General features: G+C 39.3%; 9 protein-coding genes and 1 long non-coding RNA gene across 16 annotated transcripts; 5 read left to right on the forward strand and 5 right to left on the reverse strand.

The window, feature by feature from the left end:
- Positions 1 to 21,448: 21,448 nt before the first annotated feature.
- LOC131314409 (putative F-box protein At1g49610) lies at positions 21,449 to 26,308 on the reverse strand. 2 transcript variants are annotated; one of them, XM_058343009.1, is made up of 3 exons: positions 25,138 to 26,307; positions 23,066 to 23,236; positions 21,449 to 22,071 (listed from the first exon to the last, which is right to left on the reverse strand). In XM_058343009.1, the coding sequence occupies exons 1-3, from the start codon at positions 26,116 to 26,118 to the stop codon at positions 21,769 to 21,771; spliced, it is 1,455 nt and encodes a 484-aa protein (XP_058198992.1). In that variant the 5' UTR covers positions 26,119 to 26,307; the 3' UTR covers positions 21,449 to 21,768. The 2 variants fall into 2 exon arrangements, with proteins under 2 accessions (XP_058198992.1, XP_058198994.1); XM_058343011.1 differs by lacking the exon at positions 21,449 to 22,071 and adding an exon at positions 22,620 to 22,935 and having other exon boundaries at positions 25,138 to 26,308.
- Positions 26,309 to 32,382: 6,074 nt separating this feature from the next.
- On the reverse strand, positions 32,383 to 33,730 carry LOC131314048 (F-box/LRR-repeat protein At3g03360-like). The gene is made up of 2 exons (XM_058342544.1): positions 33,620 to 33,730; positions 32,383 to 33,078 (listed from the first exon to the last, which is right to left on the reverse strand). Exons 1-2 carry the CDS (start codon positions 33,728 to 33,730, stop codon positions 32,383 to 32,385), a joined length of 807 nt encoding a protein of 268 aa, XP_058198527.1.
- On the forward strand, positions 33,633 to 40,771 carry LOC131313767 (putative F-box protein At1g49610). The gene is made up of 3 exons (XM_058342272.1): positions 33,633 to 34,864; positions 36,334 to 36,504; positions 40,066 to 40,771. Exons 1-3 carry the CDS (start codon positions 33,833 to 33,835, stop codon positions 40,360 to 40,362), a joined length of 1,500 nt encoding a protein of 499 aa, XP_058198255.1. The 5' UTR covers positions 33,633 to 33,832; the 3' UTR covers positions 40,363 to 40,771.
- A 4,360-nt stretch (positions 40,772 to 45,131) lies between these two features.
- On the reverse strand, positions 45,132 to 61,260 carry LOC131314050 (lecithin-cholesterol acyltransferase-like 4). The gene is made up of 9 exons (XM_058342545.1): positions 60,784 to 61,260; positions 59,707 to 59,853; positions 59,109 to 59,209; positions 55,798 to 55,980; positions 54,764 to 54,921; positions 54,510 to 54,564; positions 54,268 to 54,326; positions 46,514 to 46,690; positions 45,132 to 45,643 (listed from the first exon to the last, which is right to left on the reverse strand). Exons 1-7 carry the CDS (start codon positions 61,022 to 61,024, stop codon positions 54,279 to 54,281), a joined length of 933 nt encoding a protein of 310 aa, XP_058198528.1. The 5' UTR covers positions 61,025 to 61,260; the 3' UTR covers positions 45,132 to 45,643; positions 46,514 to 46,690; positions 54,268 to 54,278.
- A 131-nt stretch (positions 61,261 to 61,391) lies between these two features.
- On the forward strand, positions 61,392 to 82,712 carry LOC131313766 (exocyst complex component EXO84C). 5 transcript variants are annotated; one of them, XM_058342268.1, is made up of 11 exons: positions 61,392 to 61,560; positions 61,742 to 61,826; positions 63,669 to 63,821; positions 64,233 to 64,306; positions 69,008 to 69,153; positions 71,263 to 71,357; positions 72,197 to 73,241; positions 74,479 to 75,003; positions 75,986 to 76,174; positions 81,904 to 82,040; positions 82,142 to 82,712. In XM_058342268.1, the coding sequence occupies exons 5-11, from the start codon at positions 69,058 to 69,060 to the stop codon at positions 82,443 to 82,445; spliced, it is 2,391 nt and encodes a 796-aa protein (XP_058198251.1). In that variant the 5' UTR covers positions 61,392 to 61,560; positions 61,742 to 61,826; positions 63,669 to 63,821; positions 64,233 to 64,306; positions 69,008 to 69,057; the 3' UTR covers positions 82,446 to 82,712. The 5 variants fall into 5 exon arrangements, with proteins under 5 accessions (XP_058198251.1, XP_058198253.1, XP_058198252.1 ...); XM_058342270.1 differs by having other exon boundaries at positions 61,415 to 61,560; positions 63,669 to 63,795; XM_058342269.1 differs by lacking the exon at positions 61,742 to 61,826 and having other exon boundaries at positions 61,454 to 61,560.
- Positions 82,713 to 84,356: 1,644 nt separating this feature from the next.
- On the forward strand, positions 84,357 to 98,474 carry LOC131313773 (uncharacterized protein C12B10.15c-like). Of its 2 annotated transcripts, none has more exons than XM_058342279.1 (4): positions 84,357 to 84,889; positions 85,124 to 85,216; positions 87,525 to 87,706; positions 98,025 to 98,474. In XM_058342279.1, the coding sequence occupies exons 1-4, from the start codon at positions 84,709 to 84,711 to the stop codon at positions 98,085 to 98,087; spliced, it is 519 nt and encodes a 172-aa protein (XP_058198262.1). In that variant the 5' UTR covers positions 84,357 to 84,708; the 3' UTR covers positions 98,088 to 98,474. The 2 variants fall into 2 exon arrangements, with proteins under 2 accessions (XP_058198262.1, XP_058198261.1); XM_058342278.1 differs by having other exon boundaries at positions 84,636 to 84,889; positions 85,121 to 85,216.
- A 2,502-nt stretch (positions 98,475 to 100,976) lies between these two features.
- On the forward strand, positions 100,977 to 104,731 carry LOC131313771 (lectin-like). Its single transcript, XM_058342275.1, has 3 exons — positions 100,977 to 102,180; positions 103,016 to 103,134; positions 104,081 to 104,731. Exons 1-3 carry the CDS (start codon positions 101,908 to 101,910, stop codon positions 104,448 to 104,450), a joined length of 762 nt encoding a protein of 253 aa, XP_058198258.1. The 5' UTR covers positions 100,977 to 101,907; the 3' UTR covers positions 104,451 to 104,731.
- Positions 104,732 to 105,987: 1,256 nt separating this feature from the next.
- Positions 105,988 to 112,881, reverse strand: LOC131313770 (phosphatase IMPL1, chloroplastic-like). Its single transcript, XM_058342274.1, has 10 exons — positions 112,437 to 112,881; positions 111,608 to 111,675; positions 110,679 to 110,812; positions 109,577 to 109,665; positions 108,570 to 108,627; positions 108,418 to 108,470; positions 107,840 to 107,938; positions 107,559 to 107,672; positions 106,297 to 106,398; positions 105,988 to 106,191 (listed from the first exon to the last, which is right to left on the reverse strand). Exons 1-10 carry the CDS (start codon positions 112,782 to 112,784, stop codon positions 106,093 to 106,095), a joined length of 1,164 nt encoding a protein of 387 aa, XP_058198257.1. The 5' UTR covers positions 112,785 to 112,881; the 3' UTR covers positions 105,988 to 106,092.
- Positions 112,882 to 113,022: 141 nt separating this feature from the next.
- On the forward strand, positions 113,023 to 115,598 carry LOC131313774 (uncharacterized). Its single transcript, XR_009196309.1, has 2 exons — positions 113,023 to 113,237; positions 113,364 to 115,598. It is a non-coding gene; the product is annotated as an uncharacterized LOC131313774 (long non-coding RNA).
- Positions 115,599 to 118,783: 3,185 nt separating this feature from the next.
- LOC131313772 (putative F-box/LRR-repeat protein At3g18150) lies at positions 118,784 to 128,434 on the reverse strand. The gene is made up of 4 exons (XM_058342277.1): positions 128,107 to 128,434; positions 122,755 to 123,842; positions 121,755 to 121,931; positions 118,784 to 120,879 (listed from the first exon to the last, which is right to left on the reverse strand). Exons 2-4 carry the CDS (start codon positions 122,998 to 123,000, stop codon positions 120,667 to 120,669), a joined length of 636 nt encoding a protein of 211 aa, XP_058198260.1. The 5' UTR covers positions 123,001 to 123,842; positions 128,107 to 128,434; the 3' UTR covers positions 118,784 to 120,666.
- Positions 128,435 to 130,038: the final 1,604 nt, after the last annotated feature.

Consider the following 130,038-nt stretch of genomic DNA (forward strand, 5'->3'; position numbering starts at 1 on the left):
TTTTACAAACTTCTAGGCCCCTATTTGTCCTTATACAAAAATTAAATCTCAAAATAATACAAAAATCTACGTACATTTTATTTAAAAATAACTCCAGAGCGACTCTAGTTTTGACACGGATTCCATGCCACGTTGGCCCAGCTTCCGTTCCAGGGGTCCCACCTGCATAAAATGCTCCACTATAGAATCCTGCATGCTTTGGCAAATTGATCGCCAAAGCAAACGATTTATCAGGATACAAACGTATCCTTAGTGATAATTCACCAAGTAGAAATCCTAAAACTCAATACCACAATATGCAGTATCAATGAAATCACACAAAATTTTACAACAATTACAATACACAGTTACAAGTAGCCTTTTATGAATTTATCTTGTATTTAACAGTTTCTAAGATTCTCCTCTATAGAGAATCTTTTCCTCCCGATAATTCCAACCATGACTGTCCCATGATTAAATTCCCTCTCGTTGTCCGGTTCTAAGTGAGTGCATATAAGTTATTTACCTAGCGGACTCACTTATTACCATGGCAAGAGGTAAAGGTCCCACCGAAGTTAATCATGACTGTCATAACCAGAATCCCAATCTCAGAACCGAATCATCTCATGTACCATCTCTTGTATCAACTCATTCTCCCCCCTTAGGACATTGCACATACAACACAATTCCCTCGGATGCACATACAGTGCATGAGGATGCACATACAGCAACACTCCTAGGGATGCACATACAACGCATGAGGATGCACATACAGCGCATGAGGATGCACATACAGCAACACTCCTCGAGAACTCGCATCAACTCACGGGAATGCACATACAGCACATTCCTCCCAAAATCTCGCATACAGGGCACAATCTCCAATCACTGATCACTTTTGCGACACTTGCCTTATTAACGTTTATTCAGTTTCAATTCGGCCACGAATACCCCCAGGGTACCTATATTGTCCAATTTCTACGATCACGTAGTAATTCAAATTATAATAATTCACGTAACAATCAACAACATTAGAAATTCAACAAAACTCACAAAATACAATATCACATGCATTAAGTCTGACATAATAAGTCCAATACATGGAATAACAAATTTCTAAATTTTATTAGATATCATTGGATTAATAAATCTAAATAAGCATACTGCAAAGTGAATGGAACAATTATCCTAAAGGATAAAGTTTTTATTTTATTTATATTAACTTTTTTTTTTAAAATACTCCTATCTATGTTAATCTTTATTTGCAATCCTCATATTTATAAATAGATACTTTCTACAAATTTTTCATTTGGTAAACATATTTTCTTTTATAAAAAGTTTTTCGTATTTTACTCAATGCTATTTACTGATTAAAAATCCCCTTTTGTTTTATATCATCTTTTGATTCAATAAACCTGCTCTTGTCCTCTTGTATACAATTCAAGAACTTATCTCCGCCATTTTTTTTTGCTCGGTAAACATATCTCCGCCATAGATCCACCATAATCTCGCAAATAATCCTCAATTTACGAATAAAATGGTTTTCAGGCCTTACCACTGATTTTCTATCACAAACAGGACTAAATATTAATGAAAATAGGACTAAACAATAATTAATTAACTTCTGAAATTTAAAAACAGGTTATCATCTACAACAGGAATTTAGTTTTAGTCCTAACTCCATTAAAACGCAGATTGAGTTACGGGTTTCCGGAAAACTACCTCAAACGCGATTATAAGTCCGGGTAAGTGTTGTACAGTGTCCCTGTGGTGGCTTCGAAAATTCAAGGCCGCGTCCGGCGGCACTCCGACGGGACCGTCGGCGGTGGTGTAACACATACACGCTGTTTTTTTTTTTATAAACCACAGGGATGGAATTTGGAGGAGTGAGGGAGATGTTTCAGGTGGTGGGTACGGCTGGATGGTGTGGGGTATTGCGGTGGTGACGGGTTCGGTCTCGGTGGTGAACCGAAAGTTGGTGGTGATGGCAACCGAGGGAGGTGGTGCAGGGTGCCGCGGTTATGGTGGTGTCGGCAGGAGGTGGTGGAGGCCGAGAGGTGGGCGCTCCCTCTCTCTCTCTCTGGAAAGAAAACACAGTGCACAGTGGTGTGTATGGGAGCGATGGTGATATGGGCGCATATATGTATATAGGAGAAGGAATAAATGTGTGGTAGTGAGGTGGACGTGGGATGGCAGGGGAGGGAGTAATTGGCGTGGGGAGCAGTGGGAGGTGGGGTGAAATTAATGGTGTATAGGGGGAGGTGACATTGTGCTAGTTTTTATCCCATTATTGCCCTTTTTGTTGTGTGTATATATATATAGGGACGAAACCTTAATTCCTTTCGTCCTCGCGAGATTATCACGATTTCCGTTCCACAATTTCCGTTCAATCGCGGAAAATTTGGATCTCAAGATTATCAAGCCAACAAATCCCATAAATTTTGGGAAAATCATTAAACAACATCCCCCACCCCCAAATCCCATTTCCATATTTGCAGATTTTGGAGAGAGCGGCGTCTCCGATCACCACCGGCATTTGAAACCCAGCCACCGCCACGGGCACGCTCAGAGCAACCACCAAGATCGCACCCAGAATCGTTCCGCAGTGACGCTGATACGGTCGCCGATAATGCCCTGTTTGTTTTCCGGTGGGGGCTGGTTCTGGTGCAAGGAAACAGGGGTAGTGAAATTGCTGATGTGGATGCCATTGGTTTTGGGATTTGGAAATTACTAATGGGTTTGTAAAATTGATGGGGTTTTAGCGTATAAGCTCGCCGCGCAGGACACCTGAAACAAATTGATCATCGGTGGCCAGAAAACGTTCTCCGGTGGTCGGCGAGGGCTGGGCTTGAGGCGCTGGCGAGGGCTAGGCTTAAGGCGATGTCTATTTTGGTTTGATTTATTCACGTTTTTCGATTTATTCATGTTTTGGTTCGATTCATAATTTGAGGGCTATTTTGGTTCAATTTATTCAGGATTTTCTCAACTACTCCCATTCGATTTAACTGGGTTCTAGAGGAAATCCCTTTGATAGATTTTCTCTTCCAATACTCTTGTTTATTGTCGTAATTTTCTTGTTTGGCTGTTGAGAAAATATCCAAAGAAATTAAAACCGTATGCCATGAAACCGTTTACCATGAAATTGAAACCGTCGAGAAAATATGATTCTCTGTTATTTTCATTTGATAAATCATTTGAACTGTTAACCATGAAATATTTGTTCGAATTATGGGATATTTATCGTGTTCACGTTGTAATCGTCATAGTAATTTAACCATGTAATGTCATGGTAATTTAACCATGTAACGATTTGAGTATGTCATGTTATTTCTTTTTTTATGGTAATTTAGTCATATTCTGTGTAATAAGATCAATGAAAAATATGACTTTTTGTAGTCTAGTTGGCCAACTCGAAGAATGAAGAAAACATGCAAAGATGTGGTCAACTTATCATGTCATGTTCCTAAAAAATTGATCTTAATCCATGAAATATGGTTAAATTACCATCAAAATAGGTGTTATCGTGATCAGCGTTTCATAGTTAAATTACCATGTCAATTTCAACATTTCATGATCATTCGTAATCTAGCTTGAAACCGATTTAATAAACATGACATACCTCCAAATATTATCATTGAAATATAAAAGTAATCAATCATATTAAAATTACCAAAAAATCATGAATTATGATTGTTTTGATGCGATTTAATTTTAAATATAAAAGTAATAGGATAAAAAAATAAATATTATCAATCATATTAAAATTTACCTAATCCCACTGAATTAAGAAATTAATCCAATCCAATCCCACTAAATTGGGAAAAAATCCAATCCAATCCCACTAAATTAGGAAAGCAATAAACATAATATATGTATATCATAGTGAAAGGGTAAGAAAGACAATTCACACACTAAAAGGATGAAAACATAAGCATGAAAAAAGGACAGGATAAATTCTTACATGGTATGAATAAAGAGGATGTATATTTAAATATTCCTTATTTTTCTTTCCATTTTCTTTTTAAAGTGTCGGTGGGGGTGAGGATGATGGAAATGTTGCTGGTGCAGGTAGGAACAAAGAGAAAGAATTATTTCTTGCGGCCGCGAAGATGTGCCTCATGGTGTACGACGATCCGGTTTTCAGTTTAAGGAAAATTTGAAAATATTACCGTAAACTAAACAAAATATTTTAAGACTAACTACGGTCTCGGCTTACAAAAGAAAAATCTCATTGATCGAAAGAAATATTTACGCAAGAAATAATACACCAAAATCGAATTTAAAGGTATATCTACTATTTAATCAAATTAATTATTCAAAAATCGGATAATAATGGAAATAACTTTTCTGAAATAATATCACAAAATTTTTATTTATTAAAAATTTTGGGATATTACACCAAGCCCATTGAGTGTGGTAATGTTTGGTAAGGTCTAATTTTGATGTTATAATTTGCTGGAAACTTGAAACTATTGGGATCAAGGATGTGTGTTAGGGTTGGCAGGAATGTGTATGGGGTAAATTGACTCTTATGAGGAAGACCAATTTCTGCGTCTTCGCTACTTGTTTTTTTAAGGTAGATAGAAAGGAGAGTCAAAGCTTTTTATAGTTTATTGATTTATTTAGTCTACATGACATGGAAGTTTAATGATGTTTTTAGGTTTAGGGTCGTGTGAATGCATTTCGATCACTTGTTAAGCTATAATTAGTTACATTTATGGAGTAGAGTTTAGGGTAGTCCTATGATACACACCCCTTATTAGGGGGTGTACCGTACACATCATGATTTTAAACCCTTGAATTTCAAAGTAAATAATCCGGACCACCCATATATTAAATCAATTAATAAAATAAAAAAAGGGCTTAGCAGGTAACAGGTTGTTCTCTCTTCCTTGACTTTCTCTCCCTCTCCCTCATGTGTAAAATATTACAAATTATATAACATAACCACAATTGTTTTGACAACACAAAAAATTGACACTTTCTTACCACAATGTGTCGTACCAAAAAAAATCGATCAAAAGATACTAGATACAAGACCAAAATATATCGTTGCACAATCAATAATTATTATACCCAAACAAGATACATATCTAAAATATCACTAATTAAATATTGTATAACTTAACATCCTAACAGTCCTGATCGATCATTTTAAAAATATACTCACTAACGACATTTAGATTGTACAGTCAATTTATATTTGGTATGAAACCTAGTCCTCTATTTGTAGTTGAATATAATGTAGCCATGCGACTGTGACACAACAATGACGATCAAATCCGTTGAATTTTTTATGTTTGTTGATTAAGTCACCTACGTAATTTTTTGTCTCAATCAAGTTTAGGAAGCTCCATCATCGGCACGCAAATTGAATGATAGAATAATATTTTTCATCCAATTAAGTGTGTAGCTATAAGCCATCAACTTCATTCTTGGTACGAATGACCTAATTAATATTATGTAAAAAATAGACGGTTTTGATAAAATAAAAAAAAACACCTTACGTGGGGCTCAGATGGTGCATTATTAGATTTTAATGTTGTATTGAAATTAAACGACGAGATTTGTTGAAGTATGAAACTTCAAGGACTAACTATGTGATTTATCCTAAAAAATAACAATATTCTTTTAAAAAAAATAGGAACGAAGGGTTTAAGACTTGAACCCCAGTTCTTTTAGATAAATGTCCAAACTCCAACACCTTATCACTATGGTACACAATTGAGAATTTGTAATTCTAAAGGCTATTAATTATATATTCTCTTGTATGTAAGGGCTTTATTTTCAGGCTGAAAATTTGAGAAGACAGAGGCCTTAAATGCCTCCGTCCGAGTGCTGGGCCTGCACTTGTAGATCATATTATAGCTTATGTCATTGGTGTAAATCAAAATGTCGACTATAATAAATTTTTTTGAAAGAAAGTACAATGACAATAAATTTACAAAATTATTTAGATTTTATTTTCACGACCTAGTTCCAAGGACCACCATTAAATTTGGATTGTTACGCATAGGGTGAAGATTTGACACCGATCCATGTGTCAAATATATAGTGCCAATTGTTAGGTGCACCGCCCTGAATATTGATAAGATTGGGTATTAATATAATTAATTTCACCAATTACAAAAAGGAGAGTAATTTTCACACTCTATTTTTTGATATTCACACTTATTTTTTTGTACTTCATTTTAGTGTTGAAAGTGTATGCATTTGAGACAGTTGGATAAGTATTTTTTTCGTGACCTCTCATTTTTCCACGAAGGAATTTTGATTTTTTGAATTAAATTTTGTAGAAAAAGAATTTGATTTAGACTAATATTTTGAGAGGAAATTGTAGTTGCATGTATTCGAAAATTTGGGTATAGCACTTACTTTTTGGTGAATTTCTTGGATGAAAATTTTGTGCGAGAACTTCATTTTTAGTTTTAATTATTGAGGTATTGTGTAGGGACAAATAAGAATTTGAAAAAATAGTGTAGAGGGAATCAAAAATTAAGATAATATGGTGGAAATTTTAAAATTTGAAAAAATAATGTGGCAGGAATTGAAAATAATTAGTGGTATTGTATTTTGTCAATTATAACTATCGTTTACTGAACATTCCGATTGAATTTTTTTTATACGACACATTGAGGGTATGAAAACGCCAATTTATGATGTCATAACAAATTTGGTTACATTCCTGAATTTGCGGAATGGTATTTTGCTAATAATAATTATCGTTAACTGAGCATTTCAATTGCATTTTTTTTATACGATACGTTATGGGTATGAAAATGTTAATTTATGGTGTTGTCATAACAAATTTGGTTATATTACTGAATTTGTAGTATTTTAGACATGTGTTATTATGAAATATTTTAATTAATTTCCTTTGGTACGACACATTGTGGTAAGAAAACGTCAATTTATAGTATTGTCATAACAATTATGGTTTGTTATAAAATTTGTGGTATTTAAATATATTTTCTTTTGATATGACATGTTGTGTTAAGAAAATGACAATTTTAGGTGTTGTCATAATAATTGTGGTTATTTTATAAAATTTGTGGCATTTTACAAATATTTTTGGCTTGGGCATAACAATTGTTGATTCTGGTACGACATATTTTGATTTTGTTATGGAATATCATACGAGTCAAAAAAATTTGGTACGATTCATTGTGGTAAGATAATGCCAATTTATGGTATTGTTATAACATTTGTGGGTAACATTATTTAATTTTTGATATTGTACACATATATTTGGTTAGGGTACAAGTATTATGGATTTTGGTACGAATAATTATGGTTACATAATAACAATATTTTTTAATTATGGATAACCTGCTAATGACCTATTCAACAGGTAAATTTTAATGTACAAGTTGTAACTAGAATCATAAATATGCATTAGAAAACCAAAAATTGGCATAATGAAAATCACAAGTTGTCATAATTTAGGCATACGGTATACCCTGTGTACCATAGCTTCCTCCTAGAGTTTATGATGGCATGTTTGGTTAGTAAAAAAAAATGGAGCTCAATATCACCCAATAAGGCAAAAAATTGGTTTTGAAAATTGATAGGGTTATCAAGAGATGAATGATAGCTAGCTTGTGCTTATTAAAAGAACATCTTTAAGCTGCATTTCAAGTGATACTATCATTATTGCTTTTAAAATATAGAAAGACAAGAGTGTGTCTTCTATAGAATAAATGTATATCCTTTTAAAGAATACATGAAATTAATTAACTGAATAGGTTTTTTTTTTGGGTTCTTGTGATTTTTGAAGCTTTAGGTGGACATGACGAAGAAGGATTCTGATTTCATGAGTTGCTCGAGGGCGAGCTCCAGAAGTTCAAAAGGATTTTTCTTGGAGAAAGAGGACGAGTACATCATCGTCATCATCATGCTGCATTAAGTTTTGGGTCTAGGTACCCATAGTATTGTTTATCTTTATTGCTATAGAAACTATAGAAATTCAAATGCTTTTCAGAATCATTAGACGACCTCTCTTTTCAAACATCCATGTTTTCTTTAGTTGCCAACCAATTTGGACGTAAATAGCCATCAGTCTTTATGTAACGCTCCCAATTTTCGGGTACAATAAATAGACAATTTTATTGTAATTTCAAAATAGAGTCTGGCTCTTTATTATATCACAACTTCCGTAAGAGTACATTCATTACACAAGAGAAGGGAAACTAAGGTTTCTAACTACAGCTCCGCCTGTTCTTCCATCTTAGCCAGCTCTTCGGCTCCAAAAGCTTCCAAGGTATACAGCTCACCCTGTTCATCTACAAAGTCTGACATATTATACCAGCGTCGCCACCGATATAATATGCATATTTAACAAAGGTAACACCATGAGCTACAAAAGCCCAATAGAATAACACATACCCACTAACTCTTAACTTACAAGCAGAAGATTATAGTACTAACGATTTCCACATAATACATGCATATTTAACAAAACAGTTCACAATGACACATCCACATTCGCTAATCAACTATCATTTGTGTTCATATTTTTCTGAGTTTCTCCTACGCGACTCGTCGTGGACCGTGTCACCATTTTCACATTTCATAACCATATCCACTTTTCAAAAATCATTTTCAACACACCCAACCTCGGTTCCGCCGCTCCGGGTTTTCGAGTATCCGCATAATGGTTTCGCCGCATAATGGTTCCGCCGCTCCGGGTTTCCATTGGCACACAAAATTTGCATTGGCTCCTCTCCACGGATAATCAAGCCATACCTCGGTTCCGCCGCTCCGGTTTCCCATGGGAACGCACACAACTTCACAATGGTTCCGCCGCTCCGGGTTCCAATTGGCACACAAAATCATTGAATTTGACATTGGCTCCTCTCCACGGATAACCAATCCACAATTCAAAACCCTCGGTTCCGCCGCTCCGGGCTCCCGAGTATCCCACAATGGTTCTGCCGCTCCGGGTTCCCATTGGGTTTTCAAAAAACACACCCACACAATGGCTACTACGTCCGGCCATTATGTAGTTTCAAAAATATTTTATCCAAGTCAAAACACACCTTTTCTTTAACCACACCCTAAGGGTCATGTTTCTACTTTCTCGATTTCCGTGTCTCGTTTTCATGCATTGACTCCACGGTAGGACTTCACATGTAATCATAAATCATTCATTTTAATCTTGAAACTAAACTAATAAGATCATCCAACTCCATATTATACCACAAGTAATGCAAGCAATTTACGTAAGCATGCTCATAACCCTTTTTAAAAATCAAATTCTGGATACTTCCGTTCAAGCGATAATATTCCAATCTTTCGAAAACCGTTCTATCTTCTTTTATGGAAAATTCTAAACAACATATGTTTATTCGAAGTTAAAAGTTGATTATTCCAACATGCTCAAACTTTCATTTAGCGAAAATAAGTTTGTTAACTCTCATGCATTTCAAACGTCATAACCTTATCTACTTTAACGAAAACAATTAAGAAAATTATACTTTGAACTTACGGACATTTCTACTTTTCAACATACGATTCTATACTATACGTAGAGTAAGTGGACTAGGGTTCCTACCTTTCTTCTTGGCGGTTGTAGCGACTATGGAAAGTAAGTTGACGATCGGGCGGAGTAACTTCCTACGGTATGCTTTCGGAAGTTTCGAAAAAGAAAGGTTTCTCTCGAAACTTGATCTTGACTAAACTACTTGAACTTTTTGGATCGAAAAGGGTTTTTAGAATGAGTTTCTTGAAGAACTTCAAGAATGCTCAAGAACGAAAAAAACAAAGTAAGAACACAAATCTTTTTCTAGAGAGAGAAGTTGGTAGGTGAAGGTATGAGTTGAATGGTTGGACAAGGGTGCTATTTATAGCAAAAGTCTTGGCTATTACCCAAGGGATAAAAAATTTTCTAGCATTTATTGTCCAATGGGTAAAGATTTTCCTATTAAACAATTCTAATAGACACATGGTACTTGTAATAAAATACGTATATATAAATCCAAGTACATATATATATATATATGTATAAATAAGTACTATGAAATCTAGGTAGATTTCCAAATCCAATAAAAAAAATTACAAGATCAAAATTCCCCATTAAACTAATCCAATTTGGCACATGTTCTTATTAAATTACTATATTTTGTACTTAGGAAATCTTAGGGAAATCTAGGGTATGTATTATAAAGTACACACAAATATATATATATATATATATATATATATATATATATATATATATATATATATATATATTCTCACATGGGAAATCTAGGAAATGATTATTAAATAAAACCCTAGTACTTTCTAATTCTATTATCCAATTGGTAATAATTTTTCTTGCGGTTATTGACTAATGGATAAAAGGATGAGGTACTTTATTCATTAAAATAATACCATATGTCCTTTAGGCATGTATATATATGCCTATATATAACTATATCCTTGTACTTTAACAATCTATCAAAAGATCTTTGATGAAAGATCTATTGTCCAAAAGATAAAAGTTTTCCTAACTTTTATCGTCCAATGGGTAAGGGTTAAAGATCTAAAGGGTTCTACTAGGGTTTGGAAGGTTCAAGGAGGTTCAAAAGACTCATCTAGGATTAGGAGAAAGTAATTAGATGAATTGGTAGTTAGGTTCTTTTAACTAAATGGTTAGAATCTAACATACTTACCAAGTGGAATCTCTAGCTAAGAAATATAATTTTAAAAAAACTAAAATCTAATTATGACGAATTATTAGAAATACAAAAGGATTTTTGGAAGCGAATCCAAGTATTAAAATAAAATTTAAATTTTTAACGAAATTTTTACTTACTAAAAATCAGGGTTGTTACACTTTAGGTAGTAAGTCTTGACTTTCCAGATCACCCTTTGCTAGGTGGACCCATCAATTGGGTTAACACAACTCATCAAAATTTGCCAAATGGCCAAACCGTGGGTTGAATAGCCTGTGTGTCCTGTGATCCTCTCGACTAATTTTTAACGGTGTCAAATCGGGGCTTTTAAAGCTCATCACTCTTGCACTGTTTTGTTTGCAGCTACATCATTAGTCACAGGATTAAATGTCAAATCATCTACATATTCACATTGTCGTTCTGATGAACTCCAGGAGCTTATGAGTTATGACTACTATTAACTCTAGATCCATTTCTGTAGCAGTTGAATATTTATAACTTTAAAGAGCACATACTTACCTTAAAAAATAAAAACTAGTACGACAAACATGAGGCAACAATGTTACAAATTATTCAACACAGAGAGTAATAGTTTTTTTTTCTTGTTTACTTTATTCTGTTTGAGTAATGATTTAGCAATTAAGGTGATATTCCCTCCCTCCTTTTTTTATTCCATTTTGCCATTTTCAATTTTTTAAGAGGACATGTATTAATTTATAAAGAATTGTTATAAGGTCCATTATAGGATTTTGTAACATGTCCAATCCACCTCATATTTTCAAAACATCTCTAGTCCAGTCCATTAGTTTTTTTAAAGTCTCAGGTCCACTTCATTTTTTGACAGGACAAAATTGTCCCTTCATTAAACTTTACACAACAACCACCACTACCGCCGCTGCCACCACCACCTCCACCATCACCACCACCACGCCACCACAACCACCACAGCCACCAACACGTCCCCATGACCACCTCAACCATCATGCCACTGCCATCACAATGCTGCAACCTCCACCACAATTACCACCACCCCGCTGCCACCACCACCACCACCCCACCCCCACCACCACCACTACCACCATGACGCAACCACCACCGCTCCACCACCACCACGACGCCCCCACCACCGCCATTACCACCACCATCACCATAACGCCACCCCTACCACCACCTCCACCACCACCACCACCACCACCACATCAACCACTATGTCGCCTCCGCCGCCACCACCACCACAATGCCGCAACCTCCACCACAATTACCACCACCACTCCACCACGATGCCGCCACCACCACCGCTCCACCACAACCAACACGCAACCACCACCACCACCACAATGCCGCCCTAACGATCATCTACACCACCACCACGCCCCCACCACCACCACCACTACCACCACCACAATGCCGCAACCATCACCACCACCACCATCGCCACCACCACTCCACCACCACCATGCCCCCAGCCCCACCACCACGCCCTTACCACCACCTCAACCACCACGTCGCCACCACCACCACAATGCCGCAACCTCCACTATAATTACCACTACCACTCCACCTCCCCCACATCCCTGCCCCCACCATCATCTCCACCACCGCCCCCACGACGATGCCACCACCACCCCCACCACCTCGAACGCTACCACGCCCCCTACCACCATTACCACGCCGCTGCCACCACCACCTCCACCGCCTCTACCACCACCACAACGGTGCCACCAACACCACTCCACCACCACAGCCACGCACCCACCATCATCTCCACCACCACCACCGCTCCACCACCCCCACAACCTCTATCACCATCACGCTCCCACCTCCACCTCAACCATTACGCCGCTGCCGCCACCACCACAATGGCGCAACCTCCACCACAATTACCACCACCACCACCCCGCCCCGACCACCACCACCACAATGACCACCACCACCACTCCACCACGCCACCACCACAATGACCAAATGCACTATACATACATTTCGTATATATTTAGACTGTAAATTTACACTTTTAGACTGCAAATTATTAAATGAACACTAATGCCCATGATAATTTAGACTGTAAATTTGCACTTTTACACTACAAATTTGTTAATTGAATACCAACGCCAGAGAAAATTTAGACTGCAAGTTTCCACTTTAGACTGCAAACAAAGGCACTTTCGTAAACTTTGCAGTCTAAAAGTGTAAATTTACAGTCGACACAAAAATTTAGACTGCAAATTATTAGATGAACACTAACGCCAATGAGAATTTAGACTGCAAATTTGCACTTTTAGACTGCAAATTTGTCAAATAAACGCCAACCCCAGAAAAAATTTAGATTGCAAATAAAGACACTTTCGTAAATTTTGCAGTCTACACAAAAATTTAGACTTCAAATTATTAAACGAACACTAACGCTAATGAGAATTTAGACTGCAAATTTGAATTCTTAGGGGGTGTTCCCCTTTCTTGAAAAAGTAACTTCTTGAAAAAGAAGGTAATTTCAAGCTCAAAAATTATGTGCTTACGCAAATAATTTTCCTACCAATATAGATCTTGTTTGATAGATCTCATTGAGATCTTTTAAACGGTGCAAAAAAAATTAAAAAATTATTTTTTATTTTCGTTATATTTGAGTTTGAAATTACCTTTTTGAAAAAGTTGCTTTTTGGAGAAAGCGGAACGGGGCCCAGACTGCAAATTTGTTAATTGAACATCAGTGCCAGAGAAAATTTAGGCTACAAATTTATACTTTTAGACTGCAAATAAAAGCACTTTCATAAACTTTGCAGTATAAAAGTGCAAATTTGCAGTCTACACACAAATTGAGACTGCAAATTATTAAATGGACACTAACGCCAATGAGATTTTAGACTGCAAAGAGAAAGTTTAGACAGCAAATTTGTACTTTTAGAGTGCAAATAAAGGCATTTTCGTAAATTTTGTAGTCTAAAAGTGTAAATTTGCAGTCTACACAAAATTTATACTGCAAATTATTAGATAAACGTAACGCCAATGAGAATTTAGATTGCAAATTTGCACTTTTAGACTGCTAATTTGTTAATTGAACACCAACGCCAGAGAAAATTTAGATTGCATATTTGCACTTTTAGACTGCAATAAAGGCAGTTGCGTAAACTTTGTAGCCTAAAAGTGCAAAATTTGCAGTCTACATACAATTTTAGACTACAAATTATTAACTAAATACTAACACCAATGAGAATTTAGACCATAAATTTGCACTTTTAGACTGCAAATTGTTAAATGAACACCAACGCCAGGCAAAATTTAGACTGCAAATTTGCACTTTTAGACAACAAATAAAGGCACTTTCATAAACTTTGCAGTCTAAAAGTGCAAATTTGCAATCTACACACAAATTGAGATTGCAAATTATTAAATGAACACTAACGCCAATGAGATTTTAGACTGCAAAGAGAAATTGTAGACTGCAAATTTGTACTTTTAGAGTGCAAATAAAGGCACTTTCGTAAATTTTGTAGTCTAAAAGTGTAAATTTGCAGTCTACACAAAATTTAGACTGCAAATTATTAGATGAACGTAACGCCAATGAGAATTTAGATTGCAAATTTGCACTTTTAGATTGCTAATTTGTTAATTGAACACCAATGCCAGAGAAAATTTAGATTGCAAATTTGCACTTTTAGACTGCAATAAAGGCACTTGCGTAAACTTTGCAGTCTAAAAGCGCAAAATTTGCAGTCTACATACAATTTTAGACTACAAATTATTAAATAAATACTAACACCAATGAGAATTTAGACCATAAATTTGAACTTTTAGACTGCAAATTGTTAAATGAACACCAACGCCAGGCAAAATTTATACTACAAATTTGCACTTTTAGACAACAAATAAATGCACTTTCATAAATTTTGTGGTCTAAAAGTGCAAATTAGCATTCTAAACACAAATTGAGATTGCAAATTATTAAATGAACACTAACGCCAACGAGATTTTAGACTGCAAAGAGAAATTTTAGACTACAAATTTGTTAATTAAACACCAATGCCAGAAAAAATTTAGACTGCAAATTTGCATTTTTAGACTGCAAATAAAGGCACTTTCATAAACTTTGCAATCTAAAAATGCAAATTTGCAGTCTGCAAATTTGCACTTTTAAATTGCAAATTTGTTAATTAAACACCAATGCCTGAGAAAATTTAGACTGCAAATTTATAGTACTTTTAGACTGCAAATAAAGACAATTTCGTAAACTTTGCAGTCTAAAAGTGCAAATTTGTAGTCTACACACAAATTTAAACTGCAAATTATTAAATAAACACTAACACCAATGAAAATTTAAATTGCAAATTTGCACTCTTAGACTGCAAATTATTTCCTTAAAACACTAACGCCAATGAGACATTAGAAAAGCAAGTGTGACCTAAAAGAAAGGTGAATTACCAAAGAAGAAGTGGTGGTGGTGGAGTGATGGCGGCGGCGTGGTGGTGGTGTTGGTGATGGTGGAGTAGTGGTGGTGGTTGTGGTGGCGGCGTGGTGGTGGTGGTTGTGGTGGTGACGTGGTGGTGTCATTTCGGTGGTGGTGGTGGAGTGATGGCGGTGGCGGCGGCGGTGGTGGTGGTGGAGTGGTGGTGGTGGTGGTGGTGTTGATGGCTTGGTGGTGGTGGTAATTGTGGTGGAGGTGGCGGCGTTGTGGTTGTGGTGGTGGTGGTGGTTGTGGCGGCGTGGTGGTGCAGTGATAGCGGTGGCGATGGTGGTGGCGGCGGCGGCGGCTTGGTGGTGGTGGTAATTGTGGTGGAGGTGGCGGCGTTGTAGTGGTGGTGGCAGCGGCGGCGTCGTGGTGGTGGTAGCGGCAACGGCGGCGGATTGGTGGTAGAGGTGGTGGTGGGGGCGTAGTGGTGGTGGAGGTGCCAGTGGCGGTGTTGGTGGCGGTGATGGTGATGGAATGGTGGTGGTGGTGATAGAGGTGATGGTGGGGGCGTGGTGGTGGTGGAGGAGTGGTGGTGGTGGTGGCGGCGACGTGGTGATAGTCATTATGGTGGTGGTGGTTATGTGGTTGCAATAAGATAGAAAAAAATAAAAAATAAAAAATTGTATTAGTCAAACAAGGCCCTTGTTTTTTTTATATAAGTTATTTTTGTCATTGGAATTATTAGTGGACTAGAGATGTTAGGAACTTTAGAAGTGGAATGGGTGGGTTAGAAACATGCTATAATGGACTTATTAAAAATTCTCCCTATTATTTATCGTTCCTTTGAAAGGTAGATTTGATTTCCAACATTGCCCCTTAATCTCATAGATCATTTGTGAGGAATATTTTTGGAAATCTAAAAGCATGTGTCTTTTCAAAGAGAGACTAATATTTTGGAATATCCCAAAATGCAAGATGAGACTAACAATAAAGGGAAGGAATACAAGTAAGTCCTCTTGCTTTTTGAAAGAAAAGGCAAAGATACATAAATTTCTTGCATGACATAGGTGGGTTAATAATTATTCTTTTCCTTCAATCGTAGATGATATGTACAGATCTGGTGCTATTGATCTCATTTGCATTGATTCTTTCTCACCTCTTACTCCATGAGCTGAGATTGAAGTTAGTTGCATTCCTCGATATTCATCGATATTTTCACTCATTTTCAGTGTATAACGATAGATGAGAGTAACAATGCCTGACACATCCTAGCTTGTATCTGTTGTGCATAGGGGGAATTTAAAATGTAGCACGTGAAACAAAACTATCCCAATACAGGTCTAACGCTTACCACACGAAACACATCAAGTTTCATCTTTAACCCACCACCACTACTAGAAGTAACTACATTGCAATCATGGTAACTACTATATTACCTACAAAAAAAAAAAAAAAAGCCTAGCCCATGATTATTATCTCAGTTCAAACAGTTGCAAATGTATATTCTCTAATTTACTTATAACTATTGCAGGTGCGCAGCCAATGCAGCAAAGATCAAAGAACTGCCAATAGCACGAGCACCACAGCTTCCCATGCCATCCACACTTCGAATTTTTAGCTAGCTATTGTGAGGAAAATGTTCACCTTGCTTGTCGGCTGCATCCAAGTTTGATGCCTGCAAGTTTTTTATTTTATTTTATTTTATTTTCCTTGTGGGTAAATTAAGAGTTATTGGGCATCGCCTGAGGTTGGTGACTACGGTGTCAGAAACAGTTTGGGTTCATGCCTGGGAGATTAACCATGGAAGCTATCACCTATTAAGGAGAATGGTAGAAAAACACAAAGCAAAGAAGAATGATCTCTGTATAGTTTTCATAGACTTAGAAAAGGCTTATGATAGGGTGCCTAGAGACATCATATGGTGGGTTCTTGAGAGAAAGGGAGTTACGAAAGGGTATATCGAGGTGATTAGGGACATGTATGATGGTGCCGTCACTACCATTCGATCACCAGTAGGGAAAATGGGTGAATTTCCAATCACTATCGGATTGCATCAAGGGTCATCCTTGAGCCCGTACCTCTTTGCCTTAGTTATGGATGAATTGACTAAACAATTTCAGGAGGATATCCCTTGGTGTATGATGTTTGCAGATGACATTGTCCTCGTAGATGAAACCGCTAGAGGTGTTAATACGAAACTAGAAATTTGGAGGGAAGCATTGGAGTTAAAGGGTTTTTGAATAAGTAGGAGTAAAACTGAGTATATGGTGTGCAAGTTTAATGGTACCAGCAGTGCGCTTGAAGAAAGAGTGATGATCCAAGACCATGAGATACCTAAGAGTGATTATTTTAGGTACTTAAGCTCAATTATTAGTAGTGATGAAGAGATTGTCGATGATGTGACCCATAGGATCCAAGTGGGGTGGCTTAAGTGGAGGAGTGGTACTGGTGTATTTTGTGACAAGAGGATACCCACAAAATTGGAGGAAATTTTTTATGGAACTGTCATCAGACCAGCGATACTTTGTAGGACAAAGTGTTGGCCTATTAAGAAATAATAGGTGAACAAAATGAGTGTAGCGGAAATGAGAATGTTGAGGTGGATGTGTGGTAAGACTAGACGAGACAAGATTAAAAATGAAACGGTTCGTGAGATGGTAAGTGTAGCACCTATAGAAGAGAAGTTGAGGGAGAATAGGCTAAGGTAGTTTGGGCATGTCTATCGTAGACCAGGAGATGCAGTAGTAAAGAGAGCGGATAGGATAGCTTTGGGTAGCAATACTACAGGAAGGGGTAGATCTAAATTGACATTAAGTAAAGATTTGAGTAGGGCTTGTATAGTAGGTTTGAGTATAGTAGGTTTGAGTATAGTAGGTTTGTGTGAACAAGAGACCATTGACAGAGCTCAATGGAGAAAAAAGATTCATGTAGCCGACTTTAAGTAATTGGGACATAAGGTTCGGATTGGTTTCCTTGTGGGTAAATTATTTTTTTTTCCAGTCAAATTTAGGGCTTGTAATCCTTCTACTATGTGCCAAAGATGAAATTGCACCTCCTAAAAGCAAGAGTTTGTTAAACTAAATCCCAGACCTATCTATAATTTGGTTTACTGCACATCATACTCAATTATAAAATTGGTGGTGCGAAGAAAATCAGAAAAATTGAAATTTTCTCTACCTCAATTGAAACAAGAAGAGGGATGTAAAAACAGAGAGAGAGAGAGAGAGAGAGAGAGAGAGAGAGAGTCTCCAACATGGCGAAGTATATTTGTTAAATTGGACAAGGAAGTAACAGCTGATGATAAGAGACATACTGGTGCGGCTAGCGGTTTGCAGCTGCAAATCCTGTTGTGTGAACGGACAAGCAGATATAAAAGAGTGCTGAGAGAGAGAGAGAGAGAGAGAGAGAGTGAGAGAGAGAGAGAGAGAGAGCTATGACATCATCCACATGCTCGAGCTTCAGCAACTTCTGGCAAATTCAGACCAAAATCGCAAGATCAAGTGGTTCTACGGAATGATCAAAAAAAAAAAGAAGAAGTGGTTCTATGGATATCTTAGACTTTGGGCCTGTTTAATAAAACAGAATGCTGAAAAATTAAGTACTGAATGCTGAATTTTTTATGTTGAAAAGCTGTTTGGTAAACATATTAAGTACTGAATTAAAAAAATGATAAATTAATTTTAGTTTCGATTATCTCTTAATTTATTAATGGTTACAATGTACTTATAATAATGGTGGAATGGTAATTGTGGTAGTGGTGGTGGTGGTGGTGTGTTGGCGGTTGGTTGTGGGGTTAATTGGTGGTGTGGAGTCGATTCTAATAAGAAAAAAGGGAGAGAGAGAGGGGGGGGGGGGAGGAAAGGTAAAATTTGAAAATAAAAAATAGGGTTAAAGTAATTTTCGATAAATAATAAGAAAAAAAAGAACTTAATTGCATATTTATTTACCAATAAAAAAAAGAAAGAGTTAAAAGTAATTTTTGAATGTAAAAAGTAAAAAAATAAAAAGTTAACACCTTCCGTTAGCTCCATCCGTTAAAAATTGACGGAATTGGACGGCAGGGGTTTAATTGCTAACGGAATGCTAAGTTTAGGTGTTTTTTTGTTAATAGTGAAAGTCCAGGTGTTTTTTTGCAAGTTGTCAGAAAGTTCAGGGGCTTTTTTGAAATTTTCCCTTACTAAAATCAACAAAGATAGAGACAACGAGCATGGAAGTTCTGGAGCCAACGAGCATGTAAAGAATAAGTTTATATATATCATGATCCAAGTTGTGTATGTCACCAATGCATGGAAGTTCTGGAGCCAACGAGCCACCCCGGTCCCTTCACGGCTTCACCAAATAATTTGCTCGAATTCGAACCAACAGAAGCGCAGAAACAGAAATGTAGAATCGAAATAGGGAAAATCTCGGGTACACACCACTTTTGGGGGTGTACCGTTCGTCCTTTACGAATTTTTGTGGCTCCTACGAATTTTTATGGCGTCTTTTACGAATTTTTGTAGTGTTGTTAATGAATTTTGTGGTAAAAGAGGACGGCGCAAGCTAAAAAGAGACGGCTTAAAATCATGAGTGTTGTTTACAAATTTTTGTGGTATTAGTATATCCGAATCTTTTACCCAAAATTATAATGAAAAAGAGCAGCTGGATGGAGAAACTATTAAGGACAACAGAAAAAGAAAAAAAAGAGGGTCTTGTTGGGGGACAATGCCGTCTTCCGAATTGCGATTGCTTGTGTGTGTGTGTGTGTGTGTGAGAGAGAGAGAGAGAGAGAGAGAGAGAGAGAGAGAATCCAGATGATACCTGATTTTAGTGAGAGCGTTGGCGCTGCCAAACTGGTGATGGCCGATTAGGGCACTGTGCGAACAACTGAGAAGAGGCGGGAAAATAAGAAGAGAGCGCTGCCAGTTTAGTTATGGATAGGGCTGTAAATGAACTGAGCCATTCGCAAACTGTTCGAGACTCGGTTTGGTAAGAGCTCGTTCGAGTTCGATTTGTCTGCTAAATGAACTGAACCTGAACCTCAATTCTAGGCTCGTTTCGTAAATGAGCCGAACTTGAGCCTAACGGTATTCCGCTCGGTCAGTTTCGCGAACCTATACTTAAATTTAATTAATAATTCAATAGGGGTCTATTTGTAAATGTAAAAAATTTTAAGGTTGTATATATAATTCAATACTTATTTTCCTTCTAAATTCTATATGATCAATGAGAGAGTTTGGGTTCGCTTGAGTTTAATGATCTGAGCCGAATCAAACCTGAGTCTTGACGAGCTCAATTCAAGCTTAGATTCGGCTCGGCTCGATTCATTTGAGTTTAACGAGCCAAACTCGAGCCAGACTAGTATTTTAACGAACCCAACCGAGCCGAACCCGACCCTTGAAAAATTTTAACGAGCCGAACTCGAGCCAAGTTATTCAGGCTCGAATCGAACTCGAGCCGAACCCGAGCCGAACTCATACCTTAACGAACCCAAGCCGAACTTAACAGGGTTCGGCTCGATTTGGTTCGTTTACAGCCCTAGTTATGGATGCCGTGACTTTAGTTGGGACTTTTGGAGGGATTTTTTCCCCCATTAATAGGAGTAATAATAAGGGGTGTTTCCGATGGATTGGGAAATCTTGTTGGGAGCTCGGCCCTACGTGAATTTTAGTGCGGCACATGTGCTGTGCGATCTTGGCAATCAACGATTGTGATATGTTTTTGAATTTTGATAGTTAATAAATAATCTTTTATCAGTAAAAGATTATTTTTAATTCAGACCGTTGATTAATAAAATCGATGGTTGTGCGTGTTGCAATCCCTGTAGGGCGCTCCACCCTACATGATTCATGAGTCCGTTTCCAATAGTGAATAAATTGTAAGAAGCAATTTGGGGCCAATTTTTGGGGCTGAAGCAAAGTCGGCCCCAGTAAGACCCAGAAGTGTGCTTGGGCAACCCCTTATCATAGGGCAAAAAAAAAACCTACATTGTCTACCATCGCACGCCATTTGAACTCAGATATTTGGCTTGGATGTTTTGTTATTTTTTATGCATTAATAGTGAGTGGACAATCAAGTTTGGACAATCCAAACACCGGAGTTGGCACTAGACTTAAGTAACATAACGAATGAGCAGGTGCGGGAGCACGAGTAACTTGAATTTGATATACTACATAAGTCGAACAAGTCGAGTAGTAGCATGTTCAAGCTTGGTTTGAAAGGTCAACGAGCTTCAAAAAAAAATGGTAAATTTTGATTTGTATATGTAACAAACTCATACTCCATAAAACAAGCTTTTAACAAACCATCACAAGCTTGAACTTAAGTTACATGCCAAGACATTCCAATCCCCCCACCCCCTACCATCGAATACGCGTAATCCCTGCACTAGTTGAGAAGCAAATATTGCACAACATTGTCATGTCAAGAAGCAACAATAAGCAGTCTACTAGAATTTAGAAACGCCGTTCCAATGAACTAAATCAGTGCATAATCAACTACATATTAGGAGAAACACAAGATACAACTCTTCAATTGTCAACTCTCTCACAAAATTCGTTTTGCGAGAGTAGAAATTCAAGATAGGCATACTCCGTTTGTTTCGCCCCGAAAACAAACGGAGTGTTAGTATCCTTTCCTCGTAACCAGTGAAGCCCACGACTTCGTTTGATGTGGCAACCACCACTTACAAAAGGAAGAAGTACAAACTCGGCGATAATAAGGAGAAGAACTAGCTAAAAGGCATAAGTTTCCTGGTACATTTTTTGACTAGCAGAAGATAACTACTGCATCAGGAGAGGATCGGGGAAAGCTTAAAAGCTCTTGAGCTGCTTGGAAATAATCCTCCAACCGATAATCATTTGGGTTAGTGATAACCATCTTTTGCAGCACCCTGGCATTCCTCAACAGTAATTGTATGAAAGCAAGAAAGTTGGAGTCACGACACCACCAACTACCAGCAATCTTAACATTTTTGAGATGCAGTGTCAAGCAATTGTAAGTCCACTTTTGCGCTGTCCAATATTGCTCTTCATTATAACGGCAAAGCTCCGCGAGTTCGATCTCAAAGTGCTGCAGATGAAAACACTTTAAGTTAAAACTCTACAAATATTGACACGCATATTGTCCATGTATCCGTGTCAGATGCTCTGGAGACACATGACACATTGGGAACATGGCCAGATACATATGGACACGCCACCTAGGGTGTCCAAGTACTTACATTAATTTTTAACCACAGCACACATCGGATACACGCATCTGAAATCAGACACAAGAAAGGACACAGCAGGTCCCGTATGGGCACCCCACCTCACGTGTCTGCTTACTCCATTAGACACTACGTGTGTCTCTAGTTCATGACACAACTGAGGACATGGCAGAAACCAATTCATAGTTTTAACAACTTATGCTGGGGTTAAATATAATCTTTGACCAATGAAAGGTAAAAATTGCAGGTAAACAAAATTCAACCTCGTACTAAATTGTACTTATAATCTACATAGCAAAAGGTTTAATTTTTGCAAATTATGATAGGAGTATCGGTTTTGGTTATTTTTGGAAACAATATTCCTGATTTTTTTAAGCAATCTAATATAATATACATATACACAGACACATATTTGCCAAGTCGTGTGTCCGTGTCCCCAATATTTTAAAATTGTCGTGTCCCATGTATCCTTGTCCATGCTTCTTAGAATGTAACACATATTACATTAGAAATTGAGATATAAAGAAAACAAAACTTGTTGAAATGATTCAAATGAGTACTTTGTAGGTCATTAACAAGGACATTAGGTGAAGGCAAAAACATGACAGTGACTCGGCGAGGTTGTTAAGTGAAGGTAATAACTTTCAATCTCAAGAAATGGATCATTTGTCACTTCCAATAAAGAGGTGCTCGAGACAAAGTTAAGCAGTCACCAATCTGTTATACTGCTTGGACTTATGAGATATGACAAACAAAGATATTAGACTACGAAAGAATATTTAATCAAGACAATTTTTTGTACATCTATGTGAAATAATCTGAAGAAAATACGGAAAGAGCTACGAGAAAATGAACCTCCAATAAGAAAAGGGACAAGGTCATGGCCAATCTCTCCAAATTAGGTGTACTTTTCAAAATGCTTGCTATCCCAAGGAGCACATGTTTATTGATCTGTGTATGTACTGTTAGACATTCGCATTCCAACAATGGACAACTCAAGCCTTTTGCTTCCATAATTGATAGCACCTAGAAATGATTCAAAAGGACAAGAAGAAGGTAAGACCATTAGACAGAAACAGCTTTCAAAACTTCTAATGAACTTCTGTTTAAACCAGGTTCAATCGTTTGACCCCAAAGGCCAATGCCCCAAAATCCTTTGGATATGAAAGAGGGAGGTCAAAGCTTTTGCAAAATAGGAGAAGAAGTAGAAAGAAATGAAGTGTCAGGATTCGATTACTGAGCACCTCATAGTACATTTGATCTCTCTCTCTCTCTCTCTGAGGAACAAAACTCCATATCTGTCCCACTACCCTAATTTGTTCTATGTGGAATGGACTGCTTTGTAGTTAAGGAATCAACTCAAGGCATGAAACCAATGATGGGTAAGTGATACAAGACAACATTTAAAGCCCAAAAATTCCATTAAAAAAAAAAAACTATGAACTTAAGCAATAAAAACTTCTTGGCTCTTTATGGGAGCTAGCAGGGCTAAGGGTTTATGCTATATAACCTGAGGAACTAATAAACCAGTGGAACAATGATGACTTGAAGAGCAAATGGAAATGTTCTACTTCTGTATTCTCAACTTGTAACTATGAAAATTTTTGATGCATGAAAAATCGTGTAATTCGCCACATAAACTAAGCTGTCATGCAACATCATTTTTATTGGTAAGCATCGTAAATATATGTTTGCTGGTTTCTTCTGGATGGAAATCATACTGTTTACACCCTTTTTGCACATCCGCTAGGGCCAGTGGGGAGCTGACATGTGGCGTGTAGGCCCAGCATTCATGCGGGTCAAAGTCAAGCTCAGACGAGTCAAGGTTAAGGTGATTGTACGGCCAAGATTCGTTTGCCTTAGTTGGATGTAATCCACCAAGTGTCTTGCTAAAACAACTTGAAAGCCAAATGCCTACAAATCAAGACAAAATTAAGTCCTCACTAGTCATTGTACTTCCACCAAGTGCGTGTGATATATTTTTCTGCCCAAGAACTTCTAACAACTCGACGACATGAGCACGACACCAAGCAATGAGCACGAAACTAAGCAATGATCACAAACGATGAGCGTAGCATGTCGAATTAACACTAGGTTCTATAAAAGAACATATCCTTTGAAAATTTGTCCGGGGAAACCTATCCAACTGCCAACCAAAAAAAAAAAACATGAACTTAAGCAATAAAAACTTTACAGAAGTGTTCTTGCTAAAACAACATACTCAATGAGCACGACACGCATAGCCCGTCAAGGTTACACTAGTGTGTGTGTGTGTGAATTGCACTTGTGTTCATTTTGTTGTTTGAGTGAGAGAACAAGATTTTGTCATTGTAGTCTATTCACTAGATTTACGAAAAGTCTAAGCACACATATAAATAGGGTACATATTCCACATAGATTTTTTGTGGGGCTCACCTCGGGTCCTATACAAACAATCCATGGCGTTCATTAAATGTAAAATATTTTTTCAATGGCCCCCACTAAAAATCACCTTAATCCAATATCTATAGACACTTAATCCAATCATCTAACTATTCATTATCCGAAAATCAAAATGAAAAATTAGATGATTGAATCGAGCATCTATAAGTATCAAATTGAGCTGATTTTTTGCGAAGGCCCTTAAAAAAATGTTTTACATTTTATGAACGGTTTGGATTGTTTGTATGGGACCCGATGTGGGCCCCACAAAAAATCTGTGTAAAATATGTACCTATTTATATGTGTGGGTAGCATCGTTGCAATCTAGAAGTCAGGATTTCGTCCCTACGGTCTCATTCACTCGTAGACCACGTCCCGGTCTTGGCCTAATTCCGAACTACATTCACCCCTGGCCAGGAGGTGGGCTCCCTTGTCACTTTAAGGAGAGAAAAAACAATTTGAATACCATGAATTCAATCACCAAAGAGGACTGCTGAAAGACAAACCTCAATCGCCCAAGCACCTAGCATAAGATTCTTCACATGAACAAGACTTGCAAGAAGTCCTCGTACCATATCTTGAATCCTTTCAGTATCATTAGCCCGGTCTTGCTCAGCACATACAAACTGGCAGTTGAAGACAGCATCAACCAATGATGATACGTTCATAAATCGACAGCTCCTCCCTAAACCGCCCGACATCTCCAACGATAGGAGATAAGGGGCCGAAATTTCCAACCCACTGCCAAATTCATCCCCATTACACAAAAAATCTCTCAGGATCAATTTCTTCACGCACGAATTAGTGACAGACAAACGACGAAAACCTTCGCAATGATGCAGTTCCAACATTTCCAACACAGGACTGCCCGCTAATATCTTTTCAATGACATCACTACTCAAATTCACGTAACCGATTGACAATTTCTTTAGCGAATACCAAGCAACATTTCCTTTAGGAATAACCCTACAGCATGAAAATAGCAACTCTCTGAACTTAGAATTGCCGTACAAAATCTGTGGCAACTCGTACCGTTCATCCTCATGCAAATCGAAGACGTCGGGCCAGAGCTGAAGGTGAAGCTCCTCGACGCCCTTTCCCGCTGCAAACCAAGTCCACGAATCGACGCTCGAAGCGAAGCGCGGCTCGTATTCGAAACCAACCTCGAATTTCTCGACCTTGGAGTTGGAAAACATTAGCGTTTTGTCGACAAAGGCGGTGAATTCATCACTGCTTGCAACTCTGAAATCCTCGTCGTCGGAATCATCGTCATTGAACACAGGGTAACGCAAGGGGGAACGGAAAAGCAGGGAAGGGAGGAAGGTCCAGAGGAGTTGCCAACGCTTGGACAAGACTTGGGTTCGGACGGCGTCTTCGATCGGTAAGAGGGAGAGAATGTGAACGAGCAGAGAGTCGGGACACTCGCCGATTCGGTCGACGGTGGCGGGCTCAGAGTAACTAGTAATAACTTTCCGTTTGCGGCTCATCGTCCGATTAGTCTGACAGTACCTGGTTCCGTCCTGACGGTCTCTTTTTCATCGACGGCGGCTTTTGACTTGAACCTCAGGCATTGTCGCTTTTCGTAGTCGCCGGAGAGAGCTGTGGCTTCGTCCCGACATGATTTTCGAAAGCCACGCTCTATTCTATTAGAAGAATCACACTGATAACCCCATTACTTTCTAAAATCACACTGCCACCTCCTACTTGTATAACACTTTTGTCCGGATCTGGGGTTGGTGCTGCCCCTCAAAAAAGGCAGCACCGTGTTGTCCCCCGCTAGCAAGGCCCACTTTGGTATTTATCTGATGATCAGAAATATTCACTTTGTAAACTTGTATAACTTGAGATTAACGAGTTTTAGTGGATTTGATTTAGTGTTTCGGATTCATTCTTTTCAAGATAAAAATGTTTTGATCAGACACTTATTAATTTTCAATCGAGATGACTTTTGGTACATTTGTTCTATTCGACGAACTCTACGAAATGAACATTTTCAATCATCGGAGCGAGACCGGAACGAACCGCGCTCACAAGGGATAGCACCATGCTGCCCTTTTGAGGGACAGCACCAGCCCTAGATCCCTTTAGTCCATCAATTATGGGCTTGCAATATCTCAACCCCTCTCCAATGATTCCAACTCTGCGAAAAACTAATCCAAGCATATTCAAAAGCTTTTAAGCTCAATAATAAGATAGGATATAGTATTGCAACTCCCAACTGCTAATTGCTTATAACTAACTTGACAGAATAGAAGCAAGGAATGAAATACAAACAAATTCAGCAACCCCCAATTTGAGCAGAAATCGGTAGAAGAAATGCCGAAAAAGAAACGCAACCACTGTCCCTTGCTTGTGTGATAGTTTTCTCCCTTTAGTTTGTACATTCGTATAGGTCAAAATTGACACAATATAAATTTGAGGAACGAACTTGGAAACCATCACAAAATTATAAAGAAGAATGATGCAGATAAGCCCACAAAACATCTATACTAGGTCCATATTTCATGTTATAAGCATTCCACACCGTTTCAATCCCCGCACCTAGCCCACCCCTACGATCGTATACGCATACTCCTTGCACCTGTTGAGAAGCAAATATTGCACAACATTGTCCTGTGGAGAAGCAAGAATAAGCAGTCAACTAAATTTAGGAACACATGAACTAAATTAGTGCATAATTTACACCTTCTACATAGCAGCCAGCAGCATCCGTATCATAGGTCATATATCTAGTAGTGGCTGCCGAGTCTTAGGCACTAGGAGATATACAAGATGCAACTCTTCAATTGGCAACTCTCACAAAACCCCTTTTCCTACAGTGAAGTAAAACTCTTAATCCTTATCACCCGTAAAGTCCACAGCTCTCACAGCTCTCTGTTAGATGTGGCAACCACCACTTCCGAAAAGAAAAAGTACAAACCCAGTAGTATAATAAGGAGAAGAACCAGCTAAAAGGCATCATCAGTTCACTAACAAAGTAGCAAATCTTTGTCCATTTTTTACTAGCAGAAGACAACTTCCGCATCAGGAGAGGATCTGGGAAATCTTAAAAGCTTTTGGGCTGCTTGGAAATAATCTTCCAACCGATAATCATTTGGCTTATTGATAACCATCTTTTGCAGCACCCTGGCATTCTTCAACAGAAATTGTACGAAAGCAAGAAAGTTGGAGTCACAACACCACCAACTACCAGCAATCTTAACATTTTTGAGATGCAGTGTCAAGCACTTGTAGGTCCACTCTTGTGCTGTCCAATACTGCTCTTCATTATAACTGCAAAGTTCTGCGAGTTCGACCTCAAAGTGCTGCAGATGAAAACACATTAAGTTAAAACTGTACAAACTAGAATATAAGAAGTATTGACACATAATTTGTCCGTGTATCTGTGTCTGACACTCAGGAGACACGAGAGTGTCAGACACATGACAGACTGGGAACACAGTCAGATAAATATGGACACGCCACGTACGTGTCCACCTACTTTTAACCATAGCACACACCGGATACACGGGTCTCAAATCAGACACAAGAACACAGCAGGACATGTGTGGGCACCCCACCTCACGTGTCCGATTACTCCTATTAATTTTTGACTACATCAGGCACTGGATACACACGTCTCTAGTTAGACACAAGTCACTCAACTGAGGACACGACAGATATAAATTTGCAAAATATAATTTTTGGAAACAATAATCTTTGATCAATGAAAGGTAAACATTGCAGATAAACGAAATTCAGCCTAGTTTTAAAATTGTATAATCTAAATAGCAAAAGGTATAATTTGCAAATTGTAATATCAGCTTTTGTTATTTTTGGAAACAATACTCAAATGAATAATGTTAAAGCATCCAACTCAAAACTAATTAGCAATGAGTGGAGAGGCCGCCCAGGCTCATACACTAGTTTTGAAGGTGATTATTATCTGATGTGGGACAAGCTCTAACACTCCCCCGCATGTGCGACTCTGACTCGCACGTGGTGAGGTAAACAAATGATTCAACACATACGACAACAATCAACTATTGACGACAATCAAAGGGGCAACCAACCATCAATGACATAAAGACTTGTATGAAAGCCTTCCGAACGCGTAGCTTTGATACCATGTTAAAGCATCTAACTTAACTAATTGGCAATAAGCGGAGAGGCCACCCAAAACTAATTGGCAATGAGTGGAAAGACTGCTCAGGATCATATACTAGTTTTGGAGGTGATTATTATCCTATGTGGGAAAAGCTCTAACAAACAACAACTGATTTTTATATTAGCAATATAATAAACACACACACACATATTTGCTGAGTCGTATGTCCATGTCCGCAGTATTTTAGAATTATCATGTTCCATGTGTCCGTGTTCTTTTAATGTAACACATTATTACATTAATAAAATTGAGATAGAAAGAAAACAATGCTTGTTGAAATGATTCAAATGAGTACTTCGTAGGTCATTTAAAAGGACATTAGGTGAAGGCATAAACATGAAGGCGAGATCGTTAACTAAAAATGACTTGAAATCTCGAGAAATGGACTACTTGTCACTTCCAATAAAGAGGCGCCTCAAACAAAGTTTAGCAGTCACCAAAGTTTGGTTTGGTTGGTAATCTGTCATCCTGCTTGGAATTGTTAGATATGATAAAGAAAGATGAAGTACGAAAGACTTTTTAATCAAGACACTTTTTTGTTACATCTCTGAAATAATCTGAAGAAAATACGTAAAGAGCTACGAGAAAACTCACCTCAACTGATAAAAGGGACAGGTTCATGGCCAATGTCTCCAAATTGGGTGTACTTTTCAAAATGCTTGCTACTTTTTAGCCGGTATCCAGCAAATTTTTAGTCGTTACCCAGCAACTTGGTTGCCGTTGCCCAGCAACTTCTTAGCCGTTATTCAGCAACTTTTTAGCCGTTACCCAGCATTACCCGACAACCTGGTTGCCATTACCCAGCAACTTTTTAGCCGTTACCCAGCAATTTTTTAGCCGATACCCAGCGTTACCCGACAACTTAGTTGCCATTACCCCGTAACTTTTTAGCTGTTACGCAGCAACTTGCTTGCCGTTACCAAGCAACTTTGTAGCCAACCCTTGTTATCCCAAGGAGCACATGTTTATTGATCTGTGTATGTAGTGTTAGACATTCGCATTTCAACAATGGAGAACTCAAGCCTTTTGCTTCCATAATTGATAGCACCTAAAGAAGATTTAGAAACAAGAAGAAGGTACGACCATTAGACAGATCTTAAAGCTTTCAGAACTTCTAATATAATAAAAGATGAACAACAACTTCTGTTCAAACCAGGTTCACTCGTTTGAACTCCAAAGGCATATGCCAAATAGGAGCAGAAGTAGAAAGGAATAAAGAGTCAGGATTCAATTACTAAAAACACCTAATTATCCATTTGATTTAAGTTGAAAAACTTGGACACCTTGAAGCACGAGATTCGAGTCTCGCGTGTTTACCATTTTGTTTGTAAATATTTCATATTTGATTCTATCCATGGCACATTTCTCCTTCACTATTTTTTTACAATTATTTAAGGGAATTGATTTTCATACTCCATTTTTTGATAAATACACTCCATTTCTCGTTTTTTAGTGAAAAAAATTACACATAAAAGTTTCACTAAAGAACAAAAATGGAATGCATTTATCAAAAAATGGAGAGTGAAAATCACTACCCATATTTAATAGAATAATGGATTTCCATAGATTAGAGTCCGGATCCCATGAGAAATTGAGTATTGTGTTAATTAGTTTATAAAAAAAATGTTTTATGCCCATATTCGCACCTCCTTTAAGTGGAATACTCTCTCTCTCTCTCTCTCTCTCTCTCTCTCTCTCTCTCTCTCTCTCTCTCTCTCACACACACACACACACACACACACAGATGACCAAAACTCCATATATGTCCCACCGCCTAAATTTGTTATAGGTGGAATGGGCTGCTTTGTACTCAAGGAATCAACTCAAGGTATGAAACCACTGATGGGCAAGTGCTACAAGACAACATGCATTAAAAAGAAAAAAGAAAAAAAGAAGAAGCTTTTCAGTAACTTCTTGGTGAAATCAATCAAACTTTTTAATCGGAGCTAGCCGTGCTATAGACCAAGGGTTTATACTATATATATAACCTTAGGATCTAAGAAACCCGTGGAGCACTGATGACTTGAAGAGCAAATGTAAATGTTCTACAGTACTTCAGAATTCTCGTCTTGTAACTACGAAAATTTGTGATGCATGAAAAATTGTGTAATTGGCCACGCAGATTTACATAAACTCAACTGTCATGCAACACCAGTTTTGTTGGCAAGCATCGTAAAGATGTGTTCTGCTGGTTTCTTCTAGAAAGGAAATCGATAATCATACAGTTTACACCCGTTTTTGCACATCCGCAAGGGTTTGTGGGAAGTTGACACATGGCATGTAGGCCCAGCATTCATGCGGGTCAAAGTCGAGCTCAGATGAGTCAAGGGTTGAGGGGATTGAATGGCCAAGATTCACTTGGCTTAGCATCCAAGGTTGGAGTCCCCTATTAGTTCGGCAATCCTTCCGGTACTTTTTAGGGCGGTTACTGTTCTTATGGATAGATGGCTGTGTGGCACGGTCTTCAAGAGGTGAATGTTCCATTATTCCCTATATGGTAACGGTTAGAAGGTTGTTCGAACAATGTGGAACAAGTTGAGGCCACCTAGAGAGCTGGGATTGCTGGTGCATACCGTGCATACGCCGGAATAGGAGTTGGTCCCTACTCCCTTAAAGGTAGGAATCACTCAGGACATTGACTGATTCAAAGGGCCACGTGGCAGCCATTAGTGGAGTTTGTTTCTAGATCAAAGTCTGTAAATATTTAAAGCTTTTCTTAATAAGTGGAAGTGATTCACGTAAAGTGAAGTCTCACATCGCTTTGGTACTAAAGTAATAAATATGAAATATATAAGCGGGAGGGCCCCTCACTACAATAACTAGTTTTTTGGGTTAAGTTCTACCCAAGAATATGTAATATGGAGAATATGTAATATGGTATCAACTAGGTACCATAGATGGGTGTGGTAAGTGTCTCTGGCATGCACGCTGCAGGTGCTGCCGAGTGAGCACGCTGCGCGTGAAGGAGGGTGTGAAGCAAAGTCCAACATCGTGTGGATACCAAAGTAATATGGAGTATATAAGTATGAGGGCACCCTCACTTCAATAATTAGCTTTTGAAAATAAGTTCTACCCAAGACCATGTAATAGTTCAACAACATTTGGAACGTGACATGTTTTGAAGGCCTAAGTATGCTGATTTTCAGGGAGAAACTCCTATAAATAGGGGAAATCAAGGCAAGGCCGGCAAGCCAAAGGATCCGCACATCAAGATTCAAACATCACTGGTTCATTTCAGCTTCTTAGCTTTCGAAACATTCTCCAATTCTAGCAACTCATTTTCTTTTGTTCAACCTTCTAATTTCATGACTAGTTAGCTTTCGTTTAGTTTGGTGGCTCTGGACACATTGACCATTTATTCTAAACACTTTGGTTACTTCGTTTTATCAATATAAGCGGCAGTTGTGCCAAGAGGCCTTTGGTCCAACAGCATCATGGGTGCTCTTAGGTGCTAGGAGAAAGGATGTCGGGAGTTCAACTCCTCTTCTAAGGTGCTAAAATCTAAATATACTAGAGTAACATTACTAACTTTCGGCAATCAATATATTTTTTCACATATATACATACATACACACACAGAGTTGTGTTCATTTTGTGTTGGGACTTAGCTTTCACTGATTAGTCCTAGGTCATTGTAATATCTACCTAGCGTAAGATTCTTCACATGAGCAAGACTCGCAAGAAGTCCTACTACCATATTTTGAATCCTTTCATAATCAACAGCCCTGTCTTCGTCAAATAATACCAAGTTGTAGTTGAAGACAGCATCCACCAACGATGATACGTCCATAAATCGACAACACCTTTCTAAACCGTCAGAAATCTCCATCGATACGAGATAAGGAGCCGGAATTTCCAACCTGTATTCATTGTAATCGGAAGTACACGAAAAATCTCTCAGGATCAATTTCTTCACACACGAATTAGTGACAACAAAACGAATAAAACCTTTACAATGATGTAATTCCAAAAACTCCAACACAGGACTACCCGCTAATATCCTTTCAATCACATCCTCACTCAACTCCACGTACCCAATGGACAATTTGTTTAGCGAATTCCAGGCAACATTTCCTTTGGGCGTAACCCAACACAATGAAAATCGCAATTCTTTGAACCGAGAATTGGCATACAAAAGCTGTGGCAACTCGTAAAATTCATCCGCATTCAAACGGTAGACCGCGGAGTGGAATTCCAAGCACAGCTCCTCCACGTCCTTTCCCACCGCGAATCGAGTCCATGAATTCACATTCGAAGTGAAGCGCGGCTCGTATCCGAAATCAACCCCGAATTTCTTGAGCTTGGAGCAATTAGAAAAAATAGGGTTTTGATAAAAACAAAAATAACACAACTTTTTTTTTTTTACATATTTTTGTCTTTTTTAAAAAAATTATGAGTTTCGATCAAATTTTTTTACTTTTTCGATTTTTCTTACTGAGACGAATCAATAAATTATAAAAGTTTGATCAAAACTAACGAATGCGAATTTTTTTTAATAAAGAAAAAAAAGTTACTGTTTCACTTTTTAATCCAAATCAAGCCTTAAATTTATTGATTTTGAAGGAACAAATATTTACACCTATCAGTATATATAATTTAGGCCCCGTTTCCACTAACAAAAAACACTAAAAACTTAACTCGTTTTGCCATACCGTTTTCACTAATAAAAAAGTTTCAACATTTCACCATGTCATTTTTACTAACAAAAAAAAATTGTCAACAAATACTATTTCTATTATCGTAACTCTACTCACGAACCATCGTCAATTTATTTACTATTAAAAACAACTCAATTTTTTTTAAAAACTTCTACTCCGCAACTTCCCGACCACAAAATTTACAAATTTTTCACGACGAAACACGCTAATCTCTTTCTGAAAACCTGTTTTGTAAGATGGTTGCCAAACACTCAAACCCTGCAAAAACAAGCGGCCAAACACCCTCACAATCATGTCTAGACGAAGCTACAGCCCTCCCCGGCGACAACAGATCGACTCTCCGACGAACTACGAATAGCTATAACGGCTGAGGTTCAACTCAAAGGAAGTCGATGAATGGCGGACCGTAACCCTACTTGGGACGAAAACCAGGCACTACTACTTGCGGAAGAATCGTGCCGCTCGTGCCCTAAACAGACGATGGGTCGCAGAAAGAAAATCAGACGCTTCGAGGCCGCCGCCGTCGATCGAATCAGTGAGTGTCCTGACTCTGTACTCGTTCACATTCTCTCCCTCCTATCAACCGTTGACGCCGTCAAGACCCAAGTTCTGTCCAAGCGATGGAGATTCCTCTGGACGTTCCTCCCTTCCCTCCGTTTCCGTTCTTATATGTCTGAGGATTCCGACGACGAGGATTTTGTAGCTGAAATGAATAATGAATTCGTTGCCTTCGTTGACAAGACGCTGTCTTCTTCTAACGGCAAGCTCAAGAAATTAGAGGTTGAGTTTGAATACGAGCGGCGCCTTGCTTCGAATGTCGATTGGTGGACTCGTTTCGCAGCGATAATTGGCGTCGAGGAGCTTCGCCTCCAACTCAGGCCTCTTGGCATCGAGGTCCATGACAATGAACGTTACGAGTTGCCACAGCTTCTGTATGGCAATTCTTGGTTCAAAGAATTGCATTTTTCGTGGTGTAGGGTTATTCCGAAAGGAAATGTTGCGTGGTATTTCCTAAAGAAATTGTCGATTGGAGATGTGAAGTTGAGTAATGATGTGATTGAAAGGATATTAGCGGGTAGTCCTGTGTTGGAGACATTGGAATTGCATTTCTGTGAAGGTTTTAGTCGTTTGGCTGTCACTAATTCGTGCTTGAAGAAATTGATCCTGAGAGTTTGTTTGGATGGAAATGACAGTGAGTTGGAAATTTTGGCTCCTTATCTACTATCGCTTGATATATCTGGCTGTTTCTGGAGGAGTTGTCGATTTATGAACGTATCATCGTTGGTTGATGCTGTCTTCAACTGCAGCTTTGCATTTCTTGAGGGAGATCGGGCTAATGATTACGAAAGGTGTCAAAATCTTGTAGGAGGACTTCTTGCAAGTCTTCTCCATGTGAAGAATCTTACGCTAGGTACTTGGGCACTTGAGGTTTGTATTTCCGCGGCCCTCCTCTTTTGCTATTGAAGTCTCTATAGGAGTATAAGGTGCTATAATTGCGTTTCCTTTCAAGAAGAAACCAGCGATACCTGTATCTATGGTGCTTGCCAATTAAACTGGTGTTGCATGTAATTCTCCATCGCGAATTGCACATGTTGTTATGCATAAAATAATTCCATTGTTACTGGAAAGACGAGAATTGAAGCAGAACATTTTGATTTGCTCTTCAAGTCATCAATGGTCTATAGGTTTCTTATATTCTAAGGTGATAGCATACACCAAGATGCCGCTGAAAAGGGTTATTTTAGCTGTAAATGGTGTCTTGTATCACTTGGATTCATACCTAGAGCTGAATGCTCAAGTACATAGCAACTCATTCTACTTATTACAAATTTAGGGCAGTGGGACATATAATGATCACATCGCCCACCTGTGGTTTTGGAATAAAGTGCAACTCCTAACTCCGTTAACGGCAGAAGTAAAAGACCATGCTACACTTTCTTAGAGTATCTCAAACACGGCAACACCCCCAAGCGGTTCTTAGGCAAATCGGAAAACCCATCTTTTTTCTAATTGACAAGAACTCATCTTCTCTCGGTCTCTCTACAAATCGGAAAACTCATCAGCCGATTCCTGCCATCCAAAACAACCAACAAACCAATTGATAACCCACAAACCAAAAATTGAAAACTGACGGCAAACCCACAAACTCAAAACCATACGAACGTACGATTTTTTCGCCATCATCAAGCTCGTTTTCTGCAGTACCCGAGCTCAATTTTACCGTCGCACAGTTCGATTCCGCCGTCGTGGAGTTCTATTGTGCTGTATTTGTCGTCGGCAAGTTTGAAGCTGGGTTTCTCGTGGAGTCCGTGAGCTGGAGTTGGTGGGTAGGGGAGACGAGAGACCAGTGCTATGTTGGGATGCTAGGGTAGTGGGTGCCCAAATATTATGGGTTTTGATTGTGGACAATTACGTGGAGTGAGTTTTGATGTGAGGAAGATGGAATTAACCGATTGCTGGGTGGGGAACAAGTTGGATATGGGCCGATGGTGAAGGGGCAGGGGGCGACAATGGTTTTGTTGGTGGGGAGAGGAAACGGCCACCATTGTTTGGTATGGAGAAGTGGATTGGGTAGGGTTAGTTTTCAGCATTGTTTTGGAGAAGGGTAATGTCGTCTTCTCTCATTGAAAGTCAACTTTATTTAATTTTTTTGTTCATGACAAGTCTCATAACTAGCGCGTGTCTTGCACTTTCCGTTAGTTTGGATGAAAAAGCTAATGGTAGCACTTTGCTCCAAAACCATAGGGAGCCGAATTGGTCATTAGTAAAATTCAGGGCCGCCAAACGAACAAACCTCAGGGAGTTAATCCGTACTTTGCCCAACTTTTGAAAGCTGGAAGATCTGTCAAATATCCTAATGGGCTTGTCCTCTTTTTGTCCTTCTCAATCTTTTTCAGGTGTTATCAATTATGGAAGCAAAAGGCTTGAGTTCTCCAATGTTCAATTGCAAATGTTTAACATTTGATACAGAGATAGATAAATATGTCCTCCCTGGGATAGCAAATGTGTTGAAAAGTACACCTAATGTGGAAGCATTGATCATGACCTGCACCTTTTCCTCATTGCGGGTGCGTTTTCTTGGAGCCTTTTCCATATTTTCTTTGGATCATTTCACAAAGATGTGCAAAGAAAGTTCTTGATTACAATGGTTAGATACTCTTTTGTAATCTTTCTTAGTCCTATCTGATAATTCCAAGCAGTATAAGTTGTATAACTGATCGGTCGCTTCTAAACTTTGTTTGTGGTGCCTCTCTATTAGTAGTCAGTGAAGTGACAAATGAACCATTTCTGGAGATTGCAAGTCATTACCTTGAATTAATAACTTCCCTGTCATGTTTATGCCTTTTCCTAATATCCATGTAAATGACCTATTGAATACTCATTTGAATCATTTCAACCAACATTGTTGAAATCCACAAATAGACACTGCAGTGGGAACTTTGGACCTGACTCAAACCCAACATGAAGTTAGAGAGTTTGGGTCTCTACTTTTTTTTTACACGAACACCAATATGACAGGATCTGACCACTCAAAAATTAAACGGGACGAATACCGGTTGGACTAGCGTAGCTCGAGAAGGACGTGAGTAATTTTCTAATATTTTGCGTTGACCTGTTAACTCGGGTGAAATGACATGATAAGACATTATGCCTTTTATTTTAGTAATAGTTTTGTAGTTTGTGTTAGAATATTGAGTAGTTACTATGAGCCTTGTATCATGTTATCACTTAATATAAATAACAAGTCTTCGTGTTAGGGTTAGGGTTAATCTACACCCTAAACACTCTTTTCATAAACAACATGGTATTAGAGCCTAACCCTAACCCTAACCCTAACCCGCTACCTTATCCACCACCATAGCCACTGCAGTCATTTGTCATTCACCACCGTAGCCGCCGCCGCTGCTGTCTGCCATCAACCACCATAGCTGAAAAACCTTTAACCCTAACAGATCGACCTCCCTATACCACTCGCCATTCCTTAACCCTAACCCAGACAATTGCCGACCCTCGAACCCCTAGTTTTTACCCTTGCGACACTCGAAAACCCCTACAAACCGTCCTCATATGCTCAAAATCCTAAAAACCCTAACCCAGTGTTCGAAGTCCCCCAAAATCGCAAACCCTTAGTTGAAATCCTCTAAAATTCATGACCCAGTGCTGGAACAACCCCGAAATCACTAATCCAGTGCTAAAAAAACCCTTAAAAACCCCAACCCAGCCCTCAGAATCACAAAGTCTTTCATTGGCTCATCTAACCACGTTATAATCCCCTAGTAGAACCCAGGGAGAGGCACCAATACAAGAAGAAATAAACCTTCAGTCCTGCCAAAGGCTTCTCCTATCCACAAAACCATTCATACCATACACTACAGAAACATAAAACCTCTGCTGAGGATGCAAGAACTCCACCTTCGCAGTAATCAACTGAGAAGATCCCACCCAAGAATGATTCTAGCAACCTTGTCATTCCCCCTATTGTGAACAGCATATTGAGAGAGGAGGGAAAACAATGCCTAACAGTTAACATCAAAAAATTCTTTACGAACTTTAGATTCCACAACACCAAACATACAAAGCTTATGAAACTTAATGAAAGAGAGTGCCTCCTTCTGCTTTGAGGGGTTATTGAGGCCCCTTATATCCACACACCTATTTTATTCATTTGAAGGGTTTAACCTACCTACCCCCACCCTTAGTTCTACCACCCTTAGGAGTAGAAACAGTAACAATTGCAGAAATGGAAGCGCCTGAGACAATAGGTTCACCCTCATCTTCTGCACCAACATCCAGCAATGAAGAAAGCAAACTTATTCCCAACACATTTTGGCTTCCTGGCCTCTCACCTACACTAGAGGCAGGCACTCTTCTACTCCTTTTTCCTTGCCCAAAGTAGACATAGCACCATTAGAGTAGCCTTCACCCTTCTCAGAAATAATCAGCTGGTCACCCATTGGAATACCACCATCCCTAACTGACTAGAATGCTCAGCTTGACCCACCCCAGAAGCTTCCTTAGTTACAGAAACACTCACAACCCAGATCCCTGAACTCCTCAGCATCTGGTAGTTTTGGTATGCCTTGAGAGATTCCATCAATAGTACCAGGACAGCCACCACATGCCCACCAGAAGCATTCTGTTGAATCAGATTCTTAACAATTGGAATCTGTACACCAGAATGGGGCCTTGCCACTACCACTATCTTGGACAGTCCCAACCCCTTGTACAAGAGCTGCCACTTCAATTTTCTTGGGACAAACTTTATCCACATGACCAAACCTATTACACACCTGAAATTTTAGAGGTTTCCAAGGATATCGAATGCCCACATGAGCAACATCCCCATTCTAAAATCGCACTTCAACAGATTCAGGCATGGTGGAATTCACATCCACCGCCACACATGTATTAGCATAGTTCAGCCGCTTACCAGATTCTGTAAGTTTATCACCATAGAGGGGCTTTCCAACAGAGCTAGCCACATAACCCCTTAGCAGTCCAGAGCTCAAGGGGAACATTGTAAAAGTGTACCCAAAGAGGAATTTTCGTGATCTCCTCCTTTTCCAGCTTCTTATGAGGATGCCAGCGCTTAAGCATCATTGCCCACAGAAAACCAAGGCCCAGACTCCAAAAGTTTCTGTAGCCCACCCTCCTGATTGAACAGGAAGAAGAAGAAACCTTCATTATTATATCATATTTATGGGTGTTGTTTTATTATTTTAGATCATACAAGGTACAGTTATCTATTTTGATATTGACATCTAGTTGAGGCTTAAGGCAATTTTCAATGTCAATTGTTGGTTAATTTGTTAGGTTGATTTGTAATTTATATGATTATGATAGCATTCACAATGCATTCATTTTTCTTATTGGTTTATCCGATTGTGTGTGTGTGTGTTACATTTTTACACGTGTAATTTATGAATTTGGTTTAAAGAATTTAACTAAAAGGGTTAACAGTGTCAACCCTTACACGACACACTTTTAAATAGGTCGGTTTAGTGTCAAGATATAAGACACGCTCAAGTTAACAGGTTTTTTGACATGAAGTCACGAACCTCCGAAGGATACAACTCGAAGTCTCGCACACGATAGAACAAATATATATTGATTCAAGTGGGCTTCAAACTATATTGATCAGTGCCGCAAAAGCTAGTATATATATACACAATATATTGTTAAACAATTGTCGTTCATACAAATATTGTTTTGAAAAATAACCAAAACTGATGTTATAATTTGCAAATTATACCTTTTGCTATTTAGATACTACAATTTTAAAATTAGGCTTAGTTTTGTTTATCTGCAATTTTTACCTTTCATTGAGCGAAGAATATAGTTTAATCTAATACGCGATGGTTAAAATTTTAGAAAAGTAATCTAATACGCGATGTGGCATGTCCATGCATGTCCTGTCGCGTCCTCACTTCTGTCTACTTGAGACACGTGTATCCGTATGTGCTGTGGCTGACAACTAATTAAAGGAATCGGACATGCTAGGTGGCATGTCCTGCCATGTTCTCACTGTGTCACGTGTCTCCAGAGTGTCCAACACGGATATTGAGACAATTATTTATGTCAATACTTCCTGGATAGTATTATGTGGCTTAATGTGTTTTCATCTGCAGCGCTTTGGGTTCAGACTCGCGGAACTTTGCAATTACAATGGAGAGCATTATTGGACATCACAAAAGTGGAATTACAAGTGCTTGACGCCGCATCTAAAAAGTGTTTCAGTTGCTGAACGTTTAATGATTTATTGTTGTGACTCCAACTTTTTTTCTTTCATACAATTTCTGTTGAGGAATGCAAGAGTGCTGCAAAAGATGGTTATCAGTAAGCCGCAGAAGAAATATTTCAAAGCAGCTCAAAAGCTTTTAAGCTTTCCCAGATCGTCTCCTGATGCAGTAGTTATCTTCTATTAATAAGAAAATGGACGAAGAGCCCCTATGTTGTGATTCTTTCAATTAGGTACACATAGGTAGGACCCTCCATTCTGATTGGTACCACTCTGTCAGTAAAACTGGTGCCTTTTAATTTGTCTACTTCTTGTAAATACTGGGTTTGCACTTTTTCTTTTACGAACTGGTGGTTGCCACATCTTACATATTGCAGGCATAGCGGATCATAAGGTAAGGATTCTAATAGTAGTTTTTATTTCAATGTAGGAGAAGGGGTTGTGTGAGTTGCCAATTGAAAAGAGTTGTTCTTTTAGTTCTACTTATGCCTATGCTGCAGCTGCAGCTGCAGCTACTTAGTGTGTAGAAGTAACATGTAATTCTGTTGTTGCTGCTAGTTGTTGACTATGCTCTGGTTTAGTTCATTTGTTTCCAGTAGACTGCTTGTTCTTGCGCTGATTTAGTCATTTATTTCTAGTAGACTGCTTGTTCTCGACATGACAATGTTGTGCAATATTTGCTTCTCATCTGGTGCATGGAGTAGTATGCATATACCATCGTAGGAGTTGGAGTAGGCTCGGTATTGATCAAAAGTGCTACACACACAACACACAACGGTTGTGTAAAACACAACACACAACCAATCTCTAGCCGTCTATTGCTATAATAAATGGTCAGAATTTGCTCAAATTCTTTCTCATAAAAGTTAAACTTTTCTTTGAAAGAGTTTTTATAAAATCTAGACCGTCCAAATACATCTGAACGGTTAGAATTACACACAATCAACACAACGGTTGTGCAAGTAGCATTTTTGTAAAACAAAACTATTGAGAGAACAATCACCAAAAAAAATGGACAATGAATTGCATGATGCCCTCCAAATATTAATGAAATATTTTTCATTCTGCCGTTCAATTTTTTTGATCGTTAACGGAAAAAATTAAGTTGATCATACATTGGTAGAGAAAATTTTATTTACGGAGGTGCTGTAAATATAGTGCTTACTACACTCAATTTTGACCATCCAAAATGGTTTTTAGTTAATGAAGTTTTTTCAAGAAAGAGTTAAACTTTTTCCCGAAAGAAAAAGTACTATATATATCTCCATTGGTAAAGATCAGATGGAATCATATTTGTCTTAAAAAAAAAATTGGACATTCCTTTCTTTTGTGTTGAATATGCTTTGTCCAGATAGATACTCCTAAACCGGGCACTGTAGTTCTGGACTAATCGTGCCCTAAAAACGGACGATGAGACGCACAAGGAAAACCAGTCGCCTCGAGACCACCGCCGTCGATCGAATCAGTGAGCTTCCCGACTCTTTGCTCCTTAACATTCTCTCCCTCTTGGAAGAAATCGAAGACGCCGTCAGAACCCAAGTCTTGTCCAAACGATGGCGATTCCTCTGGACCTTCCTCCCTTCCCTCCTTTTCCGTTATTATGCGACTGATGATCTTTGATTGCAATGGCGAGGATTTAAGAGCTGCAAGGAATAGTGGATTCGTTACCTTTGTCGAAAAAACGCTATTTTCTGGTGACTGCAAGCTCAAGAAATTAGAGGTTGTATTTGAATACGAGCCGCGCTTCGCTTCGAATGGCGATTCGTGGACTCGATTCACAGCAGGAAAGGGCGTGGAGGAGCTTTACCTTCAACTCTGGCCTGCCGACACCAAGTCTGAGTTGCCACAGCTTTGTATGACAACTCATGGGCCCGATTGGATGACGTATGAGTTTTTGGGTGTATTATTTATGAAGGGGTGATAAGATAGTGAGGAGTATTTATTAAAAAGGGAGGACCCACATTGATGTGATATTTATAAATGGTGTATTAAAAAGTAGATGATTTGAATGATGTATTAAAAAAGAGAATAAAATAATATACCGTTTAGATGAAGGATAAATTAAGTGTATAAGGAATGGTGTATAATATAAAAAGCTATCAAATGGCTCATTTGCCTTTGTGCAGTGTTTAATTTGATTATTCATTACATTAAACATATAATTATGAAATCCAACTTTTGATTAATTTTTTTCACAAATAATTAATAATAAATTAGTTAACTAATATAATAATATTAAAAATATTAAAATAATATGCAAAATATTAAAAAATAATTTTTTAAACATACGAGTAATTCGTTTTTTAAATTAGTTAAATACCACCCACATGTTTTCATTTTATAATACTTAGCCCTCTTGAACTATTATCCGGCCACATTTTTTTTGTTCTTTTTTTTTTTTTTTTTCTAGACTGAAGACCGTTACACATGTTTTTGCTGGTATGATCCCCCTGACTGGAAAAGGCATATGGATTTAGGGCCAATGAGGAAATTGAGAGTGCAATCTCTTTCAACAACAATGAAAGAATACCGGAAAAACATAGCAATACAAAAGGAAATTGAAGAACTGAAAGTGGCCAATCAAATAATGCAAGCTAGACAAGAATTACAGAAAAATGTGGGACAATCCAAGTGGAAAGTGTTGTTTTTTTGCTATCGTACAGCAACACATGGAACAAATGAAGAGGGGGGAGTGAGGGTAGATCTGTCAAGAAATGGGGTGTATTAGGCCGGATAAATTATCCACACCTCAAGAGGTGGCTATAATTTATACGCTATCGACGGGATAAACGGAGAAGAGGGATACGTGAATACAGGAGACAAAATCGCATCCAAGCGGCTTCATACCTATCCTGTCAAACCCTAATACGGGTGTATTGCACAATACACCTCTCTTCCACAGCATCCAATCGGGCCCTTGGTTCAAATAATTGCGTTTTTCACATTGTAGGTTTTTTTTTCTTTTTTTGGGGTAAAATTGTGGAGTATTAGAAAACCCAATTACACAAGTTAGTGGCATACCCAAAGCAAATCAAAGAAACATCAAGCAAAGCTTGAAAAAAGAACAACACAAATCAAGACAACATCTAAACAAAAAATTTATATGCTGTAAAAGACTCTAGCAGGGACATTCCACAGGGAGCAAAGAACCATGTTAGGACCTGACTTTTTAACTCCTCTCCAGAAGCTAACACATGCTCGGCATTGGTCTCACTTTGATCTCCAACTGTTAAGCAGTAGCCCCATAACCTTTAAAGATTCTGTTATTCATTTCTCCGCAAACATGGTACAGGAGAGCAGTCAAAGCAACCTTTGATAACAAACAAGAAAACTAAAAACCCTTGTTGACTAGAATCATCCAGTCCATAATTTGGGGCAGTCCATTGAATGGGCAAGTAGGCTTCAAGTCTTTTTGCAAGGATTGCCAAAGTTGAGAAGAGAAAGAACATTTTTTACAGCAGCAGAACATAGCACACACTGGACGTCCATAGCCATACTCCACTTAAGAAGTCTATCCTTAGTAGCAAGCTTCCCCAGATTTGCTAGCCACAGTATGATGGACCAACGAGGTATAAAATGCTTAAACCAAATGATGTTAAACTAGTGAACTTTAGGATGCTGCCTTCGAATTTCATTCCAAGATGACTTGATAGAGAACTTGTTATCAGGTGTGAGATTCCAAATAACTGTGTCCTCTTGAGATTGGTGAGGGATAAAAGTAGGAAGGGTGGCCCTCAAGATGTCCCTAGTCATAGTATTTTGACATCTTGGCCATTGCCAAGAGTGATCAGCAATTATGGTATCAACTTTAAGAGGGCCAATTGGATGTTAGTTATCCAACCATAAAAATGAATTTTTTCCATTTCCCACCACATTAGTTATCCAAGGATGAAATAGGGATCTTAGATTAAACAATTTCCGGATTGTCCAAGAGGCAGAAGCAGGAATAGGGATGTTCCAAAGACAATGATCTTTGATTATGTGCGTGTGAATCCATTTCACCCACAAAGTGTCTGCTTTCAAGGCAATAGCCCATAAGTGCTTGGCCATAACAGCCTTATTCCAATCTTTAAGGACTCAAACCCCAATCCACCTTCATCTTTGGGAGAACAGACATCATTCCATGTCACTTTAGCACCATTAGACTTCATTTGAATTCCAGTCTAAAAAAAAGATCACAACAAAGCTTCAATTTATTAAGGATCTTCTAAGGAAGCATAAAAATGGTGCTCCAATACATTTGGACGCTAAAGAGGATAGATTGAATGAGTTGGGCATGACCTTCATAAGATAAGTTACAGTTGGTATCAGAGTACAACCCTAATCTATATGGTAGGGGCCACCTCTAGAATCTGTTACGAGTACACTGATTGTGCTGTACAAAGCTAAGTGTCATGTCATGACCATCGGGGGAAGGTTGCTAGGCCAAAGAGTGCAACGAGGACGTTGCATCACAAGATGGAGAGATTGTGAGAACCCACTTGTGACATAAGTCCCACATCGGGCAGCCTGCGAAAAGTTGTGAAATATAAGGTAAGGTCCACCAGCTATTGTATAACTTGAGGTTAACCTTTTGAGCCACGTGATTAGGCAAATAATTAGCAGGTCAACTAGAGCGAGTTGTTACAATTATATTCCAAAAACGTTCCAACTGACCATCATACTCCTTGTTAGGCTGGTAGCTACTACTGGCCACATAGGTGACAACAATGAAAACCTTGAATGGAAGTTAGAATCTCACTATTTACCCCAAAAAAAAAAACACGTTAAAATCTAACATTTTCTTCAAAGTGCAGTCTGGGAACTGGATAAGAAACATGTCGAAACTCCCGAACAATTTTCAATTGTAGCCCATGCTTCACTTTTCAGTAAAACGCAATCTACCTACTAGGAGAAAGTAAAACGCAATCTACCTACTAGGAGAAACTTCACTTCAGGAGAAACAGAGGTTGAAGATGGGTAAAAAAAGGTCATTTTTACAACACATACTAATCAAAGAAGTTCAACCCCATCTGCATAGACAAAATGTTGTCGCTAAGAACTGTTGCAAAGCTGCAGAAATAACACAACTGCAGCAAGAAAACATAAATACAGTAACATTTCTACCGCCACAGCCTCTGAACATAATTATGCAATCTTAACATAACTAAGAGAACAGAATCACAGCACGGGGCGAAGCCCTCAGAAAGCTCAATAATTTCTGTGTCAACCTGACAAATTCCTGTGACAAAGAACACGCTGAGCATTTGTCAGAACGCCCTGACTTTCCTATTTTGATGACCATCTTCTCCAGAGTCGCTGCATTCTGCAGCAAGCAGCAAAAACTGCACGAGCTGAAGCCGAAATCCTGCATGATAATCCTTGAAACCCACAATCACAATAGTCTTCAGATGTAGCAACGGCAACAAAATCCTCTTGCGTGAGGTCCAGGGGTCTTCTCCATCAAAGTTGCAGGAATCCAGAAATTTCTTGCAAAATAAAAACTACAGGTGTAAGGTAAGGAAGGTTACTTTGCATTCTTTTCTCATTTTTCATGCACCGAATAACAGAAGAAAAAAATAACTTGTTTGATTGATGGTTGCCGAAACTGGTTTTCACACTGTCGAGGAAAGTGGGCCATTTTCAGGAAACATTAAGATAGGTTTTCAAATTCTTGAAAAGCATTTCTGGCGGACAATAGGAATTACATATGAAATGACAAGTGTTTTTCTTTTCAAACAGTGCTTTTGTATCGATTCATACGAAAAGAGAAATCCTTCAGCAGGATAAAAAAAATTGAACCTGATTTTACAAACAACAAACGGGGGCTACTGATACAACTTATCACAACTACCCTTTACGCAAATAATCAATGCGGCAATGCCAATCAGAGGCGGCTCTACGTTAGTGTGACTGGGTTCACATGGACAATAGGATATGTTGCCAAGGAAACGAGTGCCTTCCAGTGTCCTCTTAGTTTTCTCTCAAGCCCTCTGATCTTTTGGGTGACGGAATGAAGGCAACATTGACACGCCAATTGGAGTGAGACGCATAAAATTAAAGGGGAAAAAAAGGAAAACGTTCTCAATAACAACAAAAAATTCTAGCAAGAACATCTAAGAACACAACTTCAAGATAAATCCATGTCCACCTATCCTTTCCGAATGGTTACAACACAGAGGCCTATGTTGGATTTTATTATGAGTTTAGATCAATTAATCTTTTTTTCAGTCAAACAGAAATTCAATTAGGAGTTTAGATCTATTAATCAATTGGAAAGAAAAGTAACTGTCAAATGGATTACCAAATACACAGATCTTTTAAGGAGGGCAATGATAAAATTTTCTTAGACAACATACCTGCGCGTGGTGGTAATCCGAACTCATGTTTACAACTAATTTCTCAAGATAAGGTGAACCTTGCAGCAGGCTTACTATGCCAGGGATGTCCCATTTCAGGACATGAGAATTCAGTGTCAAAATTTTGCAGCTTGATACCAGAGAAGGCAGACCCTTCAATTCCCCATATGATAGAACCTTAAGAAGTAGAGAAATCAAAGTGGTTACGACGATTTTGACAACATTCCTATGATGCTTTGTATGGAATAAATTGCAAGCAGCTTTTGGCAAGTATAAAATTTGCAAATAAACATTTCAAATGAATATGATTCTATTTCTTGTTTGAGACCCTATTGCACTTAAGTACAGGTAGAGGCACCCTAAGAAACACAGACAAGTCTACCGGACTCAAGTATCGGCATGTGACGAGACACAACACGACACCTGCTAATAAGTGTCAGATACTTGTCTCATTTTTATGTTGTTATTTCTAGTCAAACAAGTTGGGAAGACACAAAGATTCCTTTCTCCAGCGATGGGAGTCATGGTAGGAGGTTATAATGCAATCCTTAAGAGAGGGCCGAGAGGCCAGATTCAAATTTGGGGAGACACTAAGATTCCTTTCCCCAGAGATGGGGACACGTTAGAGTCAAAGTTGCCATGAGTAGTTTATGACTACTTATTAGTGACTCTTGATTAATATCTTCGAGCTATAACTACCGTTAACATGATTTGTGTTTTTATGTCAAATTTGACAAAGTAGTGTTTTACATTTTGTACAAATTCTATAAGATCCACCTAACTCCAACTAGTAACATGTTTACAATGTTCCATGTATCCCCAACATGTCCGTATCCTAATTTTTGGGGAATGGGCGTATCCGTACGTCCTTGAGCCTTAGTTGCTATTCCGTGTCTTTCCTACAGGTTGATGGGCTTAATGCAGAAGCAAGGGTTGGAATCCCTGGTGAGCACAGAGGAATCCTGTGCGATCGTCACCTTTTTCGGATCCTTAAACACTGGCTGGATGCAGGGGACCCAGATACTTTTTACAACCCTCTGAACGATTATGTGATCCTACCCACTTTATTCGAGATTGAAAGGCACCAAGAGAAAGGCTTTCAGGTGACTTCACTAAAGGAGGAATGGGAAATCATAGGGGAAGATCAAGATGACCAAGAAACTGGGGCTGCTGACCGGAAGCCTTTGGTCAGTTCAATCTCTGTTTCTAACGTTGGAGATGAGAAGTCTATGCGGGAAGAGGCGCGGGCCACCGTTATAGTTCACCCTCTGGGTGAGGGTAGGCAGCATGTTGAATTGAATGCTGTGAGTGTGACCGCGAATGTGTAAAAGTCTATATAGGGTTGAAATTGTTGTACAATACTGTGGAAGAGGGGAATACATGCTTGTGTGTGTGTGTGTGTGTGTGTGTGTGTGTGTGTTTATAAGTGTACTTGTTTGTATATACTATATAGCTGTGTATTGTTGTTTGGAGAGGAAAAAGTGTGTAAGGTTGCTTTTACCTTCACACATAATCATTTATTTATATAAGGAGATAGTTCATTACATAATGTAAATAAGCAATGTGGGACTAAACACAATATACTAGTATATGAGTATACTAGTATTCCAACACTCCCCCTCAAGCTGGGAAATAGATATCACACAAACCCAGCTTGTCACATAACATCTCCAACCAGGGTTTAAACAATGACTTGGTGAATATGTCGGCCAATTGAGCACTTGTAGACACGAAAGGAGTTGCTATAACAGCACCAGTCAACTTCTCTCGCACCAGATGACAATCAACTTCGATATGCTTAGTCCGCTCATGAAATACAGGGTTGGATGCAATATGAATTGCTGCTTGGTTATCACAATACAAATTCATAGGCAATTGCACATGGAATCCTATCTCCTCAAGAAAAGATCGCACCCACACAATCTCACATGTGGTGTGAGCCATGGCTCTATATTCTGCCTCTGCACTAGACCGTGCAACCACGGTCTGTTTCTTACTCTTCCAATTAAGATTGCCACCAAGAAAAACACAATATCCAGTGGTTGACCTCCTGTCAGACGGGCCTCCTGCCCAATCAGAATCAGTGAAGGCCTCAATACGCAAATGATCATTAGCTCTATAAAATAGACCACGTCCAGAATGAGACTTGAGATACTTGACAATTCTAAGAACAGCCTCCCAATGTGGCACATGAGGAGCAAACATAAACTGACTCACGATACTCACTGCAAATGAAATATCAGGACGTGTAATAGTGAGATAATTCAGTTTACCAACCAAACGGCGATATTGATCAGGACTAGACATTGCCTCCCCCTGATCAATGCATAGTTTGACATTAGGATCCATAAGGGTATCGACAGGTTTCGTCCCCAACAAACCAGTCTCATCTAAGATATCCAGCACATATTTCCTTTGTGATAAACTAATACCATCTTTAGATCGTGCCACCTCGATACCTAAAAAGTATCGCAATCTACCCAAGTCTTTAGTATGAAATTGACTCTGCAGAAAGACCTTCAACGCATCAATACCTCTCTGGTCATCACCCGTAATAATAATATCATCGACATACACAATCAATAACACTTTGCCTCGAGGAGATGTGAGAGAGAAAACAGAATGATCAGACTGACATTGATGCATACCAAATTTCAAAACTGCATCACTGAACTTTCCAAACCAGGCCCTGGGAGACTGTTTAAGCCCGTAAAGAGCTTTACGAAGACGACATACCTGAGAAAGCTCCCCCTGAGCAATAAACCCAGATGGTTGCTCCATATAAACCTCCTCAAGAAGATCGCCATGTAAAAAAGCATTCTTGACATCCAATTGAAATAAGGGCCAGCCAAGGTTGGCTGCAAGAGAAATAAGGAGACGGATAGAACCAAGCTTTGCAACCGGGGAAAAGGTTTCAGCATAGTCAACACCATAAGTCTGGGTGTAGCCTTTAGCAACAAGGCGAGCTTTGTAACGCTCAACAGACCCATCAGGATGATATTTCACAGTGAATACCCAGCGGCACCCCACAGTGGATTTGCCAAAGGGTAGAGGAACCAACTCCCAAGTCCCATTATCATGGAGTGCAGAGATCTCTTCCTCCATAGCTATCCGCCACTCAGAAATAGACAAGGCCTCCTGAACAGTTTTAGGAACAAAGACAGAGGAAACAGAGGCAGTAAAAGCACGAAGGGTGGGGGACAGATGATCATAAGATACAAATTTAGCAATAGGATGAGAGATAGTACAAGTGCGAATACCTTTACGAAGAGCAATGGGAGGAGAAGGTGGAGCAATAGGGGCCAAAGGAGGTGGAGGCGGATCTCGCAACGGAGGAGAAGACTCAGCGGTAGGCGGAGGGGGTGGTGGTGCAGCTTTGGCACGGCGAACATATACCTGCATCGGGGGGTGCTGCTTTTGAGGTTGCCCGGAAGGAACCAAAATATGCATATACTCAGACGGATCCGCATGAGGCAAATACGGAAAATAGGGTATCAACTCATGAAACGTAACATCAGCACAAACAAACTCGCGATGCAGAGTGGGAGAATAACACTTATAACGTTTTTGAGTCCTAGAGTACCCAAGGAATACACACTTAATAGAGCGAGGATCAAGTTTATCGCGGCCGGGATCCAGGGCATGAACATAACACGTGCACCCAAAAATTTTAAGAGGTAAAGAATATAAAGAACAACTAGGGTGCAAAATACTATAGGGAATCCGGCCCCCAAGAACGCGGGAGGGCATGCGATTCACAAGGTAGCCGGCAGTAAGGACGGCGTCGCCCCAAAAGGATTTGGGAACCGTTCGCTGGATTAAAAGAGCTCGGGCAACCTCTGTCAAATGTCGTATCTTGCGTTCGGCAACCCCATTTTGTTGGGGAGTGCGAGAACACGAAGATTGATGAAGAATACCATGCTCATCAAAAAAGGCAAACAAAACATTATAGAAATATTCACCAGCATTATCCGAACGAAAGATACGAAGAGAAACATCAAATTGAGTCTTTATTTCCATATAAAAAGATTTGAAAATTGAGTACAAGTCTGACCGGTTTTTCATGAGATAAACATAAGTAAGCCTAGAATAGTCATCCACAAAAATAACAAAATACTGAAAACCACCACGTGATGAAACACGCACTGGACCCCAAATATCGGAGTGAACTAAATGAAAAGGACGAGACACTCGACTTTCTACTCTAGGCGGAAAAGAAACACGACGGTGTTTACTGAACTCACAGACTTCACATGGCAAAGACTGAAGACCACGACACGACGGAACTAACTGCTGGAGAGTCTGAAGGGAGGGATGACCAAGACGGCAATGATGTTCATAAGGAGATACGGAAGCCTGAAAAGCAACAGAGGCAGGAGGTGCGCGTTCGCCAGTGTCAAAATAGTATAGACCACCACGCTCAACACCGCCACCAATCTTCTTCCCCGTCTGGAGATCCTGAAATACACAATAACCAGGAAAAAAGGTAACCGAACAATTTAAGGATTGGGTAAGTTTACTAACAGACATAAGACTATGGGGAAAACGAGGAACATGTAAAACAGAGTCTAATGTAAGAGAAGAATGTAAGATAACAGAACCCAAACCAGCAATGTCAGAAGAGGAACCGTCAGCCAAGGCAACACTAGAAGACTTCACAAGAGGACGAGAACCAGAGAGGTGGATGGAGTGACCTGTCATATGATCGGTAGCTCCAGAATCAATAACCCACGGAGTATTAGAGGCCAGGCCAGCAAAGGTGGAGCCTTTCTGAGCGAACGTAGCAGTGGAAGAGGAGGGCGCATAAGGGGACGGCTGGGAAATCAGGCGATGATACTCATCCTCTGGAATAGTAACAACTCGTGGAATGGAGCTGGGCACAGAAACAGAGCCATCATCCTCAGAAACAGTAACCTGATGAGCAGATGGGCGGCCATGAAGAATCCAACAAAAATCAACTGTATGATTAGTACCATGGCAATAGGTGCAGGAACGAGACCCACGACCACGAGCACGACTAAAATCACGACCACGACCACCACTACCAGAATCACGACCATATCCACGGCCAGTAGGGCAGTCGACCATATCCACGGCCAGTAGGGCCACGACTGCCTCCCCCACGGTCAAAACCACGAGAAGAAGTACCACCACGAGGAATCGTGGTAACCAAAGCTGAGCGGGCAGCAGGGGTCAAATCAACACTGGAGTCAGGAACAGAGGCCTGACGGACACGACTGAACACCTCACTGAGAGAAGGTAAATCTCTACCACCCAAAAGATTGGACCGGATAGAATCATATGCTGGCGAAGGTAAACCAAACAGAAAACGAGCTACCTGCAAGCGCTCACGCTGACGCTCCATAACCTGAATGTCTGAAGAAATAGCCTCACAAGTGTTGAGCTCCTCACACACACCACAGAACTTGGCATAATACTCTTCCAAGGATAAGTTGCCAAGGTCAAGAGAAAAGAACTGTTGATGAAGAGCATAAGTCTGGCGGAGATTATCAGCCCCAGAAAACATCTCCTTAACCTTCATCCATACTTTTTTCGCAGTAGATAAGAAAACCAGAGTATTCTTAATATTTTCCTCCATACTATTCCAAAGCTCAACACGAATCTTAGCATCTGCAGGAACCCAAGCACCATATGATGCGGCAGTCGCCGCGGGAGGATCATCAGTAAGATAATGATAGTCGGACTCCCCGACATAATAGACTTCAACAGCCTTAGCCCAAACAGCATAATTTCGACCATTCAATAAGGTAGAGGTAATGGACAACTTGTCACGAGACCGGGAAGAACGACTAACAGCGGAAGTCACAGTACTAGAACTAGAAACAGAGGCAGTGCCGATGAACAGTCGCGTGAACAGTACGATGAACAGTGACGTGAACAGTGCTGCGATGAACAGTGTCGTTTTAGGGTTTTTTTTTTTTTTTTGCGTCAAGATGATAGCGGAGGGTTGATGGTGGCTGGTGGGTAGTGGGTGGCTGTCGTAGTCGGCCGATGGTGGCTGCTATAGTAGGTTTAGGGTTTCAAAGGTGGTTTAAGATTGGGATTGAGAACCCGCTTTGATACCATGTTGTTTGGAGAGGAAAAAGTGTGTAAGGTTGCTTTTACCTTCACACATAATCATTTATTTGTATAAGGAGATAGTTCATTACATAATGTAAATAAGCAATGTGGGACTAAACACAATATACTAGTATATGAGTATACTAGTATTCCAACATGTATGAGCATTCTAGACATATCTTCTTTCCTGTGAGTGTGATGTGTGAACATATAATTGTACAGAGCATTGTCTATAAAAAAGAATCTACTGAAGTAAACAGTATGTTTGGTCTCCGTTTGGAAGGATATGGATTTCAAATGAGGGGATTCAATGTTAAAATGTTACAAAAATCTAAGAAGTTTAGCTACAGGTGGCTTGTGAAACTAGAGTGGAAGATTAAAGTAGACAAGATGCCTGCTATTTCAAAGTTCAATTGTACCAGATAAAGAAGCTTCAAGTTTGAACTAGGTTGTAGAGCATTTGTGTTCCCTTTTTGAGAGAGAGAGAGAGAGAGAGAGAGAGAGAGAGAGAGAGAGAGAGAGAGGCCGTGATCTCTATTCAGGTATGTTGTTTTGATTACCTAGGAAAAGAAACATTTCAGAAACACATAAAAAATGTAGCCGGAAACAATGAGACAATGAGAAGAATATGAAAACATCATTGTTCGGATTTTTTTAATAGGTGTCTAAATAACTCAATAAAAGGGCTACCCAGTGGCCAGTGCACGAGATTCCCGCTCCTGCAGGGTCTTGCGTAGAGTTGGATTGTTGGATTTTTTTAATAGGTGTCTAAACAACTCAATAAAAGGGCTACCCAGTGGCCAGTGCACGAGATTCGCGCTCCTGCAGAGTCTTGCGTAGAGTTGGATGCCCAGAGCACGAGATTCGCGCTCCTGCAGGGTCTGGCATAGAGTTGGATGCCTTACGCCTGCAAGTGGAAAGGCTGTTTCCATGACTTGAACGCACGACCACCAGCTCAAATTGGGGCAACCTAACTGTTGCACTAGACCGCCCTTCGTCTAAACTACTCAACGTTTCAGTATATATCTTAGAACTTCAACATGCTTTAGTGCGTATCGATACATGTTGGTGGAAACATTGGAATTTCATAATTCCACTAATGTGTTCCTTTTTGTCTCCAACGAAACCGAAACGCTTGGCTGTTCTGCAGGAAACAGAACAAAATTTTCCAAGCATTTACTGTAATCCATGTTAACTGCTGCAATTAGCACAAGGGTTACAAATTTTTATGTATCGCAACTAAGAAGCACAATTAACTCGTAGCTCAACTTGAATTCCCTTAATATTTGACAATGGTTAACTCACATATTTATACAAACCTAGTCTCTTTTATAAAGGTAGAAGACATGTACTTGGGCATCTGAATTTTCGCTCTTACATAGCACTGATGTCCAAAACAACTTCATCCATTTCAAAGTTCAGCACTTTCAGCAGATTCACAGGATATCTCAAGTTATTTTACAACCCGAAGAATCATAGGGATAGAAGTAAACTGATATCTGAATATCATTCTATGACAAGTTGATAATTGATGTTAACCAATTTCAAAGAGCAATTTCAGAGAGATTGTTGGATTGTTAAAGCCACAAACCAAAGTAGCTTTTAAAACTACATAAGTTACTTAAATACACAAGAAAAGACAATACGTTGAGAGCATAACTAGATCACTGTACCTTTGCAGATTCTACAGAAACTGTCCTGTCCCATCACCATCGACGCATACGTAGTTAGCCTGCATTGCAAAAGCTATTGTATTAACTGATCAATCAAAACATGGATATAACACATACATCACTGTCTTTCATACAATGCTAGCATTCATTCAAATGCAGCCATGCATCTCGCGCACGTGCATAATGCATTTAGAGCAGTGATGATATTATATTATCTCAATACGGAATGAAACATAATTTACCATTAAAGATGGTAATTGTTGTAAATCTGTGACAGGTGCCCCCTCACTTCCATAACTGCAGGGCAATAAACCGATATCAGAAACTAATCATTTGATTCAGATCTTTCTGTTTAGGGTATTAGCACTCAGTATCTTAAGCATCAACCCCTTCTTTTTTTTTTCTTGTTCTCCTAAGTACAGAAGCCATCATAATTTTACCACTAAGTTGCACGGTTAAGAGAACTTATTTCAAAATGCTTCCAAGACAATATTACCACACGCTATGAGGTGTCTCAAGATTTGTCCCATATACATTGTAGAATTTGACTTGAGGTGGAAGCTTGGCAGAGGAATAGACCTTTCGTGTCTCATTAGCCCATTTCAAGATCCCTAAGTTGAATGGTAAAGAGATATCCACCCCATCATACTTCACCTGGATGGAAAAAAGACGAGATCAGACCAATACAGGTATTGAACACTCCTAGTACTGATCCCAAAACTCAATCCGTAACAAGAGCCAGCAAAATGCTGGTCATGAAAATTCATACAAAAAACAACTAAGAATTTTACGTCATGTATGGTATCCAACGAATGGTTCTACATTCTGGTTCAAATTCCAGAATGTGGGAAACTTACATGCAATAATGTTGATTCCCAGAGATTTGTGTAAAAAAATAAATCAGACATCTTCATTTGGTTCAATATACCTACCAGACTGAAATTAAAACTGACTTTTTCCTGAAAATATATACATACAACAGGAAAAAGGGAATAAAGAAACTACATTTGGTAGAAGTAACACTTGAACCAGGGCCTCACACTTGATAAGGGGTTGCTTATCCAGTAACCACTAGGCCAACCATGCTGTCTTGCTAAAACTGAAACTTCAACAAAGCCAACTAGCACCATGTTCCAACATTCTCAGTGACCTTTTGAACTCCCAATGTGTAGATCATCCATGCAAAAATCAAGTTGGTCAATTATTCTTAAGTGCTGGATGGAATCACATTCAGAAAATGAGCTTCAGAACAACCGTCCATTTTCTTTCAAGACAAACATGATTCCATAAGATGGATACAAATGCCCGATTAAAGCTGATCTTTAGTGTGAAGAATCTACACATTGGAGGTCACAAAACGAACAACTCGTATAGTCGAAGCAGGACCCATGGTGGACCCCGCGGCTGGACAATGTCATTCAGTGCAGGGAGAAGCTGGATGCTAAAAGAATGACATCGTAAAAAAGCACAAAATAGTAATAGTGGTATAACTTTATCAGGCTCCTTTAACATGAGAAAATCATAGCGTACCATGTTAGTTGAAAGAGCTTCCGTGAAAATTGAGATACTTTCTTCCGGGGAATAAGACTCCAGCAAAATATTTGAGTTTCCATCACTATCACAGTTTTGTTTCCAAATTTGAAGAAGGGGACTGTTTTCCCAACAGAAATGAGGACAAGCCATCAATTCATAAAATGACGGGCACTCTAGCAGCTGGAATATCACAGCTCGTAGTTATTAGTCTAAAAGAGATAACAAGAAAAAGTTAACAACAATAATCTTGAACATCGTAAAAGTAAATTCTTCTCTTTTATTTATTAACCACCACAATACAGTACAGAACATTCACGTATTCTGGGCCGCCAATCTGATCTTCTTCTCCACCCTCCGTTGCGGTGCTTTTCGCGGGAGGTGAGGTGGTGATTGGCGTGGGCGTGGGAGCTGTATGGGTTCAGATGAGGGGTTGGATCTCGGGTGGTTTCGTGCAGTGGCGGTTCTACTTTCGGTTGGGCACTACCGGTATGGTCTAATGGTGTCGCGGAGCCCCGTCGGCAGGTGATGGAGGGATTTCCAGATAGGACTGCAAACGAGTCGAGTCGAGCTTCACCATGTTCAAGCTCGGCTTGCAAGTATTCATGTTGGCTCGAGCTCATCACGAGCTGCCAACCTTCAGCTCGAGCTCAGCTCGAAAACATTTTGCTCGGCTCGCTTGAGCTCGAAAAGTTAACTGCTCGAAGTGCTAAGTAAGTGAAAGGGGTGGTCTCCCCTTTTAGAATGGAACTTGCTTGGTCATTTGTTTGAGTAGGCGATGTGGGACTAAGGAGAAGAGTGAGGGTTATGCTTGTGTTTCCTTCTGGAAATTTTCTTCCGTCCCACATCGGAAATTTTGTAGTTCAAGAGGCGTCCCCCCTCCTTATAAATTGATCACAGTGACTTTGAGTTCCACAGCTGGCCAATTTTCCTTGGCTAATATCAAAAGTCTAGGAAATTGATAGAGTTTTGCTATATATATATGCTTAGAAAATAATAATAATTAACATAATAAAATATATTCTGGCTCGCGAGCCGGCTGGAGCCGAGCATCAATTGGCTCGTGCTTAGCTCATTAAGGAAACGAGCCACTAAATTAGGCTCGAGCTTGTTTGTTTATGTTAAGAGTCGAGCTTGAACGAGCCACTATCAAGCCGAGATGCTCGCTGCTCGCGAGCGACTTGGCTCATTTGCAGCCCTAATTCCAAACAGGTTGTTTCTCTTGGGAACAATTGCTCCATGCTTAACGGCGGTTTGGTGTCGGTGGTTTTTGGGCGGCGGTAGAGCTCGTAGAGGCGGCAGCGGCTGTGATAGGGCTAGGCCGCTAGAGTTTCTTTTTTATGTTTTTCGTTTCTATTTTTTGGGTTGGGCTTGTCCTATTAGGTGTGTTTGGGCTTCGGCCTTTTAGGTGTGGGCTTTGTCCCATTGGGTGGTGTTGGAAATTGTCCCATTGGGTGGCGTTCGAAATTGTCCCACATCAGTTAATTATTTCCTCCAAAACTAGTATATGAGCCTGGACGGCCTCTCTACTCATTGCCCATTGGTTTTGAGTTGGATGCTTTAGCATGGTATCAAAGCTAGGTTTTCAAAGGCTTTTCCTCTTTGTTTATGCCAAGTAGAACTTTGTTTCGTTGTGAACTGCGTGTTCCGGATCCTTTGTTGATCTCTTCAAGTGCGAGTCGGGGGTCGCACGTGAGGGGGAGTGTAGGAAATTGTCCCACATCAGTTAATTATCTCCTCCAATACTAGTATATGAGCCTGGGAGGCCTCTCCACTCATTACCAATTGGTTTGAGTTGGATACTTTAACAAGTGTCTTTGGTTGGTTCCATGCCAATCGAGGGATTAGGTTTTGGACTAGGCATAGGATTGTTCTTAGCTTTGTTAGGAATTTGATGCCGTTCTCCTTATCCTATTAGTCTTTGTAACAATTTCAAAGATTAATGAAAAAATTTTGTTTTGCCGTTCAAAAAAAAAAAAAATTGGACACTGTAAGCAGTACATGGACAACAGACAACCAAAGTAGAAGGGATTATGCCATTATGGTGTCAACCAAGCTGAGAGAAGGCCCCTGCTATTGTCAGCAAGGGTAGAAGGACATGGTAGAATGCGGGGCCAAGCAACCCGACTGAATTGGAAAAACATATAAGAATAGCCATTATTTTTCTTGGTAATTTGTGCATTTGACCCCACACATTGAAAATGCCACAAAGAAGAACAAACCAGGTATGTGCCCCAATTGTCAGAAATCTCAAGGGAGGTAATTGCACTTTACCCATCTGTTATTTCACACACACCAGAGGCATATATTAAACAAATAACATGGCACATAGTCATTGTAAGCTGTCAATGTACAAGCTAGGATAAACATTACACTCTGCCAGTCAATGATGACCTAGTGCTTGGAAACACTTGAAATAAGAGAAGTGACAAACTAAAGGACAGGGCAAATTGACTACACAGACTTTTAGGCAGAAACACCATAACCTGCTAGTACTGGAATTGTGAAATCGAATATTGTAAAGTGAAATACACAAGAAAGCTTTATTTCATTGAAGCAAGCACCCTTTAATTTGATCAATTTCCCCCATTTGACATTACTAAGCACCCTTTAATTTGATCAATTTCCCCCATTTGACATTACTATCCTCCTGGAAAATGAGATTAAATCAAGATAAATATCGAACACAACCGAAAGTTGGTTTTGTACAGTCAAAGCTATTAGAGCTTGTCCCACATTCACTAATTATAACCTCCAAAAATTAGTATATAAGCTTGGACATCCTCTCCATTAGTTGCTAATTGGTTTTGAGTTGGAAGCTTTAACATGTCAGAGCTAGAGTTTCAGAGGCTTTTGGACAAGATTCTCTTGATTGATTGCCCCATTGTTTGTCATACGCACCTTGTTCATTATGATCCCAATGTTGAAAGAAGGGAGAAAGGAAAAACTATGTGACTGTGATTGTCAGCATGATTGATCAGAAAGCTGGAAAAATCTTATGATTGTCATTCTATGCTTGGGTTAAATCCGAATGCCACTTCTGAGTTTTGCCACAACTTAAGTTTTGTATTTCTTAAAAAAAAAAAATTATCCATACATAGGAACGAAAACTTATTACGGATGACTCATAAATTAGCAAACGGTGACTAAGCATTTCCTCGCTTCCTTTATAGCAAAGGCATAGCATACCAACAAGAGGGAGGATTAATATTTCCAATCATGCTGATGAGAATTCAGACAACTTAATTAATTTCGAATGTATGCAATAAACATAAGATTTAACAATGGGAAAAAAATGGTGGGAGTCATACCAGTTGATGCATACTCCATTTTGATATGAAGAAGTTTTGCTCCCATCCTTCCACAAATGACATACCATTAACAAAGGTAGAGGTAACATATCCCGGCGCACCTGTCAAAGCACAATAACTCTGTCAGAAGACTCGGAACCCATTGAGATGCAACTTATGCCATCTAAAATTAGGTATTCTACTCATTGCTAGCTAGTAGAATAACAACAACAACAACAACAACAACAGAACCCATGTAGTCCCCAATCATTGGGAGTATGGGCGGGGAAGGATTGGAGACATTGGCTAAAGTGAAATACTAATATCTATAGCAGTGAAATGGAAATTTCCCAATTATTTATCTTCCCCACTCCAGATGTGGAATTTGGGTGCACATTGCAAATGTAGTATGTTAAGGCAACTTAATCATGGAAAACTTAAGATGCCTATAATACTAATAGACATCGGCTCAGCTTCTTAGGCACATGAGGAACCGGCATAACTTAGTCTCGATCGAATGGTCTTCGGCACTTCCATTGAAGTTAAATGTTCCTAACTGGAATATGCATATGCGGGCCTTTTCACCAAATCAAATGACATCATCAATGAAAACCCTAGCTTCTTAAGTAAAAGCACCCAACATGACTGAAACAGATATAGGAGACAACAAATACCAAGTCGGGATCCAAGATATCAATTGCATACAGCCCATCTCTGCCTTCAGGTACCGAAATGTTTGACTTTGGATCCAAAGACACCGTTTTACCTGTCTCACAGAAAAAAGAGCTTCAGCATATACCAAAAGCATTTGTCTTTTCAACCTAAATAAACAAAATAGGAAGAAAAACATGAACATCCAAGCGCATTACACACACACACACACACACACACACACACAAAAACAGCCACATCAATTTAAAGTGTCCAGATTTGGTGAACAACTTTAATGAAAAGATTTATAGGACAAAATGTACAGTATACATCTGCAAAATGTTTTCCAAAAAAGAAAATAAGTTCTGCTAAATTTGCTGCATATATTAGCACACATTCATCTTCCACAAAACAAAATCATCAAGCAGTTCCGGATTTAGTTTTTCTCTATATCCACCAGGGAAACCATGCAGTGGCGTATGGGATAATATATGTGAACCTGATAGAGAAAATAAAAGTTTCCATGCTTCAAAAATGAATCCAACAAACACAATAACTGACATATTATAACAAGAATGCACACTAACTAGTGAAATTACCTTGCATTTATGAATTAAAGCTGCACCATGTAGTATCATAGCAGAGAAAACTCAGCAAAACAAAAGACTAACAAATTAAACTAACTATATGCTTGCTCAGACTTTCATATCGGGCATAACCTTAGTCACATATTCCTTTTGTTATGACTCTTCACTCGTGCTCTCAATCCTCGCTCTCGTGAATTTTAATATTTTAGGGTGTTTTCAAAAGATGCTTTCGCACTCGCACTCCAGCACATCCACCATGTAACTACGGTCATGACAAGTGAATTCATATCAATCATAGTATCAGTGGATTCAGTACCAAAGAAATTGAGAGAATACGAAAACATAATGGTAATGCCACATAAATTCAACCCAAAATCTAAAAATTCCACGTTTATAAAAGAGTACTTATAAAGAGGATGAGCATAAGGAAGTCAGATTTTTTAAAAGGATATGTATACCAATAGAAGGATCAAAGAGGGACCAGAGCTTGGTCCGGCACTTGTAATCGGCGCTGAGAATTCGAACCCATACGCGGTCTTCTCTTCCCTTGTTGTCGACTGCTTTGAGAATGGAACCGGCGATACCGGGCACCAAGAGGACAGGGTCGAGGTCCGGGTCCACGTAGGGCTGTGGCTTCTTCCTGATGAGTTTCAACCATAGCTCCACCGATTCAACGATGTCCTCCAATAACATCACCATCTCCAAACCCCACCACCACCCAATTCAACAATCCAATTCCAACCCCTCTCTCTCTCTCCCTAAATATTTGCAATTTAGAATGCGGGATGTGTGTGGTGTGTGAATTCTTCGCCGGATTTTGGGGGTAAATTAAATTCAGGGGGATTTAATTAGGGTTTGGAGCCATAATTTTGTCGCAGAAGGGGAAGGTTGGTGGCGGAGGAGGGAAAGCCGTGATGTTTCTCTACCCTGTTAATAAAAGAGAGATGAATGGGTGGGGACTTTTTTGGTCCACTTTTTCCAATTAAGCCCCTGGATTGGAGGGACTAAGGTTAGTGTCCAGGGGTATTTACGTCAACCTGGATATGAGCCGTGTATTTTGCACTGTAGTCCAGATGATCCACGTGTCCCAGATCTCCAACATCAGAACGATCTAGGTTTTCCTGTGTCTCTTCTTCCCTCTTCGCTACTACTGTATTCTGCTGGGTTTCTTACCGAGGACGCTATGCCTGTGAACCTAGGTCTCTTTGCCATGCTTCTGCCGCCATTAAATCCAGGTAATCGATCTCGACCGCATCTTCTCTCTGGAAGAATCGGATCATTGTGAATCGTCAAGTTTTACTCCGAATTCGATCTGCCAATTCATTTTTGTTGGTCACATACAGATTAGGAATTGCTTTGTCTGCTAAATTTTGGATAGAGTCAGTTGTAATTGGGGTGAAATTTGTATTTTGCCAGTCGTTGCATGTTCTGTTACCTTCTCGCTAGCATAAAGTCGTTCCTGGTTTGGTGACCGAGATCAAGGATTTGTGCACGGCAGAAGGTAAATGCTATGGTGGATTAGTTTTCCATTTTGTCTTTCTCTCAAATGCTGTGATGGGAAAATATTTAAGTTGGTAGACCAAAACTGCTCTCAATTTTTAGTTTTCTATATGCAATTTGCTTCTTAGCTGTGTATGATTCGTCCACTTTTAAGTTTTTCCCCTGAGTTATGCAAAGCTCATTTTCCCCCTCTGTTGAGTTCGCAATTTGTGAATCTAGATAATGAAATTACATGTACTTGAAGTCTCAATAATGCTTGTGCACATCATATATGCTTACGTTTGCTTGTTTATCAATTACAGTATTATGATGATACTTTTAGTATTGGTAGAACTATTTGGTGCAAGTACTTTCGTTGCCCATAAACTTGGGTTGTCTTTTGTTGCGCTATGGTTGTTCGATGTCCTTTTGTCCGGTGGACTTAGGAAAGCCATCCAAGTGAGACATGTGATGTTGGTGGCTATTATTATGTGCTTACCACTCAAACTGAATAAGAAATTGCTGGCATATCGTACCCATGAGAAGATGGTAAAAACAATATTTAAGAAGCTTGGATCGGCCTAGAAAGACCCAGTTTGATCTGGCATATGTATAATTGATGTTATGGTGCCCAGAGAAAATTAGAGTGAAATATTAACTAATCAACTGAGGTCCTAATGGCTCAGATGTCTTATTCTCATTAGTTTCAAGGTTTTATGATGGTACTATTCGGTGAATCAATTTTAGTCTTATCAGGAAGTTAGCTATCTGTGATATGCAGATATGAGTTAATTGTGTGTAAAAAAAAGAGAGGCTAATTTTCTTTGGGTGTTATGAATCTTTTTTGCTGTAAGTAGTCTTGGCATGAAAAAGCTCCATAGGAAGTCAAATTTGCAAAAAAGAAGGCTGAGTATGAAAAGCTTACGAATGCTTATAAAAAGAAACAAGTAAATATAGTTGTGTCAATATGATAGCATTGACTGCATTGACTGTATTCAATGTAGTTTCCATTAGCTCTCTTATTTCTCCTGTAGTTTTTCTAATTTTCTATACCTCTTCTTTAAACTATATATGTTCTCGCAAACAGTTTCCCTACCCCTACCTGCGCACTGAAGGAAATAAAAAAAGAAGAAAAAACATGGCATTGTACCTCAACTTATTACAAACACTTGCAGTAAAAATGATACTACCCAGTAGCATATAAGTTCCACCAAAACATGAGGAAAAATATTCTGTATCTAGCATTATTCTGTGTGTGTGTGTGTGTGTGTGTGTGCGTGTGATTATAAGAAGTGAATGAGTTGAGCTGGTCACACAAAGAACTTAGTTACCCTCCTAATATTTTTACAAAGTTGAGGAGCTTAGTTACCCTCACAAGTATTGTTCTTTGATAGATTTCTACATTCTTGGTTCAAGAGATGAGGAATCACTATGTTTCCCTCATGCAATTGCTTATGATTGCCAATTTCTCATCTGATTTGTAGGTATTTAGCACTTTTATCTGTCTTGTTAGCACTGGAATCAGATAAAGCCAGATTATTAAAAATTACATATAACTTGTTTAGGCTGATATCATGCTATAAACTTTATATCAATGCAGTTTAACAAGGAATTTATTTTGGTGAATTTTAGAATCTTCGAGAGATTGATTTATGCTCTCTCTTATAAGGGGTGTGGAAGGATAAAGGAGAAAGGGACATATAGAAACTACACAACTCGAAATGATTCTTTGGTTTTTGGTAGTCCTAATTTTTGGGCACTATTTTCATCTTCATTTTAATGTGACTATTTGACTTTAACATACAATTGGGGAACTGAAAATTGTGAAGAACGTCTTGTGTTGATTAGGTTCGTTTGATTGTAGGTAATTTAAAATAGGGAAAAGGATCAGAGGTGCAGTTTCTGGTTTGTGACAATCAGTACTGTTGAAGAACCTGAGAAGGCTGTTGAGATGTTGAACCGATAGTTGGATATTTTCAATCCTATGATTGGTAATGCAGCTAATGCTCTTCTGCATGTAAGTTCTGTTAGCATTTTGTGCTTATGATTGTTTCTGGAGAAGGCATAGTATAGAACATCTGCTCGATTTATTAACCACAAGGACCCCTTTGCATCTGATTGTTAGCCACAAGTGGCACTTGACTCTTATTCCTTCTTTGGGACAGTTCATTTGAATGTTTGAACCTACATGTTACAATATATTTGATAACCCTTGATAATATCAAGCTTTAACTGTTTGAAGTTTGATAGAGTGAATTATTGGAAAAAAAATTAAGTTTCAACGTCGTATTTTCTTTTGAATATTCTGGCTTATACCGTCTGAAGTTTTCCACTCACTTGTGATTATTTGTACATTTTCCTGAAGCGATGCCTCCATTTTAAACTCTTTTGCTACCTGCATATTTAAGTTTTTGGTAGTAATATATAGGATTTTGAGGCATGCAATGGCATTGAGGAAGTCGCTATGCTCATAAAAGACAAACAAATACAAGAGAATTGGAGGTAATTTTCTGCCCAGGCTTTGGTTTTTCCCTGTCTTATTGACTGTTTAACTTGTGTAAACCACATAATTCCCGCCTTCTTTATGGTCAGTTAAGATATGTGAAGATTTTGGGGCATTTAAAGGATGAGGAAGCGATTAAGCAGAAGCTATGTAAACATTTAAACAATCTGGCATGCATTTAGGAAATGTGGAAGCTGAAGTCACATTCTTTGAATTTTTTTGTGATATGGAGATAGTGACCAGCAGTAACTTTATGTAAATAACTTCTTAACTATTCTATTCTACAATTTATTAAGCTATTCTCATTCAAAAAACAAACAACGGGCACGAAATCTTCTTGCAAGCACGACGGCATACACCTAGTTATTTTATAGGAGAGAAAAGCCGTGACGTTACGTCGTGGATCTACTCGAAAATTTGTAATCTTTGTATAATAGAACTAATCGAGAACGAGATTCATATTGCATATTTTTTGAGATTCATATTAAAAATTATAAGAAATTAAAATTGGCATGAATATCAAAATTGACGGGTCCGGCTATGATGCTCCCAGGCGGTTTTGGGAGCATCATACTCCCAATGAATTACAGCCCTTGGATGGAAAATAGATAAATCATAACTCTTGGATCAAAACCAAAAACTAAAAGTAGGGTGATTTGTTAAAAACGAGGTGGTTTTGACCAAAAAAACGAAGGATTACTTACCACAGAAACAGGCAACACTTATCATTGATTAAGGCAACACTTACCATCATATAAAGCAAAACTTACCACACAAACAGACAATACTTACAACAACCGGTTGGTCGATAACAAGTTACCGTTAATTTAAAAGAAAGCACCCTATTTTTTGGCAAAAAAAATTTGGAGATTTCGGGGATATATATATATTCACACCACTTTAAGCTATATACACCATATATTTTGCCTCTTTGCTAAGAATTGGGTAGTGAAAAACCTAAAAAATTGTGTTCAATTAACAATCTAGTTTAAAATTTTAATTTGTTATGAAGATATAATATAATTAGAAGAATTATCTAAAAACAAAAAAATTGAAAAATATTTTCCATAATTTCTAAATAACATTATAAATGTATTTAATTAATTTATTTTTAAATAACCATTTGTTATAGATATATTTAAGTAATTTACTTTTAAATATTATGGAAAAACTATATTATAGACATATTTACTTTTAAGTAACTTACTTTTAAATAATCATTTATTATATTTATTTATTTATTTATTTTTAATAGTACCTACCACATTAAATTTTTTTGGATCTACTTGTATTACTTTTATGATAAATTAAATAAAAGCATTTATATTAATAAAATTATTTTTAAAAAGGATCAAATAAATGAGATATTTCAATTTACTGGTTTCATTAGTAGTTACTGCTACATTGGCCAAGTGATCAATGTTAACCACAAAGACCGTTTACGACTTCATTTGCCAAATGATCAATATTAACCATTTTTGAAATTTGCTAATTGTATAATTTGAAGGATTGAAATAGATAAGTCCATGGTTAATCAATTAAACAAATTAGTCAGCCTACTTTAGCCAATTGTATTAATATTCGCTAATCACTATCAATCAACATCATTGTTAACTACTACATCTGCCAAATATGATTTTAATTGATTCAAATCGTTTGATCAATTGGTTTAACATATAACCAGATCAATCAATTACAAATGAATCAATCCTCGTTGATTGATCGCTGCCAAGTATATTGGTATCAACACTATTAGTTGTTAGATTTGCAAATTATATCATATTGATTAATATAAACTATATTCATGAAATTGAATAGCCCAATTTCATTAAATACTACCATAAATTCAATTAAGAATCCTACAAAATTATTCAATAATTATTAAGCAAAAATATACTAACATAGATATGCTTACTACAAATACTATTACCTATGGAATGGCAAACAAAACTATATTACCTACGGAGAGTACCTACCATTTCCATAACCATACTGTAGACACCCCAATCTGGGCTTTCAGATTAGTTTACTTTCGGTTTTTGAAAAACGGATCAAGAACACCCCGGGAATGATAAGTATTTGAGCTTTTAGTTTTTGAAAAACCCTTGAACCTCTAACCTTAGCCCAAAAACCCTACCGAAACGCGCTGATTTGAAGCTTGCGCGCGCAAATTAACTTGACAGGTGTTGGTCAATGGTCAAAGCTTGACCGTTGACCAACGCGTGAGTAAGTGGTACACGCGCGCGCTGCTCCCAAACCCGTGCGTGCTGGTCACGCTGCCAGGTGTGGTCAACAGTCAAAGCTTGACCGTTGAGCGTGCCAGTCCAAAACCTGTCCCCATCACCTTTATGGGTTAATAAGCTTAACTACCAAGTAACCCTCAGCCAGCCTCGTGGACTGGCTGAGCTCCTCTCTTTGCACCATATCTACCTTCCTCTCTCCCTATATATACCCCCCATGGTTCTTCCATTAAAAGGGTTCAAAAATTCAAAGGTTTACAAAAATTCATTTTCAAAAGGTTACCACTTTGTACTCTTTTAAGCCAACTAAAGAGATACAAAGGCATCCAAGAGCACAATTTGTTCTTCCTCCTTCAATCATCATACATCCAACCCCTCAATCTAGCCTTCAAATATCAAAGCTCAAATACTCTTTCAAACCCAAAACCAAAGGTATAGCATACTTACTGTTTACTGTTTGATCCCTGAGGGGGGCTAGCAGGGTCAAGGTTGGTAATCAATACCATGCCCTTGCCTTAAAGCTGGCAAGGTTTCAAAACCATGTGAGCATTGGACCAGCGCGCGCCAGTCATTTATATGCACGCGCCACTCCATGGCTGTGCGCGCGGATCTGCGTGGGGATTGGTTCCTTGCTCTTTTTATGCTTTAATTTGTATATAGATCACTACGAGCATGTAAATAACCAGTTTACTGTTTTCCTTTGTTAGAACTGTTAGCTGTATTTCAATATGCATATTTGTTACTGTGGAGTACCCCTGGGATCATTCTAGATATGTTCCAGAACCCAAAAACATGTAAACCAAACGGTTAAATGATTTAGACGCGCGCGCGCCGGGGAGCAATGCGCGCGCGCCGAGGCGCCATACGCGCGCGCCAGTCTGTATCTGACTAGTGAGTGGCCTTGCATGGGTAACTTGGCCTTAGGCCGTTGTTTTGTCTCCACACTGTTTATGGGGTGTTTTGTTAATTTGTAGGGCTTTTCAGTCTATAAACTGTTTATTAACTGCCTATCAACTGCTTGGTTTGTTCTGGGTGAGCACTGGTCATTTCCAGAGCCCAGAGGGTTGAGAATAAGAGCTGTGGGTTTGAGCTCACTGGCGAGTGCATGTCTCTTAGTGGCGCACGCAGGTGTGAACAGCATGCAGTGACTTGTTCAGTGCATGCTGGTTTCTTCCTGCGCACGTCACTCTAAAACAGGGCTTCCCAGTTTGTTTAAACTCCCACAGGAGTGTTCTCATCCTATACTAACTGCTTTTGCATCCATGCTATCATTCACATCCTACAAATTGTGTTACAGCTTTAATCCCCATAAAACTATTTCTCGCCCCTAAATGGCTAAAAAGAATTGATTAATCAAATAGAATCTCAAACATCTTTCACAAATGCCTAAGTAAAGACCGATCTTCGGATTGGGCGAGAGGGGTGCCTTAAAACCCGCCCCCTCTCGTAACCTGGCTCCCTAACCCAGATATGGTTATGACGGACTGATTCCTTCACTTTTTCAAATCAAACAGCGCGGCAGGTGCTTCGAAATACGGCTCCTTGGGTGTCGGACCTTCAAACCCGAGTTGCGACTCTGTATTCCGAGCGCTTGCTTCACCGCTTGTGCTCCCTCAATCCGCCTTACATTTTAAGGGCACGTTGCCCACAATGGCGACTCTGCTGGGGATAAGATCGAATCAATATTGGTCTATACTTAGATTTTAATACACTTGAGAACAATCCCACAAAAGTCTGTCAAAGTAGTGAGCTTCGCGCTGCTAAAGAAAGGATTGGTGATTTAACAGGACCACATGTCCGGCCATCCTGACTGGGCTTTTCCGATTGTTCTCTCATGTAGTTTCCTCTAAGTATTGATTAATAAATAGTATTACATTGATTTTTGTGGGGCCCAATTTTGGGTCCCTAAAAATGATTCGGTCATTTTATTAGTTTTAAAATATTTTTTGCGTAACCCTGTAAAAAAATCAGCTCAACGGGGTAAATGTAAGTGTTTGATCCAATCTTACAACTTTTTATTCAAAATTTTAATCCAGAATTCTGAATGAAAAGCTGTACAATTGGATCATACACTTACATTTATTTTATGGAGCTGATTTTTTGCAAGATCGCTTGAAAAAATATTTTAGAATTAGTGAACAGATCGGATAATTTGTGTATGACCCAAAAATGGACCCCACAAAAAATTTGTGCAAAATATGTGAAAAAAAGTCTGTGTGGATAGCAAAATTGGAGAGAGAAACATGTTTTCCGTTAGTTTTTGGACGGAGATTAACGGTAGGGGTTTAATTGATGAATTTTTTAATACGTCAGGTGTTTATGTGATGTTTTGTTAAGGTTAGGTGTCCATGTGTGATTTGCATGAAAAGGTATTTATGTGATGTTTTGTTAAGATCAGGTCTCATGTGTAATTTGCACGAAAGGTACGGTGGTAATATGAAATTTTCTTGTCTTTTAAAGCTGGAAGAGAGAAAGAGAAAGTAGTGGGTGAAGCAAAAGCGGGGTAAGAAATGGAGAGCAGTGAAGAAGAAGACGACTTCCCATCCATCGAATCCGTCACTCCGCAGTCCAAAATCGACACCATTTACCAGTCCAACACTGAAAAGGTTAATAACTTTCATCTCTTTTTCCCATAGTCCCATTGGTTTGGTCGCTGAGAAAATCCAGTCGAGGGAAATTAAAGTAAAGCCCAATGGTGTGTTCTACTTCAATTTCCACAAGTTCCAAACAAACCTGAGTGTTGAAATTTCTCCATTTTAACCTTCATCATTGATTAAAGTTGTTTAATGGGTTTTCGTTACATTTCTTGGGATAAGAATATCGGCAGGAACATTCATTTTTTTGAAAATAAAAATTATTTAGGAAATAGAGTCCCACATTGCTTGGGTGTGGAATGGGTGATCACTTAATAACATTTAGGACCTCTCCACTCATTACCAATTGGTTTTGAGATGGACATAAAGTTTTCACATGGTATAAGAGCGGGGCCCGTTCCAGCCCACATTTTAATAAAAAAAAATTACAATCCACACCCGGCGATGACAGACCAATAAAAAGGTTGCGTGGTGATAGGACCACACATGACAGACCTCAATAGCGGCTGCACGTAAGGGGGATGTTACCATATTGCTTGAGAGTTGAATGGGTGATCACTTAATAACATTTACATTTGAGACCTCTCCACTCATTGCCAATTGGTTTTGAGATGGATATAAAGTTTCTACATGGTATCAAAGCGGGGCCCGTTCCACTCCACATTTTATAAAATTCACAATCCACACCCCACGATGACAGACAAGCAAAAAGGCTGCATGATGATAGGACCCAAAAGTGGCCACACGTGACAGACCTCAAACGCGGCTGCACGTGAGTGGGATGTTAAGGAAATAGAGTCCCACATTGCTTGGGTGTGGAATGGGTGATCGCTTAATAACCTTTGGGATCTCTCCACTCATTGCCAATTGGTTTTGAGATGGATATAAAGTTTCTACAAAAATTACTTAAATGGGTTCTTGCGATAAGTTGGGAATATTTCAAAAGTTTGATCAGAACCATTGGAGGGGTTCTTATCTCATTAACCTTCTAAACCAAATTAACACTGAAATTTGATGAAAAATTGGGTGAAGGACTGGGAGGTTTTCTTACTGCGAGGACTCTGTTAAAGTCACTACCACTATATTAACACAGACTTTTCTTCATAAGGTGAAACCACGGTGATATCTGTGTGAATATTTGAACAAAAGTGAATGCATAACACAAATCAATATTCATCGGGATAGAAGGTGAAATAAAATTAGGTGGAGTCATTGAAATAAAATTACATGCGCCACAACGAACAACAACCATTGAAATAAAATTACGTGCACCACACAGAACTCAGTAGGAGGTGACTTTAAAAAGGGCAAATTAAAAGATTACAGAAGTACTATGGGTTACATAAGTGTTGAAGAGTTGAGGGGGGCATATACCCCCATTGGCCATAGTGTAAATCCTGAGGATGGGGCGGAGGATGAGGTTGGAGTTGGTATGGCTGCTGTCTTTGCCAAGGGAAAAGGTGCCGTTGAAGAGAAGGATTGGTTTGATTGTTGTGACAATTCTGTTTTGAATGAGTTTTTGCAACCTAGCCAAATATGATGTATGATGTGCTTGCACGTGTGGGCGTAGATGTTTGCCTCCTGTTTAGTTGAAAATGGGTTTGAACACACCAAACACCCTAACAAATGGGTGCGGACGCATTAAACACTCCTCTCCTTAAAATGTTTCTTTTCCCTCAGGTACTTTACATCGCGGACAGGAGCGTGAATCTAGAGAGGATTTCATTTGATTGTTTGGTATAATTGTTCCTAATTATGTCTCTCTTTTGTTTTTTTGTTTTTTTGAAAATTGTCTCTCTTTTGTTTAACCACGAAAAAATTACATATAAAAAGGACGCAACTCTTTGAGCTATTGATATGCAATATGTATGCTCCTGAGGAGGTAGAAGCCCCTTTACTATCTGAGTTTTGTGTTTTTAAGCTGTTTTTGCAGTGTAGCCGAATATGGTGTCATATGCCTGCATGTTTTAGTGTAGATGCGTGCCTTCCCCGATATGTTTAATAGCGTTTCAATTTGTTACTTTTTAGGCTTTGAAATAGTCAAACGCCTACCACAACAATTTTCCCCACATTTCCTTGGATAAATGCAACAGTTATAAGTTGAAAACATTATGCATGTAGGGAATCAGGAAACTCTGTTTTGAGCTTTTGGATTTAAAGGATGCAGTGGAGAACTTGTGTGGAAATACTCGCACAAAATACCTGGCTTTCTTGAGGTAATGTAGTGTGTTTGTTTTTCTGCTGACATCTCTCTTTTCTGTTGATAGCACACAATGAGCGAATTTGTGAATAACCATAGGAACCAAACATGACATATACCTCTGCAAAAATGTCTCTATAAAACTTCCTAATATTTCCAATCTCTCTCTAAAGCCTTGGCTGTGGTTGCATGACTATTGACATAGACTGTGTAGGGCGAAAATGAACTTGATATCCTGTCTACTTTTGGTGTGTTCATAATGGGAGATCGTGGTAGAAAGTTAAAACCATCAAGGAACCAAGTTTTTACACACGTAAGTGATGCATTTTACAAATTTTGCCCATTTCTTGATGAATCTTCATTACTTGGAATAGTAAATTTAAGAAGTCAAATGTAGTTCATTGTTTAGTGTTTGATGATTGTGAAGCTCAGGCATGTTTTCCACGACACGCTTGCGTAAGTGCAATGACTGGGCTAAGGTCATTGTGTTGTCCTGTATATTGAGTAACTTGAGTTATATTGTCAGAAACATGAAGCCTCAAAACGTTGCACCTAAAGCCACTAAACTCCTAAAGTATCAACATTTCATATTTTGGGACTGCTAAACGAACTAGCAGTTCAAAGAGTCATTGACTTCTCATGGGTATTGCCATAGTCAGTGTTACCGGTCTGACGAATTTTAGTAAAATTATTGAGATATCACCTCCTTGTTGAATATATGTCCTGACAAACATTGTGGCTATTAAATGATTCCTCAACTGCATATAAGCTTAGTTGAATGTCTTTTTGTTCTGTAACTTTGGCAAATAGATCTGATCCACATATGCAGAATATTAGTTATGGTGATTATTGCAGGCTATCTGAAGAAGTGGTGGAAACGGAGCATGAGTTGAATGATCTACGAAAGCTTATTTCTGCTCAAGGTATCCTTGTGCATGATTTGAAGAGTGGTGTATGCTGTGAATTGGATGAGTGGAACCAAGTTATTGGTGACATCCGGGAAACTGAGCAAAACCAGGAAAATTCTAAACTTGAGGATCCCTTGCCAAATGAAGCAGAAGATCACAAAAGGATATTTTTGGAGAATGTTGATGTTCTCTTGGCTGAGCACAAAGTGGAAGAAGCATTGGAGGCATTGGACATTGAAGAGACAAGTCACCCAGAGCTGAAAGGCTCAGGAGATACTTCATCTGCTGAACCCTCGTCGTACAAGTCCGCCTTTCTGAAAAGAAAGGCAATGGTTGAGGATCAGCTAGTTGAGATCACTGAACAACCCTTGGTTGGTATTCTTGAACTGAAGAAGGCTTTATCTGGCTTAGTAAAGCTTGGAAAAAGCGCTTTGGCTAATCAGTTACTGTTGAAATCTCATGGATCGCGGCTTCAAAGAAACATCGAGGCTTTTCTTCCATTTTGCCCTAGTTACCTGGAAACATATTCAGCCACATTATCGAACCTTGTGTTTTCGGCGATCTCATTGACATCAAAGGACTCTAGCTTGGTGTTTGGCGACAATCCTACTTATACAAATAGAGTCATTCAATGGGCAGAATGTGAAATTGAATCTTTTGTACGGTCGGTTAAGGAGAATGCTCTTCCTTCTGAGACGGTTTATGCTTTGCGTGCAGCCAGTATTTGTGTTCAGGCCAGTCTTAGTCACTGTTCTGCATTGGAATCGCAAGGCCTAAAACTCTCAAAGTTGCTTTTGGTGCTTTTGCAACCATACATTGATGAAGTCATGGAGTTGAATTTTAGACGGGCTAGAAGACAAGTTCTTGACTTTGCTGAAACAGATGAGAGCTTGCCACTGTCACCTCGCTTTGCCTCTCCACTTTCTATTTTTGCAACATCATCTGATAACTTTCTCATCGGTTGTGGAATGAGGTTCATTTTCATCATCAAAGTATGTTGATTCTAGGGAATGGAAACTTATATAGTACATGGTTTGCTTTTGGGTACACTAGAAACAAAATATTTGCTTGGCATAAACATCAGGGATTGCAGAACTATTAGTATTTTGAGAATGACTTTGACCATGTGATTCATGTTGTTACTCAAGAGTCTACAGAACCATTTTTCCTATGATATGACATGCATGAGAAAATCTTAGGTGGCCTATAATCGGACTTTTTCATCTTATAAATTGACTGTCAAGTGTCAAACCATATTCCTTGTCGTTGTCCACCTGTATGTGGTCCTGATCTTTTGTGATTTTTGCAATGACCCTTAGCATCTAGTAATCCGAGGAAACAAGCTTCTGGAATTAGTCCATGTGCCAGAAATTTTTGAGCTTGTTAGTTCAGATTACATGTAGACTCTACATACACTAGGAGGCATGGTCACTCCTCTTAGCATACTGCATCCCCTGTATCTGGTAATGATACTTGTCGAGCATTAATATATAAGTGTAAGACCCACGTCCTAATGTATATATATTGTTTCCATAATTCATCTAGAAAAGTCTATGCTTCAGACATACATTAGAAAGGCCCGTCCATCGCGGGGTATGCCCATTAAACTCTTCTCAGCGCTTCACACAAGCTTCCAGAAATTATAATGGAGGCGATCATGGACACAAATGAGTTACCCCTGGGCTCTGAACACAAGCCTCGAAAAACTAAATGGAGGATTAAAAGAATTACACATTTGGCTATTTAGTTATTGCGATGGTAAACCTTTTTAACTGCTGAGGGTTTCCTATTTCAACTTTCGTCAACATGTGAACTTAGAGAATCAATTAATTACTATTTTCCGTATAAATAATTATATCTTTGCTCAATTCTGTTCTTCATTCTTTAAAAAACTGCCATGATTTTTTGTCCAGTTTTGTGTCATATACTTGCCATGTCTTCGCATTCATGCCTTGTGGTATGATGTATTGGTAATGGTAGAGACGTGTTCGTGTAAACGGGGTGAGTAGATCGCCGTGCATGCTTATTTGAACATGAATTTGGTACCAAGTCAAACTCAGATCTCAAAATTCTCTGCATGGATATGCGGTGTGATTGGCTGGATGGTGACTTAAATTTGTTTTGTTATACTTTGGGGATGTGTAGATAGGTCAAATATCTACATGGCTGTTGCCACATTCGTGGTTTAGTTATCAATTGATAATGTAGAGGATGACATATTCTTTGCAGGAGATCGTAGAGCAGTTAACTCCCCTTGTCATTTTTCACTTTGGAGTGAACATCCTGACCAGAATTTCACATCTATTTGACAAGTATGTGGATTCTTTGATTAAAGCGTTACCTAGCCATTCTGAAGATGACAATCTTACAGACTTGAAAGAAGCTCTACCTTTTAGAGCAGAGACGGACTCTGAACAGCTTGCGCTATTGGGAACAGCGTATACTGTTGCGGACGAGCTATTACCAATGGCTGTGTCCAGAATTTTGAGTGCACTTAATGAAAGCAAGGAAGCAGGGACTGGAGTAGGTGATAACATCATTGCCACATCAAGTAGTACTATAGAACTCAAGGATTGGAGGCGCCATCTTCAACATTCACTGGACAAGCTCAGAGATCACTTCTGTCAACAATATGTTTTGAGTTTCATTTACAACAGAGATGGGAAAACGCGTTTAGCTGCACAGATTTATTTAACTGGTGAAGGAAAGGATCTGTTCTGGGATTCTGATCCTCTGCCTTCACTACCCTTCCAGGTTGTCTTTTCCTCCTCAAACTACCGAAAGTATCATATTTGGTCGATGTTTTTACTCTTCAATTTTGCATGGTTTTGTTAATTACGATGTTCCTTATCGTGTCAAAAGTAATGGTAACTTGTAAAATATTCTATGAGGAACTTTTAGGAACGTGGACATTGGATCAACTTTAGCCACTTCATGCAATCTTATCTGCTTTAGTTCTTCTATTTCCTTGTAATGGAAATTTGTTTCAGGTATTTGAATCGTTTTCCCCTGCCAGTCTATAGTTGCATTTGGTTATTAACTTGTTTGTCTGTTTCAAGTTATTTTATCAATCTTTCATGTTTTATCTCTGCTAAATGTTGTGGTATTAACATGTTTGAGTGCAGTTTTACCTTGTGCTTGCAATCCTTCTGATATTAATATGCAAAGGAAATACCCCTTTTGGTGTCCTTTCTTGAGATTGTGTATTTTCTTCTACTGCCAAAGCTGTGTTCCTGAAATTGAACTTTTACACTAAAAGATTTTGAGTCTCTGTCAACTGGTATGGGCAAAATGGTAAAAGACTAAATTGATGAGTACCCATCCTACACCCAGTATCCACGTTAATAGATCACCCTCTCTTCCTCTCTAAAACTACCCCTTTTGATCTCTCTCTCTCTCTCTCTCTCTCTCTCTCTCTCTCTCTCTCTCTCTGTGAAAACTCTTGAACATGTTGAATGACGGGGAACAAGATCACAGAAGTTAAAATTGGTGGGTATATTGTGTTATGCAAAAACTTACAGAGAGCATTCTTCAAAGTACTACCTCAATGTCTTTCAATTCATTTTTAATCCGTCTTCTTGCTGCAAAGTGCAATTTTGTAGCAACATGGGAATGCAAAATGTGGTTTAGTGAGTTTTTCCTTTTATGTAGCCAAAAAAAAATAGATATCTCCTTTTCTCGTTTGCAACTAGTCCTCTTGATTTCTTGCTGAAGATATTTCACGGTATGGTTGCAGGCACTATTTGGGAAGCTGCAACAGTTAGCAACTGTGGCTGGAGATGTGTTGGTCGGGAGAGAGAAAATACAGAAAACTTTGCTTGCCAGGCTAACATTGACTGTGGTTATGTGGTTATCTGATGAACAGGAGTTCTGGGGTGTGTTAGAGGACCAGTCTGCACCTCTTCAGGCATCAGGGCTGCAGCAGGTGATTTTCTATCCAGATTGCCTCCTTATCCATTTTTTCAACTGTAAAGTTGAACATACGTTAAGAAATGTAAATCAACAAAAGATGGGAAGGTGTGCTGAGCACAGTTGTATTGCAGATATAGGGTCCAAACCGTCCAATATTCTTGCATGTGCACAGCACAGCTACTTTCGCTTGGGGGTTAATTTGGATTTTGTTCTTGATTTCTGATTTTAGTTTCCTTTGAATTCATTTTAATTAGGAAGCTTATCGGTTGTTTCCTTCTAGTAATAGGATTCTTATTTTTTAAAATCTTTGTTAGGGTTTTAGCCTCTATAACTAAGAGCTTTGACATAGGTGTTGAGTAAGAATTGATTGATGGGAGATTTGGTGATCGGTCCACTATAGTGATTTTATAAACCCACAAGTCCACACACCCTTGGGTACCCTATGAAAGTGCCTAAAACCCTAAATCCTATGAAAGTGCCTAAACCACTAAAACCCTGTAATAGGAAAGTGCACTCTAAAACCCTATGAAAGTGGTACCAGAAACTAGACAAGTGTAAAACAGAGGGGAGAAAACTGATATGTGTTATTGATTCATAGATGATTACAAGGAGGAAGCGAAATCGGGCTGCAGTGTGGGTCTTCGTGAAGAAGTCAGCCAACTACAACGTGGGGGAAACAAAGGGTAAGGTAATGGTAGCTGACTGAAGATGCTGACAAACAAAATGGCAATCGATTTTGATGTGCTTGGTACGTTCATGGAAGACCGAGTTGTGGGCTATCTGAATAGCACTTTTATTATCACAATACAGAGGCGTAGGAGAAGAGATATGGAGCCAGCGGAGCCAAACTATTTCTGAGGTAGCATGAGCCATAGCACGATATTCAGCTTCAGCAGTGGAACGAGCAACAACAGATTGCTTTTTGCTTTTCCAGGAGATAAGGGAATCGCCTAGAAAAACACAACGGCCAGAGGTTGATTTGCGGTCACTAATATCTCCTGCCCAATCAGCATCGGCGTAAGCTTGAAGAGTCAAACTTGACGTAGAAGAGAGCAAAAGACATTGATGGATAGTACCACGAACATAACGCAAAATGCGTAATAGGGCGGCCCAATGGATAGACCGAGGAGCACAAACATACTGACTCACAATATGAACAACATGGGCAATGTCATGCCGAGTCATAGTAATATAAACCAAGCAGCCCACCAACTCACAATATTCAATAGGATCCTCTAAAGGAACGCCATCAGAGGGAGAGAACTTGGCATGGAGCCCAAGAGGAGTGTCAACGATTTTGTTATCAGTGAAACGAGCATGGTGGAGAATATCAGTAACATACTTGGACTGGCCCAGAAGATACCCTTTAGGAGAAGAAGCAACCTCAATACCAAGAAAATACTGAAGAGGGCCCAAGTCTTTCATTTCAAACTCACGGAAGAGATGACATTTCACGTCATCAATAGCAGCAGAATCAGAACCAGTGATGATCATATCATCCACATACAACAATAGAAGGATCAAACCACGAGAGGTGCGCCAAAGAAAGAGCACAGAGTCGTGCATACTAGGCTGAAACCCAATCTGAAGAACCACATCTTGAAAACGGGCATACCAAGCACGAGGAGATTGTTTCAAACAATAAAGGGCGCGGCGCAAGCGACAAACAAGACTAGAGGGATGAGAGAAGCCGGGAGGAGGACACATATAAACCTCTTCAGAAAGATACCCATTAAGAAACACATTCTTCACATCTAACTAATAAAGAGGCCACTGATCCACAGCAGCAACAAATATCAAAGTGCGAACAGTGGTCATTTTGGCGACAGGTGCAAAGGTCTCATAATCAATCCTATACTCCTGAGAAAAGCCCTTAGCATCTAAGCGGGCTTTGTAGCGTTCCAAGTATGATTTTGAGCAAGAGCAGTAAGTTCAACATTCATGGCTTCCACCCAATTAGGATCATTACAAGCTTCTTTATAAGACCTAGGCTCAAAGTAAATGTGAATCCGAGAAAGAAAAGATTGATAAGAAGTAGGAAAAGCAAGTAAATGTGGATGGCGATTTTCACGATTAGGATACCAGCGAAGAGGCGGATCAGGAGCTTTTGAAGCAGGTTGGGAGGCAGAAGAGTTGGGAGGTGGAGGTGAAGAAGAAGCTATAGGAATATCGGATATCTCAAGAGTGGAGGTATATTCATCTGATGGCACGTCCATAGGGAAGGGATCAATATGAATCAGATCCTCTTTGGCCACAGGAGTAGCTTTGGGAGGAAGAGTGAAATAAGGTAAACGCTCTAAGAATGTGACATGTCGTGATACATATAGCTTCTTTGTCACTGGATCATAACACCGATAACCCTTTTGATTAATGCCATACCCCAAGAAGACACATACGGCACATCGAGCACTGAGCTTAGTATGATCCTTCTTGGGGAGAAGGACAAAACAGGTAGAACCAAACACACGGAGGAGAGAGTAGTTGGGAATTTGACCGTAGAGTTGCTCATAAGGAGAATTGCCAGACAGAAAGGGAGTGGGCATCCGATTTAGAAGATAAGATGCTGTGAGGATAGCTTCTCCCCAGAAAACAGAAGGAACGGAAGATGACAATAAGAGGGATTGAGCGTTGTTAAGAAGGTGACGATGCTTCCTTTCGGCTCTACCATTTTGGGAAAGAGTGTCAGAGGATTGATGAATAGTCCCATGTGTCTAAGAAGGCTGTAAATTCAGAAAGAGAGTACTCCCCACCCAGGTCAGAACGAAGGTTTTAATAGATGCAAAAAACTGAGTTTGAATCATGGCATGAAAAGTCTGATAAATTTTAAAGAAATCAGACTTGTGTGTCAACAAATAAACCTAGGTATACTGACTATAATCATCGACAAAAGAAACATAATAAACAAAACCAGCTTTTGTTGCAACTGGGGATGGGCCCCATAAATCTGTATGAACAAGCTGAAAAGGAGATGAAGAGACAGAAGTATTTTTATTTAAAGGCAATGCAAACATTTTGGAAAGTTTGCAACCACTACAATCTGAAATATCACTGATAGAAATTTGACCCAAAGAACCAGATTTAACTAAGAGTTTAAGACGCTCACTAGACAAATGTCCTAATCTAGAATGCCAAAGAAAGGAGACGACTTCTGATCTAAACGGAAAGACGACGCAGCAGTAGGAGATGACTTGGATGGGATGTGCAAGCTCTCCAAGGTATAGAGATCACCAACTCTATGGGGCTTGTCCCAATCTGCTTCTTGGACTCCCGATCCTACACAACACAATCAAAAGAAGAAAATACGATATCAAAACCAGAGTCAGATAGCTGGCTAATTGAAAGGAGGCTTAATGTTAACTGAGGAACATAAAAGACATTAGAAATAGATAGCGAAGTCAAGTGGATGGAACCAATAGAAACATGCATGGGAGATCCATTTGCAGTGGCAACACTAATAGGAGAGGTGGGAGAGACACATTTAATAAGAAGAGAGGAATCAAAAGTCATATGATGTGAACAACCAAAGTAAAAAATCCAAGAGATCGGTAATATACCTGTGACACTTGAACCATGCAAACCTGAGTGGGTAGAGGACATGGCAGAAGCTTGGTAATGATCCCCCTGAAGACTTCCATGAAAGCCTTATACTGCTGATATTGCTCGAACATGGGAGGAGAAGGAACCACACCAAAGGTAGGTGCTGCTAAGGCTGCAGAAGGGCGATAATGCTGGTGTGATGTCCGAGAAGGGCCACTTGAATGAGAATTATTTCTGCCCTTCGGCTGAACACGCTTAGGGCATGCATGCTTCCAATGACCCTTCTGATGACAATAGCTGCACTCATCTGTGGGAATGTGAGGTTGAGGATTGCCCGAAACCTGAGAAAGATGGGATGCCGGAGTGGGCAAGAGAGGTGCAGAGTACTGAATAGGCGGGGCAGACTGGGTAGCAAAGATAGACTGTGAGGGAGGTGCAAGATTAGCCACTTTGAACCGGGTTTCCTTAGCAATAAGGTCATGAACTGTACAAGTCGCTGCTCCTCACGAAACTTGACATAGCTATCAAGTAACTGCAAATCTGAAGTTTCCACAAGAGCTAACTGATCCCAATAAGTAGTCATCTCATTATAAAACTCTTGAATCGATTTATTGTTTTGGGTGGTATTCCGGATAAACATTTCAAGCTTGTATCGTTTAGCAAAGTTCGATTCAAGATACAGAGCTTTTAAATAATCCCAAACTTTCTTTGCAGTGTTATATTTTGAGAAATTCATACCAATACTTGGTTCCACGGAGTTGTCAGAATTTGAGCATTCTCTTTGGTCCTTTTTCCTGAGGCAGTAGCATACTCTGGGTCTTTTGGATCAGAAGGGGGTAACGTTGAACCATCTACGTGCCCCCACATTTCTTTACCCATAACTAAAATTTTCATCACATGTGACCAATATGAATAGTTATTACCAGTCAAATGTACACTAATAGGGATCTTATTGTCAACCTTGGTGAATAACAGAACAAAGAATCTGAAATACCAAATCTGTTCTAAAGAAGCAGAATCAGAGCAGTTGCAATCAAACAGAGTCACTGGAGAGTAGTCAGAAGGTTGCCGGAGATGACTGAGTGATGAGTTGTGTTTGAAACAGGCAGGAAAAGGCTGGAGGAGCACCTTTGGAGGTTGTTGGAGACTGTTGAGGGTAGCTGATGAGGGTCAGAAAGGGTTTTGTAGTTGTCGGTTGTGTATGTGACTGAGAGAGAGAGAGAGAGAGAGAGATGGAGATGGACAGATTTAACAGAGGGAAGTTACGAAGCTATTCCGATGAAATGCCGGATCGGTATAGCTCTGATACCATGAAACCAGACAAGTGTAAAACAGAGGGGAGAAAACTGATATGTGATTCATATATGATTACAAAGCTGGGTATAAATAACCCTAGAAATGATACACAAAAGGAAAACCTAATCAAGTCTAATTGATATGATTATGCTAATCAAACCTAGTTGATATGATTACGCTAATTAAGCCTAATTGATATGATTATGCCTAATCTATGATTACAATATGATTACGCCTAATCTGTGCCATAATTGGAGGGATACACTACGATACATTTCCTTTCACAGTACCCTATGCTAGGATACCTTACCCTACCTTATAATAGGAAAGTACACCCTAAAACCCTATGAAAGTCTCTAAACCCTAGGGTACCCTACCCTACCCTAGGGAGTGGCTTGGGCCTGCTATGAACTTTTTAAAATGGACTTGACACATTACAAAACTAATAGGTGGACTTGTGGGCTTATGAAATTCACATAATGGACCTAAGACCAATTTTTTATTGATTCATTTAAAATTGAGTTGACAAGGCTATGGCCCTTGTTTGGTTCTTCTTCCCTTTCTATTCCTCTCAAAACTATATCAATTTTTTCAACAACACTTTGCAAGGTAAAGAGCATCTGAATGAGAAATAACATGAAAGACAAATGTAAAGAGTGTCCTATGAGTGCCACCGTGCCGACACGTGTTCAAACAAAAAGAGCACTCTATTAGACGTGCGTATGCTTCTTAGTGTTCTATGTAGTTTTTGGAGATGTATTGGTAATTGGTATTACAATAGTTTTGTGTTTGTTTGATTCGTGTTTATGAGTCTATATTATATGCATTGCTAAATAGTTGTGAATACTCACTCACTCTCTCTCTCTCTCTCTCTCTCTCTCTCTCTCTCTCTCTCTCTCTTGTTGGCAGTTAATTCTAGACATGCACTTCACTGTTGAAATAGCGCGTTTTGCGGGTTACCCATCACGACAGATCCATCAGATGGCATCTGCCATAATAGCTCGCGCAATTCAGACCTTCTCCGCCAGGGGCATAGATCCACAAAGGTACCCATCTATTTGCTTTGATTTTTCCCCCACAGAATATAAAAATTTGCTTGGATTTTGACCTTATTCTGCCTGAAAATTAAACTCTCATTCCTTGTAAGTGCACTTCCCGAGGACGAATGGTTTGTTGAGACTGCCAAAACAGCTATAAACAAGCTTCTACAGGGAGCCTCCGGTTCGGACGGATCGGACATTGAGGAAGAACACCTCATGATGATGCATGATGATGGACAGATGATGATGATGATGAGTGATGGTGGTCACATCTTGATGAATGATGAGGACATCTCTGATTCTGATGACTCTCCTTCTTCCCTTTCAACACTTGGTTCCCTCGAGTCATTTGTTTCTGCAGAGATGGGTGAACTTGAAAGTCCTGGTTACCTAACGGATCCTGAAAGCTGAAAGCATTGGATAAATTCATGTCTAATAGAGAGATTTGTATGTTCGTATGCTAGGGAATATGCAGTTAAAGAGTTAGTTTGGTTATCGCTGTTGTAGTTTGTATATTTAAGATGTTCTCTACTAGTACTACGTGTTTATCATATTTTAGTACTTCATGGTAGAACTGAGAAGAGCATGTCTTGGAAATTTAGTTAGGGGGCTGTTACCTCCTTGTAGATCAAGCAATTTTTAGCAAAAATAAATAAAAATCATGTCAATTGGCTGAAACTTTATTATGTTGGTGCATTTGTTCAGGATACATTTTAAAAGGGAAAATTTCTGTTATATCCCTTTGACTTTAGGCGAAAGTTCACTTTGGTCCTTCATGTTTCAATTTGGACAAGCTTAACCTTGCATTTTGAAATAGGTTTCAATGTCAACCCTGTATTGGATGCCGTTACTTTTTTGGACGGCAAATTGACGTGTGCTCAGCACACGTGACCATTTTTGAGGGGTAGAATTGCCCATTCACCTCCTCCCTTCGGTCCTTATACTTCTCCATTATCACCTTCCATCACACCACTCATCTGTCGTTCAAAATAATCACACCATTCACAATCACCATCAGTTTCTCCATTTCCTTCAAAATGGAATTCATCCCACGTGAATTTAGTACTTCGTTCAAGGTTGAATTTTTTTCCAAGCACAACCAGTTCTGACCCATTTAAATCTGAACTAACCCCATTATCAGCCTTGATCGAGCTAATCTGATTGTTACTAAAACCATTATCTCTCTTTCAACACCAAACTGTATGCTTTGCTGACTAATCCTTCTAAATTCACCTCCAGTTAAAAACCCAGTTCACCAATTGGCCCCCGAGTTAGAGGCACACCTCAATTTCCAACAAACCAATACAATATGATGGGCAAAGAACACTGCCACCAAATCTTAAACTCAAAACCCAATTCAAATTATGTGTATTGCTACAGAAGTAAATACAATTGGGTATTAAGAATACCACTTAGTGAAACTGCTGTTGCAATGAATTGCCGACAGGGATGGTCTGATTTGGTGAGACCATTAGGAATTCAAGGTTGGAAGCAATCTGATGGATTGTGGATTGAAATGGAGGCAGAGGTGACGACAGCAGTGTATATTGTGGTGGTCGGCTGGGGGAAGGAATATGATGCAGTTTCACAAAAGGTGTGGCAACAAATGGTGCTCTCATTTCATATAAAATAAAATAAAATATTTAAAATAAATAATAAATAAAATAGTAAATTGATAGGAGTAACAACAGCAAATTACATCCAAGTCTAGAAAATTAGTCTTTAATTCCCATCAAGGATCACACGCGCATTTAATTACGTGCAAGGAACCCATCCTTCCCTTTTCCCATGGGTCCGAAATTCACTAACTTGAAGCTCGTGAATTTCACCGAGTTTCACTAATTCTGAAATTTCGAACTCATGAATTTTATTACAAGTATTTTTTAGCTCATGAATTTACTGGATTTCAAAAAACAACAATCACCTTGCGGATTTCATTAGCTTCGAGCTCATAAATTTCATTAGTTTGAGCTCATGAATTTCATTGTGTTTCAAAACACAACAAAACAAATTTTTTCAGTATAATCATAGACACTGGGTTTGAAAACATAACGTAAATTCATAATTAACAATGTAAAATCAAAATTCATAGTGAAAATTTTTCTTTTAAAACTTTGAAATGCAAAAAAAAGAAAAGAAAAGAAAGAAAGCATACATTCAAAAATTTATTTTTTTCGACACACTATTCGAGTAGGTTTTAGAAATATATATTTTTCAAAATCGGATATGTGCAACAAAAGTTATGAATATTTTAAAATTTAAAATTAAAAATGAAAGAGAGAGAAATCCGAACAAAAGAGAGAGATCTGGATCCGAAAGGGAGACAAATAAGAGAGAGAGTGACGTGGAGGGAGAGAAGGGAAGAGAATCCTTTTGTGTGCTTAACAAGATTAGACCGGAGCTAGAGGGAATAACACAATGAACAATTTAGATGCGCCAAACGAGCACCACATAGTATCCGCTCGATACTGAAAATTTTCCAGGAAACGCTTACAAAACTGTACCGGCCCGTCATTTATCCTAACAACAAAGGAGAGTAGACAGTAGTGAAAAGCGCGGGAAAATATGAAAACGACAGCTTGGGAGTGGCCCAAAATTAGGGTTTTCAATTTTGACTTTTGAGATAGAGATTGGGAAGTTTTTTGTGGAGCCTGCAAACAGTTGATCCAAGTCCATGGATAGAGATGGCAACGGACGGGGAAGTTGTGCAATGGGCGCCTTCGGAAGCATCGATGTGAGCCGTTTTAATGATTCGACAGCGGTGGATCTGAAAGGTCAGGTCCATCAGCTCCCGTGCTGCATCAAGTACGATGGACCTTCTTCTGTTTCCCACTACTTCAAACCCAAATCCACAGGTCCACCTCTCTCTCTCTCTCTCTCTCTCTCTCTCTCTCTCCTCTCTCTCTCTCTCTCTCTCTCTCTCTCTCTCTCTATATATATATATATATATATATATATATATATATATATATATATATATGTTTATGTATATATATATATATATATATATATGTTTATGTATATATACACACACACACACACAAAACACACACACACGGTTGATTAACGAGGTTAGAGTGAATTAGCAGGGATTGAGGTAGATGGTCTGACGATGGAGGAAGCTTACTTCAGGGGAAGGAAGTTGCAAGGCACCACTGTTCACCTTCCTCAAGGCTATTCTGGTCAGTTGTCTGTATCAAAAATATAAAAAAAAATGGGATGTCGTGTTTTTATGAAATGTTTTAGTTAGTGATTGGTTTAGTTTGATAATTAACCATATCTCTTAATAAAAGAAGCTCCTGGGGTGAAATCTCAATGTATTGCTGTAATTTCTGTTGGGATAATTTCCCCTAAATCAATCCACCCGCAAACGGAAGCGTAATCAAAAATTAAATACGCAATAAACAAGGCACAACGAGAACAACCAATATACGTGGTTCCCCAAACTCGGGTACGTCCACGGAAGAGAGAAAACAATTTCCATTATCACCAAGGTTTACAAAGAGATCCAACAATCTCTCAAATGCCCTATTCAACAACCTACAATCAAACTGGAAAGATCTTACCCAAAACTCTCCAACACAACTGAAACAGAGGGTACCAACCGGAACAAATCAGCCCACAAAAGGAACACAAAGGCTGCTGCAAATTGCTTGAACAAGGAGAGAAAAGTCGCTGTCTTGATCTCTTCCTTAGCACCGTCACAACACAAACACACACAGTGCACTCCACGTTTTTCCCTGTTTCACAGTAGCACACACAGCACCAAACCCTTTTCTCTCTTTTTGATCTTTTTTTCTCACACGTTCTGGAGCCATCCACCGAAAAACAAAAAAGACCTTTTTGTTCCCAATAAAAACCTAGTAATATTGGGCTTCCAAAAACAAAACACTTGGGCCAAAATATTGGGCCTATTTTCATGGGCAAAAAACCCAACAATTGGGTCGAGACCTGGCTCTGATACCACTGTTGGGTCGAGACCCCGACCCCGACCCCGATTCACACCTCCGAGCACAAGCACGAAAATAAACCAAGCACAAACGAGAGATATCCGAGGAAAACTCCACTATGTATAAATCACATATACAAGTATGAAAAACTTCACCGGAATAGCCACAATCCGGCTTCCCCACACCTCTCTCTCTCCCTCACTCCGGTGGCTCTCCGACAGTCTCTCCGGGCATCTCCGAGGAGCCCCGCTCCCCCCGAAGGGGAGCCTCTCCGCTCAACTCTCTCTCTGCTTCTCACTGTCTCCAGCACACACACAGTGCACACCTGCACTTTTACACAAGGGGGAGTGATCCCCTACACTCACACCCACCACACAAGGGTGTACCCCAACAATTTCCTAGAGAAGGCTTTTGATGGCATGGAAAACACCAATACTAGCAAGTTGAGACAATATGCATTTCGTAGAAGCACTCCCCACAAACTGCAAAGAGATTATTATAACTGGTTTCCAAAGCATCATAAATTGGAACTCATTTCTATGTCCATTGTTTTACTTAGATTTTTACTTCTTTACTTCTTTTTTTTATTTTGGTCTAGACCATCCTCCCTAATTCCAAAATGCTGACAACGGTTTCAATGTGATGAACTGTAGTTAGACATTTTCCAGTTAAAAGTGTCCAGTCACTAATCTCACATCATTTCTACTAGCTTACTTTAGCCTTGAGTTGCCCAATGGATTTAACATCCGTCTATTCTAGGAATAAAAACTTAATGGAGGGTGTTTAGAGTATAAGTTAGAGTCCGTTCCAAAACACCTTAAAAAATAAGTATTTATTTCACATTTTCAAACTCAAAAATAACGTAAATGAAAAATATATCTTTTGATTTTTTTTACACCGTTCAAAAGATCTCGATGAGATCTATCAAACAAGATTCATATTGTTAGAAAAATTATTTGTTTAAACACATTATTTTTTAGCTTGAAATTGCTTTCTTAAAAAATAAGTACTTAAAACGTGTTCTGGAACAGGGCCTATTAGAGTGTTAGACAAGCATGGTTGAAGGTCGTTAATATCCTGACGCATCCTTCATCAAGCAATTGTCATCAAGGCTGTTTTTTACCAGATAATATCCTCACTTTATTGGATTAAGCAGTTGACGATATTTTTTTTTGGTAATAAAAAGATTGAAGACTTGGGTCAACGTTATGGTTGAAAGAGCGCACTTGTTGGCCTAATCTTCCAAAGTTAAAGAAAATTTTGCATTTCCATAAACAGCTTTGTCCTTGTTAGTTTGTCAATGATTGCTTTAAGTTCTAACTTTAATGTCTATGACATAATGTTATTAAACTCGTGTGTGTGAAAACATGCAAAAACGTTTGTCCTCGGTTGTGTTGCAAACTCTGATACAATGTCGTGACACTGTAAAATCTTTTCATTAGGGTTGAGCTTCAAAAATCTCAACCGAAATGGTCAATCCTTTTTTTTTTTTGTCCTCCTATTTTATTTTTCTATACATGTAATGATTTTTGGCATGCAGGCTTTGTTATAGGAAAGAAGAGTCTGGGAAAAAGAAAAGCCTCTGATCAATCTGAAGAAATCTCAAATTCTTGGGAGATGAAGGCAAAGTTTCAAAGTATAACCTTTTGGAATCATGACAGCCTTCCATCGCAAGATGACGTTTTCGTTCGTTCCTTTCACTGGTTGACTGTCACAAAAGCTGTAAGTTTTTGCTTGATATGTGTTTTGAAGAAAAAAAGGATAAAATTTGATCAGTCATTGGTGGCTTTGTCCTTGGTAATATGGTTAAAGATGTTAAAGTTTTTGCCCAGTCAATGCCACTGCTTTTGGGAGAGCCTCAGAAGTAAATGTCCAATTCATGGCTTTGAATTCCAAAGGAAGCAACAAATGGCATATATAACTAACTACCGGAATAAAGATCATGTCAAGGTGTCTAGAGCTTGCTATTGTTAATTTTAACTGGTAATGGCGTTTCCTTTGGGATCAAGGGAATCAAGATTCAGGCTAGATGACTTGACACATATTGGTAGTTTGTCCTGGCAGGAATGAAGAGAAAGTCGCTGCTGTTATATTTTGCAAATCGTTATGTTCTGATAGATGTTCAAGACGATCTTTAACCTCTCTACTAAACTTGTTTTTCTCTTGTTCGTAAGTATTGGTTTCTGAACATGATTTTGGCATTTGGACTTCTTGTCAAAGATGGGAGAAAGTGTACATGGTGTTAATTAACCCTAACACATACTTCTATTATTTGAAATACTTGATTACAATACTTCATTAACTGATGTGGGACAAGACTAAGACTAAACAAATATTCTAACACTCCCCTTCAAGCTACAGAGTAGATATTGCAAAGTCCCAGCTTGTTACATAGCAACTGTAAGCGTGATTTGAACAATAACTTAGTAAACATATTTGCCAATTGAGCCCTGTAGACACGAAAGGAGTAGTAATCACACCACCAGCTAACTTTTCCCGCGCAAGATGACGGTCAACTTCAATGTGCTTAGTTCTCCAATGATACACTGGATTAGATGCAATGTGAATCACTGCTTAATTATCACAGTACAAATTCATAGACAATTGTACACTAAATCCTATCTCCTCAAGAAAAGAGTGCACCCATACAAGTTCACATGTCGTGTGAGCCATAGCTCTATATTCGGGCTTCTGCACTAGAGTCCAATGTTTTCAAAGGGGTTTTTTGGGCTCGCCTCGAGGCATTGGGCCGGTGAGGCAATGCCAAAACGTCTCAGGGCGTGAAAATTTAGGTGGTGAACCACAAAGGCAGTCGCCTAATTTCTTTAGGCGAGGTGTAAGCCTCAGGAGAGAAATTTTCCTAATCTAATTTTGGAAATTTTGTAATTCAACCCCCCCTCTCTCTCTGCTGCCTTGTTAAAGTCGATCTTCATCTACAGTCGTGCTCTGTTTTCCTTTACTAAGTGATGAATTGATGTGCTCTGTTGAATAACTAATAAAGTGATAAGTTAATAAGATAAAAATTTAATAACTAATAAAGTGATGTTATAGGGTTTCTCAATTAGCTATTAACTGATAATCTACTTTATCCTATCTTTTTGTATTAATCTATCTTTTATGAAATGCACTTTTTTTTTTTTTTGTATTTTTAAGTTATTTTATTAATTTAATTATTTAAAAAATAAAAATCAAAAGGCTTACGCCTCATTGTCTCGGGGTGTACGCCTCGCCTTGCGCTTTCGCCTCTGAAAACTTTGCACTAGACCATGCAACTATTGTCAATTCTATGTTCATATTAATTTAGAATTGAATAGATAAGTGTAGTGAGGTTTTCCCCAAGCTAGGGAAATCACACCCGAGCACATGCGATGTGCGAAAGGATACAGGAAGCACCACGTGGAGGTGCGTAGTAGAGGATACCCCGATCACTTGTGAGATACGTGGCAGCTCGTGAACGTCGCAGAAGGATGTGTAAGAGTTGGACGCGTGGTAACACGATAGCACCATGAGAGAGTGTGAAAGGCCGACCAAGGGACGGGAATGAAGTTAGGGTGTTACGCTGCACGGCGCGGTAGCCGAGCAGAGGTAGTTATGGATTTTGGGGAAAAAGGAGAACCCAAAATTGGGTTTCTCTCTCTCACTTTGTATTTATATGGACGAGTAAAAGTACAAATATACCCGTAAGTAACAAATACATAACAAAGTGAACCCTAACTTAACACTCCCCCTCCAGTTGGTGCAAAGATATCAATCAAGCCCAACTTGAATACAATGGGGTGAAAGATCTTACTACTAAGCCCCTTTGTAAATATATCAGCTAACTGGTCCACAGACCTTACAAACGGCATACATATCAAACCCCTGCTCAGCTTTTCCTTTATGAAATGCCGATCAATTTCTATATGTTTCGTTCTATCATGTTGCACAGGATTATGAGCAATATTTATAGTCGCTTTGTTATCACAATAAAGCTTTCATAGGACCACCATCAGAGATTCCCAAATCCTTCAACAGGGTTTGGAACCACAAAAGCTCACACACACCATGAGCCATAGCCCTATATTCAGCTTCTGTACTCGATCTAGCTACCACTGACTGCTTCTTAGACGACCCACAAGTTTCTGATATCTCTCTTTATCTATATGCTCTCCAACATCTCTACTAAGATGATGATTCGCCTCAATAGGAGAGTCTGTAGGTTTGCATCCCAACGTAACCGTTTCTTCCAAAAGATCAAGAATATACTTTCTTTGCGAGATAAAAAGGCCTTTATTAGATTGGGCCACCTCCATCTCAAGAAAGTATCTCAAGGATCCCAAGTCTTTAATCTCGAACTCTTGAGCAAGATGAGTGTTAACACTGAGTATTTCATCAACATCATTGCCTATCATGATTATGTCATCCATATAGATAATAAGAATAACAATCTTATCGTTACCTCCCTTGATGAACATAGTATGATTTGCATGACTTTGTATCCAAATCTCAACATAGCTTTGAGAAATCTGTCAAACAAGCTCTAGGTAACTGCTTTAATCCATAGAGGGTCTTTCTCAATTTACACACCTTCCTTTGAGTAACAATAACAGAGGAAGAGAAACCTGGTGGTATATCCATGTACACTACTTTTAAGTCACCATGAAGAAATGCATTTTTTTACATCAAATTGTTGAAGAGGCCAATTCAAAATAGCAGCACAAGAGAGCTAAGTCCGAATAGAGTTCATCTTTGCTACCTGAGCATAGGTTTCCTCATAGTCGATACTGTATGTCCGAGTAAAGCCCTTGGCAACAAGTCTCGCCTTGTATCTCTCAACCGTTCCATCTGCTTTATGTTTTACTGTGAACACCCATTTACAACCCACTGATTTCTTTCCCTCCGGAGGAGACATTAGTTCCCAAGTGCCGTTCCTTTTCAAAGCTATCATCTCCTCTACCATAACTTCTTTCCACTTAGGTATTATGAGTGCTTCCTTCCAACTCTGTGGGATAGATATGGAAGAGAGAGGGGAAACAAATGCACGATACGAAGGGGATAGACAATCATATGAAACAAATTGTGAGATGGAATGTTGAGTACATGTTCGAACTCCTTTTCTAAGAGCAACAGGAGCATCAAGTTCATCAGAAGGAGCATCAAGTTCATCAGAAACAAGAAGGGATGGTTCATTACCAGATGAGTTAGCCGAAGAATTAGAAGCTAGAATTGGAGCCGGAGAGGTGATAGTGATTGGTAAGGTGGCATCGCACAGGGCCATAGGCAGGCTGTCCCTTTTTCAGTTGAGAAAACTTCTGCAAGTTAGGCAATCTATGCAAGTAAAGCCTATCGTCGTCAACATCTAGACCAATCATGTCATGTTCTGCTCTTTCTTCAGATATAGGTTCTTCCCTAGAGTTTTCCTTCTCCCCCTCACCATAACAAGGTATTGGAAAGTAAGACCATGACTCTTGATTATGGGATGTCAACATCTCTTCCTTTTCCTCCATATTATTCTCCCCCCGAAGAGATGTAGGGGAGATGGGGTAAAAGGAAGTTGTTTATCAAAAAGTGACATCCATAGAAACAAAATGTTTACAGGAGTGAGGGTCATAGCATTTGTATCCCTTTTGGGTAGGGGAATAGCCAAGGAAAATGCATTTACGAGCCTTGGGATCTAACTTGCCACCAGGATGTTTACGAGTATGGACAAAACACACGTAACCAAAAATTTTGGGTGGAAGGGAAGAGACCGAAGACCTATCAAGGAGAAACTCAATAAGAATTTTAAACTGAAGAACACTGGATGGCATGCGATTGATAAGATAAGCTGCAGTAAGAACAGCTTCGCCCCAATAAAATTTTGGGACATTCATGGTGAATAAGAGAGAACGGGCTACCTCAGCAATGTGACGATTTTTGCTTTTAGCAACCCTATTCAGTTGTGGATTGCCAACACAAATCGTTTGAAAAAGAATGCCATACTAAGATATGCCCAAAAATGCCCATCAAGGTACTCAGTCCCATTATCACTACGAAGGATTTTAATGTTAGTTTCAATTGAGTACGAACCATCTGATGAAAAGATTTAAAGCATAAAAAAACTTCATTTTTGGACCGAAGTAAATACACCAAAGTGCGAGAATAACAACCAATAAAAGTGACAAACCATCGATAACCAGAAACAGAAGTAACATGGGAAGGACCCAAACGTCAGAATGGATAACCATAAATGTAGAAGCACTTCTTTGATTAATAGGAGCATAAAAAGAGCGTTTATGTTTAGCCGGCTCACAAGCTTCAAAAAAAACCCGACTCCTAGTACATTGCTTAGTTAAGGTAGGAAAAAGTTTTTCTAAAATCCCAAAAGATGAGTGACCCAATCTACGATGCCACTGATGCAATAAAGGAAGAGCTGAACTCGTGTCTGCTTCAAGAGCTTGACCCAATGATAATGGTGTAAAAGATGGACGGGGTGCAGGCTCTAAAAAATATAGACCACCATGGGTTTTACCACTGTCTATCATTCTCCCCGCATCCAGCTCCTGAAAGACATAATGTGTTTGAAAAAAATGCATGGAGCAATTCAAAGAATGGGCAAGACTACTAACAGAGAGAATGTTAATAGAAAAATTTGGAACATGGAGAATAGACGAAAGAGAAATGGTTGGAAAGTAGTAAATGAAACCTTTTCCTGAAATAGCAGATAGGGAACCATCAGCTACTCTAACCTAGTCCTTACCAGAATACGTAGAGTAGGAGTCAAAAAAAGGATGAACAACCTATCATATGATCTGTGGCACCAGAATCTATTATCCAAGAAAGAGAGGAGGAAGCAATAGATACACTAGCTGGGATACCTGTGTGAGCAAAGTACGAGGATGTAGTGGAAGTAGAAGCTGTGGAAGATGGCCTAGCCATCATGTGCCTGAGAGTTTGTAACTCCCCTTGAGAAAAAGTACCTCCACTTTGGGAAGTATTAGACACGGGAGCTTGCAAACGAGCACCAATAGGGTCAAGCAACATGTCAACAGTAGACTCCGAAACATGTGCGTGAGATGGGCGACCATGTAACTTCCAACAAAATTTCTTTGTATTCCTGGTTTTGTTGCAATAATCACACTTTGCAGTTCTTTATCAATAGAGCTACTTTTATCACCAAGCTAACCCTGGGTAGACTTACCATCCCGTGGAGTGGGAATGACAATCAAGTCAGAGCAATCCGGAATTGGAGGATGGACCATCACACTCCGTCTACTCTCCTCCTATTGAACGCATGCATAGGCCTCTCTTAGATTGGGAAAAGGAATATGAACCAACACTTGCACACGAGTTAGGTCATATTCCATATCAAGGCAAGCAAGAATGTCATAGATGCGCTCCTTGTCAACCATCTGTTGGAAAGTAGTTGCATCAGCAGTACAAACAGCTTGAAACCCTTGATAATAATCAAGTTCTTGTCACACTCTATTCAATTCAGCATAATACTCAGCAAGAGATCGATTGTGTTGATCCAACTTGCAGAGTTTCTTTCTCATCTCAAAAGCCTAAGCATCATTACCTTTTTGGGCATAGGTTTGGGTTACAGCAAGCCAAATCGTATAAGGTGTGTCCAGAAGCAAACAAGTATGGCAAATGGTAGGAATCATAGAGTTAAATAGCCAAGTCATGGCTAAAGCATTCTGCCAAGTCCATGTCTCAAGTTCTGGTCCAGGAGTGTGGGTATACGATACACCTCACATTCGAACACACACCCTCCATAAGCTCTTTTGGCGACCCATCCTGGGAGGAACGAGGTTCCCTCCATGGTCTGATTATCCCCGCACACACTCGCCTCGTGACATGAGTATAAGGGGACATTAATGTGGGTATACGATATATCCCGCAACCGGATGCACCTTCTCCAAGAACCCCGCCGGTGACCACCTCCAGGAGGAGCAAGGCCTCTTCCACAATAGTCACCTCCAGGAGGAGCAAGCCTCCTCCACAATATCCACCTCCAAGAGGAGCAGGGCCTCCTCCACAATACTAACTCCCAGGAAGAGCAAGCCTTCCTCCACAATCCTCACCTCCGGGAGAAGCAAGGCTTCCTCCATGATACTCACCTCCGGCGGAGCAAGGCTTTCTCCACGAACCTTGCCTCCGCCGAAGTGAAGCTTCCTCCACAAACTCCACCACCAGAGGAAGAACTCTCCACCCATGGAGGAGTGAGGTCACCTCTGGGCACTTCACCTCCTACTTAACACTTCGAAGACTCCAGAATACTTAAAGGCGACTCTATACACCATCCTAGGCCGGGAGCAGGGCCTAGGTACCTCGCTCGGGACCTAAGGAGGAATGTGGTTTGGAGGCTAAAGCAAGGGGTCTTGTCAAGGAAGACGAGCTTGCCTCCGGCGAGCTTTAACTTGACCAGTCCTAAAGAGAGAGGGGACATTGACTGCCATCTGACATCTCGGAAGAAGTATCATACCTACCGCCTGGCGCCTCGGAGCCCGTATCATACCTCACCTGACTCGGCAGATGATACGAGTCTCCATGTATCACCGAAATAGCCTCTGTCGGTTCCTTGAATGGCCTTGGGACTAAAAGAGGAAAGCATGTCAACCTCTACTCTGCCCACCAATGGGGAGGAGCCTCACACCTGGCTCTCTTTCAACTCCAAGGCTCATATATAAGTAGCATTCAACAAGCATTCAATAGATCTATCTACTCTCTGGTTAAGACCTCACTCTCTACTGCCATCCCTTTCTCTCTCTAAGTCCGCCCCGAGCTCTCTCCTCCACCTCCGGTGGTCTCGAGCACCATTGTAGCAACCGCCATATACCCGGCGGGCGACCTCAGGTACTCTTCCCGCTCTTACCTCTCACAAGGAGTTGTTGGTTTTTGAACAGGGCTTGTGATGAAGTTCAACAAGCCACGGGCAGTAATAGCCAAAGTAAAGGTGCGAGACCAAAGTAAATAGTTGGAACCATCCAACTTAATGTAGCAAATATCCAGAGGAGAGTTATCCAGAGACCAAACACAACTCAACTCATTCTTCGAACAAGCGGAAGCATTTTTGGGATCCTCCGACATATTAACAGTAACAGATTACGAAGGGTTTGTCAGAGAGAGCAAGACAGGTAATTGAAGCCTCCAAAAAAAGGATTAAAAGAACACCCAAACTTCAAACAAACCTTAGAGATCAGACCCAGTCGATTTTGTGGTCACCAAGTCAATTTTGGACGCGATCGGTGATGACCCAGTTGATTTTCAACAGAAATGAGAGTACCCAGACCCTTAACGATCCCAAATCAAGCCTAAACAGACCACCGACAACACAAACAACCTGAAACGTACCTGTACGTGGTTACCCAGTGGGTTTCGGCGGCAGATACAAGTTTCAAAGGCAAACGAGAGTCGTACGACGTCTGAAATGGTCGGGAATGATTGGAGAGACATCATACAGCGTTGGAAATGAGCAAGGACGACTAGAGTGACGTCTTACAGTGTCGGAAAGTGATCAACTAAGGTAGTTGATCATGGGTTTTTGTCACCAGAGGTAAACGATTGTGGCTCTGAATTTTGATACCATGTGGATTTTGGGGAAAAAGGAGAACCCAAAATTGGATTTCTCTCTCTCACACTTCGTATTTATATGGACAAGAGTAAAAGTAAAAATATACCCCTAAGTAACAAATACATAACAAAGTGAACCCTAACTTAATAGTAGTATCCATACAGGTATGAACCAAGTTATGCCGACCAACGAGATGGGCAGTTGGGTCATTCTAGAATGCTTTGGAATAAGCTCCTCGCGTGATAGGGGGATCCCATGAATAAGAGAATGATATATTCCACCATAATGGGCAGAGATTGAGTTAATATATGGAATGCACTTCCACATAGAGGAGGATTCCTAACAAGGTAGGGTTTCCTAACGAATTAGGGTGCTTGGGAGCAAGCACGACGAAATCTATAAATACAAGGTACAACCTATTGAAATGTACATTGTTATCAGCAATTGCATTACTCACCTGAGTTAGGGTTTCCAGTATATGTGATACTAAATTAGGCATCGGAGGGCCTAGTGATTTAAAAGTGTGAGGTGAAGGTGAGGCGACAAAGCCCGTAAAACATGAGGTGAGTGCCTCATTGAAGCGAGGCGAGCGTTTAAAACAAAAAAAGATATACTACATAAATGACCAATATTTACTCCTTATCATCATCATATTGCATAATAACCAACAATCCAACTTATAAATACAAGTAAAAAACACAAAATACGCTCATTCATAAAATGAGAACAATCCGCATATTCCAAACAAGGAATTAAAGTTGAACGGAAGTACGGAATCACCAAACACTAACTAAACAAAACATATCATCCATGATTAGCCTTAGAGACATAGCAAAACGATTAATGGCAAACAAATCTAGCGGCATGCATAGGCATTAATCATCATCCTCAACACCAAGAAATTCATCATCATCATCATCTGATTTATATCCTTCCACGTCTTCTTCTTCATCCGTATCTCCTATTTCATATTCATCCCAGTCTTTATTCTCATCATCTACAAGATTGTATAAAGATGTCTTTCCTCTTGAAACCCTTGGAGTTGGTCTTGCCTTTGTCGCGGTAGGTGTTGGGATAGAAGAAGTTGCTTTATGAGTTGACCTAGTAACTTTGCTTGGTTCTTCAACTCCACTAGCCCTCGCAACCTCATCCCAATTCAAATCTTCACCCTCAAATACAACCTCCTCGTCCAATTTCCCAATCAACCATTCATTGCTCTCATCAATGTTCTTCAAGGAAATCGGGTCAAGTTTGCCATAGTTTGCATATCGACGCCTCAATACTCTATTGTACTTAACAAACACCACGTCATTGAGGCACTTTTGATCTAGCTTATTTCTTTTTTTGGTGTGAAGCTGCAAAATAAATGTTAAAGGGATTTAAGTTTATATCACACACATTAAAAACAACTGGAAACCTCTTAATGTAATACTCACATGCTCGAACACACTCCAGTTTCTCTCACATCCGAATGAACTACAAGGCTAAGGATTTTGATGGCAAATTTTTGCAAATCTAGAGTATTACGACCAAATGCGGACCACCACTCAACTACCACATTATAACGATATAACTAATAACTAATTAGCACAAGATAAACATTACGGAACAAAGGCGTATATATGTACTAGACTACAAGGAGTACGAAAATTTGTGATCACCTGTTGTCCTTGTAGTTCTTTGCCTAATTGCCATGGAATTTCCAAAGAGTCCTTCCGCCAGCTCATGTCTTGTTATTTGATAGAGAATCTCATCTTGGGTCTCCTCACATGGGACAAACTTTTCTATACACTCCATCACACCTTTAAATACCTCTTTATCAGCTTTCACCGCCGCAATATCTTTGTAAAAAATTCAGGGTTCAAATAAGAAGCCAACAGCATGCAAAGGTTGATGCAATTGCACATACCACCACCAATCAATGATTTCAAACACATCCTATACTACAACGCCACCATAGTTGCTCCAGCAAAGACATCATATGGGGGTTGTATAACACTGTTGACACAGATGCCGTTGTGAAGCGATATCATCTGAAAGAACCCGATCTATAGACGTAATATTCGCCCAAAGACGAAAATAAAAACTCTTAAAAAAAGGATAGACAAAACTCTCATAGATAAGACAAGTCAATGATCCGAAGAGACAAGAGAAAAACAAACCAAAAAAAGAGAGATTGGGAGAGAGAACTAGTACCATGGCCTTCCCCTCCCATTGCCGTATTAGGGTTGTGAAGCCCAAGGGGGAGGGGAAGCGAGAACAAAGGTAAATGCGGCGGCTAGGGTTTAGAGAGAGAGAGAGAGAGAGAGAGAGAGAGAGAGAGAGAGAGAGAATTTTCTGTTTAAAATCCCTAGGTTTTTTTTTTTGATCCGCAAATCCCTAGTTCATACCTCCTATTTGCCTTGTTTCTTATTATGATTGATTTGTGGTACTTAATAGGAGCTAATGAATATATATTCTGCAAGACATTCTCAGGTAACTTGATGATTCTTTTTGTGAGTGCAGCTGCATCAGTCAGTGACACCTGAAGACTTGGAATCTGCTTCTAATTCACAACAGGCAAAGTAATAGGCTGAGGTTTGTGGGAAGCTTCTTGTTATCTTATTTCAAAACTGCAATGCCTGGCTCTTGCTTTGGCACAAAACCTTCTCCCTTTGTGCCCACACGATCATTTGCAATCCGAAGACTTTCTCTGCTGCGTTTCAATGCCTTGGCTAAATATTGAGGTTAGATAGTTTGAATTTCGCATCATAACTTTTGCTTCATACACCACCCATCTCCTGAGGTCTTATTTTTCTGATTGTGTACTCGTAAAAGATTTATTAGATGTATTGTTCTAATGGGTCCATTGTTTTATAATTGCATGGCCCTACTGAGTGAAAAAAGTGCGTAAAAATTGTTAGCTTGTGTAACATTTGTTCTTGGGACGTTATTTTTATGACCTCTCTCTCTCTCTCTCTCTCTCTCTCTCTCTCTCTCTCTCTCTCTCTCAATAAACTAACCTCTTGAACAGTTAAGTGGAATCATCTCTCGATAAATTTGTGGAGGATTATGAAGACATGAAAATGGTACAGTAAGAAGAAAGAAATAAACTTATGTTTGCTTTAGTTTTTCTTTTGCTTCACGAATTATCCAAAAACGACGTAACCTTTTTCTAGTTTCTGTATATGACCTAGCAAATTAGATCCCTGCTTTTCTGGTTGCAGATTTTGCTAATGCAAGTTTATTAAAAACAAAATGTGATACTAGAAAGCATTACGTTGACAGGATGCACTCAAAGTACGTTGCCATCTTTCCAGTAATGGTCCCATGAGCATCTGATCTTCACTCCTTCCATATAGAAAGCAAGATGCTCGTCAGAATTCATCGCTTAGCAGAATCAATAGGAGTTTTGTGTGTGTGTGTGTGTGTGTGTGGGTGTGTTGAATTGGCATCACTTTCAGCACAAGATTGTCACCAATCTCATTTTCAAGGCCAAGTTCTGGCATTTTTTATTCTATTATCTACCAAAATAGGCAAATATCGATATTGGGAGAGCAATGGAGAAGAGAAATTTTGGTTAGTACATGAGTCCTCCCCTTCATTTTGATGAAAAGAGGTTAATTATTACTATCAAATCTCGGACTAATGCTGAGAGCAGATGGCACTTGTCGTTTTTTATTACAACCTCTAAAGTCTATGAACATGCCACGGATAAACTTGGTTACGCAAAAAATTACCAGGAGTCTATGCAACTGATGGATAATTTTGTCCAACTCAAATCAGTTTTTCACCTCTCTCTAAACTTTTCATCAGTTAGGGCTACGTGGAAACTTCTTCCGCCTGGGGGGGGGGGGGGGGGGGGGAGGGGGGGGGCGCCTCCTCCCTTGGGCCTCCTCGTCCCTCTCCTTCCACCCTTTCCTCGTACACCCCTGTCCATGCGTCTCCTCCCGTCTCCGCCCTCCACCACCGTTCGATTGCTGGGATCCAAATCTGGGGGATTTCGGTTTTGTGTTTAACGGCTAGGCGTGGCGGTGGGTGATGGTGGCGGGACGCCCGTTGGGTCTCCGGTTTCGTGCCTAACGGCTATGGTTTGGTCCTTGTGTGTACTGACGATCTAGGATCCAGTAGATCTACGTTTTTGGCGAGGTTTTGTTGGGTTTGTGTGGCGTGTGGTTAGTGGTGGGCGGCGGTTCTATTTTTTTTTGTAGGTGGTGGTTGGGGGTTTGGCCAGAGTTTGGTGGTAGCGGCTTCTAGGGGTGGCTCTCGGTGGCTCTACCCTTGTGGTTCTAGTCGTCTTCCTACCTCGGACTAAGCTTGGCCCGTTCGGGGATGGGCTAGGCCCATGTTCAACTGATTTTTGAGACATCTGACTTCTGGATACGTGCTCCACGTTTGCCGATCCATGTATTTTTCGGTGTGAAGCAAGTAGTGGCTCCTGCAAAGGCATGGCTCCTCCTTATGTAATGGCTCCATATTAGAGTTTTCAACTATGCTTTGGAGTTTGACGAAGTCGTCTCAGATTTGGACCGGCAGTTGCTTTCTGTTCCACTGTTTTAGTTGGTTATCAGTTGTCGTTGTATGGCTTGCTCTGTAATTGGATTATCTATAAATGCCATATGACGGATATTAATGAACTGGTTTGGTCTTCCGATTGAAAAAATAATAAATAGTTTTTCACCTAATATTACATTTTGACCTTGATGTTATGAATTGGAATTGGGCACTATAAAGCAACCCCATAAAGCTTTGATAAATGAAGCACAGAATTAGATGCCAAAACTTGAACTCATAATCGTTGATAAGATGCTTTATTCTTGTGTTCTTTAAAAACTTGAGAACAAATGTTCTTGAGCTGAATTCAACCCTTTAGCACCTGTATGCTGTGTGCGAAAAAGGTGAAGGAGAAGATTGGGAAAAAAATATAATTGCACAATCTCGTTTTATTCATTACTCCCTTTGTACCAAAATCTTTGAACTTTTGTGATGTTTGTGATATTTGTATCATTCTTTAAGCTTTTATATCTTTCAATATGAATATTCAAAAATATGCAATATGGATCTCATTTAATAGTTTTCAATTAAATCTATAACATAAAGTTTTCAAAATTATGAAAAATATCATAAATTGAAAGATATGAATGACGTAAATATCGAAAAAGACCAAAGATTTTGGGACGGAAGGAGTATTTGTTGTTAATGAAGTCTTAAAATTGTCCTTTCACGTATAAAAAGATGCAACAGGAATTAATGGATGAATTGAACCTTTAATAATCCCTCTACAACTAATAAAAAAAAAAGGAAAAAAGAATGAAAGAAGCATCTCTGCACAACTAGAAGTCATGATACCGAGTGGCGTGAGAAGAACGCTAGAGAGACAGAGAGAGGAGAGTTTCCCCCCCCCCGCCCCCCCCCCCCCCCCCCCCCCCCCTTTTTCCTCTTCCCCCTTCTTTTTTTTTTTTTTTTCCCTTTACTGCACTCTTCCTTCCTCCTCCCCTCTAAGTCACCCATCATCCAGACTCTCTTCTCTCTTCCCACTATGGTTGAGTGGCGATCGATACTCATCCCCAGGAGAGATGATCTCCCACTACCCATTGTTTTTGGACATTGGTGACCCATATTTGGTTTTCAGATTTGAGTTTTTTTAGCCCTCAGATCCGATTAGCCTTGGCGACGGATCCATGGGTTTTATGCAACAGTGATGGTGGCACCTAGCAGCTTTGACTGCAGTAGGACAAAGGGACGTTGAGCTTTAGCTGCCAGTGGGAATCTTCCATCTTCCTGCTGCCACATCCACATGTGGACCAGTGGTCTCCATCAACGCGGTTGTCAATTTTGACGGGATCTTTATTTTGTTGTTCTTCTTTGTTTTTTCTTATTTTGTTCGGATCTTTTGGGGTCCTTTGTTTATTTTCTGTCGTTGTAGTTGTACTCTTTTTGTTTTAATATAAATGGGACAAACTCATGTTCGTAAAAAAAAATAAAAAATTACTAGAAGTCATGAAAATCAACTTACATTTTCTTTCCCCATCAGTTTTTCACAATTTGATGGAATACCCAGAATTTGAGAGAGAGGAACTTCGGAAAGGGAGGAAGAGAGACTTGGGGGTTGAATATGGAAGAAAAATTATTCTATGCCTTTGCAAAGGTACTGTCCTGTGGTACTCCAAATTCATTTTTCACCACACGTCTTTTAGTGCATAGAATGAAACCAGTGCTAGCGTGCATCAAACACAGTACCGAAAAAGTATTAAACTATCTTTTTTTATTACTAGCGTTAAGCCCGTTCAATACACGGAGCCAAAAAAAAAAAAATCAATGTGATTTTTTATCCCGTGCGTTAAAAGGGCACAAACGCTAGTACTCTATAAGTACAAGATCTCCACGCATAGTTTGAGGAAGAGATGAGATGGGAACACGGTGGTCGCAAGATGAAACTCCACAGGTTCGGGAAGAGGCTCCTCCACAAATTACAGAACAAGGTAGCACGAGCATACCAATAATTTCACACAGCACTGAAAAAGATTCTTCCAGGGTTAGTGATGCAACACCACCAGAAGTAAAGCTGCCCCACAACTACGAAGCCATTGTCAAACATGCAGACTCACCATTTGACTCCTCCTCCACTGAAAAGCTGTATAACCAGCTCCAGGCTGGAGTATTCTTAAACCAAGAAAAGAAGGCAAGTTTCAATTTTCTCACAGTTCGATGGAATTCCCAGAATCATGCATTCATTTCTCCAAAATCAGTTTCCAACGGAGTACAAAATAAAAAATAAAAAATGCAATTTTCATTTTCCACAAGGGGATGGATGAGCTTTACATAGTCAAACAGTCGTATCCCCAAAACCAAACCCCAACAAGAGTGAAAGAGGACGGCAAGTTTCATTTTCTCACAATTGGATGGATTTACACGGTCGAATAGTGATATCTCTAAAACTAGTTTAACAAGCGTTAAAAGGACGGCAAGTTTCAATTATTTTTTTTTTACTGTTTGACAATTTCTACAACTAAAGAATGATCTCCAAAACCAGTTTCCAAAGGAATACAAAAAAAAAAAAATGTAAGTCTCATTTTCTCACAATCACACACAAGAGTCGTATCTCAAAACCAGTTTCCAACAAGCGTAAAATGCAGATGCAAGTTTCAATTTTTTTGTGTGGCAATTGGAAGAAATTTCTACCACCACTTTCTGACAACAGCAGAAAAGGAATGCAAGGTTCATTTCTCACAATTCCAAGGACTATACACAAACACGCATGGATCTTCAAACCAAGCTTCCACGTAGAGTTACAACATCAGAAGCAGAGGTAGGACTAGCCAAGGGCTTTGTTAAGCAAGTAACTCCATAGATAAGGGTTTTAAGGCAACTATCCATCCAATCTTCTGAATTAACATCACCATAGACATCCAACCTCAATTTTCACTGTTGATTTGTATATGATACTTTTCAAATATTATCCTTACATCATTGGCATCGATATTCTCTTCTGATTAGCATTTTGTTTTTGTATGCAAAAGTATTGGGTTGATCGGAAGTCCAGCAGCAACAGCTTCATGTTATTTGCAAGGGATCTCTCAATCACTTGGGCTGAAGACAACCGCTATTGGCACTGGTCCTATCTCAAAGAAACAAGGTGCCAACTACAAGGGTTTACCTTAAGTTTTATGGTTCCTCATAAATTTTCTTACATTGATAAACAAACCCATCCAAAAATCCAAGAAAATGGAGGGAAAATATGAACAAGTTGCCAGCAATCCAATATCCAAAACATGACCTATGGTGATCCATCATCCATGACTATGATAGGTCGCCCTAGAACTAGCTTTGCAACCAAATTCCAATCCATGATCCAAAATCTTGATTTGTGGAGGGAAAAGAGATCGGAAGAGGAAGATACAGGTTTTTTTTTCTAATTTTTTTTTCCAGCACTCTAATATCCAAATACAGCCTATGGCTATGGAGCACTGACACACCTAAGTGTGTCGTTGTATGAGTGTCTAACACGCTAAAGACATGAATAAGCCGGATAAACGGCGGGGAACGCCACGTGGTGTGTCCATTTATTGTAATTAGTTTTCTCCGATTGACACGAGGTTTTCTACCATGTCCCAGGTAGAACACGTATGGGACACTGCATGGTAGAGTTTACAATTTAACAAACCTTTTTTGGGGGTTAAACTTCAATAATCAATATTACAAACCTGGGATAAAACTTTTAAAAAGAAAACAGTTATGTGCGTTTATGACCGAGCCCAAAACCAACTATTTCTTTGCCTGGACCTAGTTAGTTTAGGAACCAAATTCCAATCCTTGAGAAGGATACCCCCAACCTGTACACCAAAGAGTTGACGATGTAAAATCCAATTTGATAACCATCAAAGTCGTGCGGTCAACCCTTGCTCCAAAATCCTCCTACAACAACATAACAACATAACATAACCCATCTAGTCCCCAATCATTGGGGGTATGGGCAGGGGATGATTGGAGACAGACCTAACCTTTGGCAATATATGCACAAAGTGGCTGCTCCAGAATCCTCCTACCAATTCAATAATGTTTTGTTTGTTTCTGTTTCACAGTGATGTGTTTGTTGATGTTGCTGAACTGCTAAAAGTTTGCTGGCTGGAAATTCAAGGAAAATTTGAGATGGTAAACCTCTCACCAAGAACCGTTTATGAGGTGGTGTTTTTGGTCATGCTGAAAGATCCCGCTTTTGGGTGGGAAGTTCCAGTGAATGTTATGCTCATTCTCCCTGATGGAACAACGCAACAACATGAAGAAAATTTGATGGAAAAGCCAAGGGGACGATGGATAGAAATTCCAGCAGGGGAGTTTAGGACATCTTCTGAAAAAATTGGAGACATTCAATTCTCCCTCTATGAATACAAAGCTGGGATGTGGAAGAGAGGTCTGGTCATCAAAGGTGTTGCCATTCGGCCAAAAGCCTGAAGCTTTAGACCTACCAAGAAGTACAATATCCATTCTTATTCAGATTTTTATTTAGACGTTGTGACCTAGCATGGTAGCAGGTGCAATATAATGCTAGTTCTGTGGCCCGGGTTCGTATTACAAGGATCCGTCTCTCTGCAAAAGTGCGAGTAATAATGCCTAACTACTATCGCTTCCAAACCCCACTGTAAATGGAAGCCTAGCGAACTAGGCACAAGACATGTAATAAATATAATCATAACCTGAGGTTGGACAATAATAAAGCTCCATTCTTGGACAAATGCTTCACTTTCTTTTTCATGCAAACTTACAGATCAAGTCGCCATCTAGCCCTTTAAATTTTTCCATCTTCTTTTCATGATCGGTTAAAAGTATCCAATTCAAAATCCATTGGCAATAAGTTCAGAGACCACTTAGGCTTGTATACTAGTACTAGAAGTGATAATTAACCAATGTGGGACAACCTTAATACTCCTATGTGCGACCCTAGAATCATACTGGAGAGGTAAACAAAGGATTCATGGGTCTCAATGAAAGAAAGAGCTTTTATGACACAAACAAAGGGAAAATCAATCTGGAGAGTCTTTCTTAAGCCTTGCTTTGAAATCCTAAAAGCATCTAATTCAAAACCAATTGACAATCAATGGAGATATCACCTAGACTCATATTCTTGTGTTGGAAGTGATAATTAACTGAGGTGGGACACGCTCTGAAATTAGGGGTGCAAATGAGCTAAGCTTTGTAGTGTTCGAGCTCGGCTCGTTTACTAACGAGCCTAGAGCCTAAAACTCGAGCTCAAGCTAAAAAACGAGCCCTTAATGAGCCAAGCCAAGTTCATTTACTAAATGTGCCTCTATAATCGAGCCGATCCTATACAAACGAAGACGAGCCTAAAACTCAAGCTCGGCCCGATTGCTAAACTAGTCAACCTGAGCCAAGCCTCAAGCAACTCGGTTCGTTTGCAGCCTTATCTAATAAGAACGCTAGCAGCTTTCCCTAGTTTCCCAGATGATCACTGTGTGTGTGTATACTTAAAAAAATATATAGATATATGTTAAGGGGAAGTTCAAGAGACTGACTCAGCTCGGCAGTATGAGCGTCAGAGACATAATGAGCGGACTGCGCATTGCGGTCAACCCTTGAGACCTTGGGTTTGACTATTTATTAAAGTGACGGACTATTTATTAGAGTGACGTGGCTATCCCCTGGGTCTTTCTCTAAGCCCGGCCACCACACTCAGTCTTCTCTTTCTCTCGTCTCATCTCTCTCTTATCTCTCGGTCTCTCTCTTTCTCTCTCTCATCTCTCTTTCATTTTGGGCTAAAACGTACCCGCGAAGTACCCAAGGTGTACCGATGGAGTACCCTTGCCATACCCAAAGATACCAAAAGTACCCGGTGCGATTTTGCCGTACCCAGTACATTTTTTCCGTACCGACGCCGTATCCGTACCCAATGCGCGTACGGTGACATTTCCGGAGTACCCGTGCTTCATAGTGTGAAAAGAATATTAAATTTTCAATGACTAGTAGCAACAAATGAAGCCAATTTTCCACTATTTTCCTTTTTCAAATTCAGTTACTGCAGAATGAATGTAGACAGCACCTGATTGAGAGATTTCAAATGAAATTGCACTCGGGCATGTCAAAGTTCAGTGCGGTAGTTTTCTGGCTTAAACCACAACGAAAAATCAATACCCTTCTTCTTCAGTTTCTCTGTAGCAGGACCAATTCTCTCCAAAAGCTGCAATTCATTTGAGTATAAATTATGCAATCCCGTTCACCGTTACACAAAAGCGATGCAAATTTATATCACAGTCAAATTCCTACAAAAGAAACAAAGACTAACCTGGGCATGCAGCACGCCATTGGATACCAAGACAGATCTATCAAATACACAAAAAATTTCACCATCCATGCAGGAAACTACCCCACCAGCTTCTTCAACTATCTGCTTGAAGTGTCAATCAGACACAAGCAAAAAAAAAAAAAAAGAAGCATAAAATGCAAAAATTTGAAACAGCAAGTGAGCAAAAGATGATTATAATCCTTTGATCATAGCAACATTTAATGTAGATCTCTCATAGGCAAGAAGAGATTGTCAAAACTTATTTTAATACAGTAAGTTCTAGATAGAGTGAATCAGTTTATCTGTTAATTTAACTTTGCTATTCAGGATTGCCCCTCATAAATAATTCTTAACCTAAGCAGCCAAGCCCAATAGTTGAACTAACAAAAACGATTATATTGTTCCCGCTGTAAGAAACGTCATCTACCATTAAGGTAGTAAAAGAAAGTTTGAATGTCCTTTTGCGGTTGCAGCACCACAAGGGAAATGCCATTTCATCTTATCGTGTTTTTTGTTCTGCATGCTAGTGAAGGGAAAGATGATGTACTTGCAACTGTTTCATACAATACCGCAGTCTATACGTAAACTAGGTAGAATTGACAAAATTTCGAAAGACAAATCAACTAACGAGCATGATTGATTTGTTCTCAGGGGCGGAGCCAAGAATTTTTATTAGTGAACTACAACAGTAAAAATACCTAAAACAGTAAGAATTTTAATTCGCAACCGCCCATAAGCCTACAACAGTAGAAACATGCATCTTCAAGACCACCACCAACAGAACATCTACTTCCGCAACAATAAAATAAAATAAAGAACATCAAAAGAATTTTGATTGTGTAACTTGAAAGTGTCAATCCATGGTAAACATGTATCACAACTAAATAGTAGTTTGTGGTCATTTGAGATATAGTGTGAGATAACACTAAGATTGTAGTTCATGGCGGATTCGTTCACACCCATGTAAATGGATTTGAGAGAGAGATAACAAGAGTGGGTGAAAAACATCTCATTGTTTGCTCTCTAATTGGTTGCTCTAAAGAAACTTAGCAAACTGTGTGTAATTTGTGCATTTTGTGGGGTCAAGACTATCAAAAACATCCAAAACCTTAAGAGAAGTATTGGGCAAGTGACCCCACTTGCCCCATAATCCCTCTAATTGTTCTGGAAGGAAAAATCTTTGTCTAGAATCACTGTCTTTCATATCATCCTGCCATTGTTATCCAGAAGAGAAATCAGCAAAGATCAAAAAGTGACATTACCAAAACACCAGCAGCCATATCCCATGGTTTTAGACGATATTCCCAATATGCTTCAACAATTCCAAGAGCTACATGGCACATATCCACTGCAGCAGCACCTAACCTTCTTACACCCTAAATATAAAGGCGAAAAAGGGGGAGATATGGAGGCAGAGAGAATATTACATAAACTATCCTCCCATATGTGATATACAACAAAATCTACGACAACAAATTGATCCTATAGTCCTATGCATGTATAAGCACAAAAGCAAGATGTCACTGTAAGGAATCGTAATTACCCGGCTGACATCAGTAAATTCTTTGAATAAGTCAATGTTGGTAGCCCATGCATCATCATGTTCATACCCAAACCCAGTAACCAGAAGAGATTGCTCCACCTAAGAAGAACAATGAAAGAAGGTAAGTTTTAAAAGAGAAATTCCAGCTTGAAGTTCCACCGTAATCTATGCTCTTCTATGAGTATCTTCAACTAACCTTGTGTCAGTTTTTAGTTAATATTTTTCCCCTGACAACTCCTTTCAAGTTCGCAGTCACAACTTTTGGGGAAAACAGATTAGGCAGAGATATCACTACGAATGCCAACAGAGTAACAAATATGCTTCCTTAACATAATAATATTGGTTAATGTGATTAGCCACTCTGGAACCAACTGTCCCACAAGTTCTTCTCTTGTATCATCACTTCTTTTTATTCAAAAACCTTTCTTTGTTGTTGGGCACACATGCTCAATCAGTCCCTCTTACTACATCTACCACTGGACAAAAAGACAAGATATTATAAACACAAGGCAGCTTGTCTTCCAAGATGACTGATACCGTATGAGGGCAACCTATTAATATATAGCACTTCAACTCACCTTATCAGTAAGACTTGCATGAATTTTTTGCCCATTACAAAATGCACCTCCACCTAGAATAAAGAGGATCAAATATCTAGTCTGTAACTCAAAAATTCAATCTTGTATGCAAAAGAGCATGTTATATGGCTGCTTAGATTAAGCCTTCTTACCAGAAACTGCAGAAAAGACCCGTGTATTCCAACACATAGGTCCTCCAACAAATTCAACCTTTAAGGACAAGCAACAGCATCATCTCTTGCCGTCAGAAATAGATAAATAAACATACTTCATCAACAAAAAATAAACATTGGCCCTCTGTTTTACTTCTCTAGTACAGTAGCCCTTTGTACACTACCAGGTTCCATAAACTAGGCTTTGAACAGATAAAACAGCCAACTACTCATTGGGTGTTAATAGATAAAAATAGTCATAGGGTATAAATAAGATAGAAGTTGATTTATGGCTATAACTAGATGATTCTGGATGCCTTTTAGTTACATGAATACATCACCTTTTCACCTCCCCAAAGATATTTTTCCGTGCTCTTAGTTTTTCTGTTTGTGTATCTCAGGGTTTAATTTTCAATGGATAGCCCTTGACAGGCCTTCGACAGAATAACGGCAAAATTGGTCAGGTGTGGAGTACAACCTCAGTTGAGAAATTTAAGCTCATACTGGAAATTGTTCATCCATGCAAAAGCTATAACTCATTTTTGCTCAGAGCAACAAATGATTTGACCACTTAACTGGTTAAAAAGAGTGAAATGGGGCGAGCAATATAGCCAAGGGAAATAATACCCTTTAAGTGGTTAAAAGTCGGGATATTAATCTTGCGGTTATGACTTTGAACCTGACGACAACCATTTTGCCCATTTAATGTCAAAGGTTAGGTCCACACCCTATGTAAACCTCCTAGAGCACACTGATGGAGACTACTGGGTATGGTTTCTTTTACTGTAAAGGTCATCTCTATTGGTCACAAGACACAAAGTAATTAACATGTTTTCAACCAAACCATTTAATCGCATTTTTTGTGATTCCTCAGCCATTTTCACGAGAACTAATCTTCTGCCTATTACAGGATCAACGACCATATTATTTCATATTTCCTCTTGCCATCTGAAGGATCAAAAGAGAAGTACACAAGTTCATTTCAGAAACTATAAGTGATTAAGTACCACAGCAGCAGCAGCTGGTTTTCCTCTAAAGAGAACTCCCACAGAGACAGCAAAGCTAGGGTAGCAATGTGCAAAATTCGTTGTCCCATCTACATAGATAGCATAAGTCAGATGGCCAGAGGTTGGAAAGTCAGCAGCCATCACAAAAAGTAAAGGCAGAAAAGTGAAGTTCCACACTCATGACAGCAGAAGGAAACAATGTGGTGAGTTATCATAGAATTTTTAACGAAAGTCTAATTCCAAGGAACTCTAACAAACTATAATGAAACATCTTTAAATCAATTAAGTCCACAGTGAGAAGGAGTATGATCCATTGTGTAATAAGCGATCATAGACATACAAGAAAGATTTGGAGTGAGAAAAACCCTTAAATGTAAAGATTAAACTATGACATACCATCCGCTAGCCGATAAATCAAGTTTCTAATTACTCAAGATCCAAACAAAGATCCTACCCAGTCAACTACTATGATCAGTTCCTTAGTTTCAACCTTCATCCTTCTGTTTCTTCATCTTTTAAAATTTTCAGATCTATTGTCTGCATTCCATGCCATGACCACAAATGCACAAGAAAAATCTTAGAACCAAGCCACAATGAACAGCGCCTGGCCACGTGGAACTGTAATGATTGTATGCTATATGCTTATGTACAGTGTTCCTCATCTTCTTAGTATCTTACAAATCCCTCACTCACCTAACAATGCTCTGGCAAAATATCAAAGAACTGTGCACTCAATATGATTGATCAAATGGTCCCCGAGACGATCCTCGTGTGATACACTTATCGCTAAAACCTGTACCAATATGGGTAAAGGAAACCTAGACAATTGAGGAAATAAAGTTTCTATGATTCGAAGTCCATAACTTCGCTTGGAATAACAACCGTGTTGAACTGTGAACACTCGAGATTCCATTGAACATTACTAACTAAACTAAGAACATTCACTTGAGACTCAACAACTTCTAGAAGAAAGGGTTAAAGCACGCTGTAAAATTTTTAGGATAGTAACACTGCCAATTTAATTGTATCCAGAATAAAACCCCAGAATTAGTAGTCAAGTTATGAGCTCTAAGGAACTTAGTCAATAGGTTGTGAGCCAAACCTAAGGGATCTATGCACCAAAGATAATCAGAAGATGAATCGCCAATAAGCCCTCCCTCCTCCCCAAGAATAAGGTGATCTGAGAAGTTCTTTTTCACAACTTCTAGAATTGCAGCCTCACTCATTTTATCTGTCCTGCAAATAAATCCAAGTAGAAAACATCGAATCAAAAGGAAAGCAGGAGAGAGCGTGAAATTTAGACCAACAAATAAAACAAAACAAAACAGGAGTCACAAAAAAAGAATTTTAAATATAATATAAGAAAGTTGAAGTTGTATGCATATAATTTAAAATGAAGCTTTTAGTCTGCAGTGTCCATGCATCTGTTGGTCTCAATATAGGAATGAGGGCACAATATAAGAGATGTAGGAATCAACTAATTGCACATAACATGTACATGTTATGGAACCATAGATGATGCAGAAAACGTGCATCAGATAAGGCAAATCTCAGATAAAACAAAAAACAATAACCAAGGCTAGTTATCCACTATAAACTTTGCACTAGGTGAAGTCTGCGTTGCGATGAAAACAGAAACAAATCTAGGTTAAATGGTTTTGCATCAGCTAATCATTCCACACCACCAACACAAAAGCATTCCAACGCCTTGGCAGAAAAGTTTGGCCCTTAGGCAAAACTTGGAGCACCGAGAAGTTCCAAAAAGTAGGTGCACACAACAAGTAGGGACCGCCTACCTGGTATAAACTCTAACTTTGCAGCTGAAAGAGTAGATTATGATATCTCAGCTAAGTTTAATCTCCCAAATTATGCCTAAGACCCCCAGGAGACATCCAAAGTGCTGTAGCTGGTTATCTCATATGCCATAATACACTATCATGTTCGAACAAACCATACATCTTAATGTCAATAAAACGAAGCAAGCATAGGATCATACATCATGGAAATGAGAGCTTAAAATGTTAGTCTTACTCTGTCACTAAGTCAGTGAGTCCTTTGTAGGTAATTGTTCGAGGCTTATTCACGGCGTCCATCACGACCTGAACAAGAAAAAGTATACATAACTTGAGATTCATAACACTAAAAGTCAGTCTTGAACAACAGAGGCAGGATTAAAAACACATTCACACGCTCCATCTGGCTCGTCTTCAAACGAGCATAAGTACAAGAGTGAAATGCAGAATGAAGACCATGCTGAGAGACAATGGGGTGGGAAAAAAACATATGTTAAGGATATATGACAGAAGCAAAGGTTAAGTTTGACAATAAATTTTGTACAGAAAACTTTATAAAAACATTTGATAGAAAGAACATGAACATTTGATGTGCCAGGGATTGTTCCAGGATAGTTGCTGATATCAGAGCTTGCGTGAGCTCATGGAGAAATGTGAAGAAAACTGATGCCAATAGATTGCTAATTTGCTATGTATGCCTGGAGTGGCAAATCTCTCCTAAAGTGTTTGTTCCTAATGGCTCTTCTTGAATCTGGTGTCTTGGTATTGCTCTCTAGCTTTAATTTTTTGGTTTTATTGGCTCTGTTTGTCCGTTGGGCCGTGTGTCTGTTTTCCTAGGTTTGGGGTTTCCGGGTGATTGTAGTAGCCTGTTGTTATCTGTTCTCCTTCTTCTGTGGGACTGGTTTTGTTTTGCTTTGCTGGGGTATGCCCCTAAGAACCTATATCTGGTTTTGCTTTCAATGAACTAATTTACCGAAAAAAAGCTAAATAAAGATTTTAAACAGTTAAATGCATATGAGTATTCAAAACATGGGAATGCGTAGAAATTGGGAATATAATATAAATACCTGAGCACCAGTTGTAGCAGCAGTCTCAACCACTAGAAGAAGATGATTAGCGGGAATGGGGCCTGTTGATTCAGCAGCAACTTTTGAGTAATTTTTCTTCTGATTTGGAATTTCAGGAGATAACACAGCTTTTGTGCAAGAGGATGATGATGATGAGGGTGTAGAAGAGTTAAAGAACGGAGTATAAATTCCAAACCCATGCAGCAGGAGAAGTTTCTTCTTCTTCTGGGGTGGATATTTTTGACAAGAAATACTCCTACTATGTGCAAGTGATATGCTGATGCTGGGTATTTGAGAGAATAGGAGGGGGGTTAATTGGGATGAGAGTAGACACCTTCCCATTTCCATTGCGGTGAGTTGATCGGTACGTCGATAGTTGGATACTGTGCCGGCGCCACACGATTTCTGGGCGTAAAAGCATCCGGCTATGAGGCCGGCACACCATTTCTGGGGTTAAAAGCATCCGGCTATGATGCTCCCAGGCGGTTTGGAGCATCATACTTCCATTATTTCTGAGCCGTCGGATGCTATGGGTTTAATCTCATCCATTGATATAAAACTCCTCCTCTCTCTCATTTACCTCCTACTCCCGGTTACCTTTGACTGAAAATCACGCCCTAATCTTTTGCCCCTCCTCCCTCCCTCCTCTCTCTCCTCACGCCTCCACAGCCGAAAACTCCACGGCTCCCAAACGCAGCTCCACGGCTCCTCAGTAGCTCCCTAACGCAGACACTCCCAGACGCCTTTCAACAATGGTGGAAACCTCCATAGCTCCTACACCTCCTGACCTCCACAGCCCAGGTATCTCTCTCTCTCTCTCTCTCTCTCTCTCTCTCTCTCTCTCTCTCCATTGACAACAATGAGTTTGCTCCTTATCTGCCATCCTAGTGTTAAAAATGGGTTTGTAAAGCTGCAACTCTGTGACAGGGCCACACTACAACAAATAGTGGCAACAATAGCAGTCCTTGAGTTGAAGGACACGGAAAGAAGCGGAGGATGAAATTACAGCGTTTCGTTAAAATCTTCCATAGCGTTCCGCCCAAAATCAAAGCGCCAAATCTCTTTCCGCTCAAAATTCGTTCGGTGCGCTTCTGAAATTTCAATCGATTCCTTGATTGGCGCCCCACTCTATTCATGTGAACCGGTGTTACTCTCTTATGGATTCATTTCTAGTTAAGCTAGGGTGAATCGAGAGTTCTTCTTCCGCCCAAAGGTTTGTTCTTTTTTCTCTCTTTTCCAAAATCTGTACGTCATACGTGGTCCTTACTAACAATCACATTTTTTCCCTCTTTCGTACTCGGAGAAGAATCAAAAGCCATTGTTTGATTTTTTGCACCAGTTGAAGCAAAGAATCATTGTCCACGGAAGCCATCACCACCCGAAATCACTAATCCAGTGCTAAAAAACCCTTAAAAACCCCAACCCAGCCCTCAGAATCACAAAGTCTTTCATTGGCTTATCTAACCACATTGTAATCCCCTAGTTGAACCCAGGGAGATGCACCAATACAAGAAGAAATAAGCCTTTAAGTCCTGCCAAAGGTTTCTCCTATCCACAAAACCATTCATACCATACACTACAGAAACATAAAACCACTGCTGAGGATGCAAGAACTCCACCTTCGCAGTAATCAACTGAGAAGATCCCACCCAAGAATGATTCTAGCAACCTTGTCATTCCCCCTATTGTGAACAGCATATTGAGAGGAGGGAAAACAATGCCTAACAGTTGCATCAAAAAATTCTTGACGAACTTTAGATTCCACAACACCAAACATACAAAGCTTATGAAACTTAATGAAAGAGAGTACCTCCTTCTGCTTTGAGGGGTTATTGAGGCCCCTTATATCCACACACCTATTTTATTCATTTGAAGGGTTTAACCTTCCTACCCCCACCCTTAGTTCTACCACCCTTAGGAGTAGAAACAGTTACAATTGCAGAAATGGAAGCACCTGTGACAATAGTTTCACCCTTATCTTCTGCACCAACATCCAGCAATGAAGAAAACTTACTTATTCCCAACACATTTTGGCTTCTTGGCCTCTCACCTACACTAGAGGCAGGCACCCATCTACTCCTTTTTCCTTGCCCAAAGTAGACATAGCACCATTAAAGTAGCCTCCACCCTTCTCAGAAATAATCAGCTGGTTACCCATTGGAATACCACCATCCCTAACTGACTAGAATGCTCAGCTTGACCCACCCCAGAAGCTTCCTTAGTTACAGAAACACTCACGCAACCCAGATCCCTCAACTCCTCAGCATCTGGTAGTTTTGGTATGCCTTGAGAGATTCCATCAATAGTACCAGGATAGCCACCACATGCCCACCAGAAGCATTCTGTTGAATCAGATTCTTAACAATTGGAATCTGTACACCAGTATGGGGCCTTGCCACTACCACCATCTTGGACGGTCCCAACCCCTTGTAGAAGAGCTGCCACTTCAATTTTCTTGGGACAAACCATATCCACATGACCAAACCTATTACACACCTGACATTTTAGAGGTTTCCAAGGATATCAAATGCCCACATGAGCAACATCCCCATTCTAAAATCGCACTTCAACAGATTCAGGCATGGTGGAATTCACATCCACCTCCACACATGTACTAGCATAGTTCAGCCGCTTACCAGATTCTGTAAGTTTATCAGCATAGAGGGGCTTTCCAATAGAGCTAGCCACATAACCCCTTAGCAGTCCAGAGCTCAAGGGGAACATTGTAAAAGTGTACTCAAACAGGAATTTTCATGATCTCCTCCTTTTCCAGCTTCATATGAGGGTGCCAGTGCTTAAGCATCATCATTTTGCCCACAGAAAACCAAGGACCAGACTCCAAAAGTTTCTGTAGCCCACCCTCCTGATTGAACAGGAAGAAGAAGAAACCTTCATTATTATATCATACTTATGGGTGTTGTTTTATTATTTTAGATCATACAAGGTACAGTTATCTATTTTGATATTGACGTCTAGTTGAGGCTCAAGGTAATTTTCAATGTCAATTGTTGGTTAATTTGTTTGGTTGATTTGTAATTTATATGATTATGATAGCATTCACAATGCATTCATTTTTCTTATTGGTTTATCCGATTGTGTGTGTGTGTAACATTTTTACACGTGTAATTTATGAATTTGGTTTAAAGAATTTAACGTCAAGGGTTAACAGTGTCAACCCTTGCACGACACACTTTTAAATAGGTCGTTTAGTGTCAAGATATAAGACATGCTCAAGTTAACAGGTTTTTTGACATTAAGTCACGAACCTCCAAAGGATACAACTAAAAGTCTCGAACACGATAGAACAAATATATATTGATTCAAGTGGGCTTCAAACTATATTGATCTGTGCCGCAAAAGCTAGTATATATATACAATATATTGTTAAACAATTGTCGTTCATACAAATATTGTTTTGAAAAATAACCAAAACTGATGTTATAATTTGCAAATTATACCTTTTGCTATTTAGATACTACTCCCTCCGTCTCATAATATTTGTTCGGTCCGCAAAACGGAGACGTAAAAATAATACTATTTTGGTAAGAAAAGTTGAAAAAAAATTCAACAATTTACTAGATCTTGACGAGTTCTTTTAACTATTGAAAAAATTTTAAATTTTTTCTCGAAAGAAATGCATTATTTTGTAGTCCTCGTTTCGCGGACCGGACAAATATTATGGGACGGAGGGAGTACAATTTTAAAATTAGGCTTAGTTTTGTTTATCTGCAATTTTTACCTTTCATTGAGCGAAGAATATAGTTTAATCCCCTGAGTAAGTTGTTAAAAAACAAATTCTGCCATGTCTTCACTTTGTCTAACTTACGCATATTCTATGTGTACCATGGTTAAAATTTTAGAAAAGTAATCTGATACGCGATGTGGCATGTCCATACATGTCCTGTCGTGTCCTCACTTCTGTCTAACTTGAGACACGTGTATCCGTATGTGCTGTGGTTGACAACTAATTAAAGGAATCGGACATGCTAGGTGGCATGTCCTGCCGTGTTCTCACTGTGTCATGTGTCTCCAGAGTGTCCGACACGAATATTGAGACAATTATTTATGTCAATACTTCCTGGATAATATTATGTGGGTTAATGTGTTTTCATCTGCAGCGCTTTGGGATCAAACTCGCGGAACTTTGCGATTACAATGGAGAGCAGTATTGGACATCACAAAAGTGGAATTACAAGTGTTTGATGCTGCATCTAAAAAATGTTTCAGTTGCTGAACATTTAATGATTCGTTGTTGTGACTCCGACTTTTTTCTGTTGAGGAATGCAAGAGTGCTGCAAAAGATGGTTATCAGTAAGCCAAGAGGTAAGCAGAAGAAATATTTCAAAGCAGCTCAAAAGCTTTTAAGCTTCCCCAGATCGTCTCCTGATGCAGTAGTTATCTTCTATTAATAAAAAAAATGGACGAAGAGCCCCTATGTTGTGGCACACATAGGTAGGACCCTCCATTCTGATTGGTACCACTCTGTCAGTAAAACTGGTGCCTTTTAATTAGTCTACTTCTTGTTAATACTGGGTTTGCCCTTTTTCTTTTACGAACTGGTGGTTGCCACATTTTACATATTGCGGGCATAACGGATCATAACTCATAAGGTAAGGATTCTACTAGTAGTTTTTATTTCAATGTAGGAGAAGGGGTTGTGTGAGTTGCCAATTGAAAGAGTTGTTCTTTTAGTTCTACTTATGCCTATGCCGCTGCTGCTACTTAGTGTGTAGAAGTAACATGTAATTCTGTTTGTTGCTGCTAGTTGTTGACTATGCACTGATTTAGTTCATTTGTTTCTAGTAGACTGCTTGTTCTTGCGCTGATTTAGTCATTTATTTCTAGTATACTGCTTGTTCTTGCGCTGATTTAGTCATTTATTTCTAGTAGACTGCTTGTTCTCAACATGACAACATTGTGCAATATTTGCTTCTCATCTGGTGCATGGAGTAGTATGCATATACCATCGTAGGAGTTGGAGTAGGCTCGGTATTGATAGGCGTGGAATGCCTATAAGGTGATGAAAATATCGCAAAGATGGACCAAATAGAGATGCTTTATAGGCTTATCTGCGTCGTTATTCCTTACAATTTCGTGTTGGTTTTCAAATTCGTCCCTCAAATTAACAAAGTGTCGATTTGTCTTTAACAAACATAAAACTAAACTATTGAGTGAACAATCACAGAAAAAAAAAAACAGACAATGAACACATGATGCACTCCAAATATTAATGAAATATTTTTTGTTCTACCGTTCGATTTTTTTGATCGTTAACGGAAAAAATTAAGTTGTAAGAGAAAATCTTATTTACAGAGGTGCTGTAAACACAGTACTCCCTCCGTCCCCTTTTTAATGTCCAGTATTTCATTTTGGGCTGTCCTTAATAAGTGTCCATTTTGTAAAGTTAGTGGGTAAAAGTTGATACATTTTTTATTTTGCCCCTAAAAGTATATTCTATTTTGAAAAGTTAGTGAGTAAAAGTATAATGATGATGTTTCCATAGAGGGTAAGTAGAGAAAGTTGAGGTAAAAGTTAATGTGAAAGGTGTAATAATGATGTTTTATTAATTAGTTGAAGTTATGAAACGGGACATTTAAAAAGGGACTGATGATCTTTGATTGCGATGGCGAGGATTTAAGAGCTGCAAGGAATAGTGGATTCGTTACCTTTGTTGAAAAAACGCTATTTTCCTGTGACTGCAAGCTCAAGAAATTCGAGGTTGTATTTGAATACGAGCTGCGCTTCGCTTCGAATGTCGATTCGTGGACTCGATTCACAGCAGGAAATCGCGTGGAGGAGCTTTACCTTCAACTCTGGCTTGCCGACACCAGGTATGAGTTGCCACAGCTTTTGTATGACAACTCTTGGTTCAAAGAATTGCGTTTTTCACATTGTAGGTTTTTTTTTTCTTCTTTTTCTGGGGTATGGTAAATTGTGGAGTATTAGAAAACCCAATTACACAAGTTAATGGCATACCCCAAGCAAAACAAAGAAACATCAAGCAAAGCTTGAAAAAAGAACAGCACAAATCAAGACAACATCTAAACAAAAAAATTATGTGTTGTCAAAGACTCTAGCACGGACATTCCACAGGGAGCAAAGAACCATGTTAGGACTTGACTTTTTAACTCCTCTCTAGAAGCTAACACAACATGCTCGGCATCAATCTCACTTTGATCTCTAACTGTTAAGCAGTAGCCCCATAGCCTTTAAAGATTCTATTATTCCTTTCTCCCCAAACATGGTATAGGAGAGCAGTCAAAGCAACCTTTGATAACAAACAGGAAAACTGAGAACCCTTGTTGACTAATCATCCGGTCCATAATTTGGGGCAGTCCATTGAATGGGCAAGTAGGCTTCAAGTCTTTTTGCAAGGATTGCCAAAGTTGAGAAGAGAGAGAATGTTTTCTACAGCAGCAGAACACAGCACACACTGGACGTCCATAGCCATACTCCACTTAAGAAGTCTATCCTTAGTAACAAGCTTCCCCAGATTTGCTAGCCACAGTATGATGGACCGACGAGGTATAAAATGCTTAAACCAAATGATGTTAAACTAGTGAACTTTAGGATGTTGCTTTCGAATTTCATTCCAAGCTGACTTGATAGAGAACTTGTTATCAGGTGTGAAATTCCAAATAACTGTGTCCTCTTGAGATGGGTGAGGGATAAAAGTAGGAAGGGTGGCCCTCAAGATGTCCCTAGTCACAGTGTTTCGCCATCTTGGCCATTGCCAAGAGTGATCAGCAATTATGGTATCAATTTTAGCATGGAGATTTCTACCCAAATTGTATACAACTCTGGACCCAAACTTGGCAAAAAGAGGGCCAATTGGATGTTAGTTATCCAACCATAAAAATGAAAATTTTCCATTTCCCACCACATTAGTTATCCAAGGATGAACTAGGGATCTTAGATTAAACAATTTCTGGATTGTCCAAGAGGCAGAAGCAGGAATAGGGATGTTCCAAAGACAATGATCTTTGATTATGTGTGTGTGAATCCATTTCACCCATAAAGTGTCTGCTTTCAAGGCAATAGCCCATAAGTGTTTAGCCATAGCAGCCTTATTCCAATCTTTAAGGACTCTAAACCCCAATCCACCTTCATCTTTGGGAGAACAAACATCATCCCATGTCACTTTAGCACCACTAGACTTCATTTGAATTCCAGTCCAGAAAAAAGATCACAACAAAGCTTCAATTTATTAAGGATCTTCTAAGGAAGCATAAAAATGGTGCTCCAATAAATTTGGACACTAAAGAGGATAGATTGAATGAGTTGGGCACGACCTCCATAAGATAAGTTACAGTTGATATCAGAGCACAACCCTGATGTATATGGTAGGGGCCACCTCTAGAATCTGTTACGAGCATATTGATTGTACTGTACAAAGCTAAGTGTCATATCATGACCACAAGGGGAAGGTTGCTAGGCCAAGGAGTGCAACGAGGACGTTGCATCACAAGATGGAGAGATTGTGGGAACCCACTTGTGGCATAAGTCCCACATCGGGCAGCTTGGGAAAAGAAGTGTGAAATATAAGGTAAGGTTCACCAGCTACTGTATAACTTGAGGTTAATCTTTTGACCCACGTGGTTAGGCGAATGGTTAGCAGGTCAACTGGCGCGAGTCGTTACAACTATATTCCAAAAACGTGCCAACTGACCATCATACTCCTTGTTAGGCTGGTAGCTACTACAGGCCACATAGGTGACAACAATGAAAACCTTGAATGGAAGTTAGAATCTTACTATTTATCAAAAAAAAAAACACGTTAAAATCTTACCTTTACTTCAAAGTGCAGTCTGGAAACTGGATAAGAAACATGTCGAAACTCCCAACAATTTTCAATTGTAGCCCATGCTTCACTTTTCAGTAAAACGCAATCTACCTACTAGGAGAAACTTCACTTCAGGAGAAACAGAGGTTGAAGATGGGTAAAAAAAGGTCATTTTTACAACACATACTAATCAAAGAAGTTCAACCCCATCTGCATAGACAAAATGTTGTCGCAAAGAACTGTTGCAAAGCTACAAAAATAACAAAACTGCTGCAAGAAAACATAAATACAGTAACATTTCTACCACCACAGCCTCTGAACATAATTATGCAATGTTAACATAACTAAGAGAACAGAATCATAGCATGGGGCGAAGCCCTCGGAAAGCTCAATAATTTCTGTGTCAACCTGACAAATTCCTGTGACAAAGAACAAGCTGAGCATTTGTCAGAACGCCCTGACTTTCCTATTTTGATGACCATCTTCTCCAGAGCCACTGCATTCTGCAGCAAAAACTGCACAAGCTGAAGCCGAAATCCTGCGTGATAATCCTTTTAAACCCACAATCACAATAGTCTTTAGATGTAGCAACGGCGACAAAATCCTCTTGCTTGAGGTCCAGGGGTCTTCTCCATCAAAGTTGCAGGAATCCAGAAATTTCTTGCAAAATAAAAACTACAGGTATAAGGTAAGGAAGGTTACTTTGCATTCTTTTCTCAGTTTTCATGCACCGAATAACAGAAGAAAAAAATAACTTGTTTGATTGATGGTTGCGAAACTGGTTTTCAAATTATCGAGGAAAGTGGCCCATTTTCAGGAAACATTAAGATAGGTTTCCAAATTCTTGAAAAGCATTTCTGGTGGACAATAGGAATTACATATGAAAATGATGAGTGTTTTTCTTTTCAAACAGTGCTTTTATATCGATTCATACGAAAAGAGAAAAATCCTTTAGCAGGATAAAAAAAAATTGAACCTGATTTTACAAACAACAAACGGGGGCTACTGATGTACAACTTATCACAACTACCCTTTACGCAAATAACCAATGCGGCAATGCCAATCCGAGGCAGCTCTACGTTAGTGTGACTGGGTTCACATGGACAATAGGATATGTTGCCAAGGAAACGAGTGCCTTCCAGTGTCCTCTTAGTTTTCTCTCAAGCCCTCTGATCTTTTGGGTGACAGAATGAAGGCAACATTGACACGCCAATTGGAGTGAGACGTGTAAAATTAAAGGGGAAAAAAAGGAAAACGTTCTCAATAACAACAAAAAATTCTAGCAATAAAATCTAAGAACACAACTTCAAGACAAATCCATGTCCACCTATCCTTTCCGAATGGTTACAATACAGAGGCCTATGTTGGATTTTATTATGAGTTTAGATCTATTAATCTTTTTTTCGGTCAAACGGAAATTCAATTAGGAGTTTAGATCTATTAATCAGTTGGAAAGAAAAGTAACTGTCAAATGGATTACCAAATACACAGATCTTTTAAAGAGGGCAATGATAAAATTTTCTTAGACAACATACCTGCGCGTGGTGGTAATCCGAACTCATGTTTACAACTAATTTCTCAAGACAAGGTGAACCTTGCAGCAGGCTTACTATGCCAGGGATGTCCCATTTCAGGACATGAGAATTCAGTGTCAAAATTTTGCAGCTTGATACCAGAGAAGGCAGACCCTTCAATTCCCCATACGATAGAACCTTAAGATGTAGAGAAATCAAAGTGGTTACAACGATTTTGACAACATTCCTATGATGCTTTGTATGGAATAAATTGCAAGCAGCTTTTGGCAAGTATAAAATTTGCAAATAAACATTTCAAATAAATATGATTCTATTTCTTGTTTGACTATTGCACTTAAGTACAGGTAGAGGCACCCTAAGAAACACAGACAAATCTACCAGACTCAAGTATCAGCATGTGACGAGACACAACACGACACCTGCTAATAAGTGTCGGATACTTGTCTCATTTTTATGTCGTTATTTCTAGTCAAACAAGTTGGGAAGACACGAAGATTCCTTTCTCCAGCGATGGGAGTCATGGTAGGAGGTTAAAATGCAATCCTTAAGAGAGGGCCGAGAGGCCAGATTCAAATTTGGGGAGACACTAAGATTCCTTTCCCCAGAGATGGGGACACGTTAGAGTCAAAGTTGCCACGAGTAGTTTATGACTACTTATTTAGTGACTCTTGATTAATATCTACGAGCTATAACTACTGTTAACATGATTTGTGTTTTTATGTCAAATTTGACAAAGTAATGTTTTACATTTTGTACAAATTCTATGAGATCCACCTAACTCCAACTAGTAACATGTTTACAATGTTCCATGTTATCCCTAACGTGTCCGTATCCTAATTTTTGGAGAATGGGCGTATCCGTACGCCCTTGTCACATGTTAGTCTCCGTGCTTCTTACGAGGCAGCAATCAGTTAAAACTCAATCATTGTTCAAGTATTTTGTTGCCGATCAAAAAAAAATAAGTGTGCAAGTGTGAAACAAAATGCAAAGAAAGACAAACCTGAATGCACCAATCCCACAATTCAAGTTGGTTGACATGTTGAAGTCTCTCGAGAAGCTCTATCAATTGAGTACGCCTCTTTTCATGATCATATTCATCACTACATACTCTACCTGAAAATTTGAGGTTTACTCTAACCAGAGAGGAGATATTTGCAAACTGGAACTTTTGCCTTTTGAAATCCCCCATAAGTTCCAACATCAGAAGTTTAGGAGCTGAAATTTCTAGCACATATTGATCACTCATAGAATGTTGTATGACCACCTTTTCCAGGCTTGCTGAATTAATACTTCAACGACTGGGCCAGAAAACATACTTATTTTCAAGAACTCCAAAATTGGGCAACTTATTAATATTTTTTCAATCACTCCGTCACTTACAACTACATCATCCATCGAAAGACTCTTGAGCGATCTCCAGCTAATTTCACCACCTGGCGCAATAACACAATTAGTTGCGCTAAAAATCCTCAAGGATGAGTTGGTGAATAGAATCTGAGGCAATCTGTGGACTAATGGAAAGCCCTGGTTATGCAAATAAAGGTCTTCTACATTATGTTGCGTTGCAAACTGTATCCAAAGGTTAGCATCCATCTCGGGAAAATACTCATGACCAAAGAAGCAGAAGTCGAGCACAAATTTCTTGAGGTTGGAGCACCTGCACAGAATTAGGACGCGATTGACAAAGGCCACAAACTTATGGATACCATCTAAGTCAATCTCCTCTGTGTCTTAAAAGCAAGTGTTGATATGTTAGTCCAGAGGTATTGCCATCTTGTTGCTAATAAACCAGTTCGTACAACTTCTTCTGTGGGCAAGAAAGATAGGATGTGAAGGAGCACTGAGTCATGCAAGGCGCTAATTCGATCAACAGTTTGATTCCTTGGCCGCTTGGGTAGAGGCAGCATGTTATCCTCTTCTCCTTTGCCCTTTCCCCCTTCCTCATCCTCTTCATTCTTCTCGTCCTCGCCCTCCTCCTCCTCTTCTTTTTCTTCCGTAACGTAAGAACCATTTCTAACAGTGTCTGAATTATCAAACACAAAATCCATGGTTTCTACAGTATCTTTTTCCTAGAGAACACCAGGTGAGCTGAGAGAATCAGAAAATCACAATTAGAAATTGTAGCATCACAATTCGTCTAATAAAAGTAGATCAAGGTAGATTTGGTGCCCGAGTGACTTATAATCTGGGTAGGAATCTACAGGCTAAAGTGGCTTCTATTATTGTTGATAATCATTGGCTTTGGCCCAGGGGGAGGAATACAGTCACTAGAGAGATTATTGAGCATACACCGGTTTCTCTTCTTCCTAATACTGCCCGGGAAGACTCTATTATTTGGAACTTAAATGCCAACGGTAGATTCTCTGTTCAGTCTTCTTGGAATGCATTCAGAAGGCCCAAACCTCTGGTCCCTTGGGCTAAAGTAGTGTGGTACAAGCATGCAGTTCCTAGGTGGGCTATTGTGCAATGGTTGGCCATCCTGTGTAGACTTTCCACAAAGGACAGGTTGCAGCAGTGGGGTGTCTTGGTGGAAAACCAATGTGTTGTGTTCAAATGCTGTGGAATCTCATGAGCATCTATTTTTTCAATGCCCATTTTCATCTCACTTGTGGAGCTTGTTGCAAATGAAGTTTAGTTCCTTTTGCAGCCTTTCTGTTCTTTCTCAGGTGGTAGATTGGATGGTTCAACACCATACTGGCACTCTTTTCTTGAATCTGGTGGCTAAAGTGGTTTTTGCTGCTACGATTTATCATGTTTGGGGGGAGCGTAACAGACGTATTTTCCAACAGCATAGAGGCTTGGATGTGCGGGGTTTGGAAGTTCAGATTTCTACAGAGGTTAGAGCTTGTATCAGTTCTTGGAGAGGAGTGAAGCGAATAGGAGTTAATCTGGCTCTCTGCTCTCGTTGGCGCTTCTCTACTCGTATTTTTTTACTCTAGGTTTTAGCGAGTAGCTTGTATAGTTGTTGATTATGGGTGGGTTGTCTTTTCTGCTGTAGAGGTTCTTCTGAGCAATTTTTTGGCTTGGTTCTCGGGGGAATGCCCCTTTGATTTTGTTTCCTGTTTGTTGTGAATAAAACTTTAATTACCCAAAAAAAAAAGTAGATCAAGGTGTTGTCTTCTTGGTCATCTACACTGAATCACTGGAATCAAGCTTGAGAAACGACCTTAAAAAATATTTCACCAGATCTGATGGTGAATAAAAAATCAGTTTCCATTCGAGTGGTCAGAGACGGGGCCAAGTGCAAGGGTGGGGAGGCCCGGGCCTTCCCCAACCTTGCTACTTGCTAGAGCCTAAAATCACTGTATATACAGTGTAAAATATACATTAATTATTCAAAATGTACTATCAGCCCCTCGAAACTTTAAAAGATAAAATACAAAGTGGTTATACAGTGGAAAATAATTAGTCCCTTTCATGTGTATATGTATGTTTTGCCAAGTATGAATAGATAGTGACTATATTTGTCTTGAAGAACATTATTCCTTAGATTTCATGCTTGAATTTAAACTATATGTGAAAAAGACTTAAAGATTAACAACCATGTGAATATGAGGAATCCTAGATTCTAATTTTCGGCCTCCCCTCGATACAAGTCCTAGCTCCATCCCTGCGAATTCAATTTTGGAGGAGGTTGTTTAACCCTTGGTTTCCTATCCAATTTGTTAGATTTATTGGCAATTTCCAGATGTTGACAAATCATTGGAGTCTATATTTTTTTCTTATTTCATTTGGGTTTGGGGGGTTATTCATTTAGATGTTTTAGATACTCCGCCGTTTAATTCAAGAATTCTCAAGTTGGTGATACCATGTAATTGCCGTGGCTTTGTTGGAGGCGGGTATACGCATTTCATTTGCATTGGTCTTTTAACGCATCATTGGTTTGTATCGAGTCCAGGGATTTGCTGGGAAAAACCAAATTTATGTCTTAAGGCATGGTGACGGTTAGAACGCCAAATGAATAGAGTGCTGACTCTCTTGGAAAATCAGCAACCAGCAATTCCACCTCCAGCTGTGCAACAAGTAACCACAACCCCAACCAGTAAGAAACCTTGATCTAAACCTTCCCGCCAATCCACCTCAACAACAAGAACCTATTGTAAATGAAGTACGAGTAAGGGGTTTCCAGAAACTGAAACCGCTAACTTTTTCGAGGGGAATCGATCCTATAAAAGCGAATGAATGGTTAGAGTCGATGGAAAAAATATTTTTAGTTATGAGATGCATCAAAGTCGGAAAGGTTGCTTTGGCTGCATATAATCTAACCGGAGAGGCACAACGGTGGTGGACTCTAACGCTGAAAACTGAGCCTAGAATGGAATGAACCCGCTTCTTAAGTAGTGTTTAACCAAAAGCACATTCCCCAATCCATCAAGTGTTGGAATATTTTTAATGAAAATAAATATTAACTCCTCACCTTTAGTGTTTTACCGTTACAATATTAATGTAGTTTTGAAATATCGGTTACAAAATTAAGCGTATTTATGCTCTATCACTATCTCTATACTAATGGCTATTACTTCTATATATATGCGTATCTCATACAAGGGAATTAAAAGGAAAATAGAAAAGATATATACACATGTTCATAGAGATGTACACAGAGAGATACAAACATGTTTGTGTGAGTTCACATTCTATTGTCTATATTTTCTATGTTGATTGGGCAACTCAGTTTGTAACTCGTTCAAACCTCCCGGTGGTCGTGAACATCGGATGAGGAATGCTTGTGAGCGTTTGGGTTTAATCTTGGGGCTAGTACACTCCAGTGAAACCTTCACGAGGAGAGGAATATTAGCCTTAAGACATTGATTACACGACTCTCAATCTCACAGGCAACATCTTTCTTACTCTTAATATTTTCATATTGTCTTATTTCTAACTTGCTGTATTTCCATATATTATGTGCTCTAATTATTCTTGTGAAAAATAATATTTGTGAATAAAAATCCTAACATCAAGGACGGTAAGAGTATGGAATTTCAAAATCTAAAGCAAAGTGGCAAGATGACAGTGACCGAATATGAGGCACAATTTACCACACTTGCAAATTATGCCGAACATTTTATTCTGGTTGATAATATGAAGGCAAGAAGATTCGAGGACAGTCTTCACCCTGACTTGCGAAAAGCAATTAAACCCCTGAAGTTGCCAGCATATGCAGAAGTACTAGATCGGGCACTAATGCTTGGAATAAAAGAAGAAAATACTAAGCGATTTCAGGAGTCAAAGAAGCAAAAGGATTACGGTGGTAATGAATAGATGAATAACGGACATCTGAAAAGACAGAATGGTGGTAATCCCAATAGAGGAAATCAGAATCAGAACCACAGCCAAAATCAGGGTGAATTCAAACCACTATGCGCAAATTGTGGAACTAACAATATGGGAGAGTGCCTAAAAGGATCTGGAGTTTGTTTCCTGTGTAAAGAACCAGGGCATGTAAAAAGAAGCTGCCCGCAGCCCGAAGCTGCGAGCAAATGGAGAGTGCAACCTGGGAATGCGAATCCAGGGAGAAATGAGAATGTGGGACGCAACTACAATAACCAGAGACAAACAGGGAATGCGGCGCAAGGTCTGGTCCAAGGAAGGGCTTATGACTTAGTCCAAGAAAATGCAAGAGTTCGAGAACGTGGCGGCCGGTATGACACACTCTCTTGAGTATTTGGCCTCCACCCCTAACATTACTCATATACCTGAATTGTTTGGAGATAAGTTATTAGATATACGTTTCCTTAGTAGGATATACCCTAGAGTACGGTTCAGCCTCAAAGGTTTATGGTAATTTAGTAAGGGAAACTTAACTGTTATCTAATTACCAAGAACACAACTCATTTTGAGGTTATAATCAATTACCTAATTATTTAGTGAATTCAAGTTTGGAGGATCAAACTTCATAACGTCGGGAGACTGTAAAACCCCGATCTCTAAACATGTGACTACATGAACTTAACTGGGATAATTGACGCTAGTGATTATTTTAAAAGAGTAAATAAGGACGCTTCTAGATAATAATTTGAGGCCGTCGAATACAAAATTCTCATACCAGTCGGTCCTGCCCCAGCCCCCGGTGAGAGACTAACAAAATATAATCCATTTATAGGAGCTATTGAGTTTGGGTTCATCTTATGTCCTCTAAGTAAACAAGCAAAAGAAATTAAAAAGCCCCCCACTTTAGTTTGAATTAGCAGAAAACGCAAAAATAAGAAGCTCATATTTGTGCTACATAGCCATAAACTAACCCAGAAAATGTACTACCAATACTCATCGCAACAACTAAGAATTTTGATCAAAACAGGGATGGGAATAACACGTTATTTACGAAGGGGAATTGTAGGGCTAAAAATGTCACTTGATTGTCGGAAAAGGGTCGCCGGAAAATTGGGTTGCAGGTTTGGAAAAGAGGACTTTGATTGAGGTTCAACCGATTTTGATAAAAAATAAAAGAAAAGAAAAGAAAGAAAAGAGTAAGGTAGAGCCGCTTAGGGTTTGGCTGTTAGGTTGGCGTGAAAATAATGGCGGGAAAATGTAGCAAGGAGGGAAAAGGGGCTTTGTAGGGCTTTGATCTCGTACATTTCAGGCCCAACTGTGCTACCACACAGACTTTTTTATGCATATTGCGCACAAATCATTGTGTTGGGCCCAATCCAAGTCTCACACAAACTATCCAATTCGTTTATTAAATGTAAAATATTTTTTCAATGGCCCCCTTGAAAAACCACTTCAATTTGATACCTAAAAATACTCGATTTAATCATCTAACTTTTTATTTAGATTATTGGATCAAGCATCTATAGGTGTTGGATTGAGCTAATTTTTTTAAGGAGCCTTTGAAAACATTTGTTACATTAAATTAACGGATTGGATCATTCTTGAAGTAGGCCCCACATGATGATCTGTGTACAATCTTTGTAGAAAAAGTCTGTGTAAACAGATAATGTTTCAGCCCTAGGCTTGGCATTCAATTTAGACACACTCACCTGAATTATTAAGGGTACTGCTAAATACAACTGCGAATTTACTACATGTAGCCAATTCATAAAAGGAAATTTTTGGATTCCCTTTTATGAATCAATTTTTCTAACACCACACCCAATCACACACCCAAATACACACTCATACTCACAATAAAAATGGAGCCCACATACACTGGGTGTGTAGTGTGTGCGGGCTCCACCCCTATTGTGAGTGTGGGTGTGTATTTGGGGTGTGTAGTTGAGTGTGGTTGTAGAATGACTCTTTATGAATTAGCTACATGTAGTAAATTCGCAATTGTATTTAGCCGGGCCCATTATTAATCCGGACAAATTTGTCAAATCTGCAGGAAAAAATAGGACGCAAGGGTGGATTATTTTTGTCTTTTTCATAATTTGTTCAATGGTCTCTTATTGTCAGCCTACTGAGCTGACGATAAGCACACAAAAAAATAAGAAAAATACATATTTTGTGTACCTTTTACACCCTTTAATACAAATCTACGCATTTCGTATTGTCAACCTATTGAGTTGATTTTAGAATTTTTCTTTTTTCAAACTCGATTATATTTACTTTTAATCTAAGTTGTTATGTCTGTATTTGATTTTTTTTTTATATATTTATTAATTTTGCGCCAAATTTTTGTAGATTATTGATTTGTCTCGACGAGAGGAATCGAAGAAGTAAAGTTTTTCAATCATTCTACCACCACACCCAATCATACACTCACACTCACAATAGGGGTGGAGCCCGTATACACTACACATCCAATGTGTGTAGGCCCCAATCTTATTGTAAGTATGGGTGTGTAGTTGGATATGGTGTTAGAATTATTGAATTTTTTTTTCCTTTTACAGTTTTACCCAAGTATTTTAATTCAACTTATCAATCATGTCACCGAAAAATATTGCCTCCTTCCAAACCTCCGCCATAGCCTCCGCCGATCATCAACCGCTACCTCCAAAACTTGCAATAGCAAACCTCCCGAAAAAGCACTAATTAGAAGACCCAAGCCAAACCCGAGGATCCGATATTGATCGACAGCACGCCTTCCCGCCGGAGAGCGCAAAAGAAAATTAAGTCCATATGGGAATTGATTTTGCACTCCCCTCCTCGAGTGTGCCCTTTGATTTTTTGATCATTAATGAAAAAAAAATTAAGTCGATCAGACATTGGTAAAAGCTTGATCGAATCATATTGGTCTTTTAAAAAATGAATGTTCATAATTTTTTTTTTGGAACACTCGGAGGCTTTATTTAGCTTACATTTTATAAAGTTATTTTTGAGAGTTAAAGTGGTAATAAGTGGA

The sequence above is a fragment of the Rhododendron vialii genome, chromosome 13a, assembly GCF_030253575.1.
Source record: "Rhododendron vialii isolate Sample 1 chromosome 13a, ASM3025357v1".
Taxonomy (NCBI): Eukaryota; Viridiplantae; Streptophyta; class Magnoliopsida; order Ericales; family Ericaceae; genus Rhododendron; species Rhododendron vialii.

Coding starts and splice junctions, on each gene's coding strand:
- LOC131313767 (XM_058342272.1), top strand. CDS start 33,833: ATGGCGGACCGTAACCCTACTTGGGACGAAAACCAGGCACTACTACTT. Junction 34,865..36,333: donor TAGGTACTTGGGCACTTGAG/GTTTGTATTTCC, acceptor AATCTTTTTCAG/GTGTTATCAATTATGGAAGC. Junction 36,505..40,065: donor GCACCTTTTCCTCATTGCGG/GTGCGTTTTCTT, acceptor TTTCATCTGCAG/CGCTTTGGGTTCAGACTCGC.
- LOC131313772 (XM_058342277.1), bottom strand. CDS start 123,000: ATGAGTGATCAATATGTGCTAGAAATTTCAGCTCCTAAACTTCTGATG. Junction 121,932..122,754: donor TGTGGGATTGGTGCATTCAG/GTTTGTCTTTCT, acceptor CTACATCTTAAG/GTTCTATCGTATGGGGAATT. Junction 120,880..121,754: donor CGGATTACCACCACGCGCAG/GTATGTTGTCTA, acceptor TTATTTTGCAAG/AAATTTCTGGATTCCTGCAA.
- LOC131314409 (XM_058343009.1), bottom strand. CDS start 26,118: ATGAGCCGCAAACGGAAAGTTATTACTAGTTACTCTGAGCCCGCCACC. Junction 23,237..25,137: donor TAGGTGCTTGGGCGATTGAG/GTTTGTCTTTCA, acceptor AATCATTTCTAG/GTGCTATCAATTATGGAAGC. Junction 22,072..23,065: donor TGTCCCTTTTCTTATTGGAG/GTTCATTTTCTC, acceptor TTTCATCTGCAG/CACTTTGAGATCGAACTCGC.
- LOC131313773 (XM_058342278.1), top strand. CDS start 84,709: ATGGATAGAGATGGCAACGGACGGGGAAGTTGTGCAATGGGCGCCTTC. Junction 85,217..87,524: donor CCTTCCTCAAGGCTATTCTG/GTCAGTTGTCTG, acceptor TTTGGCATGCAG/GCTTTGTTATAGGAAAGAAG. Junction 87,707..98,024: donor GGTTGACTGTCACAAAAGCT/GTAAGTTTTTGC, acceptor TTGTGAGTGCAG/CTGCATCAGTCAGTGACACC.
- LOC131313770 (XM_058342274.1), bottom strand. CDS start 112,784: ATGGAAATGGGAAGGTGTCTACTCTCATCCCAATTAACCCCCCTCCTA. Junction 107,673..107,839: donor AATTTACTGATGTCAGCCGG/GTAATTACGATT, acceptor CTTTATATTTAG/GGTGTAAGAAGGTTAGGTGC. Junction 106,399..107,558: donor ATATGGCTGCTGGTGTTTTG/GTAATGTCACTT, acceptor CACTTCAAGCAG/ATAGTTGAAGAAGCTGGTGG.
- LOC131314050 (XM_058342545.1), bottom strand. CDS start 61,024: ATGGTGATGTTATTGGAGGACATCGTTGAATCGGTGGAGCTATGGTTG. Junction 59,854..60,783: donor CCTCTTTGATCCTTCTATTG/GTATACATATCC, acceptor TCTGTGAGACAG/GTAAAACGGTGTCTTTGGAT. Junction 55,981..59,108: donor AATGGAGTATGCATCAACTG/GTATGACTCCCA, acceptor GTGATATTCCAG/CTGCTAGAGTGCCCGTCATT.
- LOC131314048 (XM_058342544.1), bottom strand. CDS start 33,730: ATGATTGTGAGGGTGTTTGGCCGCTTGTTTTTGCAGGGTTTGAGTGTT. Junction 33,079..33,619: donor TGTTTCGTCGTGAAAAATTT/GTAAATTTTGTG, acceptor AATTGCTCCAAG/CTCAAGAAATTCGGGGTTGA.
- LOC131313771 (XM_058342275.1), top strand. CDS start 101,908: ATGGGAACACGGTGGTCGCAAGATGAAACTCCACAGGTTCGGGAAGAG. Junction 102,181..103,015: donor TCTTAAACCAAGAAAAGAAG/GCAAGTTTCAAT, acceptor TTTTGTATGCAA/AAGTATTGGGTTGATCGGAA. Junction 103,135..104,080: donor TCCTATCTCAAAGAAACAAG/GTGCCAACTACA, acceptor TCTGTTTCACAG/TGATGTGTTTGTTGATGTTG.
- LOC131313766 (XM_058342267.1), top strand. CDS start 70,768: ATGGGTGCGGACGCATTAAACACTCCTCTCCTTAAAATGTTTCTTTTC. Junction 76,175..81,903: donor AGGCATCAGGGCTGCAGCAG/GTGATTTTCTAT, acceptor TCTTGTTGGCAG/TTAATTCTAGACATGCACTT. Junction 82,041..82,141: donor AGGGGCATAGATCCACAAAG/GTACCCATCTAT, acceptor ATTCCTTGTAAG/TGCACTTCCCGAGGACGAAT.